Here is a 144,179-nt window from a genome sequence, read left to right on the forward strand (position 1 = left end):
CCATTGCCACTGCTCACGTAGTAATTTCCAAATTTCTCCTACGACAGAGACTACTGCTTTAAAAGACTAACTGTCACGCCCAGCCCATCGGGCTCTTGGCCGGGTCTGGCAAATCCTGTAGAGCCCAACAAGAAGCCCGACAGAGAAGAGAAAAACTCCTAATCGGAGTCCTCTTCCTCTCTAGCTCCGACAAAATCGGATCGATAGAGTCTGATTAGAGGTAGAAAATTACCTCTATAAAATCTCCCTTTCCTCCTCTAAGGCTAGCCACGACGAGCACCAGATTTCTCCTTTTATTTTTTTCAAATTTTTTCATTGAAGCTGCGGATGTCCTCATCGTGTTCATCTCAAATACTCATTGGAGACCTCACCGGAGTCGGAGGTAAGTCCTTCTCCTCTTTCCCCTCTTCCTTCTCCTCCTTTCCATGGCATGGTGTACCCTCGCCGGCTGTCAAGCTCATCAGAAAATCCATGAAAAGCTGAACCTCTATTTTGCTCTGTTCGGCCGGACTATCTTCCTCCTCTTTTTCGATCACCGGCGTCGCCGTTTGCGGTGTCTCACCCCTAGGATAGGACCCTCGTCCCTTTACCTCTCTTCCCTGAAGGTATTGGCCATCGGCGACTGGCCAATGACCAAAAAAAAAAAATGATAGGTCCCTGTTTTCTGAATTTTTTCTCTACCAGTCGAATCTCGTCGCCAGCCTCCCCTTGCTCTATCGCAGTCGACCAGACGCTACCGTCCCTTGCTGGAGCTCGAGCCATCGAGCCTCCCTCTGGTCCTCCCCTGTTCGGCCAAGGAAGAGGAAAGAAAAAAGAAAATGGGAAAAGAAGAAGAAGAAGGAAGAAAGAAAAGAAAAGAAAAAGAGAAAGAGAAAGAAGAAAAGAAAAAAAGAAAGAAAAAAAAAAGAAAAAAAAAGAGAAAGAAAAAGAGAGAATTTTCTCTCTCTCCTGGCTCTCCTTTCTTTCTCTTTCCTCTCTCTTCTCTCTATTTTTCCTCTTTATTTTCTCTCTCCAAATTCTCTCTCTATTTTCTCTCTCTTGATCTTTTCTCTCCTTTTATGGATTTTGTCTCTCTAGGATCATTCTCTCTTTTTGATTGCATTATAGACCCTAAGATAAACTTGAGATGAAATATGATGATCTGAAATTACTTCGAAATTCGTGCAGTAGATTAGATCTCGATCTGATACATATTCGAAATTGATAACATCGATCATGATTAATCCATATTGAGTCATCCTGATAGGATCTCTGATGATCTCGACCAGATTGCCTTATCTAAAGGATACGAAGATTCTCTCTCTACTTTTTCTCTCATAAATTTTTTCTCTTCATGGATTTTCTCTCTCTAAAAGTCTTGTGGACCAATGGAGAGTCCAGATACTTAGACAAATCCCGATTTTGGATAATCTTAGGAGAAGTTCTAGATTTATATTATTAGGATCGATTATCGATAATTTTCTTCATATATGATTTTTATATTTGATCAGGATCATGAAGAGATACGATTGTCTGCATAAGATATCGAGTGGAATATCTTGTTAGAGAAATTTATAAATCAAAGAAGAACATTGATTTCTGTGTTTGGATCAGTCATCGATAAAGGTAAGAATCTCTGTACATGATCACTATTATATATGCTATTTTATCGTTGATCTTGCATCATTGATTTTGCATCGTTGGATTTGAGATCGATGAATTTGCTATATCCGAGACACCATTATTTGCTTATATGATTTTGAGCATGAGTATATTATGTCAATATATATGTATCAGAAATTGATGGCATGATTATATGGATATGACATATCTAAATTGATCATAATGTAAGTCGGAATTGATTTGATGAATCAACACATAATGATTAAATGAAAAAAAGAGATATGGTATGGACTAGTCTTGTCATGTGGAACAGTCCGTCAGGAGCTTATGCCTGGGACAGCCCGTCAGGAGTTTATGCTTGGGACAACCCCCACTGGCTTATAAGTGGATCAGCCGGTCAGGAGCTCATACCTGGGATAGCCTGCCAGGAGTTTATGCTTGGGACAGTCTCTCACAGGCTTTCGTACGTGGGACAGCCAGTCAGAAGCTCATCCTGGGATAGCCTTGAAAGGCTTTTAAGTGAAATTGATTCGAATGATGACTGAGGTATAGACTTGGTTGGTCCAGAGCCAAAAAGAAAAAGGTTAAAGATCATATGATAATCAAAAAAGAAGACATGAAACAATCGTTGAACAAAAGTATTTCACCCATTAACATATGATAATGTATCTCTTTTGATAAGACAGATAATTTATAAATATTTGCATTATTCCGGATATTGAACATGAGATTTTATATTTTATTACTTATTTTTATTTTCAGATTATATTATTATATCAATGTGATATGAAAATTCTTACTAGATTGTGAAGCTCACACCTCTTCATTTTTTTTCTCAGAGTTACAGGATGCTCATGGTTGGCTATGGTATGGATTTGCGAGTGAGCGGATGCATAGATAGAGTGTCATGATACCTGATCAAAGGATTGAAAAAATTTAATTTGTAATTATATAAATTTTACTAGTTATTATTGAAATTAGATATTATGGATGTTGAGGTTGTAATGAATTATTTTTGACTTTGTATATTCTTTAAGGCTTGCTCTAAGGAGTGTGCGGCCATCACGTATCCAACTCGGATGTTGGGTTTGAAACGTGACAGAGTGGTATCAGAGCTTAGGTTATGATCATTTGTGGACTATGATACAAGTGATTAGGATATGATAGAATAATATCAGAACTTAGGTTTAAGATCATTAGAGATTATGAAGTGATATCAAAACTTTATGTTTGATCAATAGGATGTGATAGAGTGATATCAGAGCTTAGGTTACGTTCATTTGGAGACAATGATACAAGTGATTAGGATATGACAGAATAATACTAGAGCTCACATTTAAGATCACTAGGGACTGTGACATAAGTGATATCAAAATCCTAAAATTAGAATCAATAGAGTATGATAGATAATATCAGAATTTAAGGTTATGATCATTAAGCATGTGATAGAATGATATTAGAGTTTAGGTTATGATCACTAGAGAATATGACTTAAGTGGTATTTGAGCTTAAGATTATAATTATTCAAAATTGTGACTTTAGTGATATTTGAACTTAGATTATGATCATAAAGAACATGATAGATATAAAAGAAATGATTTAGTAATTAGATTTTGAATCAATAGATATTACAATAAAATTTATACATAAGTGGTATATGATGTCTATAATAAAATTGATGAGTATATATTGGATTTCAATTAGTAGGATTGACCTAAGTATGAGAAATGTTGACCCTGGAATGAAGAGGGAAATATTAATGTGTTGTATTGAGTATACTTGATAATTTTTGAATGCGAAACTTATATGGGTGAAGATCATGATAACTTTTCTAATTTTGATGATAATTATCTGAGTATTATAAATTTTAGACTTATTAAAAAAGAAGTTAATTAGGGTATGATCTAAGAAAGAATTGTATCATATGAGAGAGAAATACTTTCGAGCATTGAACCTATAAGAGGATCATATATGAAACTTAAATTTAGATAAAAAATATATACTTAGATTTTATTATGAGAATATGAAATACACATCTTGATGAAATCTTTGGTTATTCAAAATATCATATTTGGATCTGATTTCTTGATATTTCAAGTTGTATTGAATTTCAAGTCAAAAGTCTGCTTTTCTAAGTAGATTTAGGATATTTTGATATTGTTGTTAAATTAAATATGAAAAAATTAGTTTTGTTAGAATATAATATATACGTTATGATGAAATCTTTAATAATTCATATTATCATCTTTGGATTAGATTCTTTAATTTTTTTTGTGATTATTGAAGATGGTGAAGTGTATTAATTATTCAAGTCAAAGTTTGGATTTCTAAATTGAACTAAGATATTTTGTTATTATTAAATTTTGAATAACTTATATAAGGGACAAGAATTTGTATGGATTTATCTATTGATGCTAAGGATTGTGATGAAGGGAGCTCTACAAAAAATAATCAAGTTGATTCTACTTACAGAGATGTTGACTTGAGTTCTTCTAGTTTATTCGAGTTGGAGTTAATTTTTTTAAAAAGAAAGATTGATTTGAGAATTGTCCAAATAATTATAAGGTAAATCTAAGGTTAACTTCAATTAATTCTTGACATGTTGAATTCTTGAGAAGTGATCAAGCTTATGCAATGATTTCAAATATAGAAAGTGGATCAATAATTAATTTTGATGTGCTATGTCCAAGAAACAATAAAGACAAAAAAACTTAAAATTTTATCCTAAGTTTTATATGAAATTTAAAGATTGGATCTATCTTTGATTGATCTAACACACAAAGATATCTTTCGATAAATCCATATAATTTGGTAAATTAAGTTCAGAGTGCGCAGCAAAAGCGTGGTGGTTTAAATTGATTAAAAATATTAATTCTTTAAATCAAAAGATATTATGGAATACATTAGTTGTAAAAAAGGAAGGATTTTATTGATAATGAAAGGATACTACAGATTTGACCTAATCTGATCATAGCTGGATAATTTTTATCAGTAGATTATTTCATTGCAGATAATACCAAGAAGAATCCTAGACATTTTAAGTATACTGTTAATAGCTTGATAGTTCTGTTATTAGTCCAAAATATTATGGTTCTTCAAAAAAATTGAGAAATCAATAAGAAGGGATGAGTTTGAAATTTCAAATAATTTTTGTAATAACAAGATCATGAGAAATAAATAATATGTAAGACATTATCGTAAGCGTGAGAATGACATGAAGAATATATATTTTGAAACATATATCTTAAAAAAAATAAAATAATATAATATAATTTAATTTCGAAGATAAAATTATTTTAAGGAGGGGAGAATATCACGGCCCAGCCCATCGGGCTCTTGGGCCTAGCAAATCTTGTAGAGCTCAACAAGAAGCCCGACAGGGGGGGAGAAAGACTCCTAACCAGAGTCCTCTTCCCCTCCGGCTCTGACAAAATCGAATCGATAGAGTCCGATTAGGGGTAGAAAATCACTTCTATAAAATCTCTCTTTCCTCCTCTAAGGCTAACCACGACGAGCACCGGATTTCTCTTTTTATTTTTCTCGAATTTTTTCATTGAAGCCACAGATGTCCTCATCGTGTCATCTCAAATACTCATTGGAGACCTCACCAAAGTTGGAGGTAAGCCCTTCTCCTCTTTTTCCTCTTCCTTCTCTTCCTTTCCACGGCACGGTGCACCCTCGCCAGCCATCGAGCTTGTCAAAAAATCCATGAAAAGCTGAACCTCTGTTTTGCTCTGCTCGGCTGGGCCATCTTCCTCCTCTTTTTCGATCACCGGCACCGCCATTTGCGGCGTCTCACCCCTAGGATAGGACCCTCATCCCTTTACCTCTCTTCCCTGAAGGTATTGACCGTCGGTGATCGGCCAATGACCAAAAAATAAAAAAAAAATGGTAGGTCCCTGTTTTTTGAATTTTTCTTCTACCGGCCAAACTTCACCGCCGGCGTCCCCTTGTTCTATCACAATCGACCAGACACCATCGCCCCTCATTGGAGCTTGAGCCATCGAGCCTCCCTCTGGTCCTCTCCTGTTCGGCCAAGGAAGAGGAAAGAAAGAAGAAAACAGGAAAAGAAGAAGAAGAAGAAGGAAGAAAGAAAAGAAAAGAAAAAGAAAAAGAAAAAGAGAAAGAAGAAAGGAAAAGAAAGAAAAATAAAAATAAAAAAATAAAAAAAAGAAAGAATTTTTCTCTCTCCTTTCTCTCTCTTTCCTCTTTCCTCTCTCTACTTTCTCTCTCTATTTTCTCTCTCTAAATTCTCTCTCTATTTTCTCTCTCTAGATCTTTTCTCTTTTTATGAATTTTGTCTCTCTAGGGTCATTCTCTCTCTCTGATTGCATCACAAATCCTAGGATAAACTTGAGATGAAAATATGATAATCTAAAATTATTTCGAAATTCGTACAGTAGATTAGATCCCGGTCTGATCCATATTCGAAATTGATAATATCGATCATGGTTAATCCATATTGAGTCACCTTGATAGGACCTCTGATGATCTCGACCATAATTACCTCATTTGAAGGATACGAAGATTCTCTCTCTATTTTTTCTCTCATAGATTTTCTCTCTTTTCATGAATTTTCTCTCTATAGAAGTCTTGTGGACCAGTGGAGGGTTCAGATACTTAGACAAATCTCGATTTTGGATAATTTTAGGAGAAGTCTTAGATTTGTATTATTATGATCGATTATCGATAATTTTCTTTATATATGATTTTTATATTTGATCAGGATCATGAAGATATATGATTGTCTGCATAAGATATTGAGTGGAATATCTTCTTAGAGAAATTCATAAATTAAAGAAGAATATTGATTTCTGTGTTTGGATCAATCATCGGTAAAGATAAGAATCTCTGTACATGATCACTATTATATATGCTATTTTATCATTGATCTTGCATCATTGATTTTGCATCATTGGATTTGAGATCAATGAATTTGCTATATCCGAGACACCATTATTTGCTTATATGATTTTGAGCATGAGTATGTTATGTCAATATATATGTATCAGAGATTGATGGCATGATTATATGGATATGACATATCTATATTGATCATGATGTAAGTCAGAATTGATTTGATGAAATCAATACATAATGATTAAATGAAAAAGAGAGATATAGTATAGACTAGCCTTGTCATGTGGAACAGTCCGTTAGGAGCTTATGCCTGGGACAACCCGCCAGGAGTTTATGTCTGGGACAGCCCTTACTGGCTTATAAGTGAATCAGCCGGTCAGGAGCTCATGCCTGGGACAGCTCGTCAGGAGCTTATGCCTGGGACAGCGTCTCACGGACTTTCGTACGTGGGACAGCTGGTCAGGAGCTCATCCTGGGACAGTCTTGAAAGGCTTTTAATTGAAAATTGATTCGGATGATGACTAAGGTATAGACTTGGTTAGTCCAGAGCCAAAAAGAAAAAGGTTAAAGAACATATGATAATCAAAAGAGAAATGAAAGAGAAGATATAAAACATTCGTTGAACAAAAGTATTTCACCCATTAACATATGATGATGTATCTCTTTTGACAAGACAAATAATTTATAGATGTTTGTATTATTCTGGATATTGAATATGGGATTTTATATTTTATTGCTTATTCTTATTTTCAAATTATATTATTATATCAGTGTGATATGAAAATTCTTATTGGGCTGTAAAGCTCACACCCCTTCATTTTTCTTTTTCTTCTCAGAATTACAGGATGCTCATGGTTGGCTATGGTATGGATTTGCGAGTGAGCGGATGTATAGATAGAGTGTCATGATACCTGATCAGAGGATTGAAGAAATTTAATTTATAATTATATAAATTTTATTAGTTATTATTGAAATTAGATATTATGGATGTTGAGGTTGTAATGAATTATTTTTGGCCTTGCATATTCTTTAAAACTTGCTCTAAAGAGTGTACGGCCATCACGTATCCAATTTGGATGTTGAGTTCGGGATACGACACTAACATCACATGGGTGAGGTTCACTTTGATTTGGATGACCTGCTCTTATAAGCACGTAGCTTTCATTAATCGTATGGCATGGCCTCCTTGAAAAACAGCAAAAAAAAAAAAAAAAAAAGGCTTGACTTGGGTGATGGTGGAGGGTCCGACTTGAGAAATTATGTACTACGCAGCGTTTACCGCGTGGCCGTGACACCGCAGAGCACGACAACGAGCGGTGCACGTCCTCCAGGATATAATTTCTCGTCTGGCTTTCTCCAAGCTCTGACCATAACCCAGATGGTAGGCTTTTAAGTTGGAACTGTGAGATATGTAATTGAGCAAAAAAATGCAAGCTGTAAGCCAGTTGAGTGAACCTGCAGTGAAATTTCTGAGTCACCATGGTCGTTGAGCTGCTCTCAGTGGAGGTGGTCTAGAAAGACCTGCCTGATATTTGCTAGAATTAAAAAATGAAGTGCATGGGACGCCCCAAGGGAATGATCTAGGTGAAACCACCAAACACAATTCTATCATACGACTCTTTAAAGGCCCCCTATAAAGAAAAATTAAAGAGCTCGAACATCTAGTTATATATTTTAGGGACACTGGTTTAATCTTCTGGATGGTTTAATTTAGAATGCTGTGGCGCCTTTCATCTTAGTTATCTCCAGCACTATCAGTAATGACGACTGGCATAAGCATCATGCAGTTCTATTACAATTTACGATGATTGTTTATAAAAACAGTGCTGCTAAATACCTTCTTCATGGCTACTAGTTCTCCTGTATACAGCAAAACTGCTGCGGTTTTTCTCTTAGGAAAAAAAAAAAAAATCAGTTTACAGTTGTACAGTTAAAGAGAATAACTGTCATCGAGAGAATAAGTCCTACATTTTGTTAGGGAAGAGGAAACAAGCCTCCGCAAAATCATATAAACAACGTAATCGTACTTGTATCAGTTCATCTTCTATACGATGCCTTGAGCTTGCTGCTACACTAGAAATGAGAGAACTGGTCCCAGGTTCTACCAGACCTATGAACTCCAAGTTGTGTGGTCAATTACTTTTAAAGTTGTTATAGAAAATTGTGGAGCACCTTCCATGATATGCTGCCCACTGGCCTTGCTTTGTTGAACAACTAAGGCACAATGCAGGAGAAAAATAGGGCACAGATACAATGCAGTCTAGCACACTGACAGGGGTAAGGACAATATGAAAGTTGGCCGTGGTTTATTGCCAATAAATATCTCCAGCAGAGAGGAAAACCTTGCAAACAATTGAAGGTGTAGTTGGATGTTGAGTTCGATCCAGAATTAGCAGTGCTGGAGTAACATGTATAAATTCTTTAATGCCAGGAGACACCTGGATTTACAAGCAGGAAAATCTGGTCTAGAATTGGCTGTCCTACTCTGGAGTCCCTTTTAATACTTCAGAAGCTATCAGTTTCAAAGAAAAAAAATACTTCAGAAGCTATTGCTGCATTGTAAAGTCATTAATTATTCACTATATGGCAATCTCAAAGCCAAATATATCAAAAGACAGTACTGCTTATTTGAAGGATCTTATGTCTCAAATGAGAAACACATCACGTTCAAGTTTCAAATGAGAAATGAAATATTAAGGACAAACAAAATTATCTTGCTGATGGACCTGGTAACGCGGACATGTTTCCAACACATCCCATTTCAAAAACACTATACTGGCTAGTGTCACTAGATTCTGTGTGTAGATTCTTGCTGCATGTATAAATTTTGCTATTTGTGCTCCTCTCACAAGCAGCCTCCAATGCTAAGCATTCCTTCAGCTGCATCACGACTTCGGACATGGTTGCTCCCTGGACGGAGGCTTGCGCTGTGCACTTTAGTCCTACATCAGCAGCCTTCCAGACAGAATTCACGTCATACTCCCCTTGCAGTCTTCCATCCACACCATCTTCAATATTTCCTCTGGCAAGGCTTTGGCTTACCCAGTTAATGATGTGACCATTCTCTTGACTTGATAGAATTGGCGGTTGGCCTGTGATCAACTCCAAGATAACCACCCCAAAGCTATAAACATCACTCTTTTCAGTGAACTGGAAGGTAGAATGGTACCTGAACAAGTTCAAATTCATATATACATTAGCTTCTTTTAAATTATTCAGCATATTGGGTAGACAAATTTAAAACAATATTAGCATAGCCCGCAGCTAATGACAGAGAATAGGAAATAACCATAACAGGTAACTGACCATTACCAGAATTTTGGCATGACTTGATAAGAAAGTAGAAGGTCAAGAATAAGATCCCAGTTGTCGAGGCACCAATTAGTAATCTGTGCTTTAAGTTGTGCAGATAAAAAAACCATGACCTAGTTATGCTCCCAACAATCCAGTGTCCTGGAAAGGGCAAACATTGGACAAACTTAACCTTCGGCATTTTTTACACAAAGTGGCTGCCCCAGGACTCAAACCTGTACCATTGCATTTGTCAGCCCAAACCTTTACCATTACACCAAGCAATGGCCCCTAGAGTGGCGCAGATAATTGGCAGAAAACCCCATGGTAAGCTGCACTAAGTTGAAAGCAGTTTGCTGGAGTATTTCTGGATCATCTGTAAGCCCCAGAACAACCGAGTTATTACTTATCCTAATGGATTAGCCTGATCTGCAGCTGAGGAAGCAGAAGAGACTCGCTCTTAAGACCACCCAGTGGAAGGCAGTGGGCAGGAGATCAATCTAAGTCTCATTTCAGATATTCTGGTGGCAAATAATAAGATACTGTTTAACAAAAAACAAAATAGTAGCAAAGAAGGTGGTACTGGTAGCAGCAGCACATATAAAGGTGGCAGCTTAGTGTAGTATATTTTCTATATTGGCAGCTTATTTTTCAGATATTTTTGCTCCATCAGTAATTTCTGTAACCTGATTGCATACTTATTTCTTGAGCTCTATGACTATGACTTTTGATACCTGAACAGAGAATGATTTTTCAGTTTCAGATGTAAATTTAATATCGAGTCCTTCCTATTAACCCCCCTCCCCCTCTTCCCTCTTCTTTCTTGTTCATCTTCTTATCTAATGATGAATGCTTTAAGTCACTTTTTTTTCCAGTTGAACAAAATATAAGAAGTTGGAAAAAGGGCATACTCTGGATCAAGGTATCCTGGGGTACCAACTACTGTTGTGGATACATGAGACTGGATGTCACTGTGGAAGGGTTTGGACAGCCCAAAATCCGCTATCTTGGCCTCTAGCTGTTCACTCAAGAGAATGTTGGCGGTCTTCACATCTCTATGAATTAGCGGTGGCTTGGACCCCTTGTGCAAATTCTCCAACCTTGCATGTCATTGAAGCCAAGTGAATGACACGAAGATAAACTAAGAAGCCCAAGAAATAGCAGAAAACGTGGAATACACTATACTCTTGCCGAACCTTGTCCAGCTTCCACTAAAATTCGGAGTCTCTCTCTCCAACTCAAGACTCTAGCGTTGCAAGCTGTACCTGTTAAAGATTGAAAAGAAAAAACATTATTAGGTCTTGGTCAGAAACAGTTAACACTTTCTATGCAACACCTTACTATGAGATTCAGCACTGTTGATGTCTTTCTAAGTAATGCAAAGCCTCTTCACACATATTTACATTTCAGCTGCGGAAATCCTAGAAGCATTTGAATGTATCAAGAAAGTAGGCTAATGTTAATTTTTTGCATGATGTTCCACGAAAGAGCTCTTTATTTCTGTATTTCCTTTCAGGATGTGTTTGAGAACCTCTTTTAAAAGTAAAAAAACACTAATATTGTAACTAGTGCAATTGGCAGTTTCATGCTATGGATAGACTTATAATACTATATAACCTCATTTTATTTTCTCTAAAGAGGAGCCCGCATTTAGAGTTAAATTTACTGTGGCTGACCCTTTGGAAAAGCCAGATCAGCAGGTACCTACCACAGGTTTATCAGATTTTACAGGAGAAATTTAGATGCAGTAAATTTGTTGGAATCCAGAACCTCTCAGATGCTCTTGCAGGGTTCCCTGTGACATGTATTCATAGACAAGTGCCAGAAAATCTCCATCCCTGCAGTAGCCAATCAAAGAAACCAGGTTCCTGTGATGAACTCTTGTCAGGTGCTGAGCCTGCAACAGAATCCAGCATGTTGTCAGATGAAGCGTTACAAAAGAACATTGCTTTAATGGTTTGGAGATGGCCTGTAACTGTGCCCAATGATACCACATTTAAGGGTTAAAAATAGAGTTTCAAGACTTCAATCTAGCTGGTGACTGAAGATGAAAAATGGAGACGCAAGAATGTCTGCAGAGACCATTTATCCCACATAGATCAACTTTATTAGGGATTACAATAGATCAACTTTATTAGGGATTGCAGTACCTCTTACATGGGTATTCTGGGTAAGTTCAGCTTCATAGCCAAAGACACATTCGAACAGACCACTCCAGGTGTATCTCCTATCAACAATTAGATATCACATAGATTCAAATATAACATCTAGAGACACCTTCAAGGGCTCTGCCTCTGTGCATACTCTGACATGCTATACCAGCAAAATAATGGCAGTTGTGAACCACAAAGGGCATGTTGTTGGTGATGAACATGCTCTATACAGAATCACAGATATGACACATAACTTCTTAACAAAATTTTGTATTGACAAGCACAATATAACAGACCCTTTAAGAAAAGAGTACCATACGTAGAGTTGACATTGAGGATCCCCTACATGACAGAATAACCACCATGGTCAAGCATCTCACAACTGGCACATTCGAAGCATAATAGGGTATCCTTGCATAGCGTATTCAAGCATACAAAAACTCCCTAAAGTAATACCATAACACCATACTTCAATTCAGTAATAGTTATAAGTTGATGGTGTTATTTTAAATATCAAAGGCCTGAGTGGATATGAATAGATTACCTTGGCCAGAAACTCCTTTGTCCCTTGCGATGATGATTGAGAGCACAACTTGACTGCAACCTGGATACCATTATCAAGTACCCGTGGTAAACAGTCCCAAATCCTCCTCTGCCAATAACCGTCTGAAAGTTGTTAGTTACGTCTGAAAGGACGGCCGAGGGATAATCGAGCACATCTCAATCCACACGGCATACAAGTACAACGAAAACACAGATCATTTTGTGAAGGAAAGATATTCGAACAAATATAGAATGCAAAAAGGATGAAGATGATCGAGCAATAAAAACAGAAAAAAAGAAAGCACAACAGATTTAACATGGTTTGGCCTATATCCACGAGCAAGACCTCCTTGACAATTCTTCTATTAAATCTACGGCATAAGAAGTACAAAATTAGAGAAGATACAAAAAACTCTCTTTTTACAAAGAAAAAATACACCTTTTTCTCTCTTGAAAGAAGCCTCACACCGCTCTCTGTGCATACCCCTCTTTTAAACCTATGCCTGTGGCCTCCCCTTAAATAAGCTTCAGAATCCTGAAAATTTTGGCCCAAACCACATCAAAGAAGTCTTCTTTTCATTGTTAAGTTGTTATTCTAACCTCTGCCATCGAATCTTGATCCGGAGTGATAGAAGCCATCCGATCGCGCAAAAGGAACGGACCACCACCGCTAGATACGGGAAAGGGCAATGAGAGCCATTCAATCAAGTGTGAGGTGCATTCTCGTCTGTTGGATAGCACCCAAATCCTGTGAGCCGAGCCAAAAGCTTCAGACCATGTGGTTTTCAGACTGCTGCATACCTCGACAAGAGATCGCTACGTACCTCGGCCAAAGACCGCTGCATACCTTGGCCCAAATGAGCTTGGGTTTTCTCTACGTGGGCTTTAAACCTATCAATTCTCTCACTTGAAGATATATGTCAAACTCCAAAGAACGTCATCCCTGCAGTCCTTGCCAACCTCCCACTCCTTACGTAGCTCCAAGATCGAGAGAAGTTTTGCTTCAATTAAACTTCTCTTGAGTCACTAACTTTGTCAACACATCTACTGGGTTTGCATCGGTATGAATTTTCAACAGCGAGACTAGACCATCATCTATCACATTCCTCACAAAGTGATAGCAAATATCGATATGTTTCGTTCGAAAGTAAAACGTCAGATTTTTCGTCAAGTACAATATGTTTTGACTATCACAATTCATCCTCATCACATCTTGTTTCACCTTGAAGTCTTCAAGAAGCCTCTTGAGGTAGATAGCTTCTTTATATGCATATGCCACTGTAATATATTCTGCCTCTGTCATTGATAATGCCACCACTGACTGAAATTTAGATTCCCAGCTTATAGCGCCACCGCCCATGGAGAACACGGCCTATGGTAAATCTCCTCTTATCTCGATCTCCTGCAAAATCAGAATCCACATACCCAATGCAATCCAAACCCACTAAACTATAACAGAGTGAACAATCAGCCGTCTCTCTTAGATATCGAAAGATCCACTTTACTGCTTTTCAATGGTTGCTACCTAGATTCACCATATACCAGCTCACAATACCGATTGCTTATGCAATGTCTGATCTTGTGCATACCATGGCAAACATAAAACTCCCTACTGCTGATGAATATGGTACCCGAGCCATGTCAGTCTCTTCCGCTTTCTTGCTCGGTGGTTGTTCGGCCGATAGTTTTAATTGAATAGAAAATGGGGTAGACAATGGCTTTGCATTCTGCATATTGAAGCACTGCAAAATCTTCTCTACATATCCCTTTTGTGAAAGCCAGACCTTCCTATCCTTCTTCTTCCATAGCACCTTCATCCTGAATATTTGGTTCACAGCTCCTAAGTCCTTCATCTCGAACTCTCCAACCAACTGAGTTTTCAAATTTGATATTCGACTCTTGCTATTCTTCACGATCATCATATCGTCGACATACAACAGCAAGATATAGAAGCTCTCGTCATCATAACCATAGAACATGCACAATGATCTACCTCCAATCGATCAAATTTCAAACTTACAATAAAAGAATCAAATTGCTTGTACTAATATCTAGTTACTTGTTTGAGACTATACAATGATTTGTCCAACCGATAAACTAACTCCTCCTTACTTTTTTTGACAAACCTTCAAGTTACGCCATATAGATCTCCTGCTCCACGTTACCATACAAGAATGCCGTCTTTACATCCATTTACTCAAGCTCCAAATCTATGACTGTCGCGATCGTCAAAACAACTTGAATAGTAGTTAGACGAACCACCGGTGAGAAGATCTCATTAAAGTCAATTTTCGACTTCTGAGCATAATCCGTCACCACCAAACATGCTTTGAACCTCCCCATATTTCTATCTATATTCTTCTTTACCTTATAGACCCACCGACATCCAATCAGACTCCTCTCCTTCAGTAGAACTACAAGCTCCTAAGTCTTATTCTTTTGAAATAACTCTATCTCCTCCTTCATAGCACAATGCCACTTTCCTACATTGGTGGACTCACAAGCCACTTTATATGAAGTCCGCTCGTCCTCCTCCATCAAAGCAATGTAAGCACAAACATGGTTAGCAGAAGGAATAAAAGAAGTAAAATAGTCATCATACCTCACGAGAGGTCTAATGACCCTCCTAGGTCGCTCGGACTTCGTTGGCGGTTCTTCCAATGGGATAGCATCCTTAGGTGATTGCGGAGACTCCACGTCCGGTTCATCATCAACTATCTCGTCATTTACTTGGGCTTGCTCTGCTTACAGCTCATCGCGTGCATCAAAGAACTCAATAGGAGCAATGACTTTATCATCTTACTTTTCTTTGATGCCTTGAAAAGATTCTTCCTTGAAAATAATATCTCGGCTAACAATAATCTTGTGGGTAGTAGGATTCCATAATCGATATACCTTTACTCCTTTAGCATAGCTAAGAAAGATATACCTCCGAGAGTACTTATCCAATTTTATCCTCTTCTCTTTTGGGATCCACACGTATGCATCACATCTAAAGACATAGAGATAGGAATAATTTACGGACTTGCCACTCCAAAGTTCTTCTGAAATTTCTAACCCAAGTGATTTTATCAGCGCTCGACTGATCAAGTAACAAGCCGTGCTCACAGCCTCTGCTTAAAATCTTTTGTTAAGTTTTGTAGAACTCAACATACTTCAGACCCTCTTCACGAGTGTTCTATTTACCTCTTGCCACACCATTTTGCTATGGTGTCCTGGGAACTATGAGGTATCATCGAATTTCATGCTCGCCACAAAACTCCTTAAATTCTTTACAACAATATTCTCCTTCATTATCAAAATGTAGGAATTTAATATTCAAACCCTTTTCATTTTTTACTAGAGCCTTGAATTTCTTGAAGATCTCAAAAATGTCAGATTTTCACTTTAGTATATATATCCAAGCCTTTCGAAAATTATCATCAATGAAGGAGACGAAATAGGAACACCGCCCAATGACCTATCGAATGACTTTCAAGTATTTGAGTGGATTAGCTTAAAAAATTTCTTACTCCTTTGCAGCGATAATGAGAAAAAAAACCTTCTTTGTTTACCATAGATACAATCTTCACAAAATTTCAGTAGCACTGACTTGTACTTCGAAAGAAGCTCCTTATTTGATAATAATTGTAACCCGCATTCACTCATATGCCCCAAATGATAATGTCAGACCATCGAAGACACCATCTTTGCACTGCCTACTGCCGCCTCTCCCACTTAAGTCTTGCCCATCAATTTATAAAGACCACCTATTTGCACTCCTTTTATCACCATCAAATACCCTTGGCACACTTTCAGTTGATCTTTCTCTCCGATAAACTTCAAGCCTTGCTTGCAAAACTTTCCAAGTGATAGTAGATTCTTATAAAGTATAGAAATATATCAAATATTAGAAACCATCCAAACTATACCATCAAATATCTTGATCCAAATATCTCCCACTCTAATCATAAGATATCTTGTATTGTTACTTAAATAGATAACTCCACCATCCCATAGTTTGTATGTATGAAAGCACTCCTGATAAGTGATATATTTTTATATTTATTATAGATATTTTTGATAATTTATGATGTTAACATCTTTTTAAAAATCTAATTTCATGAATTTATTAAATTTTCTTAAAAAATAAGTAATTTTAGAAAAAATATGAAGTTAGATATATTTATAAAAAATAAGATATTAATTCAATTGAGTAATTTAAGCATCAAAATGAAGAAAATTTTTTGAAAAATTTAATGCATATTTTTTCTAATTTCTCAGATAAAAATCAGAGCAAAAACGGAGCTAAAATATCTTTAAAAAATTTAAAAATAGCCTTCAGTGCATGGTGGACCAGTCGGTCGGTCCACAGAGCCAGGGTGCAGTCCACTAGAAACAATACGTGGTCCACAGGCTTGGTTTACGGATGGTGGAAGTCTCTTTTGTGTGATCCAATGACTGACATCCATCCAGACCCAGATCCGACGGTCCACGTTTGCTGCCAGTTTATAAGAGAAGATATATGGCACGATCCGATGGCCCAGAACCAATCCGAACCCAGATCAGATGGTCAAAATCGAATCCGACCTTAATAAGGAGTAAAAGGCTGATTTTTGGGCTGATCTGAGCGGTCCAATCCAGATCCGATGGCCAGAAATATTCCTAGGAGATCAATACATTTTTTAAGAGTTTTAGGACTCCTTTTGTGATCAGAAAAATATGAAAAAATTATCTATAAATAGGAGGTCTGAGAATAAGCTTTAGGAGGAGAAAAAATCAGAGAAAAAGCAAGAAAAAAATAAAAAAAAAATTTAAAGAGCTTTAGAGATCAATTATTGAGAGATTATGGAGCTAGAGAGCTTGATGCGAGGCTAAATCCCTTCAATCTAGGAATATGATGAAGCCTGTAAATAAATTTTTATTTTTTTCTTTTTATATTTAATTTTTATGCAATAAAATTCTACTTTTATTTCATATCTTTTTACTTTTTTCTGAGATATTGATCCAGCCTACACGGCCTATACCCTCTATTGACGTGCCGTGATCCCTAGATACAGTACGTACTTTGGAGAGATAGATCGTAGTATGTTAGATTGAATCTTAGATCTTATAATTAAATTTAGATAGTTTATACTCCAATAGGACGAGCTGTAATCTACTGATACAGTCCGTATCCCTTAGAGATAAACTATACTAATACCATAATTATAAGAATTAAATATTACAATATAAAAAAAAAAAAATCTTTTTGTATGGTGGATTCAGAATTTCTGGATTATTTCTCTGAATTATTTTCTTTCATAATTTAATTTATACTTTTTAATTTTTTGCTATTCTATTTCTTGTTAATCCTTCTGCAATCAATTCTCTTTTACTTTTTATTTCTTCTTAAAAGAAAAAGATAATCATCCTAAATTCCTGTGGAGATGATTCTAACTCACCCTATCTATTTAGTTTGAGTTGATTTTTATTTTTGACTGCCTACGACAGCGATCAAATTTTGACACCATTGTCGGAGATCTAGGCATGATTATTATTATTATTATTTTTAAAATTTTTTTTAGTTTCTTTCTAACTTACTTAGTTCCTTAGTCAAACTTATTTTCTTTCAAAAAAAATAAAATAAAATAAAAAAACTCTACATTGACACCTCATATTCTACTTAGAAAATTAGATACTTCATCACAAAACTCAAAAAGTAAAATAAATTAATTTACTCTTGACTAACTACCAAATCTAGTCACTTTTTCTTCTTGCATTGCATAATCCAATAAAATATCTTAAGGGCACAAACCCTAAACAAGATAAGGTGAGAATTTCATCACCCTTCCTTGGCCCACAAACCAACATCCTACATATTGCATTGACTTAAACTTTAACTTAAAATCAATTAGACGTTGGCCCCTAAGGACTTTCGAGCTCAATAGGACAAGAGATCCTAAGAGTAAGATCGGATTAGGGTTAGTCAGTTTGACTGATGTCTAGGAAAGTGATTCAAAGACTACATCCTGAAGGAAGGTGATTATTTAATTAGTTCCATTTGCTTACCTAACCAACTCAGTTGGTGTCTAAGAAAAATAACGGGGGGACCCCCACCGACCTTACACTTACCTGGCCAGTTGAGTGGCTAGTCTTTTACCTAGAGTGCTCAAAGGCAACCTTAACAAGTTAAGAGCTGTCTAGATCTAGGGTTACCCTTAGCTAAGATTGATTGTATAACATGACTACTAACCTACAAATATTAACCCTAATTAAAATGCTCTTCTCTATCATCTCTAGATTTAGGACTCCTTAGACCCCCATCTTTAGAATTTTTTTTTCATCTATTTTCTCTTCTTTAAAAAAATAAAATAAAAAAAAATTATAAAAATAACTAAAAATTTTCAAATTTCTTCGTGGACAAGGTTATCTGATCGATTAGTGAGAATAGATCCAAACTTTACATCGAGTCCAGTAGACCTTAAGCCCACTATGGGTGAACCCAAACATGAACCTAGGATCTTGAAAGACCTTTGCTATCCAGTTGGGACAGCCCAACCCTCAAGTATCCGACTGCCACAAACTGATGTCAATTTTGAAATTAAACCTCAGATCATAAACATGCTTTCCAAATTCATCAGAATCGAGGATGCATACATTTTTATGAGAAAATTTGAGAAAGTATGCGCCACGATGCGGCTTCAACAGCTCACTGAGGATGCTATAAAACTTAGGTTGATCAACTTTGCCCTCAAAGATAGTACCAAAAAGTGGTTATACAGTCTTCTTAATCAATCCATCGCATTATGGGAGGGTTTTGTTAGAGTGTTCCTAAAATTTTTTTTTCCATACTATAAGACTGTCAAATTTAGGAATAAAATTAATCAATTTTATCAATTACCAGGTGAGTCTTTTTGGAAGTATTTTGATCGTTTTAAGAACCTTTTGAGTCAATGCCCACATCATGGAATAGAAACTTGGAGACTACCAAATCATTTATGAAGGACTAGACCCAAACTCAAGAACCATGTTAGAATCAATGTGTCATGGTCAATTCATGAATAAAGAACCCACAGAAGCCTGACAATTTCTAGAGGACCTAGGAGAAAAGAGCCTACAATAGAAGATTACTAGAGAACTCGACAGACACACACCTTCAAGAGGGGTTGTACATCAAGTTCAATCTTCCCTGGCTGAAGAGGCTAAATTCGTATCTTTGATCCGTAGGATAGAGGCTTTAAAACTCAAAGAACACACCCAAGTGAATCAAGTTGCAACAACAACTTGCAATGAGTGTAATGCCACAGACCACACGATGGAAGGATGTCCTTTCTTGATGGGTCCAGCCGAGAATGAAGTAGCACAGGTGAACGCAGCCTATCAAAGACCTATAAATGATCCCTATGCACCAACATACAATCCAAGATGGAGGAACCACCCCAATTTTTTTTGGTCACAAGGGTCAAACTCAATTAGACCTACTTTCACTCAATCCAACCCCAGACCCACTCAATCATCAAATATCCCATCAGATTTCAGCAATGATCAAAGGCTTAACTCGCTAGAAAAGAGTCTGAAAATTCTAGCAAAATCATCTGCTAGCACCAACACTACACTGAACAACTTCATGCAGACCACAGGCTAGCTTTTAACTTCCAACACCCAGGCTATTACCCATTTAGAGATGCAATTAGGTCAATTAGCCATGGCTGTAAGTGAAAGAGAAAAAAGTAAACTATCGAGTCAATCCGAGGCTAATCCTAGGATCCAGAACAATCAAGGATCACAATAAGGAGCCCAGATCAACCAATTAAATGTAATTCACACTTTAAAGTCTGAAAAATAAGTAGACAATCATGTCAGTACACCTAAAGATCAAGATGAACTATTGTCTAAACCACCTCATGAGCAAGTGATCGATCAGATCGAGTTTGAAGATCCAGATAAGTCTAAGGAGTCAATAGAGATTAACAAACCATCCAAGCCACTTGAAGAATCTACATCAGGGATTAAGCAATTCAAGACATCACCCACCAATTCTGTAGCTCCTTTTCCAAATAGACTTAGGTCTAACAAATACTCAGCCCATATGGATCAAATCTTAGAGATGTTTAAACAAGTGAAAGTGAATATCTCTCTATTAGATATGATCAAACAAGTTTTCACATATGCCAAATTTCTCAAAGACCTATGCACAAAGAAGAAGACCACCAATGTTCTCAAGAAAGCCTTTTTGGTGGCTAGTGTAAGCTCATATCTATCAAGCCACATACCTGTCAAGTACAAAGATCTAGGATCTCTTACAATCTCTTGTGTTATTGGGAAAACCATCATTGATAAGGCCTTATTAGACTTAAGGGCTAGCGTGAATATCCTACCGTATTTGGTCTATGAAAAATTGGGGATAGGAGAATTAAAGCCTACAGAAATTACATTGCAATTAGCAGATCGATCAGTGAGAGTCCCCAAAGAAGTTGTGAAAGATGTGTTAATCAAGGTAAGTAATTTTATTTATCCTGTGGATTTTGTGATCCTTGAGACTGAACCAGTGATTAATCCAAAAGGTCACATTCCAGTAATCTTAGAAAGACTATTCTTAGCTACCACCAACGCCCTAATCAATTATCGCAATGGACTCATGAAACTCTCATTTGAAAATATGACCATTGATCTTAATATTTTTAATCTTGAAAAAAAAAGAGACCAATTCGTTGATGTAAATCTGATTCAGGATGAGATCTATGAGAACACTGACCTAGGAGAAGAAGATTTTGACTGTAATATTTGGTCAGATCAAGAATTTAAAATAGCTTATGAGATATCTCCATCTAGTGATCAGAGAGTTCATCTACAATGACAACCACCTGTCGAACCACTTGTGAGGATTGATGAACCTATACACAAGCCATCGATTGAGGAAGCATCTAAACTAAAACTCAAAACACTCCCTCAGCATCTCAAATACGCATATTTAGGTCCATCAGAAACTTTACCCGTAATTATCGCATCAGACCTAGATCAAATCCAAGAGGAGAAACTTTTAGCTGTCCTCAAAGAGATTAAGGAAGTCATAGGTTGGACCATGACTGACATCAAAGGGATCAGCCCTTCAATTGTCCAACATCGAATTTATTTAGAGGAGGAAGCCAAGCAAATCAAAGACCCCCAAAGAAGACTTAACCCAGCTATAAAGAAGGTAGTGAAGAAAGAGATTCTTAAGTTACTAGACAATGAAATTATCTACCCTATTTCAGATAGTTCATGGGTTAGCCCAATTCAAGTAGTGCCTAAAAAGTCTGGGGTAATGTGATCCAAAATGAAGCAAATGAGTTAGTACCGACTAGAGTCCAAACTGGATGGAGAGTTTGTATTGATTACAGAAAATTAAATGCGACCATAAGAAAGGATCATTTTTTCCTACCATTCATTGATCAAATGTTGGAAAGGCTAGTCGGACATGAGTTCTATTATTTTCTTAATGAATATTCTGACTATAACTAGATTCCTATAGCACCAGAGGATCAAGAGAAGATCATATTTACCTGTCCATTTGAAACTTTTGCCTATAGACGTATGTCCTTTGGTTTATGTAATGCTCCATCTACTTTTCAAAGATGCATGGTCAACATCTTTTTTGATATGATTAAGAGATTTCTAAAAATATTCATGGACGATTTTTTCATCTTTGGCTCTACCTTTTCTAAGTGCCTACATCACTTAAGATTGATTTTAGAAAGGTGTAAGGAGAAACACTTAGTGTTTAATTGAAAAAAATATCAATTTATAGTCAAAGAAGGCGTAGTGCTTGGCCATGTTATCTCAAAGAAAGAAATTGAAGTAGATAAAGCCAAAGTAGATTTGATTGTAAATTTGTCACCACCCAAATCAGTCGAAGAAATTCGCTCATTCTTAGGACATGCTGGCTTCTATAGGAGGTTCATCAAAAATCTTAGCAAAATAACTCAACCACTGATCAATCTTCTTGCTAAAGACATCAAATTTAATTTCACTTCTGAGTGCCTCGAATCTTTTGAGCATCTTAAAAAGGCACTAACATCTGCACCCATTATTTATCCACCTGATTGGACTCAACCCTTTGAACTTATGTGTGATGCATCTGATCATGCCATCGGAGCTATTTTAGGATAAAGAATTGATAAACTGTCACGAGTTATTTATTATGCTAGTAGAACCCTTAATGATACACAGCTTAACTATTCAACCACTGAAAAAGAATTTTTAGCTATTGTCTTTGCCCTAAAAAAGTTTAGATCTTGTTTGGTTGGGTCACATGTCATTGTATACACTGATCACTCAGCCATTAGACATCTCTTGATAAAAAAAGATGCAAGAGCACGTTTGATCCGATGGATTTTACTTCTTCAAGAATTTGATCTAAAAATCAGGGATAAGAAAGGAACCGAAAATGTAGTGGCTGATCACCTATCCCGATTGATTGATGCACCCTCTAACGAACTATCAATAAAAGAGTCTTTTCCTGATGAACAACTCATGTCCGTGACCAAAGAACCATGGTATGCTGACATTGTCAATTACTTGGCCACTGGTAGGATTCTTTCTTATTGGAACACTCAGGCAAATACAAATTCTTTGTCCAAGTAAAGTATTTTATTTGGGATGATCCATATCTATTTAAACAATGTCCTGATCAAATCATTAGAAGATGTATCCCGGACCATGATATCAACAGTATCTTGTCTTTTTATCATGACCAAGCTTGTGGTGGCCACTTTGGAGCCAAAAAAACTGCTGCAAAAGTTCTTCAATGTGGATTTTACTGGCCCAATTTGTTTAAAGATGCATATGAGTACTGTAAAAGTTGTACTAGATGTCAACAAGTAGGATGGATTACAAAAAAAGATATGATGCCATTAAATTCGATCTTAGTTGTTGAGATTTTTAATGTATAGGGAATCGATTTCATGGGACCACTTTCAAACTCTTTCAAAAATGAATATATCTTAGTGGCTATCGATTATGTATCCAAATGGAGAGAAGCTATGCCGTGTAGATCAAATGACAGCAAAATTATTATCAAATTTTTTTAAAAAAATATTCTCTCTTATTTTGGAATCTCTAGAGCCATTATAAGTGATCAGGGAACATATTTTTGTAATCGAACCTTTGCAATCCTGATGAAGAAATATAACATCACCCATAAATTGGCCACACCTTATCACCCCCAGACTAGTGGACAAGTTGAAGTTTCAAATCGTCAAATCAAACAAATCTTAGAGAAGACTGTAAGCATCAATAGAAAAGATTGGTCACTAAAGCAGTAGATGCTCTTTGGGCATATCGCACTGCCTTCAAAACCAACTTAGGAATGTCTCCTTACAGGCTTGTGTTTGGTAAAGCATGTCACTTGCCAGTAGAGCTTGAACATAAGGCTATGTGGGCCATCAAAAAGTTAAACATAGATCTAGATGAGGCTGGACAACATAGAAAGTTACAAATTGATGAACTTGAGAAAATCAGGAATGAGGCATACGATAATGCTAAGATATACAAAGAATGAACTAAGGTATTTCATGATTGAGCAATCCTTAGAAAATCATTTTCATCTGGTCAAAAATTTTTTTTGTATAACTTTAGGCTACATTTATTTCTTGAAAAACTTAGATCTAGATGGACAGGGTCCCCTATTGTAAAAGAGATTTTTTCTCATGGAGCTGTAGAAATCAAAAACCCAAGCAATGGTGCTATTTTTAAAGTAAATAGACAATGATTAAAATCATTCTTGGAATTGCCTACTAAAATTGAGGAGAAAACCATGGTTCTTCATGAGCATATTTATTCTAATTGATTCTATATCCCAAGTTCAGTCTGACTGAAGACTTAAAACTTAGCGCTTTCTGGGAGGCAACCCAGTTTTTAATTTTTACTTTTACTTTCTTTTGCATTATGTTCAAGTTAATCAAGGTTTGCTTTGTACGGATTTGAAGGCAATATTGGCTAAGATGGGAGAAGCACCAATTTTGAAAAAAACTTTTGGATCTGGTGACATCTCTCATTTTTCTTTCTCTTTTTATGCACCTTTCATTTTTCCTACTCCATTGAGGACAATATCGAATAAGTTGGGGGAGAGAATAAAAAAAAATTCAAAAGTCCTCAAGTAAGTTAGTATTTAGCATTTAAGCACCAGATTACATTTAAGAATTGAGTTAAACCAAGCATTTTTAAAAGAAAATTGATGTACAGACTAGAAAGTTTGTGAGATATCGATGGATCAAGTATTAAGAAAACTCAATAAGAAGTTAAGTTTTGAACTTAAACAGTTTTCTTTGAATATTTCTAAATTTTTCTATCAATATCAAAGAAAAGTTTACTTCTTATAGACTTGTGTAGGGTAACTATACGTTTCTTCATATATTTAAAAAAAAAAATTTCAAGTACTTCATGCTGAGTAACCGGGCTTCTTTGCCTAAGCAAGCATTAAGTTTCCGTCAAAAGGTATGAAGGGCAAAGAAGCTTTGTTGTAAAGCTAGTTTTAACTCATAGCCTATTTGATTTGAGCAAGTAGGTCCGAGGGGTATTCTATACCTGGTACCCTAAAGTCATCTGGTTTGAGAGTCATTGACTGAAAACTCACTACATGGGTCAAACAGAAAGCTTAAGGGATTAAGACACTCAATAGCGATATAATATTTTAAAAAAAAAAGTTCAATAAATGAAGGATGGAAGTAACAATGTACTTGTCCATAAGAAGGTTAATGATTTAGAGATAAAGGTAGAAATAATTTAAAAAAAATTCAAAAAAAAATTAGTGTTCTTAGTTTAACTCTTATATTGATTAGTATTAATACTCCAATGATATATCTCACTCACGCTCTACTGTATATCAGTGGCTTTTTTAAAATTATTTGATAAAATTTGAGACTTTAAGTTAAATGATACTTAAATCTAAATTCTTTTTTTACTCGAGGACGAGCAAAGTTCAAGTTGGAGGGTGTGATAAGTGGTATATTTTTATATTTATTGTAAGTATTTTTGATAATTTATGGTATTAACATCTTCTTAAAAACCTAATTTCATGAATTTATTAATTTTTTTTGAAAAATAAGTAATTTTAAAATATATATATATAATTAGATATATTTATAAAAAATAAGGTGTTAATTTAATTGAGCAATTTAAGCATTAAAATGAAGAAAAATTTTTAAAAAATTTAATGCATATTTTTTTTCAATTTTTCAAGTAAAAATCAGAGCAAAAACGGAGCCAAAATATCTTTAAAAAATCTAAAAATAGCCTCAGGTGTATGGTGGACCAGTCGGTCGATCTATAGAGTCAGGGCGTGGTCCACCAAAAATAATACGCGGTCCACAGGCATAGTTTACGGGTGATGGAAGCCTCTTTTGCGTGATCCAACGGCTGACATCCATCCAGACCCAGATCCGATGGTCCACGTTTGCTGTCGGTTTATAAGAGAAGATATATGGCACGATCCGACAGCCCATAACCAATCCAAACCCAGATCGGATGGTCAGAATCGAATCCGACCCTGATAAGGAGTAAAAGACTGATTTTTGGGCTGATCTGAGTGGTCCAATCCAGATCCGACGGTCAGAAATATTCTTAGAAAATCAATACATTTTTTAAGGATTTTAAGACTCCTTTTGTGATCAAAAAAATATGAAAAAATTATCTATAAATAAGGGGTCCGAAAATAAGCTTTAAGAGGAGAAAAAATAAGAAAAAAATAAAAAAAATTCAAAGAGCTTTAGGGATCAATTATTGAGAGATTATGGAGCTAGAGAGCTTGATGCGAGGCTAAATCCCTTCAATTCAGGAATATGATGAAGCCTGTAAATAAATTTTTATTTTTTTTTGTATTTAATTTTTATGCAATAAAATTTTACTTTTATTTTATATCTTTTTACTTTTTTCTGAGGTATTGATCCAGCCTACATGGCTTATATCCTCTATTGACGTGCCATGATCTCTGGATACGGTACGTACTTTGAAGAGATAGATCGTAGTATGTTAGATTGAATCTTAGATCTTGTAATTGAATTTAGATAGTTTATACTCCAACAGGACGAGCTGTAATCTACTGATATAGTCCGTATCCCTTAGAGATAAACTATACTAATATCATAATTATAAAAATTAAATATACAATATAAAAAAAGGAAGAAAATAAATCTCTTTGTATGGTGGATTCAGAATTCTTGAGTTATTTCTCTGAATTATTTTCTTTCATAATTTAATTTATATTTTTTAATTCTTGCTATTCTATTTCTTGTTAATCCTTCTACAATCAATTCTCTTTTACTTTTTATTTCTTCTTTAAAAAAAAAGATAATCATCGTAAATCCCTGTGGAGATGATCCTGACTCATTCTATCTATATAGTTTGAGTTGGTTTTTATTTTTGACCGCCTACGACAGCGATCAACTCCCTAAAAGGAGTCATACGAAAAGATGCCTCCGAATCCAAAATCCAATGGTGTGCAAGCTCAGATCTCTCCAATGCCGTTAGTGCATCCCCATCTTCAGAAGTAGCCGAACCAACTTCACTTTCTACTATACTGTCTTGAAAATTTTTTGATTCAGATTTTGTATCAACTCCTCTAGCCCGACAATCTTTCTTTATATACTCTGATTTTTCATAATTCCAGCATTTCACCTTCTTCTTACTCTTGGATTTAGAGCTCGCTTTCCCTTGATCACCACGTTCCCTCTCAAAAGGCCATCCTCGTGCTACCATGGCCTCCTTCAAAGAGCTTTTTTGGCTAGATTTTCACCTCATCTCTTCTGTTAGCAATGATGCAACAACTGACTCTATTTTGAGGGTTTCAATACGACTCAAGTTCATAATGAGATTATCCCAAGATTCTGGCATAAAATAAAGTAGAATGCTAGCCTTTTCTTTATCCTTAATTCTCACATCTAAAGCCACAAACTTTCTCACAATGGAATTGAATATACACAAATGCTCTTGAACTGATGCCCCATCTTTCATCTTTAGATTATATAATTGTCACAGCAAATAGATTTTATTCATCAAGGACTTCCTTTCATAGAGGTTCTTCAACTTTTCTCAAGCCCCTTTTGCAGTAGTCTTGACCTCGATATTAAATAATACTGAATCATCCAATGCCAAATAGAGGTTTGCCATTGCCAGCCTATCTTTCTCCTTAAATTGTCGATCCATCATCTCTTTGGTTTGCGTTCTTTTTCTGACAAAACAACTTCATAACCATCCTAGATTAATACCGCTTGCATCTTCATCTTTTAAAGTACAAAATTTGATCCGTCAAATCTCAATATCTCATACTTTATTGTTGTCACCTTGTCCGTCATTGTTTCAAATCAAACCAACTACAAAAGAATCTTCTTGCTCTAATATCAAACTGAAAATATCAGTCGAGTGATAACCGAGCACACCTCAATCCACACAGCATACAAGTACAGTGGAAATACAGATTATTTTGTAGAGAAAAGATATTCAAACAAACGTAGAACGCAAAAAGGACAGAGATGATTGAGCAATAAAAATAGAAGAAAAAGAAAGCACATCAAATTTAACATGATTTGGCCTATCAATTGTTGGCCTACGTCCGTGGGCAAGACATCCCTGATGATTCTTCTATTAAATTCATAGCACAAAAAGTATAAGATTGAAGGAGATACAAGAAACTCTCTTTTTATAAAGAAAAAGCACACTTTTTTCTCTCTCAAAAAATGCCTTACACCGCTCTCTGTGCATTCCCCTCTTTTAACCATCTGCCTATGGCCTCCCCTTAAATAAGCTTTGGAATCCTAAAAAATTTGGTCCAAACCACGTCAGAGAAGTCTTCTTTTCACTGTTAAATTGTTATTCTAACCCCTATCATCAGATTTTGACCAAAAATGACAGAAGCCGTCCGATCTTGCAAAAGGAGTGGACCACCACCGTTGGATACGGGAAAGGGCAGTGAGAGCCGTTCAATCAAGTGTGAGGTGCATTCTCATCCGTTGGATAGCACCCATAACCTGTGAGCCGAGCCAAAAGCTTCAAACCACATGTGGTTCTCAAACCGCTGCATACCTCGGCAAGAGACTGCTGCGTACCTCAGCTCAAATGAGCTTTGATTTTCTCCACATGGGCTTCAAACCTATCAATATCCTCCAACTCTTTATACGTGAATTGCCTATTCACAAGTTGCAATGGACCATCTTCATGATCCTTCACCTGTGGCCTCGCAGAGGTCCCTGAGACCAAGCCTTTCAAAGAAAACAGATATACAGGTTTCGGAATAAGGTATTAATTACATAACCATCCTAGTGCTTTCTCGCTTTAACTAAGCTGAAATTGGGTAGGGAACATTCACAAGCTAAGATATGCCGTAAGAAAATTTTACCTTGCTTCCTCATCATTTTGTACAGAATGAATACCACCACTAACAGTATCACCATAGAAGCTTTTGAGAGAGACAAAATGAGGGGTGTATTAATCTTCTTCTTCCGCTCACATGAATTCCCATCGGAACAAATACTTCGATCCGTTCTAGCATTAGATAAATTTTATAGCTTGTGAGAAGGAAACTACGCTTGAGAAGTAAAATACAGGGGCTAAAATAAGAAGTGAGAGTTCAGCAGAAATCTAATCGAGGGAAATTATGCAATTCCTTAACATATTATAAGTGCAATAGAATATAAGAAAGCATCGCATAAGTCAATACGCTGCTCGTGAAATGTTTGCATCAACAAAAATTGAACACACTTGGGTGGGAGGATCACCAATGCCTTTCACAAAAGTGGCATCTTAGATTGGATCCCAGGACCCATGTCAAAAGTAGCTCAATTGCGACTTACCTTCATGTGATGGTGCATAAAATGAGGAATAAAAATCTCAAGTTACGAAGATGATTTTCATTGCAAAGCTTTATTGCTCAATAGTAGAGTTTACAGTTGGTCAAAGATTCAAAGAACCATCTCAGATCTTAATGTGATTCAACTGATACAATTCATTGAAATAATGAAACTTTCCAACTCTACAGGTTGTGATAATTTCCAATTTTTATCAGCAGCACTAACTTTTGACCAAATGGTTGATGTGTGATTCATGATTTCGAAACTTGCTCAAGACAGGGGACACCTTGTTATCTAATTCCCAAATATGTGTCAAACCAAGTCTCTTAATTTGACTCAGGAACAGCTAGCCCAGGACTGGCAGGTCTTGTGAAAACTTAAGCATTTATTGAGAGTGTTTTTTAAAACTGTCGGGCAGCCAGAAGATTGCTACAATTATCTTTCTTAAGATAATTGGGTTTTCAAGTGGAAACAAGGCTAACAAAAAAGGCCACAAAATATATAAAAGATTCACCATAGCTGATTTAAAAAGGTTAGGTTTCAAGTTGACTGAATAATAGAACTGATTAGGTCTGACACTTCATGAGGATCTGAATTTTGTCATGGAGACATTACCTTGAAATAGGATTAAATTAAATAATTCCTTCCGTTGTCTGCGGAGGAGTAAACCTCATATCCCTTTGCCATAAACTTAATGATACCATTCTTCATTCATTAGTATTGACAGTTCAATAAAGCAGCTATATTAACTCACTTGTCTGCAGAAGTTTCATAATTTGATGATTTCTCTGCAAAGTTTCATTAAAATCTCCCCACAACACTACTCTTAATCCCTAGTATTCACTCTTCATCCCCACATATTTTCAATCAAAATAGACACATTTAGATTCGAGCTTATTCAAATCTTGCATTTAACAGCAATTCTCAAGCGGGCCTACTGTTCACAACCCTTATGAATTCAATCAGTAACTTACACATTTTCTTACAACAACTAATTACCTATTCTGGCCCATAGGAATTCCTATGCTATACAAGAGTCATATGCATAATACTGTAAATCTGTTTGAAGTCCCTTTGCCTGCATCAAATTATAATTTATAAAACATTGAGGGGAGGACTTAATAGTTTTAGAGAGTAAAACAAACCTTAGCATGAGGGAACCATTCTTTGATCTTCTAAGGAGACCAGGAGGAATTGGTCCAGTGAGTTGGTTGCCCGTCAAATCTCTGCACAAAAGAAGCCCGATGATGATGAGGCGTCAAGCTTTTTTATCATTAATCACTAAATCACAAGGACACGAATGCTTACAATAGTTTAAGGGATGATAGTTCTGCCAGAAGATCAGGTATTGTCCCGGTTAAGTTGTTGTACGACAAATCCCTGCCATGACGAGTTATTAATGAACCATTAGTATACTAAGAAATTTAAAAATGTTTATGCCATTGCAATGCTACTTCATGTAAGACAATATCTATCATTCTGACCATACCATAACACCAACTAAAGCAGCAGAACAAAGAGGGAAAAAACTTCCATATGTCATAGCAGGAAGAATTCACACTCAGATGCAAACAGATAAATATAACTGGGAAGTTTCCTTTATTGCTGATTCACACGTAGGACAGACAGTGTACCCAACCTGGACAGTCCACTGCTCCTGTATGGTCCTAGAACTCGAGCCATGGGTGTTGATTTCATTCAAGGTATTCATTTCTTGGAGGAAAGTCCATCAACATGATTATAGCACCGGCTATATTACAAAAGGTTTAATTATACCGCAAATTGGAATATGAACACCTTTTTACCATATTAAATAAACAATATTATGAATACCAACCAAATTTGGTAAAGAACATCGCGTGATTGGCCACCACACTCACCAAAGTGTGACATTTCTTTCCAAATGGGGAAAGCAGTCACGGTTTATGGTGTTTATTGTGATAAGACTATTCATGCTACATGGTCCACATGAATTGGGTTATCTCAGGTGCAAATCAAACATCATGTCAAACGCATATGGAATATTACCAGGTGTCAGGTAGGCAAGGTCAGATAAACGTCCTTTGGACATTTTCAAGTAAACAACCGGAGAACGGACCTTGGCTTTGCTGCAATCAAGGGCCAAAAAATCCGCAGGAATGGCTGGTTGTTGTTACATCTAAGTTACCCCCATATGAACCAACCTCATTCGACATAATGTTTTTCTCATTCTTTTATTGTCATGCTTAAGTTTGTATCCATATGATATCCATAATATTTCTCCTCTTCGGGGTAGATCAATAAACCATTAGAGCAAGAGAAAATAGGTTCCCTTTGTTTAGTTTATAAGCCCTACCAAATTTCACTAGCAGTGTTATCCGAAGAGAGAATTACACTTGCGAAATCAATATCACTTACAAGTACTGGATTGCTTCGAGATTGGCAAAAGAAGCAGTTATTTCACCATTCAATCCACTGGATGACAAGTTTCTGCAAAGCAATTGGATCCGAGTCATTCTCTTTTGATGTTTTCTGAAAAAATGGCCTATCACAAAAAAAGACATGCAATTTTCTTTCATTAGAAACTCACAGACTAGAAATCCTTGGAGGATCAGAGACACTGTAGCTGCAGTTCAAGCCATCCCAAATAAGATCTCTTGGAGCACATGGATCACCCATCCAATTTCTCTTCACCCCATACTCCTGCTTGATTGCCATGATGGCATCAACTGACATTTCCAAGAGTTAGAACAAAGAAATCATATCAGAAGATGAGCTTTCTGTTGAAAAAACATTCAAAAAATAAAGTAACAAAAAAAAAAGAAAAAAAAAAAATCTATGCAAGTCATTCCAAAATTATGGATCAGAGCCATCTGGGGAAGGAACGCACGCTTCGTATAAATGAGCACTTAAAACTTCGAAGCATGCAAACAGGGGATAGTCTTAAGAATTAGCAAACTGTTTTAGATATGCATAAAACTGCAGTCTGTAGGGTGAAATGATTGCAATATCTATATTCAATATGGATCGAGAAAAGAAAAGAAAATGAGCAGTCCAAACAAGGCATTGAGGCCAATATCCCGAGTATCGATGTTCGTCTTGAATAAGACGTACGGTTAGAACATTGAGCCATTCATAGGTCAGATATCATATTCCTTGCATGAATTAGGAAAACAGAACTACCGAAAAATTCTTTGGATATACAAGCAAAAGGAAAAGGGAGGGAAGAACAACATACCATCTTTTTTATCGGTAGCCACTTCCGAGCGGCGCATGACAGAATAAATCTCCAGCCCATTAATGATTGGAGGAAGCGCAGAAGAATTCGTCGCGGCGAGAGAGAAGTTATAGTAATCCCGAACCTCAGGATTAATGGTGTATACGGTATCCGCGACGAGGTAAGTGGGTTTGTACGCTCCATATATACCACAGTTCTCCGTCGAGTTTGATGTCGAACGTTCTGGAGAGGTTGGCAGGGAGGGATTGGAGCTCGGCGAAGTGCATGAAGATGAGGTAGGGGAGATGGACATCGCCGCTCGGCAAGGTTAAGTAGAATACTATCTCGGAGAAGTTCACCGGCACGGCGGCGGTCTGCAAGACGATCGAGGGTACTTGGACGAAGTCGCCGGATGGGCTTCTGACCTTGGACGTGGTGGATAGCTCATCCAAGGACTGGTGCCGTACAAGGCGTTCACGTAGAGGTACTCAGGGGATAACGAGCCGTAGAATAAAACCCCATTGAGTAAGACGTTGAACTGCCTTGAGTCGTTCCCCGTGAGGTTTTGGAACTGGAAATACGAGATAACATGGTACCATAGACAGTTATCCTCGGACGTGGGATCCACTACTAATACCAACCTGGAGGATTTCGTTGGCGTGACGGCGGTCAGCGGAACGGCTGTAGGCGCCTCGAAGAAGCCGTTCGCAATGGTTCGGACCGTCGAGGTGGTGGATATTCTCGGTCCATCCGGGTGTGGCACCAATGGCCTCCAGATGCGATCGTAGCGACCGTCCGGGTACCTGTTGCATTTTCCATTAAAAACGGGTGATTATATTTGGATGGCGGTTTAGCACTAACCCCTATTCCAGGATAAGAGGGATTATATTTATTGGATAAGAGGGATTCTATTTATTCCTGGATGAATAGATATCTTCATTAGCATATATCAGTCACCAACTTTGTGTTTCAGGGACCAAAATTCATGGTTACACCACACCAACTAACCAAGGTTCACCTGGTTGACACCAGGTCTAGGATTCAAACTATCTCATTATAATTAAAGCCTTATTTTTCTGAAAAAAAAATAGAAAATAAGGATTGTGTTTTTGATGGGTAAGTATGCAATCTGATCTGCTAGCTATTTACCTTTTTTCCAATCACTCACCTCCCTTCATACATGAAGAAAGAAAAGTCATGAGTCATGACAAGAGGGAAAGTGGATGGGTAAATCGTGCAATCGATTGCACAATATTGGTGATCAACAATTTGCTTGGATTGATATGCCAATCCGTTCATGCATGAATAAAGAAGAATCAGGACATGAGGGGAAAGTGGAAGGGCAAATCATGCTAGCTTGCAAAATATTGATCAACAATTTGTTTAGATGGATATGCCAATCTTGGCACACCGAACTTAGCTCTCATCTATTAGATTGGTTATGGACCTATGCCATTTAGGACCTTGCACAAGTTTTATTTGTGGCAACCTTTTTTCTCTGGTTGCAACTGACAAGCTAATACACTTTCTCGGGGTTGCATATATTGGAACATCCAAGTACTATGAACCCAGCATGAACGGATACCAAAGGCCTAAAGTAAATTGGAGGCACTGGCTCCAATTATTTTGATCTTTAATCGTTTCTAATTATACTAAAATTTTCTACTTACATAATAGTCTCAATTGATGTTGGTCCCATATTGAACCAGAGGCCTAGAGGCATTCAAGGCCAAATAAAGAACTAGCGAAGATATGAAAGGAGTTCCCTGCCTTGTGTTTATGAGACAAACTAATATGGAATTAGTTGAAGCAATAGTAATGACCTCAACCCTGTGCAAACTGGATGCATCGAAATGTTGATCGTCTTCCCAAGGTTGACACCAAGATGGAGATCAAATAGAACTGACTTTTTACCAAGTTTGCCATTCAAGCCATGGTAGTTTCCATGCAAGAATTTTGCTCCCAACAGATACATCGTCCCCTGCACAATACGTTGCAATGTGCAACAATTTTCGAGATCCATTTGGAAAGCTGCTGAGACTATATATGCTTTTCGAGAAAAAGGAAGCTGCACCAATATTCCTAATCAAATTTTGCTGACTCAAGCATTTCCTTATTTTTCCTTTATTTTTAAATTAGAAATGAATAATCATAGTCACAGTAGCTAGTATTGATGCAAATGATGCAACCTCAGACTTAAATCCCTATATTTGAAGTTGAATTGTTGCCTATTTCATGCATATTAGCTTCACACAAGCAACAGAAAAGAAACAAGGCTAGAGCTTTACCTAGACCATCAGGCTGACCATAAACTTCAACTGTGACCGTTGCAAAGCCCAGAAGAACACAGCAACATGCTGCCATCGTTGTCAAGCTGAGGTATCCCATCTTCACGGCCTCCGCCTTCCACTTCTCTACTTCAGATGAACCGTTCTTCAGGAGGACGACTTGTGTTCATACAAACTGTAGACTTAACCGCTTCTCTATATAATAATCACTTTGTCATCATCACAACAAAGAGGATATCACGTCCGTGGTTCAGCATTCCTCCTCCAGAATAGCATGCAGCTATTCCTTGCCCCCCGCATTCCGACATGCGGACGTGGGGAAATAGGCCTCGTTTGTCAGGCTTGCGTGCAAAGAATTGGACTCGTTAAAACATGGAATACCGTATTCCGGGCAGGTCTGGTGGTAGAATCTTGCCAGCTTTGTTTTGGAGGATAAATAAGATGGTCAAATGGCCATGGAAGGGGATCATTCCATTTGCAACGGCAATGTCACACGAGCGAGTTTGGACTCCAATTTCGTCAAAAGTCTAACGAAGTTGTTTTATCATCAGCTCTAAATTTACGTTTTTCCATTTTTTCTCCCAAAATCAAGCATGAAATAAACAAAAATTTTGTCAACCCAGAGAATCGAAAAATTTTGTACGACGTGGCCTCCGGCCAAGCTGGCTCATGCATTGGGGCCCACAAGTCGAAGTGGTGGTCGACAAATATATTACATACCCACAGGGAGAATTTTTACAACCAAGACATTTAGCAGTTGTTGATAGGTCTAAAGAAGAAATACCTGTTAAGATTTTCTGTCACTTAAAATTATTCACATGTAAGTACTGGATGTACTTTCAAATTGCATGCCCAGGACGAGCATTGCATTCTAATAAGGTGATGAATGGCATATTGGTCCAGCTTAACCGGCTCGTGCTCTAAGCTCACAAAAAATTGTAAGCAGCATTAATTATTTGATTTCTTACTGACTGTAATCTATGTCCTTAATACAGTAAATTCTTAGTTATCAAAATTATCCAGCATGTAGACAGATTTCAAGGATCACCATGTGGAGCATATGCGTATTTGTCGTTGTTGTTCTTGTTGTTGTACAGTAGACAGCTATCTCATGAATGCAATGAGATCTTAGAAAATACGAGTCTGACAAAAACATGGATAAGCCAATAAGGTATCACATAGCTTCCAAAAATCATGTCCAAAGTTTTCATAAAAGAACATGTTTCTAGCAATAGCTTTCTAAGAATTTCTTCTTCCCATCATTCATCATGCAATTAATATGCTGCAAGTCACAGTAATACACTGCAACTCCTCTTTTTTCATTTTCTTTTTTGTATGTATTTATGTATGTATCAAAAAATCATATGCAAAGTTATCATCAAAGAACATGTGTCAAGCAATAGATTTGGAAGAATTTCTGCTTCCGATCATTCATCATGCAATTAATATGCTGCAAGTCACAGTAGTAGACCACAAATCCTCTTTTCTTATTTTCTTTTTTGTATGTATGTATGTATCTATCAAAAAATCATCTGGAAAGTTATGATCAAAGAACATGTTTCAAGCAATAGCTTTGGAAGCATTTCTGCTTCCCATCATTCATCATGCAATTAATCTGCTGCAAGTCATTGTAATAGACCACAAATCCTCTTTTTTTTATTTCCTTTTTTGTACGTATGTATGAATCTATCAAAAAATCATATGCAAAGTTATGATCAAAGAACATGTTTCAAGCAATAGCTTTGGAAAAATTTCTGCTTCCCATCATTCATCATGCAATTAATATGCTGCAAGTCACAGTAGTAGACCACAAATTCTCTTTTATTGTAATTTTTGATGCAATACAATAAATCACATTTGAAGGAACACAAAAACTCTGAACTCCAAACAAATATAGGGGAACCAAAGGGACAAAAATAACTTGTTCCCTAAAGTTGGATTATTATTGAGACGTTCTTCTTGGAGAAACATTCATAGAAAAGACTACTGCATCCAAAGATCATGTAAACAGTACACTCAAACTCAAAGCCACATCAAGTCCAAATCTAAAACATTCTAATATTGGAAGTACAGAATATAGATGATCTGCAAGCAGCATGTCATGGCGAAAAGGGAAAGTACCAATATAACTCTTATCTTGCCGAAGGACCCTCTACAACTGATAACTTTCCAACATCCGCTATTTCAAAGACACTGTTCAGGCTTATGTCAACAGTTTCTGTATAATGGTGCTGGTTCCAAGCAATCTGAAGTGCCAAGCTTTCCTTAAGCTGCATCACTACATCACCCATGGTCGCCCTCTGAACAGAGCTCTGCGCTGTGCACATGAGTGCTATATCCAGAGTCTTCCAGACGGAATTGACATCGTACGCTCCTTGCAGCCTTGCATCCACAACATCATCAATGTTCCCTTGGGCAACTTTTGGCCCCACCCTTTGAACTATGTGACCCTCTCCTCGTGCAGGCAATAAGGGAGGCTGGCCTGTGATTAGCTCCAAGAGAACCACCCCAAAGCTATATACATCACTCTTCTCATTAAGCTGGTAAGTCTGATAGTACCTAAACAAAAGCAAAACAATAATCAGCTCAGCTCCCCATAAATTATTTGTTATTCCAGATATAGGACAAAGCTAACTTCCCGAAAAAAATACAATAAAGATCAAGCTAACGTAGATCCAATACGCATAACATCACAGAAGAACAGCTTATAGTATTACTTCTTCACTATCAGCTAATATGATAAATGATACCATATATTACAAACATCACACTGGAAATTTTGGTTCAAGGACAGATGGTGCAACTCTGGCTCATCAAGAGCTACCCACATACGTAGTGACAAGGGTCAAATGTAGCTATTTCAGTTAACTCAGTGGCTACAGCAACCGTGGCAGCAGCAGTTTAGGGCAATTCTAGAGATAATCTTCTATTGGTGGGTGTGCGGTGTGGGTGTGGGTGTGTGCGTGTGTGTATGTGTGTTTGAATTGAACTCTATTGGTGGTTGATGTTTCAAAATATCTTTCCTTGTTTAATAACTTGACCTTCTTTTGGGTTGTACGTTTTTTTTTGTCACTTGTATTGGACCTTATTTGCCTCCCCTTTTTTCAAAATGATGAAACCAACATGATTCAGGATCCAGAGTTGACTCAATTATCTTGTCCCTTCTCTTCTTGGCCATCCTTGCTCTTTAGACAATATGTCACAAGACAATACATCACAAGCCACCTATTCTACAGAAAGAAAAAAGTATAGCAAAAAGACATACTCGGGATCCAGGTATCCTGGGGTGCCTACTACTGCTGTGGATATGTGACTGTGAACATCACTCTGGAATGCCTTAGAGAGCCCAAAATCTGCTATTTTAGCCTCCAAATTATGGTTCAACAGGATGTTGCTGGTCTTCACATCTCTATGTACTATGGTCGGCCTGCACCCCGTGTGCAGATACTCCAGCCCTATATAGTTATCGAGCCAAGGGAAAAGAGGATGAAGAGGAACTCAATAATCCAGGGAATGGAAGAAAGAGCAAAAAAGAATTCCATCATGTTAATGCCAAACCTTGTGCAGATTCAAGCGCAATTTGAAGCCGCTCTCTCCAACTCAAGACCTTAATATAGGCAGGTTTACCTGTAAGAGATCATTGTAACAACCCATAAGCAACTTTCGCTGGAATGATATTGCAGAAGCTTAGATGGCTGATACTTTCTAGATACCACCATGTTATGCTGCCAAAATTGATGGCTTTCAAACAATGAAACATACAGTTGAGACATAAGTGCCTGAGCTGTGGAAAGCTTAAGCTTGTATTTGGATGTGCTGAATAACATAATAATTACAGGACAACGTGAGGTCTATTAAATAATGATTTTATGCAAATACATTTTCGGATTTGTATGAGAAAATAAAAGAATCTATTTTGAGGGAAAAAACCTCCCATATATATCAACTTAAATACTTAAAATTTTCTTATCAATTAAGAATAGAGAAATCAGATTCTTGAAAAACAAAACTCTTCAAATGCAGCTTAAGCTTCAAGTACAATCATAAACTCATGTTACAAAATTTTCCCATTTAGATCCTATCTAACATCATGTTACTTAATTTTCACTAATAGTAGTTCATATAGAGATTTAAAGAACAGTCAAACCATAAAAATCCAAACAGCCATCACTCTTGGTCGGTCTAGTTTGACAGGATAAATTGAAAAAAAAAAAAAGAAGTTAACTTTTTTTTGGAACAAACAACCTCTTAGATGATCATGAAGGCTTCCTTGAGACATGTACTCGTAGACAAGTGCCAGATAATTCCCATCCTTGCAGTATCCAACCAAAGATACCAGGTTCTTATGATGAACCCTTGTCAAAAGTTTGGCCTACAACACAAAAATAATAAATGTTGTCAAATGGGAATATGGTTTCACTTCAGGACTGTCCTGATGCCATCTCATGTCCGCAGAGAGGTTAACCCAGACAGGAGGGAAGTGATGAGGGGAGATGAAGCAGCAAGAGAGAAATGATTCTGCCCAGAGTAGTCTGCGAACACAAAATCCAAATTTTAGGGATGGCAAAACCACCTTCTAAAAGGGATTTAGCATTCCTAAAACACTAAGATCATTTGACCTTCACCAGCTCCAATTGTGGCACTCTCTCCTTGCCCACACTGTGCTTATCACTTCTCACCTGAATGAGAATGTCCCACAGACATGGCTCAGCATCCAAACAGGTACCTAAAGGCTGTATACATGCTTTAATATGCTATACCAAGATAGAAAATTGAAACCAACAAAAATAAGTTGAGGAATTTTGAACATGATGATGTTGAACATGGATTGTATCCTGAAGTGCGGGAAACAATGATGAGTCATATTTTCATGAAGAATTTGATACTGGTGATTACTGGTTAGGATTGGGAATTTGGAAGTTCAACTCACCTAAATAGATCATATCGCTCTTTCAGTTACCTGTTTCATGCTTTAATATTCTAGTCTTTGTATAGCATATTGAATTCTTTTAAAACCCCTTTTATTGCCCACCACAACACTTTTAATCCCGAAAATAAACATAAACCTCTGCATGAAGTATTAAAGCCATCTAATTAACAGAGCAAATGTGTCATTAGTGACATCGGAATCAGTTACCTCAGCCAAAAACTCCTTGGTCCCCTGAGTTGACGATTGCGATCGTGTCTTGACCGCAACCTGAGTTCCATTTTCTAAGTAGCCATGGAAGACACTACCAAATCCTCCTTTGCCAATGATATGGTTAAAATTATTTGTTATTTTCTGCAGCTCCATGTATGCGAATCGCCGATTCTCTAGCTGCAGTGGATAGTCTTCATGATCCACTTGCTGTAGGAAGTAATTTTCATTCTGTGGCCTCACAGCGGTACCCAGTACCAAGCCTTTCAACGAAAACAATTTATCATGAAATACCGGCCATGTATAGCAGGATCAAACAAAAGGCAACCTTTGCCAAAGCTTTATTTCACCATACATGAAACTTAAAACTAGCTAGGACATGAATCCACAAGCTAGGTTTCATTGACAGAAAAAATTACCTTGCTGCCTTCTCCTCATTCTACACACAATAAATACAACCACCAGCAACAGTCCCAGTAGCACCACAATGACTATTGCAAGAATAGGGATGGCAATCTTCTTCTTCTTCTTCTCCATCTTGCATGAATTATCAATGTCACACGTAGTCGAACCAATGACTTCAACTCTAGCATTAGTAAAATTTTGCTAATTATTAGCAGATATTTAAGGATGATATACTAGTACAGAAGCTGGATTCAAATATCAAAAAAAAAAAAAGTATCAGAATTTATGAAGCTAGCCCTTGATCATGTTATGTGAACCACAGAATAAGGGGATTTAGCAAGGTACTTGCATGGGGAAGCAATGGCCCCATTGTTTCTTGCCTTCAGGTCAACATAAATTCAGCACTTGGAAGATGGCTATAATGTTATATGGAGTAGGCATCTTTGGTACCGTCTAGGTTTAAGCATTTTGGTTTAGATAATGTAACAAACCAAGTCCTCACCAAAAAGACTAGTTGGAAGATGTTATTGAGTTCCTTGGTCCTAAATAGATACCCAAGATTGACCAAGTGCATAGCCAATGTGGGACTAAACACATGCCCGCATAGGTCCTCACATACTCCCTCCATTTAAGTCCTAGCATCCTCACTAAGCTAAAGATCCAGATCCATTCAAATTCAATCACAAGTACCAAAAATCCAATCACAAACACGATGACCAACTTGTGGTCAACCCAAATAAACCCTGCTACACTGTCCCTGTCCATATAGACCATGGACCAGATCTACTCTGATACCATTTATAACAACCTAAGATCTTACTCAAAAGAACTAGCTAGAAGGTATTATTTAGGTTCCTTTGTCCTATACAAGTATCCAATATTCACCCAATACATAGCCAATATGGAACCAAACAAACGCCCATATGAGTCTTCATAGATAAAGTAATGAGCATTTGCGCAAATTTATTTACAATCTATGCTTGGAACTCAAAATGTGTTAGTGATCCTTATGTTCCTGGTAATTTTCAAAAATAATAAGAAGATCCCATTTCCCTCTTCATTCATCATGCCCTAGGAAGTCTTCTAAATCATCTTCAGTTCTAGTATAATCTGGCATTTTTCTACACTACACTAAAAGAAAATTTAGGTTTTCTTATTTCTATGCTGATATAACTAAAAGTTTGCAAATTAACCAATGGCCAAATAACTTTGCTATCAGGTATATTTAAGACCATACCAATACCATGTTGGAACAGTGTCAATATGCCCGATGCAGGATTGGTTCGGTGTATTGAGATTTAGCACACTTCCCATATCAAGTCTTGGTTTGGTCAAGGCAGTATGTATGCCTGACACAGGATGGATCATAACCAAGACCATTAGTGAGGTCTATGAAAGATATGCACTAGGTTGTCGTTGGTTACTGTAGTAGAATTTCACATAGGGCCCATCCAACATGAAGAAACAAAAAGGGTTGTTAAAAGAGGCATTGGAGTAGGGACAAGCAATGAAACATTCTCGAGTCGGTGATCAAGGCACAATTGCTTCACAGAAAGATTAAGGTCCCAGGCCTCTGATGCTGAATTGGTAACTAAAACTGCTTGGACTATCAGGAAGAACAGCTTGATAGAGCCCATCTATAAATTGTTCATGCACTGTTTGATCTAAATTTAAAATACAAGGTCTTCAAGAGGCTAAAAAGCTCAACTAAAAAGACTTTAAGAGCCATAGCTAATAATCAAGAGTCCTTCCATCGCTGGGCTAGACCTAGGTCACTCTTCATGCAATTATGTTCTGGCAGTCCAATAACCTCGAGCAGGAAAATAGTGCAAAGGATGTGATGACTTTGAAAATAAAGCAAACCTTAATATAAGAGAGCCTGTTGAGTTTCTTTCAAGGAGAGCTGAAGGGATTGATCCACTGAATTTGTTGCCTGTCAAGTTTCTGCAAGAAGCCAGATAATACTGGGCCATCAATATTTTTCTTTATTGAATAATATGAACCTCAAGGATAATATACACACTTACAAGACTTTGAGGGATGATAATTCTGCTAAAAAGTCAGGTATACTCCCCGTTAAATTGTTGTAAGATAAATCCCTGAAGAAATGATAGTCAGGATGCACCATTATTGCACAAAAAATTTCATAAATAAAAGTTCTTCATATAAGTAAATAACTAGAGGTTAGACCACATAAAAAACAACTAGAGCAACTGGATGAAAACGATAAAGCTAATTGAATATATACTCAAGAAATTAACATATACTCAAGACCAAGACCAAGAAACCAGAGAAATAAAATTCCTGCATCACTGATTTACATGAGGTGGCATGCTCCTCTGAATCTGTCCTCGACAGTAAAATGCTCCTGCATAATTCTTAAATAATATAATTACAGAATTGTTTAGTTGGTGGGAAGTAGAGGGGGGAAGAAGCACTTCCTGGGAAGTAGAGAGGGAGCCTCTTGTTTGGTTGAAGTTTTAATAGAAGAGAGAGTGAAAAAAATTCTTTCCATGGAAAGTCACTGCCCACATTTCATGAGAAGTGGAAACCAATTGGAGAGGTAGATTTTGGCACTTCCCATGGAATGAAAAATGATAGTAATTTTTTTTCCCAAAATATCCTTTTAAGATCCATAGCTAAGATTTTACAAAATATCAATTGATCGTTAGGATGAAATACTGAATAGTGATAAATATTATATTAATATTATCCTAATATTTATATGAATAGAATATTAATATTGTAATATTTATCATATTTTAATATTTAGACTAATATAATATTTATATTAATATATTAATATTTAATTAATATAATATTATATTTATATCTATATTAATAAATTTATTATATTAAAATATTAATATTATATTTATATTAATATAAATATAATATTTATATTTATATAAAGTTTAGGAGCAAAAAATACATTCTGAGACCTGGCATGGAATGATGACATGTCAAGAAGAACCTGCTTTTGCTGCCAATCATGCCCTGAACATCAGCAAAAGCTGGTTATGATCTGAGACCAGACAGCAGAGCAATGCCCACATAACTTGAGCTTCACATGGAACCTATGTTTTTCTCCATCTCTATCCTCATTTCCCAATTCTAATGATATAATGCTTTTACTAACTGCTTTTGAGAAATATGGTAGGGACACCACCACAAGGGTTTGAACCATAGAAAAAATATTCATAATAACTCATATTCAGCGGGAAACTCAATAATCAGGACTGAAATATTGTAAGTGGCCATTTCTCCCTATGCAGATCTTACTTGCATGATTTAAGAGAGTAAAATTTTGCTCAAAAAGAAATTAAAGAGAAAAGCAGACAAGTAAGAAATTGGTAGCAAAGTAGCACTTACAAGTTCTCGATCACTTTGAGCTCGGCAAATTCCTGGATTAGATCACCAGTCAAACCACTGGAAGACAGGTTTCTGCAAATAATTAAATAAATTATAATGGGCCAAGCAATTTTGTTTTGCTATGTCTGAAAAATAAGATCTTAGAGATAATTCCCATTCAAATTTCTTATTTTGAATACTCACAGAGATATGATCCTTGGCTTGTCAGAATTCGTATTGCTATTACAATCCAAGCCATCCCAAGCATACTCTATCGGAGCACAGGGATCACCCATCCAATTTCTCTTCACGTTATAATGTTCCTTGATTGCCATAACGGCCTTAACTGATCGTTCGAAAAATAGGGGGAAAATAACAATTCAAATGATGACTTCGCTTGTCCAATTTACCAAAAGCTAGATATAACTAAACACAATAACGTTCAGTAAACATAAACAAGTTTTCTACAAGATTAACAAAATCCATCATTTGGAGAGGAGAATCAACCCTATACAAAACAAAAAAAAAAAAACTTTATATGAAAACCGCTACAAACTAAACTATCTAGCTTTCGATTCCCATCCGTATGAGCGGCTATAAAAGATGTCAGCAATGTCAAACCGAGAAAATATCATCAATTCTGAAACTCGAATAAAAACCAAAGAAATGAGAGCACAAGCTTATTACATACCGTCTTGGACGTTTGTCTCGTTGGCAGAGATAAGCATGACCGAATAGATCTCGATCGCATTGATGCTCGGCGGAAAAGTCGAAGAGGCGGTCGCCAAAAGCGAGATGTTATACCAATAAAGATTCCCGGCGGAGGTGGTGTACACGGTGAGTGACATGCGGTAGAGCGGGGTGACAGGGCCGTACCAGAAATCCCCGTTGATGTTGATGTTGAAGGTTCTGTGCTCATCTTGGATCTCAGCGAAGTGCATGAAGTAGTGGTAGGTAAGGCGGGTTTCGTCGCTGCTCCCCGCCCACCAGTAGAAAGATAGATTGTTGGAGTTCACAGGAACAGCGGCGGCCTGGAGGACGGTGCGCGGCACCTCGAATGGATCATCTTTCTCGTGGTCGACTTCATTGGTGGTGGAGATGTCGCTCCAAAAGGGATCGTTGCGGAAGGGGATCCATATACGGTCTTTTGGGTCGTCGGGGTACCTGTGGGATTAGAAATCCGCTTTATTTATAGAAACGGAGAGAAGCTAGAATTTGGGGGTAAAAATCGAGACCCTTCTCAGAAGCAAACTTCTGCAGAAGATTCTTGAAATAAACGTGCGCATACACATGCGCGGAATGTCTCCCCAAGCAAGGCAACGGTCCGGCAACCAAATCCATTTAAATGTTTACTTCAGCGAAATGCTGAAAAAGACTACTGCGTTTCTTATTAGAAATGCATTGTTTTAAAAGTCCTAAGAACTTGCTTTGTAACTAGCTCACCTCAATATTGTCCCATCTTTTTTTCCGAAGTTACGCCGCGCAGAAAGAACCAATGAGCTTGTTGAATTTACAGCTGGATAAAGAGTATTCTTCAGTGGCCTCAGCTCTAGAGAAGATATGAACGGAGTTCCATGACCCTTGTTGATCAAACAAACTGAAACGAAATCAGCCGAGGCAATAGCCATGGTCTCGGTTGAATCAACCAAGGATGTATTAGAGATGTTCATTGTTTTCCATAGATTAACCCCGAGATGGAGATCAAATTGAATCGAAACATCAGCATTTCCATCGTATTTCCCATGCAGGAAAAATGCTCTTATTAGATACTTTTGTCCTTGCTTCACGGGCTTCAACGTGTAGCAGTTTCGAGGTCCATTCGGAAAGCTACGGAGGCTTGACTGTTGCCGTGGAAGCGAGGTGGTCATGCGATCTGCCGAAATGTTATGGTTTACCCCGGCGTCTATAAATTGGGCATCTGAGGTGTACGTTATTTTGGTACCATCATCGGTATAGCTAGAACCATCGGGGATGCCACAATCTATGCTTATAAAATTACCTGCAAAAAAAATGGTGTGCGTCTTAGTTATACAAAGTCCTTGTTATAGCCAAAATGGCAAAGTGAGATTTTTTTTTCACCTTCTCCTCGACCTTTGAAGCATGTGATAAAATTGCTTCAATCTAAGGACATCAAAGGAAATTATGAATAGAACCATGCTAGCTCATCAATTAGAAATGAATCAAACTGAAAGGTTACATCATGAGACATGAAACCAGCAACCAGTGGGTCATCGGAAGGGAGCCAGTTTGGTTTATTAACAGAGGTGAACACCTCAATGACTCTTTAACAGTCACGCTCAAATAGCTTGGGAGCATCATGCTATTGAGGGACTAGTCAGTTCAATTCTGTACCCTTGATGGCCCCCATATTGATGAAGTCAACAACCCAATCCGTTTGCTTCTGGGAAAATTGAGGGTGTATGTTCTGTATTGCAAATGGCCGTACAACTCCATCTTGGAATGGATGATTCCATGGTTACTGAAACGAAATCTTTATAACTCATGGTCCCTCACAACGTTATCCTGCAGGACAGGCTATGTTTCAAGGATTTATCCATAAGGGGGGGCTCATATGGGTTTGGATTTTATCTTTCCGTGTGAAACAATGATTGATTTTCTTTAGCGATCTTAACTATTGGATCGTATGTTACAATTTTTTAAAACTACAACGAACATCTTTTTTCCTTATAGCATAAATTACAAAGCTGATATTGTGCTTTAAACTGGTGCAAAATGTGATCCAATGGTTAAGATCAGATCCATCATTCTTTTAGGTGAAAGCTACAACCCAAACCTGACTCATATTTGGAGGCCAAACTAAAATGTAACTAAGCTGATCTGTTTAATAACCCAAACCCAAGCCATTCTTCAAGAAAGAGAAATAAAAAAAAAACAAAATAAAAATAAAAATAAAAATCTTCACCCGAATTCATATATTTCCTATGGGTTTGGGCAGGTCGAGTTCAAAAGTTGTCGCTCTTATCTCAGTTTGACACAACGGGGAGAGTATCCGGAAGCTCCACTAACACTGCCCAATGCCCATTTCCTATCCCCGCTGGGAGTTATGCCCTGCCCAATGGAAAGGGAAAGAGAAGAAAAGTTTATTGAGTGCTTACCCTCGTCAGTTTGCTGGCCACGAACTCCAGCGGTGATTGCCAAAATACCTAAGAGAACCGACCACAATCCGACCACCGTCGTCTTTAAGCCGGAGAATTCCATAGGCCTCCAACCCCTTGGAATAGCTATTCTCTCCCTCTTGGCAGGCGACGACCTTATATGAGGTCCATTCGACGGAGGATTTACTCGGGTCGTGAAGTTGGTCAATATTTGCGTTGACCAATTTATTCATATTTTTATATTTTTCTAAACAGATAACTTATTTTTTTCATGATAATATTTATCTATAAAATAAAAAAAAAATCTTATCTACCTATTTATCTATTTAGTTAGAAATATTTTGACATAAAAAAAATAAATTCCATATTAAATTATAATATTTGATATGAAAAATAGATAAGAGGTATTATAAAATTCTCATGTCCATTGTTATGAGAGAGAAAATAAAATAAATAATGCTACTAAGAGATAGTAATTTTAAAGTGTCATTTTTTAACAGAAATGCCCTCACTATCATATTAATATTATATTAATTATATTAACATATATTATATTAAAATTATATTAATATATTATAAATAAATTAATGTATTGATTAAAAATATGTATAAATAATAAATATTTAATATATTAGAATATTTATTAATAAATATTAATTATTAATAAATATTATTAATTATTGATAAATATAATATAGAATTTATTAATAATTAATATATTTATTTATATACCAAAACATACTAAAATTTGTCTATGATAAAAAATATATTTTTCAATATATGTATAATTAATTTTAAGAAATTTATTAACTCATGTAAATATACTCTAATATTCAAAATAACCAATATTAATAGTGTTTATATAAGTAGGCCATAAATGATCAATAAATAAATTGAGAAAAATTAGTATTACCTAAATTTTTATTTAAAGATATTATTAATAGTTTAGCAATATTTCGATATAAGATTACTCGCCCCCAAACATAGTCATCTTTTTCTAATGCTATTTTTCTCAAGTAATTTTTTCATTAACCAAATATGATAAAATTTATTTTTCTCCACAATCATTTTTTTAGATAAATTATTTCTAAGAATTATCAACTTACCTTGTAATTTGACATACTCTATCTAAACGAACCTTAAAGGTGGGTAAGTCATTTTTCTGTCAATTGATAAATAATATTTTTATTTCATTCCCAAAATACATATATATATATATATATATATATATATATATATATATATATATATATATATATATATATATATATATATATATATATATTATATAACATAATATAATACAATATGGTATATATAAGATAATAATATTATTATATATCATATAACAATATACTATTATGATAATATAATATATTATAATAATATTATATCATGTTATACCATAATATAATGATATTATTATAACACAATATATTAATATATTATTATATTGTATTATACTATATAATAGTGCTCTTAGTAGATACTTCTGACCTACAACTATGGGCTTCATTCTGTAACAATTTCGAGTTTCCTTCGGTAAGCTTCCAAGACTCAACTGCTGTTTCTTTGTTGAAGCGGTTACATATTGCAATGCAATGTTGTGCTATGTCCCAGCACTGCTAAATTGATCATCGGATGTGTATTTATATTGGGAGTGTCATCAGTATAGCTGGAACCATCAACAGTGCGGCAATCAAGGCTTATGAAACCTGCATCAAAGAGAGAGAGATTCAGAATTTCTATGAGCTCAACAAATTCTATTATCTAAGAACGTAGTGGAATTTCTATAGCTAGATACTTAGCAAGAGTATGTGAATTACTTTGGCTTGATTGAGAACCGAGAAAAAATAGAGGGAAGAAAAGTTTGAGATAGAGCTTACCCATGGTATTGGTATTAGTCTGACCAGCCATGAACTCGTAGTGCCACTATTGAGACACCCAAAAGAAGCAGGCACCATTCTGCCACGGTTGCCGAGATGGAGTAATCCCATCGTTACAGCAACTCTTCTGCTGCCCCTGGTCCGGATGAGTGAGCTGTTGCTGTTGTGCTATATTATTGTCAGACGGATGGCTTCTATAATTTTTTTTTTTTTTTTTATGGTAAAGAAGGCATAAAAGCCATCCAGAATTAAAAAGAAAAACAAGTGTGAAACCAGCGATGATGGCCAGTCTTTTTTTTTTTTCTTTTTTCTTTTTTCTGGTATGCGTGCACGCACGTGCAGGGGGCGTGAGATTGGGGGTGGGGGGGAGGGGGGGGACCGAGGATAGAATTTCTTCATCATCACTCCCAGAATCACACAACCAGGAGATGACTTTAGTGGCATCCGAAGGCTACGAAAGGAGAATATTCTACGGGGATATGACTTTAGTGGCATCCTAGGTCTTTGAAGGTAGAAATTCGTGAATAGACTTAGTCTATAATAAATACTGTTGAATTTACGAGCACCGGCATTGTTAGATTTTTCTCTCTGAAGTTGGGATGGAGCTTGGTCAGTAGGAATCTTGGCAGCTTGCTTTCATAACAAACTTTGAAAATATCAACACGGTACTTTAGGTATAATTTTTAGATCGATTAGATCCACCCAAGTTGATGGATCACTGACGTGTGTTAGACTTTTTTTTGATTTATTCATCCTTATGTGTGTTGCTTCACGATTGGATTGGTTCAAGCTAAATGGTCGACTCGATCCAACTAATAATCACTCACCTTTTAGGGACCACTACTCATTTCTTATTTTGACCAACGGATAGAGAGTCCAACAACTTGTCTCAGGAGTATATGATCATGAGAAATCTGACTATTATTATATGCCATTCATGTATTGCACAATTGCAGATGAAGGGAGGTAGCCAAGAAGACATATTCCATCCTGCTCAATAATCTTGTATGATATATAAATGGTTGATAATTGAATTAGACCTATTCGATGATTTAAGAGGGTTGGAACTTCTCAATAGATTGGTGGAATTTCTAAAGGAAAATTGGTGCCATTGTGGCTAAAATAAAAGTTGCTGAACCATGTAGTTAAAAGGAAAATAAATATTTTTATAGAAAAATCAATAATTTTTTGGAAGAAAAATGTAAATGAAATATATTTGATGTTCCTATTTTCATCTTGAATATTGTTTGTCCTTTTAACAAATACCACTTTTTTTGACCTTTGGAAGGAATTCCCTTATATCATATCAAATATATTGTTATAATATATAAATACATAATAATATTTATATGATATATTATAATATATAATATTTTTATTATATATAAAATATTTAATAATATGATAAAGAATATTATGAAAAATATGGGTTGATTCTAACAATTTATCCAAAATAATAATAATATAAAAAAATAAAAATAATAGATTTCAAAATTATTTTCAAATATATAAAAAAATATAGATAGATAATTTTTTTATCTAAATATTGTCGACAAAACTCACACAACTTGCATGTAAGAGAAGAAGAGGACTCCATTAAGGGTCCTCTTCTTCCTCTCCCAAATTCCACTAAAAGATGATGCAAAATCCTAAGAAGAGACCTATAAACCCCACCCCATCCCTCCCCGCCCGCATCTCACTGTAATCAAACCTCAAAATCCTCTCCCCATCTGTTCCCAATCCCATGGCCCTCATCACCATCTTAGATAGCACTGACAAGTCGCTGAAATTGGTTGGAAAAGAACCATCCTATTTTGCATATTTTCTTCCTCATTTTTTTATGTCCTCCAACTAATCCACCATTATTTAGGGCCGAAGCTCTTGCCAGAGCTCTGGTCAAGCTCGTAACAAGCCCTATTGCTGTGGTCGAGCTTTGCCCACCGTCGGGTGAGCCAAAACATGTGAGTTTTCCCCTTTTGAGCCGATCTATTGATGATTCCTTATCTTTTCTCCATTGCTAACCGCCATGGCCGTTGTTGCCACTGTGATCTTCTTCAGAAGCTAGGTCTAAGCAAATGTATGCCATCACCACCGGCCATCCTGAGTATCCTTCATCTAGATCAAAATCAAGGCCATCCTCCCCTGTTATTTACTTCTCTCTCTCTCTCTCTCTCTCTCTCTCTCTTGCTCTCTCTCTTTTTTTTTTTTCATCTATTCTCACTCTAGATACCTTATAGACCAATAGAGGGTCCAAATATCTAGGTAAACCCTAGGAGGAGTTAAGATCAGATATCATGAAATCCCAGGAGGATCCTGAACCAGCATTGTTACTGTTCATAGTTATTTATAATTATTTGAATGATGAGATCTGACTCAGTAGATGAGCAATTGTCTGAATAAGAAAATGCTCTGCAGGACACTCTATGCTCCGATTCTTAGCTTATGGAGTTGATTGATGTACCCTACGTTTGAGTTGGTCCACGATAGAGATAAGAATCTCTAGATAAGATTACTTGGATGTATACATATACATTTATGTATTTATGAATCATGTATTGATGATTTTTGATTTTGCATGGATAATTATTGTTGTTGTGATTACCAATATGATTATTTGTGTTTTCACGTAGCAAATATTGATGATTTTTTGGATGTTAGGAATATGATACTAGATATTTATTTGGCATGAATAAAATTTAATAAATTAACAATTAAAAAAGAAATATTTAAACTAGCCATATTATATTATGGATAGCCTCATTTTTTATATGGTATGTTCCAACAATCAAAGATTCCCCAATATATATGAGTAAACTATATGGTATTCTATGAGAATGCAAAATCACTAATTATATGACACCAAAACTATCCTTGATATATTTCATTAAAATATATTTATTAATTATATAAAAATATATTATAATAAATTATTAATATATTTATTAATAATTATTAATATATTAATTTTTAATATATTCTAACAATGTCTTTATTAATTTTAAAAATTATTGATCTTATAAAAATATGTTGATTGCTACTATAAAATTAATATTTTATTTTTATACTTATAATATTTATTATTTTAATGGTAATATTTATTTTGATCGAGAAAATAAGGAATATAGAAGTAATGTATTAAATAATTTCAATATATAAATACCAAGTATAGTTATATATTTCTTTTATAATTTAGAAATATAATTGAATAAGAATACGATTATAAGATGATTAATAATATGTGATAATATAATATATATATTATATATATTATATATAATATCAATATAATATATAATATAATATTGATATAATATATTAATGATATATTGATATATCAATTTTTTCGCTGGATCAAGAAATATTTTTATCTCTAAATTTAAGTCCAAAAATATTATCCTGAGGTAATCTTGGATACATGTACTCAATGACAAATTTTCCATCACTACATTGAGTGGTGATCTGAGGAGTGCAGATAATTTGGGATATTATCATATAGAATCATCATGATCATATAGTGCAACCAAATATAGTGATCATATTATCAGCCAAGTGGCCCAATCATTTGTCTAAGCCTTAAGACCAACTTGCCACCATTTGCAGAGATGAGTCCATTAGGCACACCAATGGCACCCAGATATCGTGAGAAATTATTGCTTGGACCATGCCTAGGTAGACTAACACAAAGTTTGAAGCACGTGCATAGTGTGATAACATGCAATTAGAAATTCATGGCATACAAAGGCTACTGTGGCATGTTATCCACCATAGGACAGGAGTGGTCTACCTGGGCGTGGTTCCTACAATAATTTCTAACAGACATCAAGGCATGACCAGCCCTCGCCTCCTCCATTTTTGGAGCCAAGTGGCCATTCTTCTGCGGACGCAATGGACCAAGTAGCCAACTTGACTTTATACAAAAAAATAAAAAATAAATAAAAATAAAATAAAAAATGTAGCCAACTTGGTATCGCAAACTGCTAGTGCACCAACTATCGCACCACCTCGCTAACCAAAAGTGCCCATGCCAGCTAGGGGTGGCAAACGGGTCGGATTGGGTCATAAACGAATCGGATCATAAATGGGTCGGGTCAGAAAATGGTCAACTCAAACCCGACCTGTTTATTAAACGAATCAAAAATTCAAATCTGAACCCGATCTATTTATTAAATAGGTAATCCGATCCGATCCGTTTAATCCATTTATTAAATAGATCAAATTAGGTTAAACGGGTTAAACAAGTTAAACGGATCAAGTTAAATGGGTCAGAAACAGGTTAAACGGATCTTAAATAGGTTAAACAGGTTAAACAAATCTCAGAAATAGGTTAAACAGGTTAAATGGGTTATCTGACTCAATCCAATCTAAATATTAAATGAATTAAACGAATTAAACGGATCAGATATCTAAAATCTATATTCGATTCAATTATTAAACAGATAAAATGAGTCGATCCGTTTCTAATCCGAATCTGTTTAGCCTAAATCCAAATCTGTTTATGGTGGATCGAACACGAGTCGGATTGACAAGTTGGATCATATTTTGCAAGCCCTAGTGCAAGCATGGATGGCTTACTTTGTAAGCAACTTTGCTAGCTGTGCAACCAAAAGTCTCGTACACATGCATCTCAAAAAAAGTACGTCAAATGTTTTGTGAAACAAGTATAATCAAAGAAATACATATAGTTGAAAAACTTTTTTTTAATATAAGGGAGACTTGGCCACCCAATTATATTAAGAAAAGATATATATATATATATATATATATATATATATATATATATATATATATATATATATATATATATATATATATATATATATATATATTGGTAGAAGCAGGAGGAGCTTAGTATTAAAAGGGAAATACGAAGTCAGAGAGTTACATGTACAAAAAGTGAGCGACAGAGTTAAGATATGTACAAGTTAAACAAAACATATAACAGTAAAAACACCCTCCGAAACACAAGATGATAATAATACTGCTAGCATGCCGAGCACTCAAGATGCTGTAAAGGATGATAAGATAACGTGGCCACGGAGCTAATAAGAAGAAAGGAACAGAACATGCAACCGAACCAGCTTCTGTTGTGTCAGTATAGCAAAAAACCAGTTCCCCAAGCTAGGCAAGATGCAACAATTGGCAAGTGTGAATAATTATATTTTCCCAGTAAAAAGTAGAACTGTCATTATGTAAGATTGGACAATTTCCATCAGAATTATTAATACTATTGAATTCATCATCTGGGAGCCTGAGAACTATATCAATGATGCTAAGCTTTTGTTGGATACCTTGCATGCCTTCCCTCAGCATCATTATAATAGATAAAGCATATGCAATGCTGGGAATACTGAGTATTGCTGAAAAAAATAAGAGCTGTCTATTGTATATTATAAAAATTTGTCATTGCCAAGTATATATAAGTCTTTACAAGGAATGATGAAAGTGTAGCCAGTTTCTACAGTAGGACCACCAGGAAGCAAAAAGTAGATCGAAACTCCTACCGTATCGAGAATAACAAAGTTTAAGATCAAACTATTCAGAGATATCTATAGGAGAAGCATAAAGCACAGCATCTATCAAGTTCTAACAGGAAGTCCTACACAATACGGCAACAAACCCATCAAAATATTTGAAAGTAGTTCATCATCTGGAGTAGTATGCAATTTAATAAAGGACCAAGAATAGATTATAGAGCCAAACAGATCCCCATAGAGGCCTTTATAAGTGAAGGTCCTTCAACAAATTTTATTTGCGAAGCATCATATGGGAGTCTTAGCAACTGAAAGCTCAAATCCCGGTGCAGCGGATGGCTCACATAATTTACAAGGCAGGAGAAGAAAATCAGTAAAAGATTGCAAATACCACCTCTCAAAATAAGTTTAGCAGTAGTTAGAGAAATTGAAAATCTACAAAACACAACATGCTGGGATATGGTGAATTTAAATATACAGCCATAGCAGAAGGTCACTCTCCGAGCAGGGAGAAACAATTCTACTAGATGGCCAGTATGATGTAGTTCACCTCTCCAATAGTCAACAGACCGTGCTTTATGTGGCCAGCTGCAAGCCCCATCAGAAATTGAAATCGAAATCATCATTTGAGAGGTTCAAATACTTGTTGTTGCATGCTATGCCAATAATCCCATCAGAAAGATTTAGATTAATTCCTCATCCACATTATCACAAAATACTTGTTGATGTGCCATCTTGTAGAATAAAAAAAGAAAACCATCAGAGATTCCATTTTTTAATATCTTAAGAAAGAGATGGACATACGATCAGCCAGCAAGATACTAGCAAACTGAGGGGTGGAGATTATATAATTTATATTTTGAATATCTCTATTAAGAGCACAATTTGCCAAAAAGTCAGCAGCTTGGTTAGCTTCCCGTAAAGCATGAGTGATGAATATATTCATATTTTTATGCCATTGTATAATATCTTTGAAAAAAGGTGAACCAAGCTTGCTATACTTATCTAAGTTTAGCATTCAATTGATGATGGTGGAGGAGTCACCCTCCAACCAAATATTCTGTCCATGAATCTCATTTATCGCAGTGTGAAGCCCTAACCATGCAGCTACTAATTTTGCATGAGGAATCGAGGAGAAAGGCAATAATTTCCCTCTAGCTCTTATCAGTTGACCATTATGATCCATAATTATAAATCCTGCTGCAGCTTTATCAGAGGTAACTGAAGTATCGAAATTGACCTTTAAAACTCCCAAGGGAGGGGGCAGCCAGTTTACATAAAGACTGCTATCTGGACATCGAGAGGAAGAAATACAACTACCCCAGTGCCTTAATTGAGTATGAAGGTTTAGATTCACGGCAGCAGAATTAAAAGCATAAGCCATATTAATAATTTGGACGGGAATGGACTCAGTATGCTGATAAATTCTATCATTACGAGCACTCCATAGAAGCTAAGGAAGATCGGCAATCAAAGCTTTGAGGTGGCCATTAATTTCAGCAATTATCATAAAATCAAACATAGACTGAAGAGAGTCTGGCTGAAAATCAAGCCCACATCTGCTACTAAGCAACCTCCACCAGGCTATCACAAGGAGACAAGAAATAAAAATATGTTCACAGTCCTCCAAATGGCAAATATCCTAATGTGAGCAAGAGGAAGGAATGATTCCTTTCTTTGCAAGGGCACTTTTTATGGGAAGTTTTTTTAGACAAGTTTCCATCGGAATACTTTAACTCTTGGAGGATTTTGCAGTCTCCAAATCCAAGAGAAATGAATTTGAGTGTCGGAATGTTGAAATTGAGTAATTAGAGAGTAAAGATCTTGTAAAGAAGAATTTTGAGAGTTGCTATAAGACCAAGTCAGGTGATGCAACCAAACCCCCCTTCACAATCGGAATGCGGATGATTTGATTTAGAAAAGATATTTACAGGACTGTAGAAATATTTAGCAGTGAAAGCAAGTACAAGCAATCAGAATTAACAGAATTAACCAGAACTGCTGGAGATTCTTAAAGGAGTGAAGGAATATGAACATCTTGCATCCGCGTCCGACGTTTAGAGAACCTGGGCAATTCTTTCGTGGTTGTAGATTATGGATCGGTTGTTTAGAAATCCTAACCCGGGCAATTCCTTTCCTTCTAGCAGACCCATAATATCACCCCTGCTAGAATGTATCTTGATCTCCACCTAGACTGTATGTACAAGATGCTGACCGGAAGCTCCGAGATGCCGATAATGTTGCAGAAAATCATCCATATTGCCTTGACAAATGAGTAGTTAGTGAAAACATGATCCACAGATTCAATAGGGTCACCACATTACGCACAATTCCTATGTTCCTTCTGTCACGCCCCGAACCCAACATCCGGGTCGGATACGTGATGGCCGCACACTCCTTAGAGCAAGCCCTAAAGAATATGCAAGGCCAAAATAAATATTACAACCTTAACATCCATAACAATTAATTTCAAATATAATTCATAAAATCTTGCATAATTACAATTTAAATTTCTTCAATTCTCTGATCAGATACTATAACACTCTATTTATCCTTCTGCTCATCCGTAAATTCAAGCCATAGCCAATCTAAGTCATCCTGTAACTCTGAGAAGAAAAAGAAAGATGAAGGGGTATGAGCTTTATAGCCCAGTAAAAATTTTCATATCACACTGATATAGTACTATAGTCTAAAAATAAGGATAAGCAGTAAAATATAAAATCCCATATTCAATGTCCAGAATAATGCAAACATTCATAAATTTTCTGTCTTGTTAAAATAGATGCATCATCATATGTTAACAGATGAAACACTTTTGTTCAACAATTGTTTCATGCCTTATCTTTCATTTCTCTTTTCATAACCACATGATTTTTAACATTTTCTTTCTGGCTCTGGACTATCCAAGTCTATACCTCAGTCATCATCCAGATCGAATCCATTTAAAAAGTCTTTCAAGACTGTCCCAGGATGAGCTCCTGGCCGGCTGTCCCACGTACGAAAGCCCGTGAGAGGCTGTCCCAGGCATAAGCTCCTGGCGGGCTGTCCCAGGCATGAGCTCCTGGCCGGCTGATCCACTTGTAAGCCAGTGGGGGCTGTCCCAGGCATAAGCTCCTGGCGGGCTGTTCCACATGACAAGACTAGTCCATATACCATATATCTCTTTCTTTTCATTAAATCATTATGTGTTGATTTCATCAAATCAATTCTGACTTGCATTATGATCAATTCAGATATGTTATATCCATATAATCATGCCATCAATCTCTGATACATATATATATTGACATACATACTCATGCTCAAAATCAAATAACAGTATCTCAGGTATAATAAATTCATCGATCTCAAATCCGATGATGCAAAATCAATAATGCAAGACCAACAGTAAATTAGCATATATATAATAGTGATCATGTACAGGGATTCTTACCTTTACTGGTGACTGGTCCAAGCACAGAAATCAATGTTCTTCTTTGATTTATGAATTTTTTTAACAAAATATTTCACTCGATATTATTTGCAGACAATCATCTCTTCGTACCCCTGATCAAATATAAAGATCATATATGGAGAAAATTACCGATAATCGATCCTAATAATACAGATCGAGGATCTCTCTTAGGATTAACCAAAATTAGGACTTGTCTATGTATCTAGATCCTCCACTGATCCATAAGACTTGTAGAGAGAGAAAATTCATGAAGAGAGAGAAAATTCTAGAGAGAGAAAGTAGAGAGAGAAAGTGGAGAGAGAAACCTTCGTATCCTTCCGATGAGGCACTCATGATCGAGATTATCAGAGATCCTATCAGGGTGACTCAATATGAATCAAGTGTTACAATTTCGAATAGAATCGAACTGGGATCAGATCTACCGCATGAATTTTAGAGCAATCTCAGATCATCTTATTTTCATCTCAATTTTATCCTAGGGTTCATGATGCAATCAGAGATAAAGAAAAGATCCTAGAGAGACAAAATTTGTAAAGAGAGAGAAAAGTCTAGAGAGAGAATCTAGAGAGAGAAAATATAGAGAGAGAAGGTAGAGAGAGGAGAGAGAAAAAAATTTTCTCTCTTTTTCTTCTTCTTATTTTATTTTTTTTTATTTTTATTTTTATTTTTCTCTTTCTCTTTTTCCTTTTTTTTTCCTTTTTCTTTTCTTTTTCTTTTTCCTTTTTCTTTTCTTTTATTCTTCTTCCTTCTTCTTTTCTTCCCGCGGCCTCCCTTGGCTGAAACAGGGGAAGACCGTGAGGTCCCCCCCTCAATGGCTCGGGCTCCGACGGCTTGGCCGGAGATCCGACAACAGGTGGAGGCGGCGGTGGAGCAAGGGACGGCCGGCGGCAAGGTTCGGCCGGCGAGAATCAAGAAGAGATCGAAAAACAGGAGATCGTTACTTTTCTTTTGTTTTCCGATCATTGGCCGGTCGCCGGTGGCCAAGATTTTTAGGGAAGGAAGAGAGAGAGATGGGAGTCCGATTTCGGGGATGGGACGCCGCAACCGGCGGCGCCGATGGCCGAAAAAGAGAGAAAAAAGGTCCGGCCGAAACAGAGCAAAACAGGATTCATTATTTTCATGGATTTTCCGGCAATCCTGACGACCGACGAGGAGTTTAAAAACATGGGAAGAAAGAGAAGAGAGAGAGGAAGAAAGATTGAACCCTTACCTGAACTCCGGTGGCCTCTTTGACCTTCAATTTCCGACGGACACGAGAAGAGGCTGCCGCGGCTTCTACGGAGAAAAGGAGAGGAATCGGGCTCGAAGATCACCGGTGGAAGGTCTTGAGAGAGGGAGAGGCTTATTTATAGGGGTCCCTAGGGTTCGGGTGATCCTAGGACTCCCCTTCCATCCGGGATTCACCGAAGAAGCAGACTCCCTTCGGAAGTCTCCTTCCGCTCTATTTTTTTTTTTTTTTTTTTAGGGTTTTGGGCTTGATTCTGGGCCGGGATGTTACATTCTCCCCCCTTCAAATAATTTCATCCTCGAAATTAAGTTATATTGTTGGAGATATATTCTAAAAATATATATATACATGCATCATGTCTTTTATTTTTTCATGATCTTGTTATAACAAAATTATTTGAAATCTCAAACTCATCCCTTCTTATTGATTTTTCAACTCTTTTTGAAGAACTGTAACATTTTGGACTTGTATTATTATACCACCCTTATTTATCTAATACATTTCACTCGAAATTCATAATTATCTCAGACTATCCTTGATAGAAAATAAATAAAGGTCAAACATCGGTCACTCTTCACAATCATCGATTTCTTTCTTCTCTTGACCTTCCAACAAATTTTATATGTAGACTCTCATCTTAAGAAAATCTCAATCTTCTATATCAGTTCGAGTAACAATATTAATTTTAAAAAAAATATGAGATGTATGTCAGGATATTTTAAGTTTGAACTAATATCAGAACTATCAAACTGTTAATAAACTTGAGATATCTAAAATTTCTTGGTATTATCTACAATGAAGCAAACTATTGACAAAATTATCCGACTATGATCAGATTAAAAATCATTCTTTATTTACAACTAATGTATTCCATAATATCTTCAGAATCAAAGAATTAATATTTCTAATCAATTTAACCCACCATGCTTTTGCTGCGCACTCTGAACTTAATTTATCAAATTATATAATTATATCAAAGATAAAAATATCCTTATATGTTAGATCGATCCAGGATAAATCCAACCTTCAAATTTCATATAAGACTTAGGACAAAATTTTAAGTTTTATCTTTACTACCTTTGGGCATAGCATATAAAAATTAAATCTTGATCTACTTCCTATATTTGAAATTATTGTATAAGTTTCATCACTTTTCAAGAATCCAACATGTCTAGAATTAATTGGAGTTAATCTTAGATTTACCTTACAATTATTTAGATAATTTCTAAATCAATGTTCCTTTTTAAAAGAATTAATTCTAACTTGACAACTAAAAGAACTCAAGCCAACATCCTTAAGTAGAATCAACTTGATTATTTCTTATAGAGCTCTCTTCATCACAACCCTTAATATTAATCGATAAATCCATACAAAATCTTATCCCTTGTATAAGTCATTCAAAATTTAACACTAGCAAGATGTCTCAGTTTAATTTTAAAAAAATTCAAACTTTGACTTGAATAATTAATACACTTTACCATCTTCAACAATCAAAAAAAAAATTAAAAAAAATTCTAATCCAAAGATAGTAATACGAATTATTAAAAATTTCATCATAACCTGTATATCATACTCTGACAAAATAATTTTTTTTTTTAATTTAATAATAATATCAAAATATTTTTGATCCACTTAGAAAAGTAAGCTTTTGACTTGAAATTCAATACAACTTGAAAGATCAAAGAATCATATTCAGAATATGATATTTTGAGTAACCAAAGATTTCACCAAGATGTGTATCTCATATTCTCATAATAAAATTTAAGTATATTTTTCATTTAAAATTGAGTTTCATATATGATCCTCTTGTAGGTTCAATACTCAAAAATATTTTTCTCTCATATGATGGAATTTCTTCTTAGACCATACCCTAATTAACTTTCTTTTGATAAATCAAAAATTCATAATGCATCAGACAATTATCATCGAAATTAGAAAAGTATCATGATCTTCAATCATATAAGTTTAACATTCCAAAATCATCTAGTATACTCAACATAACTTATCAATACCTCCCACTTCATTCCAAGGTCAACTCTTCTTATATTCAGGCCACCCTACTAATTGAAATCCAAGATATAACTCGTCAATTTTATTATAGATAACATATGCCATTTATGCATAAATTTCATCTTAATATCTATTGATTTGAAATCTAAATATTGAATCTTCTCTTTTATATCTATCATGTTCCTCATGATCATAACCTAAGTTCAGATATCACTAGAATTACAATTCTGAATAATTATAATGTTAAACTCAAATACCACTTAAATCATATTTTCTAGTGATCATAACCTAAACTCTAATATCATTCTATCATACCTTTAATGATCAAAATCTTAAACTCTGATATTATCAATCATACTCTAGTGATTATAATCCCAAAGTTTGATATCACTTATCCTACTGATCTTACATAAAGTTTTAATATCTCTTCATAATCTCTAGTGATCTTAAACCTAAGCTTTGATATTATTCTATCACATCCAAATCATTTATATCGTAATCTCCAATGATCATAACCTAAGCTCTGATACCATTCTGTCACGCCCCGAACCCAACACCCGGATCGGATACGTGATGGCCGCACACTCCTTAGAGCAAGCCCTAAAGAATATGCAAGGCCCAAATAAATATTACAACCTTAACATCCATAACAATTAATTTCAAATATAATTCATAAAATCTTGCATAATTACAATTTAAATTTTTTCAATTCTCTGATCAGATACTATGACACTCTATTTATCCTTCTGCTCACCCATAAATCCAAGCCATAGCCAATCTAAGTCATTCTGTAACTCTGAGAAGAAAAAAAAAGATGAAGGGGTGTGAGCTTTACAGCCCGGTAAGAATTCCCATATCACACTGATATAGTACTATAGTCTGAAAATAAGGATAAGCAGTAAAATATAAAATCTCATGTTCAATGTTCAGAATAATGCAAACATTCATAAATTTTCTGTCTTATTAAAATAGATGCATCATCATATGTTAACAGGTGAAACACTTTTGTTCAACAATTATTTCATGCCTTATCTTTCATTTCTCTTTTCATAACCACATAATTTTTAACATTTTCTTTCTGGCTCTGGACTATCCAAGTCTATACCTCAGTCATCATCCGGATCGAATCTATTTAAAAAGTCTTTCAAGACTGTCCCAGGATGAGCTCCTGGCCGGCTGTCCCACGTATGAAAGCCCGTGAGAGGCTATCCCAGGCATAAACTCCTGGCGGACTGTCCCAGGCATGAGCTCCTGGCCGGCTGATCCATCTGTAAGCCAGTGGGGGCTGTCGCAGGCATAAGCTCCTGGCGGGCTGTTCCACATGACAAGACTAATCCATATACCATATATCTCTTTCTTTTCATTAAATTATTATGTGTTGATTTCATCAAATCAATTCTGATTTGCATTATGATCAATTCAGATATGTCATATCCATATAATCATGCAATCAATCTCTGATACATATATATATATTGACATACATACTCATACTCAAAATCAAATAACAGTATCTCAGGTATAATAAATTCATCGATCGCAAATTCGATGATGCAAAATCAATAATGTAAGACCAACAGTAAATTAGCATATATATAATAGTGATCATGTACAGGGATTCTTACCTTTACCGGTGACTGATCCAAGCACAGAAATCAATATTCTTCTTTGATTTATGAATTTTTTTAACAAAATATTTCACTCGATATTATTTGCAGACAATCATCTCTTCGTAACCCTGATCAAATATAAAGATCATATATGGAAAAAATTACCGATAATCGATCCTAATAATACAGATCGAGGATCTCTCTTAGGATTAACCAAAATTAGGACTTGTCTATGTATCTGGATCCTCCACTGATCCTTAAGACTTCTAGAGAGAGAAAATTTATGAAGAGAGAGAAAATTTTAGAGAGAGAAAGTAGAGAGAGAAAGTGGAGAGAGAAATCTTCGTATCCTTCTGATGAGGCACTCATGATCGAGATCATCAGAGGTCCTATCAGGATGACTCAATATGAATCAAGTGTTACAATTTCGAATAGAATCGGACTGGGATCAGATCTACCGCACGAATTTTGGAGCAATCTCAGATCATCTTATTTTCATCTCAATTTTATCCTAGGGTTCATGATGCAATCAGAGAGAAAGAAAAGATCATAGAGAGACAAAATCCGTAAAGAGAGAGAAAAGTCTAGAGAGAGAATCTAGAGAGAGAAAATGTAGAGAGAGAAGGTAGAGAGAGGAGAGAGAGAAAATTTTTCTCTCTTCTTCTTCTTATTTTATTTTATTTTATTTTTATTTTTATTTTTCTCTTTCTCTTTTTCCTTTTTTTTTCTTTTTTTTTTCTTTTTTCTTTTTCCTTTTTCTTTTCTTTTTCTTTTTCTTTTTTCTTTTCTTTTCTTTTCTTCTTCTTCTTCTTCCTTCTTCTTTTCTTCCCGCGGCCTCCCTTGGCTGAAACAGGAGAAGACCGTGAGGTCCCCCCCTCAGTGGCTCGGGCTCCGACGGCTTGGTCGGAGATCCGACAACAGGTGAAGGCGGCGGTAGAGCAAGGGACGGCCGGCGGCAAGGTTCGGCCGGCGAGAATCAAGAAGAGATCGGAAAACAGGAGATCGTTACTTTTCTTTTATTTTTCGATCATTGGCCGGTCGCCGGTGGTCAAGATTTTCAGGGAAGGAAGAGAGAGAGATGGGAGTCCGGTTTCGGGGATGGGACGCCGCAACCGACGGCGCCGGTGGCCGGAAAAGAGAGGAAAAAGGTCCGGCCGAAACAGATCAAAACAGGATTCATTATTTTCATGGTTTTTCCGACGATCCTGACGACCGGCGAGGAGTTTAAAAACATGGGAAGAAAGAGAAGAGGGAGAAGAAGAAAGATTGAACCTTTATCTGAACTCCGGTGGCCTCTTTGACCTTCAATTTCCGACGGACACGATAAGAGGCTGCCGCGGCTTCTACGGAGAAAAGGAGAGGAATCGGGCTCGAAGATCACTGGTGGAGGGTCTTGAGAGAGGGAGAGGCTTATTTATAGTTGTTCCTAGGGTTCGGGTGATCCTAGGACTCTCCTTTCATTCGGGATTCATCGGAGAAGAAGACTCCCTTCGGGAGTCTCCTTCCGCTCTATTTTTTTTTTTTTTTTTTTGGATTTTGGGCTTGATTCTGGCCGGGATGTTACACCTTCCTTGCTTCCTATTGGGGTTGTCACGAGTATTTTGTTTTCAAGGCATAGCTATAGAAAACACCTGGTTTTTAGTGCTACCTTCAATCGCTCTCTCTCTATGCGCGCGCATGCGCGCGGGTGCGTATGCGTTCGGTGCTCACTGCATCTTCCCTAGTATTCCTTCCTATGAAGGCCACAAAAAAATCTAGATGAACGTCGTATCTCCCTTCTACAACACTATTTTTACTCTTCCCTTGTAATTTGCTTGTAACTATTTGGATTCATAAATCAATTTTAGTCGAGGCCCGCAATACCATTTTAGATATCTATAGCGGTATCATGTTGGTAAAATATTGATATGGATTCATCTAGTTATAATAATACTTGATATCATCTCCTCCCTACCTTGCATCAATTTGGTCTCGATGTAGTATATTACGCCTAGCATGGGATGGTACATACTAGTACGATAAATCTTAGTCTAAATCAATTCATGTGGCCACAGAAAAATTCCTTTATTAGACAATTTCATAGATTTCCTTTTTTTTTTATAAGCTCCATTAAAACATCAGCAAAAACCTAAAACATCTTAGTTCCTAGTACTCACCATTCATCTCAAAACTTTTTAGTTGAAATTATACTTCTAACTGGTATATAGCCTATGTGATATGCGATGGATTCTCATCTTTTTTTTTTCAATCATTTTTAAAATACAATATTACAATGTGACTAATTACAATTAGAAAAAATTCCAATAACCAAATTTCTATTACCTATATAACAATAAACTATAATAATAGCTGAATAGAAATATCCATATAATACCAATATCCATGGTGAATGAAGAACCCTATACAAGTTTAACATCTGTGCAAAAGCTTCTATCATTGATACTTAGCCCTACATGATGTATATCTACGATTTTTATTCTTCTTTTTTCAATTATTTTTAAAATATAATATAATAAATAAAAAATTTTAATAACTAAATTTTTATCATTTCTTATCATTTTTTTGATAAAATATTATCTCTTATCATTAATACATGCATTCATATGGTGAAAAAAAAGAGCTCTGCATCAACTGAACTCCCATAATTGATATTGTATTTTTTCTTACCATCCTTAAATTACAATACTATAACATAATTAATATAATAAATAGAAAGTTTTAATAGTGAATCACATTAAACATTGAACTTTAATGGTTAGATTTTGCCTGCATATGAATTTGCATTTAACGACGTGTGTCCCTTGGATTATGTGCATCCTCACCGTACATTTTCTTCATGCGTTGCTTCTGATTTGGTGGAAACGGCAAAGCAGAACCGCACGATCATTGATAAGGACAATCTAACAGCCATTCGGTGGACCGTGGTCCGCCTCTCTCCGACAAAAATATGACCTGGACATTGGGGGCTGAAGGTTGTTTAGGCCGGTTGAGTCCTGAACCGTCCGAACCCTTTCCATCTTCCGTAACTGTAACTTTCGTTCCTCCCTTCAATTCTGGCAATCTCAGAAGAGTTTCACGTCAGATGCCCCGGATCTCATAACCCTAACCCTCGAAACTCTAGAATCTCCTCCAATCTTAAAAAAATTTCAATACTCCACCTTACCTCACCAGATCTGGGCGATATCGGGATCTGTTACTTTGATCGTTCCGGCAATGGATTTCATGAAGGTCTTGGATCAAACTGTCCGCGAGATGTAAGTCTTGCGTTCGGAAATCTCTCCATTTCGCCCTTCTGAGATCTTTTGTCTTGTTTTTGTTCCTAATTTTTTCAGTTATTTTTCAGAAAGAGAGAGGTTAATCTTAAAGTGCTGAAGGTGCCGGAGACAGAACAAAAGGTTAGGATCTTGCTTTTAATGGCTTTGATCTGGGGTAATGAGGATTCGATTCGTGGTAATTTCTTTCAAATCTTGGTGTTATGGTTTTGACGGTTTTCTATTTGTGAACAACAAGGAGTTTCCTCCTTTAATTGATGCACTCGATTTTAGAATCTGATTTGATATGCATAGTAGAAAGAAAAGTACTCTTTTCATCCTATCTTACCAGCTTGTACTCGAGGCATCAATTCTCTTGTTCCCTCAAGATGTTTGATTAAATAAAAGAAAAAAATATTTAGTCCTGATCTTGGAGAACCGAGCTAAAAGTTTTTTTTTTGTTTCTTTTGAGATTTCAATACTATAGTTCCCGGAAAATAATTGCATAAAGAAAGAGAAAAAATGCAGTCGTTCTTTTCACTTTAACATGGTCAATTCTTAGATATCAAGCCAACTCTCTTCTCCTCGGTGTTCGGTTTGGATGAACGAGTAAATAGCACAGATCATGGGTCGTATTGTTGCTCAGCTTCATATTTGAGAAGAAGTTGATATTCATACAAGTGACTGCTAATTTTTATATTTGTAGGTTTTGGGCTCTCTATTCTGTCCTGTATATTTCTTTCTTTATATTGATTTATCAGCATTATAAAATTTAGGTTCTTGATGCAACTAGTGATGAGCCTTGGGGTCCTCATGGATCTGCTCTTTCGGAGATCGCTCAGGCCACCAAAAAATTGTAATCACTGCCTCTATTTTATTTGAATTTGCCTCTGAGAAAATTGTTATTTCTACATCTATTTTAGTTTATTTAGAGGTAATTTTCTAAAGTATATGTATTTCTAATTCATGCAAATGTTATCCGCACAGCACCGAATGCCAGATGATTATGAATGTACTTTGGACGAGATTGTCAGATACTGGTTCCAAATGGCGTCATGTGTACAAGGTGACACCTGAGCTCTATATTTTATATGCATAAACTGGTTACGCTTCTTATGCTATTTATACATACTGGTTTAAAATTCATATAGTTGTGGGTCCAAACTTTCTCCCTTTTAGGCATTGGCCGTTATTGAGTACTTGATCGCAAATGGATCAGAACGTGCAGTTGATGACATTCTCGAGCATACTTTTCAAATTTCAGTACTGCTTCTTCACCCTTGATAAGATTGCTATTAAGATGCCTTGTCTGTTGGGATTTCTTTTCTTTTTTTTTTTTTTTTGGCAATTACTTCTTGCTTATGTGTTTTTATTCATGAAGGCACTTTCAGGATTTGAGTATGTTGAACCTAATGGAAAGGATGTCGGGATCAATGTGAGAAAGAAGGCGGAAACCATTTTAGCTCTTTTGAATGATAAAGAAAAAATACAAGCAGTCAGAGAGAAAGCTGCTGCAACCCGTGATAAGTAAGTTGTGTTTACTCATTTTGAGATCTTTTCTGCTCATGTCTAAGCCATTTTTGAATCAGTAGTTGCTACTGTATTTAGGTATTTTGGACTGTCTTCAACGGGAATAACATATAAATCAAGCGGGGCCTCATACAGCAGTGGTGGCTTTAGTGATCGTTATGGAAGCCTAAGTGGTTCAAGGGATGATGACACTTTTAGAGATAATTACAGAGACAGTGAATTGCATAAAAGTGCGGCAAATAAAAATGAAGTGAGCAAATCAAAGAAGCCAGTAGCACATCAAACCCGGTAGACCCAACTAGCCTTCTATACTTTGTCTTTTTATTTTTCTTTTCCATTACATTATGCTCACTTGTTGATCTGGCTATCTTACCATGTTTAATAAACTAATGCTTTTGTTATATAGTTTAATAGAGTTTTGGTGTCATAACTGAACAATGATTAATTGAAACTGTCATGTATACATTTTTGGTTGTGTTTCAGGAATTTTTGTGGTTATAATTTGCTTCAGATGAAACCAGATTAGACAAAAGAACAGGAAATCGAGAGGACGATGTAGTTTTCTGCTAACGAAGTTAAGATCTTATAGTGATATATAATTACATGAAACTAAGGGATAAGAAGGCCTTGTTTTGACCGAGCTCAGCTTTTCCCAACATCATGCCTGTTTCTGGGAATAACATCCCATCCAAAACAACCCCCAACAACTGCACCACACACCACACCACCCCCACCCCCCGTGTGCCCAAACTGCGCCAGCCAAGACAAGAACCCCAAAAAAAAAAAGAATAAAGAAAAAAAATTCCCAGGCTTGGTGTAGGTCTCTGTGGGCCTAGATACTATGTAATTTTTGTGAAACCAGGGGTTCACAGGAGCCAACTTCGGACCGAGCTGAGCTTTTTGCAAGACCACCCCTGCTTTTGCATATAATTCCCCAGGCCTGGCCTCGGCCTCTTGGGCCTAGATACTACTTAAATTTACAAAACTAGGGCTTCACAGGAGCCAAGCATGGACTAAGCTGAGGTTTTCCCAAGATCATGCCTGCTTCCACAAATGACTTCTGAGGCCTGGTCCGTTCCTCTTTGGGACGCTTAAATACTACTTAATTACGTGAAACTGGGGATTCAGAGCATACAAGTTTGGACTGAACTGGGCTTTTCACAAGACTATGCCTGCTACCAATGACTTCTCTAGGCCTGGTCGATGCCTCTTTCAGGGGATCAGGTGCTATTTTCCATGCTTAGATAGCGTATAATGTGGAAACAGTCTTGACCTTTGCCAGCCTGATATATTTGGGATGATCTACATGAAAAAATTGTTGGAGAATTATATTAGGAAGCTGTAACATGGGTACTTAATTTCAAGACAAGTGATAATTTTTAATATTTATTTACAGCAATTCCACCTAAAGGATACCAGAAGAATTCATATTATTTTTCCACAGGGTGCATGTACAACATTTTGGAAAAAACCTATTGACGCATGCAAATATAAGAGGCTGTAAAAAGAAATGCCTTAGATGGGCATTGGTTGTTTGCATAGAATGACATAATGTTGCCTTAATCCAATCATGTGTCATGAACCTTAGATATCTAAAATTTATTTTGTTGATGATGCTTCACTTATGGTTGATGTTCAACTAAAATTTCTTTGCTGCTTCTGTAATAGGGATCAAGATTCTTCCCAATCTAACTCAAGGTCATCAACTAAGCCAGGCCTCACTCCACCTCCTAAAAGCGCAAGTGTTCAAGCAAGTAGTAGTGAGGATGATTTTGATGACTTTGACCCACGTGGATCTTCTAAAACTGGTGAGTATTTAAGTTATTGTTTACTAATTTTACATGGTGAAAAATTAAATGCATGCTTTACCAAAAAAAAAAAATTATATGCATTTGTGTGCATGCTCATGCATATAAGTTACACAACTTCTGCTATGGTTGCTTTGATTAGATTCCAATAAGTAAGATTCATACATTTTCTTAATTGTTTAAGCAAAAACTCTGCAAAACATAGATAAAGATAGTTAACCTTTCAATGGGAAGAGGAGAAAAGGATATAATAATAATATTTGATACTCTTTGTCTGGGTTTTTTTTTTCAAAGCTAAGTGATATGATTAGTTGTACTTGAATATTTCGCAGAATTGGATCTATAATTGATATTTTGACATTGCTCGGACAACTAGATGTTATTGTTCCACCTACTGGAGTTTTACTCTTTGATTTATTCATAAACGTAGTCATCAAGCCTTCTACCAACTATTTGGGTTCGGCTTTATGGATTCTTATTTACTAAGTGTCCCATATTGAACCACTGTTGATGTTATTCCAAGTTTCTCCATATCCTTCACAACCTCCATCCATGTTGCACTAGGTCCTTTCCATCTTTTCTTACCATCTTCAACACAAACCAAAGAATAGCAGTTTCAGATGTGCTAGAAAATTATTGCTGCCCTCTTTCATGAGCATTAGATGCAGACATGAGTCCAATTGTCCAACTTGACAAGAAAAAGGAAAAGAAGAACAAGATACATAGAAAAAAATATTTTGTATAAGAATATGTGTTTATATATTGTAAAATAAAAATATTAAAAGACAAACTTCTCAATAAGCTTTGGCATTTTTTTAAAGAAAAGATATTTTGGGATCTTTTTGGGTACCTACTTTCTTGACCAATGTCTAAAAAGAACAAAACCTACTTTAAACATTATTGTAGTGGATCGAACTCATTGTTTGAAAAGTCCATCTCATTGCCTATCCACTTTCAAATGCCCGACCTGTATGACATCAGATATGTATCGGATACAAATTCTAAAAGCTGCACACGAGTGTCCAGGTGACATAACACATGGTCTGTTTCTTTTTGTTTTATCATCTTCATCTCCGGATGGTAAAACATATGGGTATTGCATCAAGCCCAGTGTGATAATGACTTAGGTGCACATTCTTTTTAGTCTGGAATTTGGAGACAAACCTGTCTGTTTACCTATGTTCAATGTACCTTCAGGTTGGATTGATGATTTATGATTTATCAACTACATATGGCAATTTAGATGTTTGTCATGAGCTTACCTGAGGCTTAAGTGGTTCCATCTATTTCAAGCAAACAATCAACTTGTATAGAAATCATGTAAGTTTAGGGCCTAACTTGATTTTGTTGGGATATTTCTTAATCTAATCAGGTTTTAGTCCAATATGGATTTACCAGGCAACACGCACAAAAGTTGAGCATATTCTCTCATTCAATTTGTATAGTATTTCAAGATTAAAAATTTTGGGATGATAAATCATTTACTTGAAAAGATGTGTTTTTAATTATCAGATATTTTTCTGAATTTAATCTTAAAACCATTTAACCTTCTATTCAGCGTTTGCCATACCATGCGGAACCGACTAGTATACCCCGTATTGTATCGGACCGGTGGGGAACCGGTACGATTCGGTCGGTAAATTCGGTACACCGGCGGTACGTAAGGAAAAAAAGAAAAAGTGAGAGAGAGAGAGAGAGGAGGAGAGGGAGGGAGGTGGGAGCCGTCGGAGGCTGGTGGTGGCCGGCTGCAGCCGCCGGAGGGCTTCCGAGCTCCATATCATCCGATAGGGCTTTCAAGAGAGTGAGAAAGAGAGAAAGAGCGCGCTCGGGGGGGAGGGACCTACCGGACGGACAGCGCCTCCGTCGCAAGACCCTCAGTGGCCAGCCAGCCGACGCCGACAGCCTGAGGGCGGTAGCGCGGGCGGAGCCCCTCTGCGGCTCCGCCCCCTTCTTTTTCGAAACAGACGGTCTGTTTCGATTTTTTTTTTTTTGTTTTAAACTCATGAAGTTGGCAACTGTGTTGCTGACTTAATGAATTTTTTTTTAAAAAAATAAAAATCATAAAGCCGGCAAACTATTTGCCGGCTTCACTTAAAACTATCTTTTTTAAAAAATCATGAAACATGGACGATGCCCCTGTTTCACGCCCGCGGCGCCACTCGCGCGGACTGCGCCCTCTGGCGGCCACGGTGGCCCCGCCGGCTCCTTCCCCTCCCTCTTTTTCTTTCTTCCTCCTTCTCTCTCTCTATTTCTCTCTTTTTCTCTCTTTTTCTTCTTCCAGTTCGGGTCGCCTTCGTCGGTTCGGTATGGTACGAAATCGTACCGAACCATACCGCCGGCCGGCCGATACGGCCGGCGATACCGGTTCAGCATACCTTGCTTCTATTATTTTTCTAGTTTTGTTACACTTCTGTTTTCTTTCTAGCAAGTGCATTGTATGTTAATAAGTCTTCTTGCACCAATGTCCATACTTTTAGACATGGGCTTGTTTGTCAGTTTCCCGGTTCTCATGCTTAAAGCAATATCACATCATGCTATTTTTGTATACTTTTGATCTAGAAATGTTAAGTATGAGTTGCACGGTTGTAAGGCAATTTGGTTTTTGTTTGATATGGTCATGGGGGATGGTACCCATGAGGCAACATCACTGCTTAGTGTCAATTAATAGGTAACTGATTTTATTCCTAATATATTCTAATATGCAGGCAGGCTCAATTCTTAGACCTCAATGTTGCAACATTTTATCTGCTCATATTTTTCAAGTTAATCTGTGATGATTTGTGGCCCATAACTGTTAGACTTCAAGTAAATAAGTTTATAATGAGCTTCTTATTGATATCTCATCTATTTGATTTCATAGGATCAACGAATACGAGTCCTAGCCAGGTGGATCTATTTGGACAAAGCTTAGCGGGCAACTTTATGGATGAACCAGTTTCTCTTCCAACAGAAACAACCACGCATGGCAATCCTGCAACAACTGAAGTTGATCTTTTTGCTGATGCAACTTTTCAGTCAGCCTCACCTCAAGCTGGAGCAACAGCAACTTGTCATACTCAGGTTAGTCTAAATATTTTTCCCAATTATAAAGGCGGTTGAAGTCAAGTATATTATATGTCTATTAGGGAACTGTTCTCATCCGTACAAATTTAAATTATAGTAGCCTTGTGTGACTTGAACAGTAATCCTGTGCGTGAAGGAGAAAATAAAATTCAAAATCGAAGCTTCCTGTTCTTTTGGTGGTTAATTTTTTCCTTTATTGAACTTCCAAAAACACAAACGCCTACTTGCCTTTAATTTATTTGGGCTTTGTGATATGCAAACGATGTTTTATTGTCCTTTTCATTGTTTGCAGCCTGCATTTTTGTTCAGATGAAATTTATTTAATTCAAAGTTTTTTCTTTTTCTCTGATGTTGTAATTTACTTACAATCTTACTGCAGGGCAGCACTGATCTCTTTGCCAGTCAACCTGCCATTCCTGCCGCATTTCCTTCAAATAATGTGGATTTTTTTGCGGCACCAGATCCAGGCTTACCTACTGAAACAAAGTCTCCCATTTCCGAGCCTGCAAGCAACAAAATCTTTGATCCTTTTGCTGCCATTCCATTAAACAATTTTGAGAGTTCTGACCCATTTGGTGCCTTTACTTCTCATAGTGAACCAGCAGCGACAAAACCTTCACAACAATCTACAACCAGCAGTCTGAACAAGCTGGATGAGACCTTTGGTGCCTTTACCTCTTATACTGAAGTAGCAACTACAGAACCTTCACAGCATTCTACAAATAACAGCCTCAACAACCTGGACCAGACCTCTTTGACAGCTTCCAAGCCTGCTGCCAAGAAGGATACTTTTCAGGTCAAGTCTGGGATATGGGCTGATTCATTGAGCCGTGGATTGATTGATCTGAATATAACTGCCCGTGAGTTTCTCCTCTCGATTGTTGCCATTAATTTTTTTAATGATTTTGGTTTTCTCAGCAAATTCATATGTAGCACCAAGTTTAACATTCTTTACCTGGAGGTTCCAAACTTGCAAAGTCTTGCTTACTGGTGATGTCATGACTTGTTTTGCATTCCTTGTGACACCTTTGCTTATACTTTTCTCCCATCTAATCCATGTGCCCAAGTCCAATAACCATTCTAGTACTGTAGCAAATTGAATGTCTCTGGAGGGAATCTTTTTAAGCAATCCAAATTTTGAGATTGAATCTAAAATCGGGTGACAGACAAATCAGACACCTCTACTAGTTTGCTGCTGCTAATTAAATTCTCAATTCTAAGGTGTGCATGCATGTGTAACAGTTCCCTGAAGTAGCTTCACATGCCTGTGATTTGAGAATGACCATATTAATCACTAATTTCTTGAGATGGTTGAATATAACTTATTTTTTATGGTAATAATGTGTGCATGCATGTGTCCAAGCATGGATAGACAAAACGATAACTGTGTGACTTGATTTTTATTTCGTCTCTGTGAATTGGCTACATGAATTTTCTTTGGCATTTGTTTCTATTGGGAGCTACTTCTGCTGTCAGCACAAACTTCTAGATTTTGATGATAGCTTTTATGTGAATATTTTCTTGGGTCCTCTAATCTTGTTTTATAGCTTTCCACTTTGCCAAGTTCTCTTTGGTAATATATCCTATTGTCTCCATTGCAATTTCTATTCTATTCTTTCAGTCAGTTCCATCACTTCATCCTTTGGATTGTACGACTCCAAAACTCTCTTATGTATCTTTTCACCACCCCCCCCCCCCCTCCCCCCGATTCATCACATATCCATCTTAGCACTCTCAGTCACTCCTGTTTTATGCATCCTAGTTGTACCACAGGTCCAACTCAATGTTCTTAATTTGCATCTTATCTCAATTTGGTTTCCATCATTTTTGCAGACATTTTGTACATCACCATACGATGCTGGATATATTTTTCATACCAATAGATGAATGCCTTATAAAATCTGGAATTGCACTGCTTTTTGGTATTGTTAGGTAGGAGACAGGCAATCTTCAAAAATATTCAGTACTCAAGATTATGTTTATTAAGCTTCATATACAAATTATTAGATATTGGTTCAGTCTCAGGTTTACATACCTCTGATGGGTTGCATAGCTGTTGCAGATGCAGCTGCCATATGCCAATTTTTCATTAAAAGAATATTTCGACCATGCTTTTTATACAGCATTTTCATGCACGTGGAGTGTCAGGATGAAGCTAATAGTATTTAGGTCAGCTTGTGACAACATCAAGCGGATTTTTTTCTTTCATCATATTTTTTACCTGGTGCTTCATTGGAATTTACAGCCAAGAAGGTGAATCTAGCAGATATTGGGATTGTTGGGGGGCTTAGTGATGGGTCTGATGAGAAGGAAAAGGGACTACCAACTTCAGCGTACATGGGGAGAGCCATGGGCACGGGAACTGGTCTCGGTAGGTCCGGGTTTCCCTCTTCAACTGCAATGGGGGGAAGTGGGAACTTCTAAACCCTTGGCCAACAGCAGCTTGGAAGCGTCAAGTGATATCACTTCTAAATTTTTTTGATATTCTTTTCTCCAGCCAAGAGTTATTTCTGCAAGAATTTGCACTAATTTTATTTGCTGTACATTGCATGTTATTTGTTTCGCTCTACAATGTTGTTCTTGTCACGTGGTCATGTATAAAGAAGACTTTATGTCAAACTGTTGCTTGTTGATTCTTCGTCTGCCCAACTCACGATTTGCAGCTGAAGGCTGAAGCATCTGCAGATTTGCAATTGGTGTTGCCTGTTGCCATGGGAAAGCGAAAATGCGGTTATTATTGGCTAGATTTACAATTTTTTTTCTTGGTTAGATTTACAATCTTTTTTTTTTTTTCCTCCTATTTTATGAGCTTTTGCTTCAATCTGATAGCTGTTCGACTTTTTTTTTTCTTGGTGGTGGCAGCATGATAGAAACCTTCAGGAGTACCAATTTATGGTATGTCTGAAATCCAAGGTGGCAACAAGGTACCAAAATGCAAAACAATGTGTAAAACATTTACGCTATATATAAATTTTAAGAAAGCCAGGCAATCATCTACAGAAATGGGGGCACCGCGTAAAAGATCGAGTGAACTAGCTTTATATACCTTTGAGCCTGATTTAAATTTTTAAATGCTTTATTGTGACTGAGATCTACGAATTATTCTCTCTTCTTTTTTTCCCATGGTCTTAACAATATTTTGATTTTTGTACTTAACATTGTGATCCACAGTTTTTTCATACCTTAAAACCTAGCTTAAGTTGCCCTTTCACGTGACCTCTCAGGTCTTTTTCGGTAAATCAATCAAATGTGACTTGATCTTTCAGTTCTATTAGTTTCTTAAACAGGAAAGTCACTCCTAAAAATTTTACATGTTAAAGTTTTATATTAAGAAGTGGTGGGATAATAAAAGAGAGCATGACCGCTTGAAAAGGGATCTTTTGCAGTGCACTCTGTTGCACGAGGGTTGTGCATGCTTAGATTGCCACCAAGTCCAGTTTCCAAAATAAGCAAGATCTTTTGCCGTGCATGCACAGCTCTCTAAGTTTACAGCGTTTATTTTAGATAATGTTTTGGCCTGCCCATTTTCATGTGCACAGAAAGTTGCTCGCGTCCAATTCTGGCCTGCCAACTCAACGGTTCACTATTCTCATGTGTTGCACAAATTGATGAGTAAAACCAATAGTCTCGTGCCGCATTGCAAGAGAATTTCTGGATTATTCTCAAGTTAGACAAACTTGGGTCTGCCAACTGGCTGATAGACAAATCTTATGTTATAAAGATGATTGGGTTTTTTTTCTCTTATCCAAGAAAAAATAAAAGAATTTGGGGGTAGGGGAGCAACATGCCCACGCAATCTTCACTGAAATGAAGAAAAAGTGAGTTTTTTTTCCTTCTCTAAAAAAACTAAAAACCTGCCACATACAACCGATGCTTCACCACGGTTGCCAGATCTTGCTCATCATCTGATTTTGTATAACGTAAATATGCAGCCCCGAGAGCTGTCTGACTTTGTTTGTGCAGCAGAACAAGAAATGGTTTGGAAAACAAAAGCCAATGCGTTGTTACTGTTGAAGAAGTGGGAGGGCAACGTGCACCAACGAAAATTTCGTTGAGAAGCTGGAAAACTGATTTAAAAGAATCAAAATAAAGAATAGAAACCTGCCGCATGCTTCACTACAAATGCCAGATAAAGCTCACTGTCGACTGATTGTCCATAGCGCTACAAATGCAACCCTAAAAGCTATCTAGATCATCCAAACACCAACAAATGGTTTGAGGAACAGAAGCCCATTAACTCGAGTCGATACCGGCACGAATTTGGCCGCGCTTCTTCGAGCTTCAGGGCCAAATGCATTGGGTTCAGCTCAGTTTAAAATAATAATAATAAAAAAAAATAAAAATAAAAAGATTCCACTCACTCAGAAACATGATAATCGAGTAGCAGTTTACCATATGTTTAGAAACATGATAATCGAGTAGCAGTTTACCATGTGTTTGTGTACATCAATCAGGTCAGGCATACATTGGCTACCTGATACATGTTTATGTTCAGTTAGTTGTAGCTACCCATCTTGCGATGCTGCAAGCAGAGCATAACATACAATTTATCAAGAACAGAAGCGTATGACAAAATCATCTGAGTCATCCAAGACATGCCTTTCAACAATGATTTACTATAAAATGCTTATGCAATCAATTATTCCAACAAGCTAGTTTCATCATCTGCGAACAAATTTTCGGAGTAAAAAACAATGTAAGAAAAAGCAAAACCACGTGTGCTGTGCAGAACTTGATTTCATCAGATCAACAGCAAGATACACAAGCAACATTTAAAGAGCTATGATGCCTTGTCCATGAGTTGAATTGGGGCCAAAATGTTTGTCTTGCTTGTTTCGACGATGCACCCATTCATTACCATCTCTTCCAGCATGAAGTGTGCTTTCTCAAGATGGAACATGATATCCAGCTCACACTGTGAACAAGGTAAAAATAAAAAAGGCATATTTTAGATCTTCAATGAAACAAGAAAGGTGGTCTAATCTGAGGTATTGAGGATTTTTACAAACATACCACATTTCCAAAATGGCGGTCCATAGTTTCGACTAATAGATGTATAAATTCTAGGATTGCTAGCTCATTCTGCAAAAGAAGTGTTAAAGATATTAATGATTTCTATTGCATGAGATTATCTGGACTGCGTGGTAGCAATAGAACAAGTGAAGCAATAAAAAGGAAAAACCTAATAGCAGTGTTAAGCGATCTGATCCTACAAAGTGACTTCAAAATTGCAAATATGAGGTCCAAAATCTTCAAGCCTTGAATGGTCAAGTTACAGATTAATGTTGTAGGTGGTCAGATTCCGACAATGGCACCAATCTGTCACATACAAGTTTAGAAGACCTTCAAAGTTCTGAGATCATGGTTCATCTAAAGAAGGAAGATGTTATTCAAGTGAAGTGCTGAACAAGGAGATGATGTCCTAAACAACATCATGGTTGTATTGAATTGCTAGTCGAGGAATGGTTCCATCAGAAGACCAAACCCTCTATTGAGTTTGCCCTACGATGTCTTGGCAGACATTAAATATCTGTAAACATGAGCAGACAGGAATTTTCTAATTCTCATCCATATTAACTTCAACTGCAAGCCTCCATGGTTACCCTATTTACTTAGCCTAAGCAGAAGCCTCTCATGAATTCCCTTGACTACCAAGTAGAGTTTGAGATGCATGATTAGAAGTTTCCTTATGAACTCTTTCACCTCAGGTTTTAAATCCAAGAGTTCAGGCAAGCATAAAGTAAGCCATAACACTAGCAACTTTCATCACTCCAATAACTTTCTAACAGAGGTCTAAACCCACATACTTTGAGAGAGAAGCACAAGGAACAAGAAGAGAAGTGGAAGAAAACTCTACAAATAAAATTCTACTAATCAATCAAAAATCTCCCATAAACTAAATCCTTGACTACCTTATATAGACGAGCTTCACAAAGTCATAAAATAGGAAACCAGATACTAAAAATAAAAGAAAAATGCACTCAGATTATTCAACCCTAAATTTGTACCAACTTGATCCATAAGTTAGAGACCACTAAGATATGTTATTTTTGGTTTCTAGACATGTTTTGTAGTTCATATCAACTTCAACAAATTGGATCTTCAATTTAATTGATCCACATTGATTAAAATCGTTAAATACTTTGTCAAAGACTTAATATAAACTGTGTAGTCCAACTGTGAGTAAAATTGCTTTTAGTGACCTTTTTCCTGATACCATTAAAAATTTAAATAATTCTATATCTTCAAGGCTTCTTATCAGTGAAGACACATGACAAGCCCCACAAAGTTTTTTTTTAAAAAAAAAAAAAAAGAACAGAATCAACCTGACATTGTCCCAGAGATTGAGAAAGAAAGATTTAAACAACCCACAAAAATGTTTTGAGATTAAGGTAAACAGATGCAGATATCCAAAATAATGGCAAATCTAGAATTAATGTTTATTCTGAAATGTATTTCCTGTTATATAACCAATGAGAACTTAATCCAATCAATGCTGCGGATTTATAAGATCCACCCAAACTGTAAGTGGATCCAAATATTTATGCTGCCGTGCCTTGTTTAATACATTCAACCACTCAGTTCTATGTAACATATGAAGTTCAGTGCATTAAAAAAGTCAACTCTATCTCTATTTATTTCTGCAAAGAACAACAAAATATAGGAAGAACATATCTTCTTGTTATAAAAATTTAATTCCCTCTAGGAGCAATAAAATGGGTGACTGGGTCTCAATGAACGTCCACCCTTATGTGCTTGCATACAAGCCTAGTCAGGACATTTTCCTCTAATGAAATCTTAGCAGTATAACATAAAATAACTTCATCTCCCCAATTGTTCTTTGCGCCATCTCAGTTACAATTAAAATAACAGCTTCTTATTCATCAAAAAAGGGGTTCCAATGCCATAATTCATATTGGTGGTATTATGTTTTTTTATTAGTTCACAGAATTTGAAATTCAAATCTTTATCACAACAGAAGAAAGTGACATTAATAGTTTTGCTCACACGGCTTTATTTGAGTCGGTAAAATATATAGGATCAATGCTTCATATAACCAGCATAATTTACTGAAGACTAGAATGTGTACACACACCAAGAGAACAGAATGACATACTTCATCATTGTCAACCCCTACTAAGAAGAACAGAGATGCATATCGCCTGTACACAATTTTGTAGTTCCGATGCTCAACAAAAGAACACTGCAATGAGAAACAGAATTGGACATCCGTGAGTATAGCAAGAAGAAAAGTATGATCAACTAAAAAATAACAACGAATGGGAACAGATAATTGCATGCTTTTGGAGTTAATACAGGGAATGTGTGTGTGTGAGAGAGAGAGAGAGAGACAGAGAGAAGATGTATCTCAGGGCTTCAGCATACTCAAGAGGCGTGCACCTCACACCTTTCTACAAACTGCCTTTGACAACCCAATTTACACGCGGAAAGGATAATTTTTCTTAATTACCATTGGATCAATAAAACCAACATCCACCAACATAACAATTTTACTAACGCAAAGGCTCGAACAACCACAAACCCTAAACTCCTTAACATCATCACGAGAGAATAAGAGTGCAATTTAATAAAATAGGTCTCGGTATTGCCCAGATGCAATCAGTTTTCTTTCACGGATCTAAACAGTTCGCTAAAATAAACGAGAGGAATCATTAAAAATCTTTTTTTTCCATAGAAACCCATGTAGAGACGCCTTCCCATAAGGAAGAGACCATAAAATATCAAATCGGCGTCAGAATTAGACACCAATCCCTGGCAGATTCCTGTCCACAGCCGGGATCGATTCGAAAAAGAAACCCTTTTTGGATTTTCCTAGGGCAGAAAAAAAATCTGAGGTAACTCCGATAGATCTATCGCACTACGTAGAAGAATTGAACGTAAGAAGAAGAATATCGAGGAGAAATAAGAGGAGGGAGGGAGGGAGAAACCTGTTGGTCGGTGCGGGCGAGGCATTTGCGGACGATCTCGCCCTCGAGCGCGCGGCGCTCTTCGAGCGTGAGGTACTCGTAGTATTGGGCCAGCCGGGTTTGGCCTTGCTTGTTTACCAGCAGTATGAAGCGAATCCCCATCGCCCTCTCTCTCCCTTCCTCGACTCCTCGGCGGAGGACCGGCGGTTTTTTTCCCTTTCTTGTTACCTGCGTGAGCCTGGTTGCAGACAAATCCCGAATCCTCGGGAGGAGGATAGCTATTCAATTTGAATTTGGGATCTTGTCTGTTGCTGAAGGGCTCCGTAGGGAAGTCGGCGAGATCGATCTGGAGTGCTCCTAAAGATCAAATTGATATAGATCATGAGTAAATTTATCAAAGAAAATTTAAAATAGGTAGAATACTTTCAGTTTCGAATCCTTCGATACTTAATCGATTAAAATTTTAAAAATAAAAAATAAAATAAATAAAATAAAAATTTCAAATTAAAAAAAATAAAAAAAAATTAATTTTTTCAACAAAAAATTTAGCAAAATTTTCTCTCTGTTCTTACTTATCCCTCAAAGAATATCCTATCCCTTTTATATAGATGGAGCTCGCTTAGATCTTAAGAAAAATTTATCAGACCGTTAGAAATCTGTTATAACAGAATAGCCAGCTGTGTAGAAATCGTAAGGCAGCTACCCACATGACAATAAACTGAAATATAGCTGGAAGACAGTTAATATTGAGCTGAATGACAGCTGTCGGATAACCGTCTGCATCTTTAGTGACATGTCAGTAACATATCGATGTGGAACAACTGATATTGGTAATCGTTTGAACTGGATATCATGCCTTTAATGTTGATAATCATATCGGTCGAAAATCGAAGTAAAATGTCGCAGATCGATGATAAACTGCGATGAGCGCCAGTCTATCAGTAGTTTTGGATTAACGCAATTAACAGATAATACTGAAGAGGGAGATCGATAATACGCCAATGTAATCTAAAAGTGTATTTAACCCAAATAACAATTTTTTACCACGTATCCCAACGGTGATAAGGTCGGATAACACGCACCAACATTATCTATATTAATCAAAATTTTTGTAGAGAACCAATTTAAATCACTAAATACTATAATTACAAGATTCATAGATACACACCAGTGAGATCCAGTATATTATGTACATTATATCATCCCCATTCATAATAATCTATGAGTTAATAAACAGTAATATGCATCATAGATTGTTTCTATTTACTATCCACTGTAAATTAAATCAATCGGCATTCTCTGAATATTGAAAGGATGATACATTTTAGCCCTGTTGCCACAAGGCTCCAAGGGGTGCTGATATAACTGAAGCTAGATGCTGTCCGAAATTTATGATGTCGGAAGGTATCTGTAAAAAAAATTCATACTCGCAAGGAATATTTCGATGGAAGATCTTTCGATATTTAAGTTAGCTGGAGCTTTGAGAACAATAGAAAAAAAAAAATGAGAGTCGGAAGAACAAAGAGTTCTCCTTTCTCTTCCCTTAGGGCATACCCTTCTCTCGAGTGCCTGAATTTGCTTTTTTTTGCTTGTTATTTCTTACCTAAAGATCTCCTTCATATCTCTTTTTATATGAAGATTGAGTCCATAGGCCACTAGCCAGAATCTGTGATTTGTTAAACCTACCTCTGCATGCCATTAGACCACGTCCTGACCCTTTATTGAGAGAGAAATCTTTTCCATCTCTTCTAAGTCGAGGTTGTTAATTGTAGGCGTTTGGTGTAGACTTCGCCCACGTGGTTGGCTGAAATGATGGTCATGGGTTCATAGCTGGTGTGTCTTCGCCATATCATCTTAGGTACATTTTAATGGAGGATTGGTTCTGATCGGTAGGTCTCTTCTACAATAAGTCTCAAGGAGAAATAATGTGACAATGCTTAGAATATACAAGTGATAGTATGTTTGCTACAAATAAATAAATAATTATTTTCTATTTTGATCTGTAATTAAGTTCATTAATTATTTCAAAGATCTTGATCGACAAGTTTTATACAATAAGCATATATTAGTACAGGAATCAATATAGAATGTCTATTAAAAGAACTATTCATAGATCCCTAATTAAATCATTAGTTATTTATTTTTTAAATGACATGTCATGTATAGAAAATAGAAATCATGTAACCATACTGCCACGATTGTAACGGAGAATTCTAGCTGGAAAAAAGCTATTTAAATTTTTAAATTTACTCTTATATACAAAATAGAGAGGATTCAAACTACTAAAATGGTGGTTCATTTTCATGATTCTACTGATCGGCCTACTTTAAGCCTAACAAGTAATACTTTATTATTCATACAAGTTGCTCTTAAATTTTATAAAAGCTTTCAAGAACAGAAGCCAACAATTTAGCTCTAGTGCTAATTCATATTTTTTAAGACTCTAATGTCGCCTATGAATCTAAAAATAATGCTCCTTACATGGAGTACAATAACATAAGGGTCCATAATAATTATAACATGGATGTCATAGATAACTACTGGACAAATAAAATAAAAGAGAGGATCAAAGTATATTAGGATTGAAATTTTAAATTTAAGTATAAATATTTGGATGATTCAACCTAAAATTTCGTTGGATTCATAGATTGGACCAATACAATCATCAAAAATTTAGATCTTATAAAATAAAAAAGTTTGGATCCAACCATCGAAGGTTGGAGTAGGCCTATATTTACAAATGGCAAGAGTCATCTTTTGAATAGACTGATTCGAATCCTATAAAATAAAAATAATTATCTTAATAGATTTTTTTTTACCTTATGAGATTTCGATAAGTCCACAGAAAAGATTATCCCCTCGATAATTATACGTATTGATCTGTAATCCAAATTTTTGATGGTTTCACTAATGTAACCAATAAAACTTATGAAATTTTAAATCCGGTCAGCCAAATAGACCCGAGAGCTGAAGGCTAGTTAGGATGGTTGTCTTGTGATGAAATATCCAACGCAATATTTTTTTATAATTTTCTCCTCCTTTTCCCGTGTTTTGTCATCCGCAATTTAAAGTTCTTACATCTTAAGGCCGCCTCATATTGTGTCCACGTGGATGCATCGTAGAATTCGACCGTTGGAGCGCTGTCCCACGCCGGAACCTCGAATTCCCTCTTCTCCGCCCAAACTTCAGCAAGGCAAGAACGCATCGCTCTCTCTCTCTCTCTCTCTCTCTCTCTCTGTGTCTCTCTCATGGGGATCTCCACAGAAGCCCAGCAAGAAGAAAAGGTAAGCAAGAAAGGTATTATTTTTTTAAGAGCTCTTGATGGTGACTAGGTTTGCTTTTATAGGTCCTCGTCTCCTTCATGTTCTCCTATCTCCCTTTCTTGGGCATCGGGTTACTCAATAAAGATCCCTTTTTCCGCCTCACTGGAGACTTATCTTATCTGTGTACGAAGAATTTGGCATTGCTGGATTCAGTCTTTCTGCATTATTGAAATTATTGCAGCAAAGATTAAGGCGAATTAGGATTTTCCAAGCTGAAGTTTGGTATTTTTGTTGCTATCTCGATATTATTTGTTGATACAGAATTCTGTCGAAGTCGGAGAAACTGGAGTTGGGATGATTGCGGCCGCCGTCAGGACGTGCAAGGAAAGTCTAAATCGGAGTTGGGGGTACTCTGACAAGACCCTCCGATGCTCAAGTCAGTACTCTGCTTCAACAGAAATGGAGTGCTCAAGAAAAATTTTAGCAGAGTTTTGAGATAGAGTTTAGAGCTTAGAGAATAACGTATCTGGAGGATCCCTTTTATAGACGGAGGAGCGTAACCGATTGACAGCGACGTCCGTAACCGCCTGATAGTGGGCCGTTCGTGGCCGCGTAGAGTTTGTGGCAGAGAGTAGTGGCGTCAGTGGGCTGTTCAAAGCCACATGGGGTTTGTTATGGAGAGAAGAGTGATGTCCGCTGTCGCGACTTACCAGAGAGTGGTGGGACCACGTAGAATCTATTATAGAGAGTGGAGTGGGGTAGTGGCTATTGTCGTGACTTGCCAGAGAGTTCGGACCTGTTGGCTGAAACTTGACTGGGATGTCTGATGGAGCAGAATGACTCTCTGTCCCTGCAATTTGGAAGAAGCTCGGATGTTCCCGAAGTTGTTGATGGGTTAACGGTTGTTGAGTGCCGTTGGTACTGCAGACGGGAGTCATCTGCTGTAGAAGCTCGGACAGGAACAGCCTGTTGAAGAAGTCCGATAGGAATCCGATTGCTAGAGAAGTCTGTCTGGAATTTGCCTGATGTGGAAGCTCGTCTGAAGATTATCCACTAGAGAAGTCTGGTTTCATGAAGAATCTGACGAAGGGTTGGCCGGCGGTGGACTTTCGATGGCGTTGGGGAGGTTCGTCCGCTGGAGGAGTCTGGGGATCCTGTGGAAGTCTGGATGGCATTGTTGAAGTCCGACTGACGCCATTGAAGGTTGATGGCTGGGGAGGTTCGGCAGACACCGGAGGCGATCATCTGTTGTAGAAGTCCGGCTGCTGGAGCCCGTCTGTTGTAGAAGCTCGTCCGGAATCCATCCGCTATGAAAGTTCGGACGGAGTCCGGTTCTTGCAAAAATCTGAAAGGAGGCCTCTTATTGTAGAGGCTCGGTCGAAGATCGGTTGTCGTTGGAGCTCGGAGTAGTGACCTGGTCGGTGGAGCCTATCCCGTTGTAGAAACTCGTCTGGGATCCACCCACTGTAGGAGCTCGGCTGAAGTCTGCCTGTGATAGAAGTTCGGAAGAAATTTGTTTACAGTAGAAGCTCGGATGGAATTCGCTTACAGTAGAGATCCAAAGTAGACTGCTCGCTGTGGAAGTTTGGAGTAGACTGCTTGCGGTAGGAGTTCGGAGTAGACTGCTTGCGGTAGAAGTTCGGAGTAGACTGCTTGCGGTAGAAGTTCGTCTGGGATCCAGCTCCCGTAGGAGCCCGGATAAAATCCGGAAGGCGGTCGACCGTCGTAGAAACTTGGATGGAACCTAGCTACTGCAGAAGCCCTGTTGTTGGGAAAGTTCGGACGTCGACGAAGTCCGAAAAGAGTCCGGAGTAAAGTCGATCGTGGCTGGGAGAAGTCCGGAAGAGATTCGGAGAATAGTTGATTACTTTAAAAGATCGACTGATAGTGAAGCCTAGAGAGTGTTTGGAGCAGTCCGGTAGATGAATGGAGAAGTTCATTGTCGGAGAAGTCCGGATGGTCGAGGGAGTTCAGAAAGACGTCACACAAGGTCGGAAGCCGGTAAAGCCCTAGAAGGGTCGGCCTTTTGCAAACTTCGGCTGGGGGTATTTTACACCCAACACCAGTCCCCCTACTTTCGAGTTCAGGCTCTGAATGAAGAAAGTACAGAGAAATTCTCACAGTCGAAGTTGCCTCCCTCGAATTCCGCACTCGATGGTTTTCAGATATTTTGACGTTTGGCGCGCTGGTGCCGGAGTCTTTTCAAACCAAAGCGATCCGAAAAGATTTTTTCGAAATTCTCACTGGGGCGTGGTGCTAGGTACGGTGCAATAATGATTTTGTCAGCTATCAGCCATTTTCAACCACCTGCCATGGTGAGTGGGACACGCGGCGAGCGTAGGTCGGCCAGAGAAGATCCGCAATCATTATTGCGCCAGACCCTAGGAGTTATTTAAACACGTCCTCTTCCTTCAGGGATTTCACTTTGTCTGAGAGAATCCTTTGGTCCCCTCCTCTTCTCTGAGAGCTCCAGCTTCCTTTAACGTCCTTCTTGGCTTTAGGCATCCTCCGGGTCGACTTCTATCATCCTTGCCATCTTCCTGCACTCCTCGGGCCAACCTAGGTTAGTTCTGAAACTTCTTATCATTTTTCTGTTCTTTCTTCTCCGTATTCCATTTGTTTAGCTTCCTCGAGAGCTTGTTTGCTATTTTTTAGATTTTTTTTTTCGAGATTTTTGTGGCTTCCATTCGATCCAAAATGTCTTCCGATATCTCCTCTTCTAGCGGTTCTAGGAGTTCGTCAGTCCCAATCTCCCAAAGTCCTTGTACCGTAGATGAATCCGTAGTTAGGATCGAACCTCGTCTAGTCTTTGCACCGGACACCATCCCCAGCTCTTTGACTCCGGATGAACTCTCACTGATAAGGATTCAGTATGGAGTTCCTCCGAAGTACGAGCCGGAGCTTCCCGGGCCAACTGATCGGGCTAGCGCTCCTCCTCCCGGTTGCTTCTGTCTGTACCAGGAGGCCTTCCGTGTCGGACTTCGACTTTCACTTCCACCTTTTGTCATCGCTCTCTTTCATTTTTTGAACATTTCTCTAGTCTCAGTAGCGCCGAACTCCTTTAGATTTTTGATAGGATTTCTTTTCCTTTGTCACCTAGCCGAAGTCCAGCCAACCCTTTCTCTGTTTAAGTATTTCTACACCTTCAAATGTCACCCCTCGGCAAAGGACTAGTGGTACTTCTCCCCCCAGTTCGGTAGAAAGGGGTTGCTGAAAGGCGCCCCCTCTTCTATCCACAACTGGAAGGAGAGGTTCTTCTATGTTCGGTGCCCGACCTTGGAGCTGGGATTACCCCCTTGGGGCTCCCTGAGGGATTCCGTCCACCGGGCTTCTAGCCTGGAAAGGGACGACCTCGAAGCCTCCAAAAAGCTCGAGGCCTATCAAGCTCCCCTCCTCTCCGAACTTCTAAAAGAACAACTCTTGTTCAACGTCGGCCTGAGTCCTCTTAACCCTGTCGGTATAATTATATATATATATTTTTTTGTGCTTCCCCTTTCTCTTATTCCATCTCTGAGCCGTGTTGATCTTCTTTTATTGCAGACATGGATGCAGGCGTGGCTCGGAGGTTAGCCCAGGGTCTTAAGACCCACAAGAGAAAAGGCGCCTCAACTTCGGAGTCGGTGAAGAAAGTCAGGACAGAAGAGACAAGCTCGGCCGCGCCTGCTCAGGTGGCTGTCACTGTCAATGTCCCTTCCGACGTCGAATCCGAAGTCCCCCGAGCCCCTTCAAGGAGCCCCCCGGCCGTGGATCCCACTCCAGAGGCTCATCCCGAGGGGGCATCCGGGGGTGCAAGGAGGAGGAGAAAGAAGACTCTGGCCCATAAGAGCCGCAGCCGCAAGGCTGCCGTCGAGGGGGCAGGCAAATCCGAGGAAGATCTAGGGAAAAATCCCTTCCATAATAAGGATTTAATAAAGAAATTGGTCGACGGGTGCATCCTGCCCGAGGTCGTCCGCAGGATCGTCCACACCGACCCTGAGCAGCGGGTCTGGAACTCTCTGGGGTCCTTCTTCGAGGTAGATCAATTCACTCCTTCTTCCTGCCTCTTTACTTTGCTTACCTTTCGGCTTTTATATTGATTCCCTGCTCTTGCAGGTGGGACACCAGCTCATCGCCAACATCGAGGCGATGAACGATGCCAGGAAGGAGGCCGCCAGGCGAAGGAAGGTCGTCTGACCGAGGCCGTCCGCTTCGAGGAGAAGACTACTGAAGTTGCAAGTCTCCAAGAGGCGCTGCTGAAGGAGGGGCAAACCTCGATGAACTTGAGGGCCACTTTGGAGGAAGAGAGAGACAAGGCAGAGGCTGAGGTCTCCGAACTGAAGGCGCAGGTTTCTGAGCTGAAGGCGCGGATCCCATCCCTGGTCTCGAAGGCAGGGGCCCGAGCAGTGGAGGAATTCAAGGCCTCCTCCGAGATAGAGGATCTACAGATCCAGTTCGGTCAGGATGCCTTCATCAAGGGTTTCGAACTCTGCCAAGAGAAGGTGGCCGGAAAGTTTTTTGAACTGGACCTCGGCTTCCTGGATGAGGCATCCGACGATGAAGCCGGACCTTCCGAAGCCGTGACCGGTCCTCCTCCAGTCGGGACCCCTTCGACCGCTGCGGCCGCTGCTACCGACCTTCCAGGGATGCCGAGCCCCTCCACTTCTGTCCCAGAAGTTCGAAACCTCTAGTTTTATTTTTTTCTTTTGTGGTGACTTTTCTTCGTTCTCTTATACTTAAAAATTATATAATCAATGAAATCGGATTCTTCTTTACAAAAAGCTCCTTTTTCTTCTTTTGCATTCCTTTTCTTCTCTTCCGTCTTCTTGTACTAATTTGAGCTGTGGCGTTCTTGTCTCCCAATGACAGTGCCCTGCCGAAGCTCTTCTCCTACCACAGGAGATCCCTCTAAAGTCGATGATTCGAGACCTCAGAAGGAAAGTTCATCAGTTGACGAAGAAATCCAAGAAGTTGGAAGATGAACTTCACCGGCTGAGGAAGAGCTATTCGAAAGTCACTGCGGAGGCTATTCGCTTTTAGAACCTTCACAGAAAGGGTCTCATGGACTATACCCGGAGGAAGGCCGACTTTGTGATGGAGCTTGAGGAACTCCGAAAATGTGCCAGCGATCGATCTTGGACTCAGGCTTCCAAGATTAGCTCCCTTGAAGTCGAGCTGGCGGCCGTACGGGAGAGGATCGGTCAGTTGGAAGGGAGCTCATCCTGGCTCACAATCCAAGCCGATCGCGACTGAGACTGGTCAAAGAAGTTCTCTGACCTTCAAAAGCAGCTGCAGGACGTCGAGGCGAACTACAATGCCTACCGAGCCAGTTGGAGCGGGCAAGTAGAGGACTACCGAAGGAAGCTCCAGACGGTGACCGACGAAGTTGTCCGCCTTCAGAGGCAACTGTCTGAGAGAGTCCAGCCTGCCCTTGCATAAGGCTCCGACGAGCTCCGCTCCTTGAGGGGGACCATGGCAGAGCTGTCCGTGGCCCTTGGGTGGGAGGAGGCCAAACTGCAGCGGCTGAAGATTCAGCTGGTCCACGAGGGCAGGCGGTCAAAGATGTCGAGGTGGAGTCCGAGGTCCTAAGGAAGAAGCTTCGAGAGTCGGAGGGCGAGAGCCGACGATTCCACCAGATGTACCGGGATTGCTGCTGAGAAAGATGGAACTAGAGGAAGAAGTCGAAAACTTAAAGCAATCCCTAATAAGGACCGGAACCGAGAGCTCGAAGTCGGAAGAGGCTGAGCTTCCTTAGAGCCCCCCCTTTTTTTTATCTTTTATCCTTCCATGCATTCTTTTTCTCTTCTTGTCATTTTTCTTTTTTGGCCTTCAAGGCTTTGTAATGTACACTTCACTAATGAAATGAAAAGGAAGTTTTCCATTACCTTGTCCATTCTTGCATTAAGTTATCGTTTACCGGATTTTTTTTGTCTTTTGTCATGTTTGATGTCGACGTTGTTTGAAGGTTCCTGATCGTCGCCATGTTGATTCGTCCTTTTTGTTCATGACTGTAGGCCTTTTTGAAGCTATTCGAGTTTGTCGTTTCCTTTCGGTGCTCGAGCTTGGGGGCCTGAACTTCTCGTCACCTTGAGGAAGTTAATTTTTTCGAACTTCTCGCTGCCTTATGGAAGTCGATTTTTTCGAACTTCTTGTCACCTTGTGGAAGTCGATTTTTTCGAACTTCTCGTCGCCTGTGTTGAGTTTCCTCTTAGGAACTGAGGGTTTTTGATAAGAGTCTTCTCCCTTCCCTTGTGTCTTTGATGCGGTTCGTTTTTTCCTTATTACTGGTATGGTTCGTCGCTCTCCCTTTTGATCTCCCCTCTTCCTTCTTCTTTTTTTTTTTATACTTGGGCGAGGGTTTTCCCTCTGCTCTTAGCGTGGTTGTAGGGATGTAGAGGAGCCATCGAGGAAGCTTTTCTCCTCATCCGATCTTGAATGATCAGGTCTTCGTCTGTGTCAGGATGAGGTTCTCCTTCTGTTCCCGACACAGTCAATTTCAGCTCATGTTAGTACGGGGTTTTCCTACTATTCCTAACAGGACTATGAGGGCACATAAGGGCCGTTGTAAAGGGCCTCTCCCTCCATCCGGTCTCTAAATAATCGAGCCTTCGACCTTGCTCATATTAGGACGAGGTTCTCCTCCTGTTCCTAACAAGGCTGTGAGGATACATAAGGGCCGTTGCAAAGGGCCTCTCCCCCCATCCGGTCTCTAAATAACCGGACCTTCGACTTTACTCATGTTAGGACGAGATTCTTCTCCTGTTCCTAACAAGACTGTGAGGGCACATAAAGGCCGTTGTAAGGGCCTCTCCCCCCATCCGGTCTTAAGTAATCGGACCTTCGACTTTGCTCATGTTAGGACGAGGTTCTTCTCCTATTTCTAACAAGGCTGTGGGGGCACATAAGGACCGTTGTAAGGGCCTCTCCTTTTATCCGATCTTAAATAATTGGGCCTTCGACTTTGCTCATGTTAGGATGAGGTTCTCCTCCTGTTCCTAACAAGACTGTGGGGGCACATAAGGACCGTTGTAAGGGCCTCTTCCTCCATCCGGTCTTAAGTAATCGGGCCTTCGACTTTGCTCATGTTAGGACGAGGTTCTTCTCCTGTTCCTAATAAGGCTATGGGGGCACATAAGGGCCGTTGTAAGGGCCTTTCCCCCCATCCGGTCTTAAATAATCGGGCCTTCGACTTTGCTCATGTTAGGATGAGATTCTCCTCATATTCCTAACATGCTTAATTTCGATTGTCGAAAAGAGCTGCTCCCTGTCGTTATGAGCTCAAGCCAAAAAGAAGATATACAAATATGAAAGAAACCTTTATTTGAGGTAAAGTTATTGGTAATACATTCGTAGATTTTTCAAATTTCATGGTCGCGGAAGGTCTGCCCTCCGTCGGGGTCCTTCAGAGATGGAGTTGATGATCCCAATTGGAGGCTGATCTTCAGGCTAGTCCTCCCTCCTTGGCGGCTCCGGTTGTGGCAGGACCCTTGGCCGATCTTTCCTACCTTCAGGTCGGCGTCGAATGAATCTGTCGAGCCGACCTCGCCTGATGAGCTCCTCGATCTCATCTCGGAGCTGAATGCACTCCTCCGTGTCATGGCCATGGTCACGATGGTAGAGGCAGAACTTGTTAGGATTGCGCTTCCCGGGGTGTGTGCGCATCCTTTCCGGCCTCGGCAGCTACCCCTGACCTCCATCAGCACTTGAGTTTTTGATGCGTTGAGAGGGGCGTAGCTGTGAAATCTTCCCGGGGGAGAGCCCCGCCAAACTCTACGGTCCGGGCTTCTCTTCTTACGGGCCCAGGGAGGAGTCTGGACACGCTTGTATCCGGAGAGAGTTCGAGAACGTGGCCAAGCTTCACTCGGCCCTTTTTCAACTGTGGGCTTGCTGGAACCTCCCGCCTGCCGCTCCTTCACGATCTCCTTGTCCTTCATCTTGAAGGCTTCTTCTGCACAGGCATATCCTTCGGCCCGAGCCAGCAAATCGATGAAGTCCCTAAGATACTTCTTTTTCAGAAAAAACAGAAGATCGTTCTTTTGAAGACCGCCCTTCAGGGCGGCCATCGCAACTGATTGGTCCAAGTTTCGGACCTCCAACGCGGTGACGTTGAAATGGTTGACGTAAGCTTGGATGGATTCTCCCTCCTTTTGCTTGATGTTAATGAGGGACTCCGAACCTCTCCGGGGACGCCAGCTGCTGACAAAATGAGCAACAAACTGGTAGCTCATCTGTTCAAAAGAGAAGATAGTACCCGGCTTCAGTGCTGAGTACCAATTTCTTGCTACTCCCTTCAAGGTTGACGGAAAAGCTCGGCACAGGATGGCGTCTGGCATGCCATGAAGCAGCATCATTGTCCGGAAGGCCTCCAGATGGTCGACCGAATCTGAGGTCCCATCGTAGCTCTCGAATTGGGGAAGCTTGAAGTTTGGCGGGATCGATTCCTGTATGATCATTTGAGAGAAAGGAGGATCAGTACAGATGTCCTCACCATAAGCAGGGGGAGCGTGGCGGAGCTCTTCGATCCGTCGGTTCATCTCCTGGAGTCTTTGATCCAAGAGATCCTCTCGACTGCGGGTCTCGAGGGTCTTCTGGTGTAACGGTGGTAGGGACTCTCTGGGGGTGGAATCGTGGTCGGATGGTAGGCTCTCTGCCTTCTGCTTCCCTTTTCCGGGGAAGACAGGGCGACTTGCCCAAGTGGCCCGCCCGGTTGTCAGATTCTGAAACTCCGACGATGCTCTTTCCAGCCGCACTGATGCCTACAGCTGCTGTGGTTGCTGCTGCATGGCCTACACTACTTCGATGAGGCCTCTGACCTGCTGAACCAGCAGGTCGAACTGCTCCATGCCGACTGCCGTTGCCGGAGGAGGAGGAGGAGGAGCCTGGGAAACTGGAGACGAGGTCGGATCTTGCGGAGCTCGCTGAGATCTGGTCACGAAGGCTGTGGATCGCCTGGTGGATGCCTTTCGGGGAGGCATCAAGTGGAGATCTAGAAGGAGAAGGAGAAGAGGATGTCGGAGAAGATGATCAGAGTCAGTCCCGTTGAGCACTCCTTTAAGAACAATGGTACTGTGAAGACACAGCCCTTCCTCTAGCGTCAATTCTGTTGATGCAGAATTCCGCCGAAGTCGGAGAAGCTGGAATTGGGATGATCGCGGCCGCCGCCAGGACCTGCAAGAGAAGTCTAAACCAGAGTTGGGGGTGCTCCGGCAAGATCCTCCGACGCTCAAGTCAGTACTCTGCTTCAACAGAAATGGAGTGCTCAAGAAAAATTTTAGCAGAGTTTTGAGATAGAGTTTAGAGCTTAGAGAATAACGTATCTGAAGAGTCCCTTTTATAGATGGAGGAGCGTAACTGATTGACAGTGACGTCCGTAACTGTCTAGTAGTGGGCCGTTCGTGGCCGCGCAGAGTTTGTTGCGGAGAGTAGTGGCGTCAGTGGGCTGTTCAGAGCCACGTGGGGTTTGTTATGGAGAGCGGAGTGGTGTCCGCTGTCGCGACTTACCAAAGAGTGGTGGGACCACGTGGAATCTGTTACAGAGAGTGGAGTGGGGTAGTGGCCATTGTCGTGACTTGCCAGAGGGTTCGGGCCTGTTGGCTGAAGCTCGGCTGGGACGTCTAATGGAGCGGAATGACTCTCTGTCCCTGCAATTTGGGAGAAGCTCGGATGTTTCCGAAGTTGTTGATGGGTTAACAGTTGTTGAGTGCCGTTGGTGCTGCAGATGGGAGTCATCTGCTGTAGAAGCTCGGACAGGAACCGCCTGTTGAAGAAGTCCGGTAGGAGTCTGATTGCTAGAGAAGTCCGTCTGGGATTTGCCTGATGTGGAAGCTCGTCTGAAGATTATCCGTCGGAGAAGTCCGATTTCATGAAGAATCTGGCGGAGGGTCGGCCGGCAGTGGACTTCGGATGGCGTTGGGGAGGTTCGTTCGCTGGAGGAGTCTGGAGATCCTGTGGAAGTCTGGATGGCATTGTTGAAGTCCGGCTGACGCCATTGAAAGTTGATGGCTGGAGAGGTTCGGCAGACACTGGAAGCGATCGGCTGTTGTAGAAGTCCGGCTGCTGGAGCCCGTCTGTTGTAGAAGCTCGTCCGGAATCCATCCGCTATGAAAGTTCGGACGGAGTCTGGTTCTTGCAGAAGGCTGAAAGGAGGCCTCTTATTGTAGAGGCTCGGTCGAAAATCGGTTGTCGTGGGAACTCGGAGTAGTGATCTGGCCAGTGGAGCTTATCCCGTTGTAGAAGCTCGTTTGGGATCCATCCACTGTAGGAGCTCGGCTGAAATCTGCCTGTGATAGAAGTTCGAAAGAAATTTGTTTACAGTAGAAGCTCGGATGGAATTCGCTTACAGTAGAGATCCGGAGTAGACCGCTCGCTGTGGAAGCTCGGAGTATACTGCTTGCGGTAGGAGTTTGGAGTAGACTGCTTGCAGTAGAAGTTCGGAGTAGATTGCTTACGGTAGAAGTTCGTCCGGGATCCGGCTCCCGTAGGAGCCCGGATAAAATCCGGAAGGCGGTCGACCGCCGTAGAAACTTGGATGGAACCTGGCTACTGCAGAAGCCCTGTTGTTGGGAAAGTTCGGACGTCGACGAAGCCCGAAAGGAATCCGGAGTAAAGTCGATCGTGGCTGGGAGAAGTCCGGAAGAGATTCGGAGAATAGTTGATTACTTTAGAAGATCGACTGATAGTGAAGCCTAGAGAGTGTTTGGAGCGGTCCGGTAGATGAATGGAGAAGTTCATTATCGGAGAAGTCCGGATGGTCGAGGGAGTTCAGAAAGACGTCACACAAGGTCGGAAGCCGGTAAAGCCCTGGAAGAGTCGGCCTTTTGCAAACTTCGGCTGAGGGTATTTTACACCCAACATTATTGTTTTTAGGGTTTTCTTTTAGTTGCGGTTGTTTTTCTTTTTTAAATGGTGATTTCACATGAAATGCTCAGGAATCTAGGGTTCTATTATGGGTTTAAACTCGGCAATCTCAACTTGCTGTGGATTTGATTACAGCTTGACTTGTTCACATTAAGCGTGTTTGATGTTGTCTTTCACTGGCGGGGAAGAGGGCTACAGCGTTGGGGTGGTGTTGGTGGTTATCTAGGTTCTTTGGCACAAATTTTAGACAAGATTTGCGTCCTTTTTTTTTAATCTGATTACGTGACAGAAAGAAAATTAACTCTGCGGTATTTAATTTAGTTCTATCTCTTCTGGAATTGAACATGGTGCCATCTTTATGTTGTTTCTGACTATATACCTTTCAACTCTGCATTTTGACATGATTTGAGGATCAATTGTTCTAAATTCTGCTTTGATTTTTCAAAGTCTTCTTCACAGGTGTTGACTGTGGAGAAGCGGTGGACTCTCAGTGACTTTGACATTGGAAAGCCTGTTGGACGAGGGAAGTTTGGTCATGTTTATTTGGCCAGAGAAAAGAAGGTACTGATCATTTGCTTGGAACTATACAACTAGGGTAGTTGGCACTCTTCCTTACCTTGGTGTTTCTTTAGAAAAGGTGATGTTTCATTAAATATTATGTCATCTTTTATTGTAATACCCAGAAGAGCAATCCAAATTCTAAACTGCGATTGCAATGGAAGAAATATAAAAGAATCCATCAGCTTAAATAGTCACTGGCATCTGATATATCACAGTCTACATTAATATTTCTTAGGTTTATGAGTTTTGCAAGACCTATTACTTGTTCTGCATGGAAGCAGAGCAATCATATTGTGGCACTCAAGCTTCTGTTCAAGAGTCAGCTTAAACAGTCTCAGGTTGAGCATTCAGTTGCGTCATGAAGTAGAAATACAAAGTCACTTACGGCACCCAAATATATTGTGTTTATATGGTTATTTCTATGATCAGGTATGGAAATACCTGTGTTGTTGATGTCTGTATTGTGCAATAGTAGTGCAAGAGACATTTTGCAGTGGTTCAAGCTTTCTCATATTTCCAATTCTACTGCAGACCCATGTTTATTTGATATTAGAATATGCAGCAAAAGGTGAGCTCTACAAAGAATTTTAGAAATGCAAACATTTCAGTGAAAGGCAAGCTGCAACTGTGAGTACACATATGCTCTATATTATTTCTTTTCATGTGCCTTATATTACTCTTGTTTGATGCAATTACCTGACTGAACATTGTTCTACCTTTAATTCTCCCTATCTACATGTTTGCTCTACTAATCCAATACTTTCATGTGGTGCTCTTGTGTATGTTTATATGCATTGCAGCTGTAATGTAAAGTATGTGTGTTGCCATATGACATCTAACATCTGTGACTTGCTACAAATTTGATCTTTTTGAAATTTTGTGATGTTTTAGTATGTTGCATCATTAGCACAGGCCTTGATCTACTTGCACGGGAAGCATGTTATTCACAGAGATATCAAACCAGAGAAGCTTCTGATTGATGTTTATGTACCCACTGATTCTTTTTTCCTGGCTCAACATTTACATGGAAGATTCTTATGCAGTTGGTTCTTGGGTTAGGGTGAGTTGAAAATTGCAGATTTTGGGTGGTCTGTTCCCACATTTAGTCGCAGGCGGACCATGTGTGGGACATTGGACTACCTTCCACCTGAAATGGGTATGCCAACTGCCATTTACTCAGTTTCTCCTTGTATGAATTTTCTCGTGAACTTCCTACTTGGATCCTCACTTGTTTCCATCTGTTCTTGTGTTACAGTGGAAAGTGGAGAACATGATGCTAGGGTGGACATTTGGAGCTTGGGTGTCTTATGCTATGAGTTTCTATATGGAGTTCCACCATTTGAGGCAAAAGAACATTCAGATACATACAGAAGGTTAGCAAGAAAAACAAATCATGTTATTTGTATTGCCTTAGCATATCATTTGACAACATTCCTTTTCTTCGATTGCAGTATGTCATTTTACAATGATTAATATGTTCCTCTTTTCTTAAAGTAGAGAAGGAAGAAACTTTACCATACTATTACATGCCTTCATTTAGCTTAGCATGTGGCTTTTGGATTTAACCAATTGTGCTGTATGAAATGTCTGTTGTGCTTATTTTTCATAGGTCACAGAAATTAAACAACACAATAAGTAAAGGACCTCCAGCATGAAGATGGTAATTTATGGAGCCTAATACAATATAAAAATTCGATAAAGGAGACATAAGTTTACCCTTCAATTCCAGCTAATAACCTCTACAAATGGCAGCTAAAAAATCAGATGGAACATATCAGAAGTCCAGTTATATTCCTTATTTATTTTGTACAAATTGCTTCAACCTACTTATAGACTTGCCTAAATATCCTGTCTTTGTACCTCTTAACAAATACCATGGGGTAGTTAGGCCCAAGATTGATCCACCCCTCAAAGGATAAAAGATGATGTATTTGTAGCCCAAGTAGAGTTTCTAGCAATCCTTAAAATCTTTGAATCGCTTTAGAGAAGGACTAATAAAAGTACCAGAGAGGATGCTCTTATTATATCCTTTTTTCAAAGAACCTCTCATCTTCTTTACATAGAATTTATAGACGACCTTCACCAGTCCCTTCATCTGTTGGAAGGTTATAGCTGGTAAGAACCTTAATGAGCCAGCTGCAAATTTTCCTAGGAGGAACCTGGGATCTCCTAACAAGTCTCTAATTGTTTGGATGTGTTAATATTTCATCAAAAATATTTGTTTATAGAAAACAACTTCATTTAAGAAATAATGCTTGAAACCCTTCTTTTTCTTATTCTCTGTCCAACTTGTACCCACAATAGTAGAGGACAGGGTATCATGGACATGTCCAAGAAGAATTAGTAACAATCTGCACCATATTTTAAGTCTCTTTGGATGTTCCTGAAGGAGTACGGTGCTCATCACTTTTCCAAAGGGCTTACAGGCACCTCCTTTTCCCCCTGAGAAGTTTCTCGAAGCTGAAAATAGTCCATCTACCTCACATTATAAGTCTTTGAATATCCATATATAGTATGCTGAAATTGTTATATAGCTCATCAAAAAAATTCATTGAAGCATTTTATAGCAAAAATTCTACATTTTCGAAATTTCATGTGAGCACCCTTTTCTCTTTTGCCAAGTAATAATGCTTGAAACCCATCTTGTTCTTATTCTCTTTCAATAAGTAATATCACACTTCAATTGTCTTGGCAGCTTTTGTTTTTTTCACATTTACACTGTTCCCTTGAAATTATGTAATTTAGGTCCTATGCACTCTCTACGTGCTATGCTATTTGGATTCAGGATAATCAAAGTTGATCTGAAGTTTCCTCCAAAACCAGTTGTTTCTTCTGCTGCAAAGGAACTAATAGCCAGGTTGACACCATCTTTCCTGTTTCTTAGCATAATCATTGAAACAAGTCACTTTATGAATAGCTTTCTATATGACATTCAGATGCTTGTCAAAGACTCCTCACAACGTCTTCCACTTCGCAAGTTGCTTGAGCATCCATGGATACTCCAGAATGCAGATCCATCAGGCATCTATAGAGGATAACATGGAGTTTAAAAGACAGGCAATCCCCCAGATGTTAGTGTAGTCACGGGAAACCTACCCTCTAATAAATTTGGAGGAAATTTGTGGGTCAAATTCATTGATTGTATGTAAATTTAGCTCTTTTGTTTCACCTAGGTTTTGGGTTGAACATCTGACCGATAGGATCATTGTTGACGTCTGATGAGAGCCAGTAAAGTCAGGAGTTGTAAGTTGTAACAGGGAGCTAACTTGTATTCTATGTGGTGGTTGATCTCTCTGCTTGCATATATAGAAACTTCTTATGTATGGTTACCTTTTCCCTCCTTTAATGAATTTCAAATACCTACAAAAGCTGGATTTAGAAAACAACAGGAATATTGAATCAAAAGTTAGCCATGCAAAACTTTAACATTGCACTGGAGGAAAAGGACACATTTAGAGGTTTGTATGTATACATTGTAATACCACCATTATCTCCACTCAATCCTTGTTTCTAGTATCAACTCTTGCATTATTTTGAGTTTTTCCTAAATTCCACAGTGTCCCATTATCGCATCATTTCCACCTGCTAACCTAATTTCAGAATTCTCACCTCCTCATTTCTCATCACCAGCATTGGGTGATAATATGCTGACCAGCATTAGGTGATAATAAGCAATCACCTGCACTTAATGATTCTTACATAAATTCATGTCCCCAAACCAGTTATACTATTTTATTTTCAAACCAGTTATACTATTTTGTTTTCCTTTTTGTTTTTCAGTGAGGATTATACTATTTTTGTTAAACTGTCATGTACCTGCTATCACTATGGTCAAATGGAATTTATTTTATTAATCTGAGCATGAGTCTAACGAAATTTGATATGCTTGGGATGGCATTTCAGTGATGTTTTGCAGACCGCAATGGTATCTCCAAATTTTGCAACAGAGGATTCTCCTTCTCTCCCTTCTGTGGTTGATTTGGCCATCCAACTGCTGCAGTTTGGAACTCCGCTTATGTCTGACATACGAAATTGTAAATGCTGCTAAATTGCAATATAGAAGCAACCAGATCACCAAAGCAGGCAAGTTGCTTATGGCCAACGCTCAAATATTTTGAGCTGCAGGAATTTTAAACAGTATTATGCTTAAAATAGAAGGATGATTCTAATGGAGCTGTTAAAGAAACATAAGAGAATCCATTCTCGAAATCGTTGAACACTATAATCAACCAAGGCAACTTTGGTTAAATATAACTCAATCCTGTTGCAGCCACATCTTAGATTCTTCTCCAGCAGAAACAATTACCAGATACCATGATCATCTTGTGCTAGCGGATAATGCTGAGAACTCTAAGATTTGTTCTTTGGGAGCCGCCTGAACCATCTTCATAAGTAGAATCATCACAACTGATGCTTAAAGATGACGGTTCTGTCCGCAGTAGGTATTCCACAGAAGATGAAACCTGTAATTGTTCTCTGCACGCGAGTAGGGTTTTCGGTGGTTGCAGAGGCAAAAGACAGCCTCTGAAAACACATCTAACCAGGTAGGCTACTTTCCTTACAGGATATAATGCGACGGATGAGGATTCCCGCCCCAGGTTCCGTAGCCAGCTCAAATCAAGTACAGACCTATCAGATTACATGTCTTGCACCATCGATAGGAGGCGTCTCAGACGTGAATGAAGTGGGGTACCCATTCACCGTCACACTGGAATAGTGAAAGCACTTTCACTTTCACCAATCCACAAAAAATCTAAAACTGTTTTGGCTCTGGTCCCTTTCCTAACATTAATGTCCTTCATACGTTCAGAATTTTCAGCCGTTACACCAGCCTGGGTGCAATAAGTAGGAAAAAACAACACGGGAGGAGCGATAAATGATAATAGACTGACTAATTTGTGTAATGATTTGGTGGATCAAATAGAAGCTCTGCAAGAAAAATACATCCATATCACACTGAACAATTATGTCTGCAGCAACTGGTTTAAGCTGAAATTTCAGTGGCGCTAGCAAGAAACAATTCGTTTGACCACCACAGCAGAAGATTCGAGGAATGAAATTGCCCATAGAACACTGCAAAGACTCTCAATTAATTCAAAATTACATTCACACGAACCACAAACTTATCATATAAGTGTACCGCTGCTTGATGGGAATACAAACTAAAAGTTCCTCACTAATAACGCTGACACTCTCTCGGCTACAACACCTCACGTTCCAGATCTTATTTCACATGCTTTCAGATTTGTGGCCACCTAATGACAACCATCATCCAAGCTCTTCCGCTCATCCAATAACTGAGTTGGCTGCTGCTGCGCCTTTTTAGCTTCTTCAATGTCTTTGGCACTCAAAAAGCTTGGTTGGTTGGTAGAGGACAGTAGCCTTGCCCACATCCTGTCGGTTATGACAACCCTGTTTCGTTTTTCCGTCACCCTCTGCAGATCATTGAAAATTTTCAAGTCTTGAATGAGGCGACAACTGATCGTACCAGAATAAAAATAAATAAAGCCAGCAATTTTAAGTTTTGGCATACTCCCACCATCCTTTTAATAGTCTATTAGTTTCCAAGTAATTATATGCCAAACTGAGGAAAGGAGGAAATCCATTCTTAATTGAAAGGTTGGCAATAGCATGCCAATTAGGGGAAAACTTATCGAATGTCTCCAAACATACTAGAAATATGACACAAGCTTTTCTTACTCCTTAGTTCGACTACTAGTCCACCAAACATAAAATAATATATCTGCAACAGATAGGGTGGGACAGAATGCAATGGTCTCTATTATATGGAACCGATATACTTATCGGGCCCTACTGGGAAACAAGGTTACTAGCCTCCACTCCATAAATAAGGATAAATACATCTTCTGATGTCTTCTAGTATGGTGTGTTGGAATCTCCAAAGTCCCAACAGCTATAAATAAGTCAGATATTTGAAAGAAAGCACTCGGGCTTCATTAGTGAACTGAACCTTCACGGCATGGCTGTCAGGTTAGTTTTGTATCTACAACTGATAACCGAAAAGAAAAGGATGATACTTACATGAAATGGTATGTAAGTATGTCTGCCATTAACCAGACCCACTGTGAAACCTGTATATCCAGCCATTGCACCATGAATGGCACTGTGCGCCAAAAGCGTGCAGTACACATTGTCAGATGCATTGCTCGGAATTGCTCGAATCATGTATGTTGGATCTGCAACATAAATTAGAATATGTTAGATTTAATAATTCATAAAGAACTAAATTGGGGAAGGATCCGCATTGCCGACATACCTATATACTTGAGATTCATCACCATATTCTGTTTTCTTGCAAAGTGATCCTACATGATGCAAGGAGGGGAACAATTAATATACGGCAAAACTAGGTTAACTAATCACATGCAAAGCTCATTTATTTGTACAAGTCCAATTGACACATGATATACAGCAACAAAAACATAGGCAACAATAACTCCTATGATTGATGTAATCAAGATTCAAGATTCGCCGACTCGGAATCGGACCCTGTACCGACAGACCGATAGTACATGTCAATACACCCTTGTACAAAAACATACTGGAGCTGAACTGACATAAAAACGAGGGATGAATCGAAAAGGAAAAGAGAGAAAAAGAGGAGTGGGAGGGGGAGGGAGAGGGAGGCCAGTAGAGATGCCACTAGTAGGCTGCGAAGGCCCTGGGGGGGGGGGGGCACCAAGGCCTCTCAAGCTCTGCAGTCCTTCACGAGAGAAAATGAGAGTATAACGATAAAGAGGGGAAAGGAAAGAAGAGTGAGGGGAGGCCGTCGAGTAGCCGAATGGCCTAAATCTACCCCACAGGCCCGACAGCCTCCCCGTCGCCTTTCCCTCACTCCTCTCCCTTACCCTCTCTCTCTATCTCTCTCTCTCTCTCTCTCTTCTCGCATCTCGTGGAGGACCGCAAAACCCCGATAGCCTCGATAGACCACCATCGACCTTTCTCTCTCCTCCTCTCTCTCTCTTCCTCTCTTTCGCTCCCTCTCGCTCTATTTTCACCGGCATTCTGAACCGAATGCCCGAACTGCACCAGTTAGCCGCTGGTACGGTTCGGCACGCCCCGAACCGTCCTACCGCACCATTGATGTAATTAACCCCAACTATATGACTACAACACAACACAACACAACTTGAGAAAATAGAAAAGATCATTCATTATTCACACCTTCTGGTCATGATCATTGTCACCATGAGAGAAGTCACTCGCCAAACCATAAAAAGATAAGGACTGCTTGCTTTGAATTAATAAAGCATAGAAGCATATCCAGATTGAACTAGCGGAAGAAGAGAAATCTGTTTTCACATTTGAGAACTTTTCAGATCCTACCTTTATCTTCTGAGATAACCATAACCCAATATCAAGAAGCAGCATGTTTCCAGAAGGATCTTCATTGTGCATGGACCGCACACTTTCGGCAATAAGATCCTGTCCTGCTCCCTCAGCAACAACAATAACCATGTGCTCATTCTCTTTAAGCCGCTTTTCTATGTATTCAAAAAGTCCACCTTTTCCTTCGAGATAGAATGGTGATTCTGGAATTAAGCAACAGTCCTAAGAGAAATGATAAATGGACGTCAGAAAAAACAGGATCTTTAGATTCTGAGACAATTAAAAAGAATCAGCATTCTGAGCAGTAATCCAAGATCCTAACATCCCAAACAAGTGGATACTGATTTTAAAACCAAGGATCTAATAAAGCCAACCCGGACAGAGAACATCTTGTACTCACCACATCCCGGCTTGCAAGAGTAGCATACATTGCGATGAACCCTGCATAAAATCACATCAGACATGAGGTAAGGCTTCACATAATAAAGGATGTAAAATATTTTGAAAAGGTTAAAACCTACAAAGGATGTCGGTATATCATGAGTATAAGCAAAATAAAGTCATGATGATCCCTGAATAAAAACAAATTTTTAGGCCTAGAGGTACAAGACCCATGAGATTACAGGTGGTATCTTAATCAAAGACAACCGCATGCAGACTTTTTTGCGCATATAAACTATGACATGGACATCAATAAACAGGATAGCATGTTCATGCAGCAAATCTGTAATGACTACTTCAGCATGTCACTCTCGGAAAGAAGTTGAATTGCTTATTTACAGATAATTCATAAAAACAGTTTTCACCATACTAACTATGATCCATCATGTATTTCAACTGGATGCTATTATTCCCACCAATACTGAGAAACTTACCACTGTAGCGACCCATTAGCTTCACAAGGCCTATACCATTCTCCACGCTTTCAGCTTCTACATGTGCTGCATTAATGGCACGCTGAGCTTCTTCAACAGCAGTATCAAAACCAAAGGACTTGTCAATAACCTAATTCAACAAGAGGTGACAATAAGGTATTGAAATGTTATTTAAGTTGTCCAGTCACATGAGCCAATCACAAAAGAAGATTGCAATGTATTGTACAAATGGGACCATGCATAGGATCAAGAAGTACCGCAATGTCATTATCTATTGTCTTAGGAATACCAACAACAGCAACTTCTAGGCCACGTCTTCGAATTTCCTGTCAATCAAAATTCCACAGGAGTTTATAAAACAGCTAATAGTCGGTGACTTTCAAGAGAATTCAGCAAATTGACAATACCATCAACACTGAACCTACTAGTTTCGTCAGGGTGCAATAAACATTTACAGATTTACTACTAGAAAACTGTAGTGTTGTCTAAATAAGTGATCAATTATAAGACAATTGTATCTTTTCCTTTATCATTAGATAGAGGACAAACTCTGGAAGAAAATGAGAGGGGCAAGTGACCAAATGTAATAGCAGCAAGGAGGGGGGAAAAAGAAAGTACAAGAAAACTCAGTACCCTCAATCCTCAAATATCATGGACTGACATTTAGAATTCATTTAAAACTCTTAAGGTCCAGAAGAGTTCAAGGCTCACTTGCTCTGAGAAGTAGCAACCTTCTATCATGCCTAATAATGATGATATTTTTGCTTCTTAATTTACAATTACCTCAAAAATAACAGCAGCTCCTTTTTGAGTACCATCTCCTCCGATAATATAGACCTGGGAAAATCAATATCTCAAATTTAATAGTAGTGAATCTAGTAATAAGAAAACAGACTTTAAGTTATTTTGCAAAGTATTTCTGTTTACCTGATTAACCCCACGATCCTGAATATTGTCAACTATTTTCATAGTATCATGACCCCCGCGTGATGTGCCAAGGACAGTTCCTCCTCGCTTGTGGATGTCATTGACAAACTTTGGTGTCAAAGGTATAGTATTGCGGGCATAGAACCCCCTGTATCCACCCTACAGATTCTACTAACCAATTAGTGGGTGTAACAACAATATGAACACAAATGGACTAGGAATACATGCCATGGAAAACTGAAATTTGTAAATTTACGGCTGTCAGGTGAGAGAGGTTGTTATACCTTCTGGAAGCACCAAATGAGATGAACTATTTGATGTTAGAAACATGAGAAAAATTGTCCTTTTGATCAGACTTCAACATCCCATGTCACTTTTTTCATATCCAATTAATTATAAAATGACAAGAGTGGCATTGCAGCATTAGATCATTATTCACATTGACTTTCTGTAAGCCTTAGTCTGAGACTCGAAGATTCAAAATGGCAACATGACCAAGGACATGAACCACAGCAACATATTATGTAGCGTAATTATGCCAATTTCATAAAATTCGTAGCTTAAGCAACAACAACAATGCCAACTCCCATAAGGACATATTGAAGGCAATGATGCCTAGCTGTGCTAACAAGAATTTATTGCTCATACAAAAATCATAGATCTAGATCAGACTGATATGTAATCACTAAATAGATATAATATGATATCAAAATGCAACAGCATTGAGAGATTTAGTTGGTATAAGTAATTACCTATTTAAGTTCAACAATTCAGAGCTCATAAGAAACATTCCATTATGATAATGGTCCTAGACAGTGACCTACTTGATGGAATAGTCAAATAGCTATATGTTGGCTACGAGTCCAAACGTCCCTCGAGAAGTCATGCACATTGCAATTTTTCTCCAAAAAAAGTGATATTTACATAAATGCCCCTCACTTTAGTATGTTCTTGCATATCCATACATCTATTACATGTGTTAGTGCAGCCAGGGTTGAGTAATAATGCCCAGAAGGAATGCTTTCTGATAAACAATGATCTCCAGTGGCAACAACTGACATGACCATCTTAACCGTCAAAGAAATCCTTAGGTAAGAAGATGCTTCCAAGTAGCCAGCAAAAGTAGGAGCCAGAAAGTATGCCCAGTGAAGGCACTAGATGAGGAAAAAGAAAGGCACCTATGCACTTCAGTTAGGTTAGTAAGGATTGGAACACAAGACAGATAGGTTATCTCGCTGATTAACTCCTAAACCAGTGCTAGTTAGGTTTGCATAACAGTGAATTGCAAACCGACCAGTGCACGAGTTAAATAGTTTTCTGTGTTCTTACGCAAAGTGAATTTTTAGGGGTTCGTATGGACCAATACTTTTTGACTACATTTCTTAGGGTGTATATGCATAACTCCCAAAAAAAAAAAGGGGAAGTCATCTACCCTTGCTACAAACAACAATTGCCTGTCTTCTATATAATATGTTTGGATGGAGAAAATTAATTATAATGAACCATGTGTTAAATTCAGGCAAACCAATTCAACTGATGTCCCTCATGGCAGTGAGTGGCACCATCTACTCTACAAGTAGAGATTTATTTGAGGCAGATCAGGAATCCTCCTGCAGAATGCCTAAAATAGAGAGCTCATTGATCCCTATACTTAGGTGTGGCACATCATATGATCATGTCACATTTTAGAAAAGCATAGAGGTATCACTAAAATCAGCCACAATGAAAATATCAAATTTATATACAAAAGCCAAAAGGTTTGAAACATCAAAGCAGTCTGACTTAATTTGCCTTACTCAACCTTCAAATAAACTGCACACCTTTCGAGGTTCTAGACCAAATATTAGAGTTGTTATCTTTCTAGGGCAATTTTGCTATGTGACATGCATATGTAAAGGTTAATGACCCAGATGATGGATTTGGTAACCAACAAATCTAGAATTACATCATATAGATGAATCATCATTACGTATGGTGCTTCCTATCCTAAAATATGTAATATAAGACCTACCATGGAGATTGCCATAGATGACTTAAATGCCACAGCTAAAACTCCACCCAACAAACATATTCCTTAAGAGTCCAGATGTGTGAACATCCCATCAAACTCGAAATAATTATAGTATATAATTTAATGATAATTGATAAATTATTTTAGATGTAACTTTTTACATAATTAATTGTTATACTGTCCCATTCATTTGTACATTTATCAGTCTAGGTAATTAGACAATTTATGATGATACATCTAGGCAGTTGAGTAAAGCCTACGTGGTGCCTAAGTGGGCAAGAAAATGACTAATCAGATTCCCAGAAATATAGAGAAACACCTTAGAATTGTCTAGGCAGACATAGGCAACTAAATAATTTCAAGCACCAAGGCAGACTGCCTGTATAATCAACCAAGATAATATAGGTGATTATACTTGATAGAAGTTCCTGGGGAGCACCAATGAAAACTATGAGCAACTAGAAAACATATGCAAATAGATTCATTTGTACATTTATCAGTCTTATTAATTAGACAATTTATGATGATACATCAAGGCAGTTGAGGAAACCCTACATGGTGCCTAGGTGGGCAAGATCAGATTCCCAGAAATATAGACAAACACCTTAGAATTGTCTATGCAGACATAGGCAACTAAATAATTTCAAGCACCCAGGCAGACTGCCTGTATAATCAACCAAGATAATATAATTGATTATGCTTGCTAGAAGTTCCTGAGGAGCACCAATGAAAACTATAAGCAACTAGAAAACATATGCAAATAGATTCAAGACAAAAAAAAAAAAGGGTTCAAACTAATATTATAGATTAGATAAGAGGTAAAGGCATTTGAGACAAAACTCACTAGTTATATCCTCACCTCTATCCCAAGGATTCTGCTGACACCATACATATCAGACAAACCACATACCAACTCCCTGATTACCGTGTTAAGTCCAGGGCAAAGGCCTCCACAAGTTACAATGCATGCAAGCACATCATCTGACTCAAAGTACACCTGAGGAAAATTAAAAAATTCCCATCAGCAAGTATTGGTTGGCATTTCACCATTAATCACTGCAGAAAAACATGCACTGAAACCTACTCTCTGGCGTGGCCCAGCACGTCGAAAATGGACCCCTCTTGGGTTATTTTTCTGAACCACAATCTACAAGACAACAGATGACAAAATAAAATACATTAACTATAGAACCCCAATCATGCTAATACCGGTTCGATATTATAGTGTTTATATATGCAAACAACAAACTTCCATAACACCTTGTCTATCATCACAACTTAAACAAGCAAAATAAGATGAACTATCATGTCAAATTAACTAATATAGGAGGCACAAAGGATTTACCTTTTGAGGAACAGTATCATCCGCATTAACAAAATACTGCCTGACAATAGAAAATAATTCCCAGTTATTATTGACGAATATGTGGAAGCAAATGTGATCAGCAGCTGACAACATATTACAAGAAGAAGATTCTACAATAAAAGATAGGACAGATGAGCATACTTGACAGCTGAATAAGATGGATTGTCTTGTAGCGGATTTGGAAAGTTCTGCCACAAAAATTAGTGAACAATTTGCAAAATTATTTTCAGGATACAGATCAAAGCCAACAAACAGAGATATTAAATGCCCCCGCTTGAATTATACTCCAATGAGTAACTTCAAGAAAGAAATAAAAAAAGGAGTCACATTTCATGCCATGAGCATGCTAGTGATACTGGTTAGGTACACTAACATGGACAAAGTTAGCCTCTTTCTGAGTCTACACGAAAGCCTCTAACTAATTTGGCAAAACAGTTAACTAACATATAAGGCAAAGGAATTATCTGAACCAATTATTACTATTGAAAAGTTACTTTCTGATCATATTCAAGTAAGTCACCAGAGGAACTAGAATTAGTTTATGAGAAAGAAAGACATCAACTTCATAAACCTGATATGAAACCCAAGTCCAACTAGAAGGGATTCTATAGGGAGTTATTCTGTATCTTCTGAAGCAATTAATCATGACAGGTGCATTTCATTATAATAGGTGGACATTCTGGTTTATTACATGGACGGGCAATTGCCACAATTCTCCTTTTTTCTTCTTTCTTAATCTAAAAGGACTAAGGTGATTAAATGCCCAAATCCATACCTTTCTCCACTCCTATTTTCCACGATGTGTATTCAATGTGTCTAAACTGCATTTAGGTTGTCAAAAACCTTCCCAGTACTTGCAACCAACACACGCCCCCTTGTTCTGGGTACCTGCCGGACAGATCATGTGATATGTTTGTTCACAGTGCCTTAGCATGGACCTATATTAAAGATCCAATACGTATTACTTGTATATCCTCTGATATCCATGATAGATCACTTGAGATACCACCACCCAGTTCCGGCCTTCTTTGGTACTTTCATGGCCTGCTAGATTTAGCAATCGTCTTTGGTTATTCGGTCATAAAGTAACACGTCCCGTGACATAAAATTCACCATCTTGCCTGTAAAATGACTACCTACGCCAAGCGGGAACTAACCCAGAAGCTGTGATATGGGAAAAGCTAACCTGATGAACTAGATTCTAAGGCGTCATATGGAAAACAGTTATCAATACCATTAGGTAAATAAAAATTTTAAAAAAAATAAAAAAATTCAAAGAACTATCTTTGACAGCAATAGCTGCTCTGCACAATATTCTACGCAATACTAGGCAAAATTCCACACAATCTACCGCCAGAGAGCTTGTGATCTTCATCATGAGAGAATTAATCAATCAAACTAACTCATAACGAATCAAGATCGACTCCTAGAGAACCACTTCCAATTTTTCAACCAATTTACCGCTTAACCTAACCTGATGGACTAGATTCTAAGGCGTCACATGGAAAAGAGTTATCAATACCACTAGAAGAAATTTTTAAAAAAAAAAAAAATCGAAGTATTATCTTTAAGAACAATAGCTCCTCTGCACGGTATTTTATGGCAAAATTACAAGCTCTGTGCACCTCTACCACCTGAGAACTTGTGGTCTTCCTCAACTCTTCATCATGACAGAATTAATCAATCAAACTAACTTATAACGAATCAAGATCGACCCTAGAGGACCATTTCCAATTTTTACAACTGATTTACAGCTTAAACTGACAAACACCCAATCTTTTCTAGCCCAAGAAACCATTATATTCATAGACCTGCTCAAATATCTATGTCCTCATCAAAAGTAAGTTACCACAACAAAACCCTAACTTGACATCAAGAAAAGCCATAAAAGAAGAAACCAAAATGACCTCGAGCAATCAAGCAAGATACAAAACACCGACTTCTCATCTCAGCTCAGAAGCAAGATTAGAAGACGGAAATCTAAAGGACACTCACAGGCAGATCGGGGAGATAATCGGTAAGGTGGGGAACATCTTCAAGAATATAACCGTAATCGCCTTCCACGATCTTGAAATCAGGTTTCGGCTCGAGCCCCATCCTACTGGGAGATCTGAGCTTGGGATAGTCTCGGAATGGCGGGGTGACCTTAATGCAGGTGAGAGAATTCTGGAAATCGAAGAGCCGCCTAGAGTTCGGCGAATCGAAATCGGAATCCACAAGCGCCTCCTGAGCGAGCGTGGCAAAAGAAGGAGACGATTCCATCACATAAAGGCCGCGGTGAGTGGAAGATAAGAAGAACCTTTTTTTTAGGTACAAAGATAAGAAGGCTTTGGGGATTTAACGGAAGAGGGTTCTGGGGAAATATAGAAAGGAGGAGGAATTCGTACGTGGGAAAGAAACGGGTGGCGGATTGCGAATTCCTGCGCTCCGGTTTCGCATGTGCCGCGGAATGATTGGAAGGAGAGGAGGAAGGGAAAGAAGAAAACAGGAGCGAGAGGGTACAGAGGGAGAGCGGTTTTGAAAAAGACTGGTTGATGTGGATTAAATGGACTGAGTTTTATGGAGATTTACCAAAACGGCGCTCTCTGGTAACGTCTGGAGATGCCAGCAAGGCACGCATTGGTATTTTGTGAATTATGAATTATTTTTTTCCTCAAAAAAGGAATTTGTTTTTATCTATCTCGAGGTGGGGTCCATTGCTTAGTCTGGGTTGGAAAATTAGCTGACCTGGAGATTATGAAGAATGCTATGCCCACTTATCATTAAGCTGGAAGGTGGTAGATTTGTTATTTTTATTAACCTATCATTGATGGTACTAATTAATGGAATTGTCTGAGTGCCCAAGCTCAAGAGTGGTTTCGAGGAAATCTGAAAAAAGCGTACTTCAATGAAAAAAATAAATAAATAAATAAATAAAATAAAAAATTTGAAATTCATGGAGAAGATGATAAATAAAAAGAAAAATAAAAAATAAAAAAGAAGAAGAAGCAAACAACAGGAGAAAAGAATTGATTATTCTTACTCTCTCTTTTTTTTTTTCCTTTTTTTCTTTTTTTTTTTTTTTTTTTTTTTTTGTTTTGCAAGGATTTCATCTTCTTAAATATTTCAACTGTTTTACAACAATTCTGCATCCATTTGCTGAGACTTTCTATATGGAGTTTACAGCAACACCTGTATGATCAACATACATACGTCACTTGACGGTTTTTTATCCTACATAAGTTGATCTCTTTTGAGATCTTTATTGAGTTCGTTTTACTGGGTCGTATATGGATGCAACGGTTATGAATTGTCAAAGTGGCCATCAACAAGTTCATGAGTGGATTCAAACAAATCTGAAAAAAAATAGTTCATGGAAAAAACAAAAAATAAAAAAAAGCACCAAAAGTTTCACATTCACGGAGAGAATGGAAAATAAAAAAAAGAAACAAAAATGGAAGAAAACAACAGGAAAAGAAAATTGATTACTCTAACCTGTTCTTTTCTTCTTTATGCAGGGATTTATCTACTTAACCTTTTCAAGCGTTTTCCTTCTGTTACAATTGTCACTGCGGTCTGATATGCCACGGTTATGTTCTACAGTTGTGTATCGGTTCCTGTTTGTTATATACTTTTTCAATTCTTTAATATTTAATGTCTGCTCCTTTCAATGGAACGTCTTTACTTTATTTATTCCTGCCAAAAGATTATCATTTTCATCTTGGACTCAACAATGTAGGGCTACTATAACTTGCTTGCATGCGGCATCATTTTCTTCTTTTCTGGATCAACTGGAGGGCATATTGATCTTTTGATACTATCTACGGGGGATAGTTGCTGTTCATACCTCTTCTTATATTGCCTCACTGTAGATTTCATATTTTATTTTATTGAACTACGATATATGCAATTGCAAGGATATGATACTAGTCAAATATATAGCCATCATATACGAATTTCTTCAACTATTCAACTTTATTGTATTCATCAACTATCTGGAGGTTTTATCTTCTATATTGTCATGGAGCAGTTATGCACCGACAACTATATATATTTTATTAGCTAAAATTCTACGTTGGTGTATTGCTGCTCATACAGGTGCAGGTGAGTTTTTAGAAAGCGAAAAGCCACACTATTATATTTTGCACTCTTCACAAGAGTGACGGTGCTATTTCATTCTCTTTACAAAGTGTTTAATACTTACATGCAAATTTTGGCTATCTCAAAATTTTTTTTCTATTTGTCCAATATTTTGATAAATTTTGATGCTTTTCACTTCAACTGATTTGTCTAAGCATCCATCATGTGGTTCTATCTTTTTCCTAAATAATTTTTTGGCTATTTATTTGTGATTCAGCTCAATTATATCTAACTGCTTCAGCTTATAGCACTATTTCACATATCATTTATATATACATATATATATATATATATATATATATATATATATATATATTTTTTTTTTTTTTTTTTTTTTTTCTTTTGAGGTTTACGGTATTTCATCTGAATATTTATGTTATTTTATCTGAATACTTGGATATGGGTCTGAAATGGGCTACAAACATATAAGCTTTTGTTTAATTTTTTTTTGTTTCTCTTTGTCCCCTCCCATGGAGAATGTGGTTTGTAAACTTACTTTATATGCAATGGCATAGCCTTCGGGCCATCCATTATTAAAAAAATAATAATGAAAGTTATAACAGCCATTATTTTATCGATGGAAGGAGTAGGAGCGGTGGCCGATAATTTTATTTTGTCAGTCTGCGCCCGTGTCTGCGCGCATGTGCGTCTCCACTCCCGCCCACGGAGGGACTTGATTCAAGTTCTCAGCTCTTCCGAGAAACATCGGGCTTCCAGGGAGGGGCGGTGTCGTTATTGAGGTGGAAAAAGGACCCCAGGGGCAGGGCATTGAGATGATAAAGGGAAACCTGGCTGCGTTGGGAGGCGGGGATCATGCTTTCTAGAACAAGTGGAGCACTTATTTTCCACCAGATGGCCGCGCCCATAGTTAACGAGCTCCCGGGTTTTCTACCTTCTAGATTAGCCATATGGTGGTGGGGCCCGCCAAACTGTCCTGGGCCCATGTTTTGCTTGAGTTGATGCAGATGGCCGTTGGATTGAGTGACTTTGAGCTTGACATTTCTGACCCGACCTGAATAACGATTTGGAAGCATGCGAGCCCAACGCCGTTGAAAGTTGACGGAGGCACATTTGTTTCTGCCGACGACTATATACCGCACCTAGATTTCTGAACGCGTAAATATATGTATATATTCATAGCTATGTGACAGCTTGGTTTAAATATTATCGAGATAAAGTATCAAATCCCGCCCAACCAGTCAACCCTCGGGTAATTTCCAATCCTTCTTTTTTTTTTTTTTTTAAAAAAATCTTTTCTTTGATAAGGGTAGCTCCAAATTCCCAATTTAAACACCTCTAAATGGCACAATTTTTTGATAAAAGATAGCCTTTCCATTATAGTTGCAGTGAAGGCTATAGATCGAATTTCATCGGATTGAGAAAAAAATTTTATCCGACCAAACTCAATCAGGTTAAAAAAAATTTAATCCATTATCGATTGTTTATTATATATAAATCATTTGAAATCAAAGTGAACGATTTATAGTAGATTCAGATGAGTTGTATCGATTTGGACTTCAATATGAATACAATATTGATTTTAAATCCCATATTAGCTCATTTAATTTTTTTTTTATCAATTTAATACTAAAAAGATCTAAATCTTAGAAGTACAAATTTTGAATTTATTTTGAAACTTATACAAATAAAATAAAATAAAAAAATAAATATTTACTCATCTGAAAACAACTACATCTGAAAGCTTTTATTTTAGAATTGTCTCAAATTGATGTGCTTTCATCAACAATTCAGTATTAATATTCTCATAAATCTAAATAGGTGATGCGGTGTTTTTTAGAATGAAGTATTGAAATCTAAATAACGTTGTCCCGAAATGAAAGCGAATTTATGAAATACTACATCAGTTGGATTTGATTTCATACAGTTTAGAAGTATATGAATCAAATTCGACCATAAATAATTGATTTTTTATCGATCTTAATCTGATTCCATTCGATTTATATCTTTCAACTGATCGAAATTGATGTTTATTGGATTGAATTAGATGAATTTTTTTGAATTTCAGTTATTTACTTAGCCCTAGTTGCGATGGAAGAACAGCAAGACCAAGGACATCATTTTCATGTTGGGATCTCCGAACAATAATAGATATGGCTATACTTAATCTGTTTAAATCATTTAACATCATTCAATTAATTGTGGGTTAGTTTGGATTATTTATATAATAAAATGATAAAGTTGGATCTAACATTTTGATCTATTTAATAAATAGATCATACTCGGATTGGTAGATTGTTTTGTTGGTTTGGCTCAACCCAATTACTGCTGCTACTATTAAAGATGAGTTGGGCTTGGGCTTCACTTTGCTGGTTCACCAACCCAACTCGCTTGGTGCAATTCTATGACAAGAAATTTGGCTAGGGGTCACCGCTAAACAAATGGGCTGAATAACTACTATTATTTGTTGAGCAATGAGCATGCGTCTCAACATTCATATTCATCTTTGAATCACCTCATGCTCAAGAAAAAACTCTTTTTTTGTCATGGCCAGCCAGCATAAGTAGCTGATCCTTTTTATAAATAAAATCTGTTATTTATAAAAATTATTTTTAATTATTGTGGACAGATCAAACCAATATCTGCTATTTAGGATGCGGATTTGAAAAAGTTATTGGCTAAAATTGTTCTATTACGTAGATTTTGAACAATCAAAAAAAATATTATATTATTTAAAAAAAAATAGTTAATGTTAAATTCAAAATAGCTTGTAATGATTAGTTATAAACTTTTTTTTTGTATAGTTATAAATTTTCATGTAAATTTTTCAATCATGCTTTGAAATTTTGAATGACGAGCAGCACGATAATTTTATATTGGATAATTCAAAATCCATGCACTAAAATAAATCTAATCAATAATTGACGAGTCACGAGTAGAAATAAAAATTATATGGGGCAAATATTTTAAAATATCATGTGGGATGGATTTTATAATTTATCATATTTTTTTAATTATTAATTTTAAGAAATAAATTTAAAAATCAAAAATATTTTTTTGCTAATAGAGTTATTAATCTTATGATTAAAAAAATGACATTCTTTTTCTTTCTCATTTTCAATACATTTTTTAAGCGATATGTGCTATATGACCATATGATACACACTGAATAAATTAATCATCAAACAAATCAATATATATCAATAAATAAATTGATATATAATTTTCAGAATGAGGAGATCACTAATATATAGTTTATAATCAGGTGACATATATTGTAAGTTTTTTTTATATACACTCAGCAATGGTCTAATACATATTTATAGCTAAATTGATACATAGTTTACTAAACTTAGTATTAATCAGTACACATTATATAATCTGTTGATACATATCTAGCAAAATATTCATTCGATATTTCAATATATATATGTAAGTAAAGTAATATATAATTTTTAGAATATAGTACTTATTAGTATACAACACATAACAAAATGATACACATTAGATGGTTTACTGATACATACTATAAATTTTTTTGATACACACACTGACAACGATCTAATACACACCTATAAATAAATTGATACATAATTTATTGAACTTAATATTCATCAATACATAGTATATACTCTGTTGATACGCATCTAGTAAAATATTTATCTAACATCTCAATACACATCTTTCAATAAAATGATACACAGTTTTCATGAACTTTTAGATGTAGAGATTTAAAAAAAAAAAAAATTTGAAAGAGAAGAAAGAAACTTGAGGAAGGACTCATGGATAGAAGAAATAATGCGTGGGATTTGAAAAAAAAAAAAAATAAAAGGAACATCTTACGAATGAGAGACATGACTTGATAAGAAAGATAATGAATTGAGAGGCTTAATAAGAAATAAAGAGAATATAAACAGTAATGAAAAATTTTTTAGATGTATATTTTATTTTTTTATTATTTTAATTATAAAATTAATAAATTTTATTAATAAAAAAATATTATTTTTATTTAATTTTTTATTTTTTTTAAGATGTTAAAAAAGAAACTGCGTCGTTGAGTTAAGCCTGTGATGGCCTATGGTGTGATTAGTGTCCGCCCCATATCATTGTTGTCCACTAGGTGGTGTCTAATCTTACTCAAGCTTATACACGTCAGACGAGGACTGTCCTGTCGGGGTCCCGTCCCCTACCCACCTTAAGTATCGTGCACCCGCGGCCCCCATTTTTGAGGTTGTTGTCCTCCCCAATCAGCTCCTTCCCTGCGACCGGCGGTCTAAACCCTAGAGGAGCCCTAGCCTTCCAATCGAGGGCTCCCGAGTTCTCTCAAGGGTTTATGGGTTCCGCGCATTCTTCGAGCTCCTCTACCTCGGATGGGAGTAGCGTTGGGAGTCCCGTGATCCTGAACGTTTATGATCTCACTCCGTTGAACGATTACATGTTTTGGTTTGGTATTGGAATCTTTCATTCGGGAATCGAAGGTAAAACATACTGTTTTTGAAGATAAATTGAATGAATTAGTACGAATGTTCGTTTCCTTAGAGCAAATGTGTCGATATTTTTGCTTCCAATTATGTGTTCTGGCACTTTTTGGTGAAATCCGTGGAATCTCTGTTCACGAGAACCTGAAAATTTGATGTTCCTTTTTTTATAAAAAAGCTATATATTGCATGTTTCTTTTTAATTTCTCCCTGCAAAAAAATGTCTAATTTGTGTTTTGGTGGTTATATTGATAAAAAGGGTGATACGGATCGATTATTTTTATGATTCACAGGCTGATTTAGTGGTTTTCCTCAAATTATTGTGCTAGAAGTATTATACTGATGTGAAGTTAGATCTGGATATAGTTTGAGTGTCAAGGTTGGGAGACGGAGCTTTAGTCAGGATTAAACATGTTAATTAACAAGTTGAAGGCAAAAGGTTGAGCTGTTAGGGAATTGATTAACGATGTATAACAGGTTTGACATTACTTGTAGTTGCCCTAATTCCAAAATTAGTTAGAATAGGTCGTTTGAAAGTGGATCATTTCTGGTGATTTTGCAATGGCCTTTGTCATTCTTCTGGGGATCCATGTTCTATAATGAGATAGAGCTGAATTCAGCTTTGTATACCAGAAATTATTATCTTCCTCCTCCATTCAGTCCATCTCTATGTCTAGTGGAATTTTGGAATATTGTTCTTTGGTTGTATAACTTACCATTGCCAATAAGATGGATTTCTCTACCTGCCAACTGGCCTCACAGGTTTGATTCCTCTTGTGTCTAAACTTAGCTGAACTTGCAGCGCCGATATTTAGAGAGTTGAAATTAGGTTAGTAGCTGATCATGGGTGTGTCTTTTTTTTTGGGTTAAAAGAAAAAAGTGCAAAATGGGAGAGAAGAGATAAAATGAGTGAATGATTGATCCTTGCATTATATGAATTAATTAAATATCTAAAAGGGTCCATTGCAGAATTCTTCTTTATTTGTTCAAGGTTGAAAAAGAATAACATATATTTGTGATTGACTGTTGTCCTTTATACTGTTTAGGTTATGTCAATAATATCGACAAAGATGTCCTTTCAAATTGCTGAAAACTTTCCTACAACACTATGATCCTGGACTGAAGGAAAAGATATCCGGCAGCCCTTGCACCTAAGATCAATCCGTGATACACTAACATTCACAAGAAATTCTTTGCATTGCTTTGTATTGACAGATGTAGCTTGTTTCTGAATCTTGATAAGGAGCCTATCTGTTATTGTTGAAAACAGGAAGTTTTGGATCCAATTTCAGCTTACCTGCAAATTCAAGGAATCACTTTAGACCATATGATCGATCAGAAATAACAAGATACATCTGTATGTATGTATCTAGTTTATATTCGATGGCTTCTCCCTGGGTTCCTCAGTGATCCAACTGCAGGGTTTATAGTGAAAACCAGTCTTCGTAGCCTAGCCTGGCAGTTCCTTTGTTTAAACAAACAGCTGTGTAGTGCTTGCTTCAATTTTGATGTAAGGATTGTTGGTGGGCAGCTGCAAGTGTTGCACGATTGATGCATGCACAGGCTGACCTTATTCCCGTGGATTTTGATTGTAGTGGTTTCTCTTGTTATCAGTTAGTGCCATAAGAAAGGCTGAGATTTTTTTTTTTCGTGCTTTTTTTTGGCCAGTGTGACCTAACATTTAACTATTTAAGTTCATTGGGTGGACCTTCCAACTGTTTGTGAATAGTCTGCGCTTCAACATTTCACATTTTATAAACACATCTCCCTTTGAGTCCTGTAGAGTCATATCATTGAAAAACAAGTTATTTTAGTTGATGGTGATGGTAGTGATTATGCCGATGGTTTCATATTGTTTATGAGGGTTATATATGTTTGTAATATTGATAAATGTGAACAGTACATGGTTCGGAGTATGGGTTTGGAGCCCATGATTACCCAACAAGTGGAGTGTTTGAGGTGGAACCAAGGCGCTGCCCAGGTTTTGTCTACAGATGCTCAATTCCACTGGGTCATGTAAACATGAGTTCCTCGGAATTTCGGGCATTCATGGAAGATATTGCTGAAGATTTCCATGGTGATACTTATCAAGTCATCTCCAAAAACTGCAATCACTTTACAGATGATATTTGCTTGAGATTGACAGGGAGACCAATTCCTGGATGGGTTAATCGGCTTGCGCATCTTGGTAAGGACATTTTTACCCATAAATGTGTAATTTTTCATCTTTACACTTCCAGACCTATTCATGTTCTCTGTATTTCCAATCTTAGTGGCTGCTTTTCATATTTGTGTTATTGTGCATCCAACTATCGAGTCTTCAGCTATTAAGCAAGCATAATTCAGGTGAAGATTGATTAGAAATAACTGGCTTCTGTGATTGAAAGAACATGGATATATTCTGTAAATGTCGTCACAAAGCCCTCATTTAAGATTTTTGTGTTGACTCACTCATATGGCTGGATGTAGTTATGTGCGGTAAACAAAATAATTTTCAACTATTTGGGTGATGTGCGACAAAATGTGTCATGAATAGTTATAATGAAGAAGATGGCAGAGAGTGACATTTCTATAGCTATGAAAGGTGTCGTGAATAAGTACAATATGATATTACCAATTAGTGTGGTTTTTGAATGCAACGACCTAATTATTTTGCAGGTGTCATGTGCAGTTGTCTACTCCCTGAAAGCTTCCGACAACCAGCAGTTAAACAGATACGCGAGTACTGTAGTTTGTCAGGTGAGTTGATGAACTCCACTTTTGAGAACACGTGCACAGACGCGCACGCACATATATTCATTTCATAGGAATTTGGTAAGTATATTTTCAACTGAAGGGGAAAGCTACAAAGACAAAGTATGGGGTGATCTTTCTTTTTCTCCCCTCTCAACTTTCATGATATAACTCCTTTCTTTGTTCTACTCATAAGCAGAAGACGGTCCTGGGTCATTTTTGATGATCACACCCCATGATCCCATAGAAAGTGATGACATAGATCAAGAAAAGGAACTTCTCTCGACGCCTTCTGCTGAGGAGATGGCCTTTACAAGGGTGGTTCAAAGGTGATTTGCGGCGTTCCGCCTCTCTCTGAAACCGGCAGAAGTCATCGTATTCTTCAGTGGGAATGTTTGATACTTTTGTACCACTATCACGTCGAGGACCAAGCTTGCCAAGGTCAAATGCATACAGAAAGTGATGTATATTTTATTCAATTGTAGCTTCCACTCATGTTTCTTTTTTTTTTTCCTTTCTTTTTTTTTTTTTTTGTTCTTTTTTTGCGCTTCGCGTACGTCTACCAGCGCCGCAGAAGCATATCAGTCGATGGATAAATGGATTGTGTACTGTTGCTTTTACTGTGTACGGCTAACCCACTCGAATTCTGCAGCCAATGGATTCCTGTTTTGATTTAATCTATTTTGTCGCACAACAATAATGGTAAAACATTTTGTCGCCTTGGATCCATGTTTCGAGTGGCGCACCAATGTATGGGGATGACTCGATAATATATGATATAACTGATGCTTTTATTAGCAAGTGGTGAAAGGCGATGCTTCTCTCTCCCTCTCTCCCCAATGTTGCCTCTATGGATTCCAGGCATCTCATGCATCTATCGTGAGGCCAACCAGCCATCGTTCGGATTGGCCGGCAAACCGCGGTCTCTGACCAAGATTATCTTTTCTTCGAGCACCTTTCCTCCTCCGTGCTTTAATAGTTGTGCAGGCGGATGAACGACAGGTTCGGAGTGCTTAGACATCTGCGCGGTGGGCGATCCAACGGTGGATTTGCATGTAGGAAGGGGAATTGTTGCATCTACGGTTGCCCCCGAGCTGCTCGCATTTGTCATGCCCGGTGCACGTCATGATGGCATCGCCATCCCTGATTTTTCTTTTCTTTTTTCCAACCCACCGACCAAAAAAAAGGTGGTAATTCAATTGAACATGTAAATCTCCATGGCTTGTTCTGATCATATATCTCTCAATACTGCACCTTTAAGCATGTCCAACCGCGACAACAGAATCACTTTAAAACTGGAAAAAAGATGCTTGGCTTTACATCTCATGTCCGACAATCAAAATAATCTATCTTGGCCTATTCATGTTTTTCCCAAGGGTGATTGGAAGTGCTGATCCAAAGTCTGGTAATTTCAGATTGCATAGAGAGGCTGACAATTCCATAATACTGATTTGAAACCAGTAAGATTGCTGAAGACCTCGACTCTTCATTCAATTCTGCCATAATTAGAGCAAACAAGCATCCAGCGTCAATGAGACCCAATGGAAGTAATGGCTGAAAAATACAATACGTTATTCAGAGAACAAGGTAAAGCCACGAGTGGGGGAGGAGAGGGAGGGATACCTACAAATATGGGCTGCCATATGCAAGGTGGTCCTAGAATGACCTACCGGCAGTCATTATTTTAGGGCCAGTTTGGTGCGCTGGAGGTTCACCAACACTGCAGGTACAGCTGTAGATAGGCCTGCGGCAAATCTGACAGGACTTGCAAGAAGAGGCCTGCGGTTTAAGCTACAGACGGTGGTCCGGTCTGGGGCCACACAAAAGCGCAGGCCTATCGTCGGCACGGACTGGTCCTCCCCCGCCGCTTTCACCCCTTCCTACAGGACCCGCCCCTCACCATCTCCGGGTGCATTCTCCTCCATCACTCCCCCTCCTCCACCGCTTTACCCTCTCATGCACCCGCCTTTCACCTCGCCGAGAAGCACTGGATCCATCCTCTCCCCGCACTGCCCTCCTCTCTCTCTCTCTCGCTCCCTCTGTTGCTCCTTTGCCTTCCAACCCCAGCACTCTGTAGGTGAACTGCCTGTAACTCGAGCTGCGTTGCAACTTGAGCTGCAATACAGCTCCTCCTACAGGGCTACAGACAGCCCCTAAGCCTTCTGCTGTGGCCATGCAACCAACTAATCATCCACCAAGAAATATAAACATGAACGGTAGTCACGGTCCTCAAAATATTTTGTATTATGAGCCAGCACTGTAAATGTTTTTACTTCCCAAGTGAAATATGCAGTCTTTTACCCATAAAATAAATGAAATATGAAACAGAAGCCATACCAAAAAAACGTGAACAACAATTGGCCTTCGGAAAAATAATCTTTCATGATAGCCAAGTATAAGAAATTAGCAGCATGGCTAAGTAATGGATAGAAGCTGCAAAATTCTAATCATAAGAAATAGACAACCTTGTTAAGAACCTGGTTTCCAAGCTCAGGCGAGGAAACTGCAAGTCACGATTGCAACGAACCAAAAAATTATTGATCCACATGAAATTTTTGAAGGGGACAATTCAAAACCATTTATTTTTCTGCTGCCAAGGCCATGATGATAAGGGAGCTCCATGTCCGCATATGCAAAATTGCAGAAAAGGCTTGCAAGCTTTCGGGTGCGGAGACATTTATTTTGAGTGGAACTTTCGGCTGACAGATTCGTAACTGGGGACGTTGATAACTACAAGAAAGATGGTAGTTAATTATGAGAACCAGAAGGATTAAGGTTTCAATGAATCATTTGAATAGTTTTTATGAAAAGTTACTTAGAACATACCATCTCCCCAAGATGCCATTGTCAGTGGTGAAGAAATGATCTTCTGAGAAATTGAAGTTATATCTTGTAGTTTAACTTCATCAACAGCTTTCAGAAAATGCTCAATTGGTTTCCTGGAAGGTTAAAGCAAAGAAGATGCATTGATTTGTCAAAAAGGCCATGTTGATTGCAATTGTTTGAATGCTCGTCTGGGAGAAAAACCAATAAATTTATGCAATGGTTGTGTATACTGATTGAATTTGAAGACCACCACATCTCCTGCTTAGACAAGGTGCTAGACTACTGGAGAATTTCAGCAAATCATTATGAGATTGCTATACTAACAAATGTTTAACGTGCTGCAGTGAGTTTTAGTTCAAATTTTAGATGAGGTACACAAGCAGTGACATAAAGAACATGCTACAGAACATCCAACGGATGCTCCAAGTAAAAAAGGGCAGCCAGTGCACAAGGCTCCTGCCATTGTGGGGTCTAAGGAGAGTCGGATAAATATGTGCAACCTTATGTGCCAATACTATTTCCGTGTTTCAAACTTTGCGACCTCTAGGTCACAGTTGAGCAACCTTACCTTTGTGGTAAGTCTCACCCTCAGCTCCAAACCCATAGCAAACCCAAACAGGTCAGGTCATGGGAACTTTCTTGGACTCCATATTTTAGAGAAGATCAAGGTTTGTTCATAATAGCACCATAACAGACCAGAAATTAAAATTTTGAGGTCTCATTCAATTATTAAAAAGTAGGTCCCAGTTTACATCTTTATAAGATTCCGAGTAGGGTGAATACCCTTATACCCAATAGGGATCTTGACTGATTACTAATGAATCAGATTCCACATTCTGGATAACATTCCAGTTAGGGCAAAGAACTTAAAGTCAACAAAAAACAAGTTGGGCCATGTCCGGGTTGTTTTATTATGGCCGCAAACTTCATTCACTTGAATCTATAGTAAAATGGACACATCCATATTCATCTTTAGGCATCACATCATACAGAACCAAACATAGGAAAACACAACAAAGTCATAGCAGGTGACATACATTCTTACATGTTTTATGAAGCAAAATGAGAGAAAAATATATTTAAATGATAACATTTGTAAAAATATATTCTGACATTGTGATTTTTCCCAATAGTCGCAGTCATATATACATGCACAGGCCACACTTCAATAAAACTATAGAGAAAATTGCTCAAGTAATACGAAAATTCTATATTTTCTGACTTTTCCTAAATTATACTGACACTATTTTTTTCTCCTTTTTTAAAAAATTATAAACCATGATTTTAAATGGTAAATGATTAAATCACACATCAAAACATACCACATGGTACAGAATATTGACATTGGACGAGACAATAATAGAACATTATCATTATTTAGATTTTTGCAGCATTATCATTTTCCCGGTGTGTCCCTTGCCATGTTCCTTTGAGATAGCCTATTTAGTCCTTATAACGACTTATCTTACAATAAGTGGACATACTCTTATATATCTTACAATAAGTGGACATACTCTTGTATCTTTAGCTCACTGTATCCACCCCTATCTAATGTTCTTATCTCCTACAACTGCAAGTCACAAAGATGCATCATATGCGAAAATAAACAGTAGTGTTATGCAAAAATATTCAAGAAGTTGTGCATTATGGAAATGATCTCACCTCTCTCCATATGTCAAAATTTGACGCCCAATATCTTCCGATGCCACAATCTGTGATTAAAAAAAGAGCATCCAAACATGAGCATAAAAATAACATCAAATTCTTTACAAGTCATGCAAAAAAGTACAAACAAACACATACTCTTGATTCCAGGTTCATCAGAATGGCAGACTTGGTTGACTGTTTGGCACGATCAAGTTGTGCCTGGTCAACTATGAAAAAAAGAAGACAAGACATGAAAAAGAGGCCATGTTTATTAGAAAATTTACTGCAAGTTTAGGTGCAGATAGAAACCTTGTCCAGGAGTTGCAACTGCAAGAAGTTCTCTTGCTGCCAGATCAACAGCTTTGGAAACAAAATCCGAACCCTGATTTAGAGCAACCAATTCTTAGTAGGTTTTTCCAGGTATTCCATGGCACGAGTGCAGTACAACAAAAAAAATTGGTCCGGTATGACAAGCACACAAATGCACACGTATGCATGAGCACAAGAAAAATTGACTCATGTTATAAGACCTTCCCAGTCTGGTTCAGATATGTTGTTCTTTTGTAGTTAGCATGTTGTCCATATGCGACAAAATTTTCTAAACCATAAGAATGTCCCAACAATATTTACACAATAAAGTTGGAATCTACAAGAATAAATGATATCATAATATGCCAAATGAATCAGTGTTCCGGTTGATTAATGCACTAGATTCAGTGGGTCTTCTGTGTGCCACATGTTGTGCCATCCTACTCCAATAGGACTATCTAAAATCAACCTATGCATATATAGGTTAACCATTTCAAATTTTTATGTGATTTTGTGATCATGATCCGCACACTACTGCAAAGTGGGAGGTCAAAAGAAGAGCTTCTGAGCATGAAATGGACAACAGGAGGAAGAAATAGAGGAGCAGAACAAGTTAAAAGTGGACAAAAAGGTATGGAACTCAACCGCAAGAACAATGGAAAATCTAACCCATAGCCTCAAAATATAATTATCAACTCTCTCTACCTATAGGCCGAGCTATGCTCTTATGGAGGTTACATGAAGAAGAAAAAATCCATATAAATCTAGAGACTTGGATATAAATAACCTACTTTAAAGTAACCTATAATACCCAGAATCCTAACAAAGTACAAAAAAACAACTCCTAAAGCTATGAACTAGTATTTGGCACATGTAATGCACATAAGAGTAGGGGTGTAATTCGGTGCGGTTTGGTTTGAACCGCACTGAATTATACCAAACTGAAACAAACTGAATAAGAAAAAAAATGACACCGAACCGAATCCAAAATAAACAAAAACTGAGCCACACCAAACCGATTTATTCGGTTCAGTTCGGTGCGGTTTATTCGGTTTTCACCATTCCCTCTTCTTGGGCCGCTCCCTCTTCTCCGTGCTTTCCGATCTAAGCCAGACCGTTCTCTCCCGACCACCTCTCTCCAAGATCGTCGGCGCCGCCCTCCGATCCCGATCAGACCCTTGCATGCTGCCCTCAGCCCTCCTCATCCTCAGATTTCACAGCCTCGCCGTCTCCACTGCAGGCGACAAAGGCCCTGCCTCCGGCACCCTAGCCATTGCTGGCGTCGACACGTCCTTCTCCGCCTCTCCTCCCAAGAAAGGCGGCGGCATGCCGATCTTCATCCGGTCTGCCGCCTCACAGAGATGGCCCATGAGCTTCTCCCTGAGCTCCTCGAGCCCTCCATCGTCATCATCGTCGTCGCAGCCGCCACCCTTTGTCTCCTCTTCTGGCCTTCGGATCCGCGCTACAGAAGGAAGGGCTCTCCGTTCGCCGGCCGAAATTCCAAAACCGCCACCCTCTGATTTTGGGTGATGTGGAGACATCGACGAAGGCGAGAGCAAGAGGGTCTGAGGGATCGGGGTTGGAAAAGAGGCGGCCAAAATGAATATTAAGAAATAGGAAAAAGATTAGACAAATCAAAGCAGTTTGGTTTTTTCGATTTTTCATCGATTTCAAATCAAACTGAACCGAAAACCAAAATTTCTTAAATTCCAAAACTGCACCGCACCAAATATCAAAAAAACCACACCGATTTGCCTTGTTCGATTCGGTTCGATAACCGAAAAAACCGAACCAAACTTACACCCCTACATAAGAGTAAGAACAGTTGTGTTTTTATCTGATTGGAGATAGATCTTTTGATGGAATGGGAAGAGATTGATGGGATTATTTCAAACAACTCCTACTTTCTCAATCAGAGTTAAGCTCTTCCACTTCCCATGCCTTAATTCACAATACCCCATGCATTTCTCAATTTTGTCAAGAAAGATATTATCTGAGATATTTATCCACATAAGATTTTTCATTCCCATTTTATAACCATATGAATTTCTGTGTCAGGACTCTTCTTCCACATTATTTCATGTGAGACCACTAGACATGCAATGGACAAATAATACTCAGAGTTCCCGCAAAATTTAGTAGGAGACAAGAGATAATCTTTAATTCAACCAAGATGAAAACAAAAAGGTATCACTAAACACACACACACAAAAAAAGAGCTTAGAATTAGTAAAATATTATTCAGTTTTGTAATTTGCACTTGCCTAAAATTTAAGCAATGAATATTGACATGGAAAACTTTTATGAAAAAAGACATCTAATGTTTTATTTGAAACAACCAAATTCTCCCATGTGACATGAAACCAATCTGTATCAATTGCCGCAAAAGGTAACCTGGACAAGCTAAAAGAAGGAAAAAGAAAGGTGGAACACTGCCTCTCTCTCTCCGCTCCCTGGGCAACATATGCTTACAAGGAACCCCTTTTGCGGACTCTTGATGTCTTATTTTATTGTGCTTGCGGACTTCTTGTGTAGCTTGTTGAGAATCCTTGCTAATCCATTGTTATAATGTCATCTCATAGTTAGATCACATACTTTATTGTTTTTCTTTGCATTCTCTGCCCTCCTTATGAATACATACTTCATATTTGAGAGATAAGATTGTGACCATTGCATGTTAACTTGAAATTGGTGCTCGTTAAAAATTCCAGATGGCGGCATTAAATCATCTTTTCATCATTAGCATACCGTGAAACTATATAAAACTCTTAATACAGCAGTCCAGTAGATAAATTTTGGTTTACTGCCCACAGAAAATCCATGACACCGCTCAGTATCTCACTTGAGAATTGAGATCAATGTAATCTTCATGGAAGGCTCTAGACCCACAATTGAGAAGTCCCAGCCCTAGGGCTGCAACATAAAACTACAAAGAAACAGTAACCTAAGAAGATGACTACAAAGAAAGCTTGATGACTAAATGAACCCCAAAGGCCAGTACGGACAAAGAAATTCAGATTTTAAATAAGTATGACAAGAAGACCAACAAACAAATAACAAATTATTAATAATATATCTATATGCATAGTAAAAGAGTGGCTTACTGTGGTTGCATGAATTCCAAAAATTCCAGTATTATTGTAAACACTGTTGAAAGCAGAGAACGACTGGATTTGTTGGAACTCGTTTAAGACACGAAGATCTGTAAAAAAATGCACCAGTTTAAAGTTAAAAGATACATGAATTACAAAAGTACATAGATAGCAGTGACACCTTTAATGCTTCAAGAGTACCCCAGTATAATATTACTTTCAAAAAATGAAAAACAAAAACAGAGAACAGAATTCTGACAGCTAAGTTCGCAGGCAAGCAAGAAAACATGGCTATTCAGAACTTACAAAGCCGAGAATACATCCCTTTCCCAGGACCTCCAGCAGAGAAAGAGCCACCTCCACCCATGAGCATCTGCAACAACATGGAATCGACATGGCATTAGTCTACATAATGTCTAACAACACAGAAAAATAAGTGTATGGCCTAGCATCTGGAACATATTTGATGAAAAACTAAAAATATAAAAGAACCAGCAAAATGGACAATTGCACCAATTCAGAATTTTATGGATCACTTCAAGAAGACCTGAAGTACTGTCAGCGTCATGGCTTCCTTCTCTTGATGCCAGCCACCAGGAACTTCAAAAGCAAGAGCAACATGTGTTTGCTGTCCGCAAAAATAAAAACAAGCACAGCATAAAAGAGATAAGACTTATAATCCAAAAGAGAAACACATAAATAAATTGTCAAGTGAAACAAGTTGGAAACTCTTAAAACATACTGCAGAAGCAGCTTGACATCGATAGTCTCCTCCAACATAAACAGATTTTGGCTCTTCGGGCCGGGACATCTTTGGAAGGTCAGATAAGAGTGGTTCAGCAACTGATACCAACTCCTCATGTTCCACACCTGATGCCGCAAGAACAATTCTAGGAGCTGTATAATTCTCCTAATATTCTCAAAACAAACAAAAACGTTAAAGCAGAAAAGCACAACTGTAGCTTATCCTATAGGATATGAGTTACTTGATCTTAATCTTACCTTAACAAAGTCCTCTAAAATATTAACATCCAATCTGTTTATTGCAGATTCAGTAGCCATCAGAGGATTTGCCAATGCACCAGAGTAGCCAGCAGAATGAATAGCCTCAAGGAGCAAACCCTGGGGATTGTTAGAAATTTCTCCTATCTCTGCTTTTACTTTCTGCAGCTGTAGTTGACAAGAAAAGAGTGGGTCAATACCTGTAATTAATCAAAATCGGCAAACAGAAGGCAAGGTGGAATACCTGTTCATTGACCTCCCACTCAAGGAAAACAGCATTCCTAACACAATCAATAAGCACCTCAACCATCTCAGGCGTGTATGTTTTCAGAGCATCAAAAGTATAACCCATCTGTTCACGAGAAGCTGATGCCGTAACATTGCCTCCAATTGCTTCTACTTCACGGACAATACGCAAATGGCTCCTGTTTGTTGTACTTTTGAAGGCCATCCGCTCCAGGAGATGTGTGGCCCCAGATGAAACAGGTGTTTCATATACAGAACCACAATCAACATATAGTCCTATCGATGCAGCTGGGTTCTGACAATTCAAGAAAAACAAGCTTATCACGTTTATAACCTATAGGCAGGTTAAACTACCATTTATTAAAATAAAACATGTGAAAAACATACTGGTGATGATTCAGATGCAATTTTGACACCATTTGGAAGAGTTGTGATCTTTGTTTTTCCAGGCTCTACATAATCAGGCAAAGGAGGAGAAAGTGTAACACCCGGAAGTGGAAAATCTAGAGGGGGAAGTTGATTGGACCGCTCCCCAGTAAGCCAGCTAAAAAATCCACCAGAAGACCTTTTTGCAACACTTGTACTTGCAGATCTAGTGGTAGCACCAATACCTCCAGTACCACTGACATGGCGCTGAGAATAAATGGAAGATATCAGGATGTCTGTAAGATTCATCATATCAAGTACAAGAAGTAGCTAAAGTACCGCCACTTAACTGCTTTCACTATGGTCTTCAAAAGCATGCTCTAATAATAATTGGTATAAATATATAGTTCGAGTACTTTCCTTGAGAAGAAAACAAGACATTTAAGCAGACCAAGAATTATTTGCGCTGCCTTTTCCAAAATCTTCCAAAATTCAACACAATTTAACTCAACACAATGTCATATCCCGCATAAACTAGATCATTTTATAAGTAAAGAATGAAGATGACCAGGATCTACCTCAAGAGATCATCACATATTGATAACTAAACACTGTCAACATAAATTGCTTACAATACCTACATCACTCCCTAGATAGTAAAGCATCTCCGTGTGCAAGTTATGCTCCCAAACAAAAATTGCAAATGGTAAAGCAACAAGGAGTATAGGCCCATTCAGGAAAAAAAGCTCTTCTAAAGCCATAAATGATTCAAGTGATGTAAAAATGACCTTCCCAGTGGTGCATAAGTATGTATGTATGCATTTATATTTGTATATATGTATGTATGTGCGTATGTGTGTGTATGTGCATGCGTGTGTATGCTGAGCAATCAGATAATAGATCGTGCAGATAAAGTGGGACTTTATACTGGAAATATTTATTATAGATGCATGTATCTGATGTATCTAACATATAGGGTAGAGAAAGTAAATCTTAACCTGTTATTCCTATAAATCAAATGCATCGGCACTTCTGAGCCATACATAAACTCGATATTTTTACTTTATTTTTATCAAACATAAGATGATTGCTATGTCACTCAATGCTCAGAGTTAATAGATTTCCCTTCAAATTTAAAAACTCTACCTCCAACTTCTATTTTTACATTTTTTTTTTATCAACAATGAAATCAACGCATATTCATGCCATGCTCCAATATGAATTGCCCAGCAATTTCATATAATATCAATTTCAAATTTCAAAATAATGACAGATATGGTGTTTATGACTAATAAACATCACCATCTCTCTAGATCTCATGTCTTTAGGGTCAACTATAGTCAGCAGTTAATTCTTATTGAAGGTAACAGCAACAAATATAGCTTTCTCAAAAAAATCTGCTACTTCTGTCTAAGCCTTCAGGGTTTCACTTCCTTTCATCAAAACCTTTGTCCAATCAGACTATTAAGTGTAATGAGATTATCAGGCCTTAATTTCCAATAACTACAAATACATTTAACTCCCACCATTACTTTGGATCAGCTTTTTTTTTCTTTTCCTTCTTTTTAGCAATTTGTTCCTACTGAGAGAAAAATTGTCAATCAACAAAGCTTTTTCACATAATTATACCTTCCTACAGACAGAACATAAGATTCATAGTCATCCCTCCTCTTATGACCCCGCCCAGAAAAAAATGACAAAATTCAAGCCCCTAACATTCATTCATCTCACACGACTCCCCTGATTCCTATTCCACACCATCTCAATTAACTCAGGTCAATGTATCATCCACTTATTTGACTCCTAAGCTTTAGCTGATGCACCTTAATATAAGTGCTAATGTCTTTTTTCTACGAAACTTTGATCAATTATATTCCCTACAACATGCTCGTCACATCACACAGAGAGAGAGAGTAAAAATGAGTTACAACTCATCGAAAGGTTAACTCACCCACCAAATTCCAGTCATCATAAAGTAATAATAACTCTCTACCCTCCTGCACGAGAACCACACTGGTGACATCTAGGGCATACCACTTTCAAATACAGCAGGTTTTGTGGAAAAAATTGATCATACATGTGGCCACTTATCTATTTTTAGCTGCCATGCTCTCAAACACACAGCAAAAAAAAAAAAAAAAGAAACTAAAAGATGGCCAGCAGAAATATTTTTCATAAGAAAAAACAAAACCCTGTTTGCAGATTACTCTTCTTTTTTCCTCATCACAGCCTACTAAAATCACAAAAAAATAAAAAGAAAAATCCATTATACAAACAAGATCAAACTATCAAAGCATCAATCAGGGTTTCCTAAGCTACTCCTCATTAATATAATCGAGATCTACATGTAGACTTCAAAAAGCAAAAAGAAAAAAAAAAAGAGAAAGAAAGAAAACAATCCCAAATCATCAAGACGAACCCAACGCTGTGGAGATCCAATAAAATCAAGATCAGAACTTTCGAAATTTTAACAAAATAGAAGATCATGATAGATCAATGCTCTTGATAAACAGTAAACGATACGAGAAATGAACAACTAGTTTTTGCGGGCACCGACCTTGAGAGCCCTGAGGTGGGAGCCGAAAGCTCTGTACATGATCGGAGCAACCAAACCCTAGATCCGAGAAGACAAAAGGGATTCGCTTAATCGCTTTGTTCTCCCAACAAACGAGGACCAAAGAGAGAGAGTGAGACGAGGAATAGCAGCCGGGCAACGGAGCGGAATATTTAGACCGTCGCGAAACACTATTAAGAATATGTAATCAGAGCCGTCCAAATGCTTTGAATGTCGCTGTACATTGTAATTTATCTCCGCGCCACCTCCATGGCCCATGGCTCCATGCTAACAAAGAAAGAAATGCCACATCACGGGACCGGAAAGTTTGTAAGATTTACGTTAAAACCATTGAGCGTTGGTGCGGCATGGGCAACGGCCGTGCCCGGCCTGGCACAAATCAGGCCATGTCTGCCACGACGCGACCGCTACAGTAACAAAACGTATTTGGTATGGCCCATTAAAATGGATCGAACTAGGTTGAGAATTTACGGCCCGCGGTCTGGATCTCACACGGCCCATAAGGGCTTGGTCTGGCACGGCACGGTCCAAGCCTGGTCCAAACATAGCTCCGTCATCTTCTTGTGCATTTCTTATTACTAATTGTATTGAGACTCAAAAAAAAAGAAAGAATCCATTTATTTCAATCTTCTGGTCATTGCGTGCATCTATGCACTTGTAATTTCTACACAAATCTGCCTGTATATTTTAGTTTTGCAAGTTTTAATCAGATCTATAGCTGTCGAAAATCAGGTTGATGGTTTGATATCACTGCTACTGATAAAAGTAAGTAACCCTTTTGAAAGAAAAGTGTCTTATAAGTCAATCGCAAGTATGTTACGATGGAACTTTTTTTTATAATTTTTCAACTCATAAAATGATATTTATTATTTGAGGTATTGATTCATCATATTAGCTGCATCTTATTATGTCTAAGATTATGATGAACCCCAAAGATTAAGGCAATGGTTTTAGGAGACATGAATGGGTCATGCTAGTGAGACCTAAAATCCTAAAATCCTAATCTTAAATATTTCTGATCGTAGGAGCATTGAGTCGGAGATCAATGTTTTAGATAGACTGACACATCCTATGTATGCTCGATAGAGAAGGTGGCAGATCTCACTAGCCACTTGTGTAGGACACTAATACAAGGATGTGGGTACTCATTTGAAAAATGAATCCACTGAATTGACTCGATGAAAGAGAACATCTTATGGAAGCCTTACTTGTATGTCAAAAATAGTTTTCTAAGGAAGAGTTGTACAAGTAATCCTTAGACCTGAGACCATCATAGAATCTTGTGCATATGAACCCATATTTTGGTTCATATCCAGACATGGCATTAAGACATGTACGGAGTATTTTGGATATGGTACAGTGTATATGGAGGTTGTGAGTAGATCAACATGGAATCGATCACTCCTAGTAAGAGGAGATCGCATCCTGTGTATTCTCAATCCTAGATGACTTGGAAAAAGTCTTTTGGCCAAAAGCAGAAAGGAGATTAGAAAGAGTTTCTAATACTTCTTTATTGGAGTCATCATTGGTTAATTAAGAATCGATATGAATATGTGTTTGAGTTTGACATGATTCCATACTCATGAACATATTCAGAGAGTAGGGATGATCGAAGGATTGAAGTATATGGTAACTTGCCACTGAATGATATATTTGATATTTTCATCAAAATTCTACATCTTCGGGGTAGTCATGATACGTTACTAGACGTTAATCTTAACTTGTAGGTTTTTGATCGAATTAAAGAGTTTAATTCGATCGTCAAGTAGAAAGGATTATAATTGTTGAACTCAGATTAGGTCGATTGGACCTAAATCGATTAGATTGAAATCTAATTAAATTTGGTCAACTTGCATCTGGACCTACTGCCAGCTAGATGTGGAACCCAATGGATTACACACATATAAAAATTGGCCAAGGACCCTTTTGAAAAAGGTTAATCGGAATTTTGGATTCAATCAGGGCTCCGGTAAGCATGCTAGCACGTGTGGAACCCTTGCTCCTTTGGAGGTCAATTTGGTCTCATCCCTTGCTAATTAGCTAGCCCAATTTAGTGGGTATTTGGATCAGGTCATGCCACCTAAAAGCAACCCAAATTGGGGCACCACATCCCATTTTAACGTCAATTATGAAGAGTCCAAGTTGTGAAGGACTCTTGACGCAAAATAGATTTTGCGTACAAGTGTTGGCGTGGGCAGAAGAAAAGAGTCCTTCTGACATGAGATTAAGATATGTGTGGCAACTCATATAACCCTTCATCCTCTGATGCACATCTCAAAGCATGAGATATATTTTTTCTAAAATTTTTGGAGTAAAAAAAAATTAAAAAAAGGAAGTCTTGCGCGCGTACAGAAGCATCGCGTCTCTTCGAGATTTGGAGAGTCCTCCTCATCAAATACTTTCAAAATGGAACTATTTTTGGTGATAACATTCCACGTTTGACAAGCTATTTTTGATATTCTATTTGAAATTTTTTCAGACTTATCTAGATGCCAAAAGGTTGCCATAAGTTCCTCCTCATGCCTGCATGCATGATGATCAGACTTTGCATGAAAGGATGTGAGAACACATCCATTTGTGAAAATTTTTATCCACTCATTATATGTTCTGAAATTAGGATTGAATCCTCTATCCATGTGGATTTTTGAGGATTTTTCTAATTTGAGATAATATTTCACATTTGACAAGCTATTTTTGATATTCCATTTAGAATTTTTTCAGACTTATCTAGATACCAAACGGACGCCATAAGTTCCTCCTCACATCTGCACGCATGGTGATCAGACTTTGCATGAAAGAATGTGAGAACACATCTATTTGTGAGAATTTTTATCCACTCATTACATATTCTAGAATTAGGATTGAATCCTCTATCCACATAGATTTTTGAGGATTTTTCTGATTTGAGAAGGGATGTAAAAACATCCCTTCTCTAATCGTGCACGCAGAGCAGGGTGCTGATCGAAGTATCATTGATAAGAGTCCTTCTATTTGAAGAAACTTTTATCTCTGATAATTATATTAGATAGGCCTCTTAGATGAGGCGCATCCCTCTCTTTTGGTGTCCCTCTAGTGGCTATAAATTGATCGGAGTACTGGGTGTCTGAGGCAATTCAAAAAGAGTTTTCAATTTTGTCTCCGTTGCTCTTGTTTCTTTCTTACAACCTATCTTAGCTTTAGGACAAGGCTTTGGGATTTAAGACAAAGCCTTATCTGGTCCTAACAAGAGTTGTGAGGATCCTAAAGAAGAAGGATCAGAAGTTCAGAGGAGGTTCTGAGAGGGTGGAGTCATTTTCTTGGAGAAACTTGACTGGTATAAGGCTAGTCGAGTTTTAGTGGCTAGAACTCTTGAAGCAAGGTAAAGAAGGAGCACTGTTCTTGGTTTAGTTTCCGTGTGAATCACCATTGGAGGTTGGACACTTGGACGTCTTATGAAAATTGAGATTAGTGCTACAGATATTCTTCTTATCCTAATTTATATTTATTGTACTTTGATTATTATAGTCAAGGATTTTTGGGCATTGGGGTTTTTGGTGTATCGAGTATTTTGAATAAAAATTTTAAACACCTAATCCTTTCACTGTACCATCGAAATCCATCAGTAGTATCAAAGCCTATCTTGATCTATATAATCAAAGATTAGAATGTTGTCTTGATTGTGATCAAATATGAGTTTTTGGTTTGGTTCAAGTCAGGTCAAAGATTGAATCCGATTGAACATCCAAATCCTCGCATGTCTTAAAGATATATTTTTAAATATAAAATACATGATGCATATATAAAATTTTTTTTAGTAGCTTAGTACTCTAATTGGATTCATCACCAGACCGTCTGATCATAAGAGTAAGTAGAGTTCAAAGACCATCTTTTTCTATTCAATAGGGTACTCTTATGACGCGTAGGGGTGCCATTGTGATGTTCTAAAAAGAAGAACCGCTAAAAGAATATTTTGTATTCATGCATGTTATTAGAACTTAATGTATATGTGATATACTTGAGATGCTTAGTTATAATTATATTGAATGATTATGATTTCATATCTTAGAGATATGAATAGATGTCATGATTAGTTGTTATGATTATTAAGATATAACTATAATAGTACATCATTATGATTGAATTAGGATGTGCTTGAGACCATTAAAGTTCTCATAAAAATTATATTAAGTCATAGTATTATGAATCAGTAGCTAATCTATTTCTTAAATCGATTAATCAATTGGTGTCTAAGGAGTGTTTCAAGTACGATGATTATTTAATTGATTTCGTTGCTGGCCTGGCCAATTTTATTGGTGTCTAAGAAAAGCAACGGGAGACCCCCACCAATCTTAACACTTTTTTGATCAATTGGATTAGTTCGAATCTTGAATAAAGGTAGCTCAGTATTTAAAATACTATATATGCCTTCCTTCATGCCTAGTCAATATCCTGTCAAAAACTATAGTAGGTTTGTTGTGATATCCACATGACTTGCTATGGAGATTGATGTGGGTTTGTCTTGGTGTATATTATATACTTTACGGCATATTTGGATATATTGCTTTGTTGTGATATCCATAAGGACAGTATTTTTTAGATATGACTATATAGAAATGAAAAGTCTGACTTAACTAAAAATACTATAGATTGTTGTGATATCCATAAAGCTATGAGTATTTTTAGAGGCAGATTATGCTGAGAGTTATATGAGATACAATTGGATAGATTTTTCTATCTTTGAACTCATTGAGGTTTGTTATGATATCTACAAGACTTCATTGAGAGATTAGGATCTCAACCCCATTAAGAAATCAGATTAAGATTTCTCGTTTACCATAAGAGCGGGCTATGGTATCCAATAAAATAGTGGGACACATAACTAGTTTAAAAGTCTTCATCTAGTTATGCATGTCAAACATGAGTGATCTGCTTATACTATTATTCTTTATTTATACAAATTTAAGTCTGCATTATGGCTTCTTTATTTTCACTGCATAACACCATAAATAAAATATATTGACTGATCCAACTCTGTGGATTGATTGAGGAACTTGCAAATAAGGTTCGTATCAGAGAAGAACTCCGATGTTCTGGATATTCCTGATCTTGGGATGGTCAGTAATAATGAAAAGGCAAAAGATGTCCATATGGATATTAGCTATTTATTTTGTGGCAAGTTTAGACATTGGAAGTATAATTGCAAGAATAATCTTGCAAGATTGAAGCAGGATGCATGTGTAGCATCAAAAGGTGTGTATATGATACAGATCTATTTTTCATTGAGTGGTTCAAACTCTGATATCTGGGTATTAGATACCATCTGTAGATTGTATATTTATAATTCATTACGGTCACTACAGAATATCAAAGGTCTGAAAAGAGGTGACCTCGAGCTCTATGACGCAAGTGGAGAGTCCATTAGCGCAGAGGTTGTAGAAACCTGTATGCTTGATTTGTCTTCAGGCAAAACTTTAGAATTAAAAAACTGTTATTACATGTCAAAGATCATTAGAAACATTATTTCTACACCATTGTTGTAAAAACAAGGTTATAAAATAAGGCTAATGAAAAATAGATGCTCCATATTCTTTTCTAATGAATATTATGGCAGTAGTTATATTGATAACAATCTTTTAATTCATGCACTCAATGAAAATATTTTTCATATTGAAAAAAATATAAAAAGAAAGAGAGAAGATGTGAATGTCACATATCTCTGGCATTGTTGCCTTAGTCATATTAGTGAGTCAAGAATTAACAAATTATACAAAGAAGAATTCTTTGACTCATATGATTATGAATCATTAGGAATTTATAAATCTTGTCTCATGGGTAAGAAGACCAAGACTCTATTTTTTGGATATGGAGAGAAGACGAATGAGTTGTTAGCTCTAGTACATACTGATGTATGTGGATCAATGATAACTCAGGCCAAAGGAGGATACTCCAATTTTATCACTTTTACGGAAGATTTATCAAGGTTTGGATATGTGTATCTTATAAAATATAAATTCGAAGCTTTTGATAAGTTCAAAGAATATCAATGTATGATCGAGAAACAAACTAAAAAAGATAGAGGTTCTTCGATCTGATCGAGGAAGAGAATATTTATCCAGTAAATTTCTTGATCATCTTAAAAGTAAAGATATTTTTTCTGAATGGATCCCTCCTTATACACCCCAATTAAATGGTGTAGCAAGAAAGAGAAATCGTACTTTGATGGATATAGTGCAATCCATAATGTGCTTCACTGATCTTTCAATATCTTTCTAGAGATAATGCCCTAGAGACTGCCACATACATATTAAACAGGGTGCTTTCAAAGTCTGTTACAAGCACACCATATGAGATATGGAAGGGAAGGAAGTCTAATCTTAAACATCTTAAAACTTGGGACTGTCCTGCTTATGTCAGAAATATTTTTGAATATAAGCTTAGTGCTAGATCAAATAAATGTAGGTTTGTAGGATATCCTAAAAAAATTAATGGATACTACTTCTACCACCTACTGAACAAAAGGTGTTTGTTAGTAGGCACGCCATTTTTTTAAAAAAATAAACTCATCCAAGAAGGAGACAGTGGGAGGAATATTGAACTTACTGAAATTCATGATCTATAAATCGATCCAGAAATATCAGTGGTTGGACCACAAGAAGATCCTCAATCAGAAGTATCTAAAGATGAGGTACATTCATAATACACACCTCCTCTCCGAAAGTCAGATAGAGTGTATCATGCACCTCTGAGATTTGATGATAATATGATCAACATCATTCAGGATGATGATCCACTGACCTATTCGAAAGCTGTCATGAGTAGAGACTCAGATAGATGGCTGAAAGTCATGAAATCTGAGATGGACTCGATGTATATCAATCAAGTACAGACCTTGGTTGATGCACCTAAGGGTATGGTATGATCCTAACAGGGTGCAAGTGGATCTTCAAGAAGAAAATCGAAGCAGATGGCCAAGTAAAAATCTACAAAGCTAGGTTGGTGATGAAAGATTTCAGTCAAAGCTAAAGAATTGACTATGATGAAACCTTCTCACCAATGGCTATACTCAAGTTCATCCGAATTTTGCTTGCTATAGCAGCATACTACGATTATGAGATCTGGCAGATGGATGTCAAGACTGCATTCCTCAATGGTAATCTAGAGGAAGAAGTCTATATGACTCAGTCAGAGAGATTTGTCTCAAGTAGGAGGGCAAATCAAGTATACAAGCTAAAGAGATCCATCTATAGATTAAAGCAGGCTTTGAGGAGCTGGAACATCCGATTTGATATGACAGTCAAAGAGTTTGGCTTTATCAAAAATAAGAATGAACCATGTGTGTATAAGAAGACAAGTGAGTATTGTTCTCTTCTTGATTTTGTATGTCGATGGCATACTGCTCATTGAGAATGATATCTCAATAATTACAATCGATCAAGACTTGGCTATCGAATAAGTTTTTCATGAAAGACTTAGGTGAAGCATCCTATGTACTGGGTATAAAGATGTATAGAGATAGATCTAAAAGGATATTAGGCTTATCCCAGTCATGGTACATAGATCTCATATTAAAGAGGTTTAATATGGAGGCTAGTAAGAGAGATTACTTGCCTGCAAGTCATGGTATATGTCTCTCCAAAAAAATGTATCCTAAGATATTAGAGGAGAGAAAGAGGATGCATGAAATCCCTTATGCTTTGGCTATGGAATCAATTATGTATGCCATGCTGTGTACCAGGCCTGATGTAGCTTATATTTTGGGCATAGCTATCAGATTTCAAGCTGATCCAAGAGAGGATCATTGGAAAGCGGATGATAGCAAGTTGATATCAGGGTATGTGTTTACCCTAAATGATGGGGCAGTGAGTTGGAAGAGCTCCAAGCAGCAGATAGTATCTGACTCAATTACTGAGGCAGAGTATATCGCTGCTAGTGAAGCCATTAAGGAAGCTGTCTGGATGAAGAAATTCATCATAGATTTAGGAGTCATTTCTAAGAATGAAGGACTAGTGTCACTCTATCGTGATAACACTGGGATCATTATTCAAGCAAAGGAACCTAGGTCTCATTATAGATCCAAGCACATCCTCAGACGCTTCCATCTCGTTAGAGACAAGATGTTGTCCTTGAATGAGTAGACAGAAAAAATAATATAACAGATCCATTCACTAAGGCCATACTAAAGTAGCTATATAATCACCATCTTGATTGTATGAGATATAAAGGCGATTGACTTTAGTGCAAGTGGGAGATTGAAAGAAGAGTGCCCTATAAGCTAATCGCAAGTGTATTGTGATGAAACTTTTTTTTATAGTTTTCGAACTCATGAAATGATATTTATTATTTGAGGTATTGATTCATCATATTAGCTGCATCTTATTATGTCTAAGATTATAATGAACCCCAAAGATTAGGGCAATGATTTTAGGAGACATGAATAGGTTATGCTAATGAGACTTAAAATCCTAAAATTCTAATCTTAAATATTTTTAATTGTAGGAGCATTGAGTCAGAGATCAATATTTCGGATAGACTGACACATCCTATATATGCTCGATAGAGAAGATGACAGATCTCACTAGCCACTTGTATGGGATACTAATACAAAGATGTGGGTGCTCATTTGAAAAATGAGTCCACTGAATTAATTCGATGAAAGAGAACATCTTATGGAAGCCTTACTTACATGTCAAAGATGGTTCTCTAAGTGAGAGTTGTGCAAGTGATCCTTGGACCTGAGACCACCATAGAATCTTGTGCACATGAATCCATATTTTGATTCATATCCAGGCATGGCATTAAGACATGTACGGGGTGTTCTAGATATGGTGGAGTGTATATGGAGGTTGTGAGTAGGTCAACATGGAATCGATCACTCCTAATAAGAGAAGATCGCATCCTGTGTATTCTCAATCCTAGATGACTTGGAAAAAGTCTTTTGGCCAAAAGCAGAAAGGAGATTAGAAAGAGTTTTTAATACTTCTTCATTGGAGTTATCATTGATTAATTGAAAATCAATATGAATATGTGTTTGAGTTTGACATGATTCCATACTCATGAACATGTTCAAAGAGTGGGGATGATCGAAGGATTGAATTGTATGGTAACTTGTCACTGAAGGGTATATTTGATATTTTCATTAAAATTTTATATTTTCTGGATAATCATGATACATTGCTAGACGTCAATCTTGACTTGTAGATTTTTAATCGAATTAAAGAGTTTAATTCGATCGTCAATTAGAAAAAGATTATAATTGTTGAACTCGGGTTAGCTCGATTGGACCTAAATCGATTAGATTAAAATCTAATCAAATTTGGTCAACTTACATCCGGACCTACTGCCAGCTAGATGTGGAACCCAATAAATCACAAACATATAAAAATTGACCAAGGATCCTTTTGAAAAAGGTTGATTGGAATTTTGGATTCAATCAGGGCTCCAATAAGCATGCTAGCACGTGTGGAACCCTTGCTCCTTTGGAGGTCAATTTGGTCTCATCCCTTGCTAATTAGCTAGCCCAATTTAGTGGATATTTGGGTCAAATCATGCCACCTGGAAGCAGCCCAAATTGGGGCACCACATCCCATTTTAGCACCAATTATGAAGAGTCTAAGTTGTGAAGGACTCTTGGCGTAAAACAGATTCTGCATACAAGTGTTGGCGTGGGCAGAAGAAAAGAGTCCTTCTAGCATAGGATTAAGATGCATGTGGCAGCCCATATCATCCTCCATCTTCTGATGCATATCTCCAAGCATGAGATATATTTTTTCTGAAATTTTTGGGATGGAGAAAAATTAGAAAAAAGAAGGAAGTCTCGCACGTGCGCGCAGAAGTATCGCGTCTCTCTGAGATTTGGAGAGTCCTTCTCATCAAATGCTTTTAAAATAGAATAATTTTTGGTGATAACATTTCACATTTGACAAGCTATTTTTGATAATTTCATTTGAATTTTTTTTAAACTTATTTGGATGCCAAACGGATGCCATAAGTTCTTCCTCATGCCTACATGCGTGGTGATTAGACTTCATGTGAAAAGACATGAGAACACATCCATTTGTGGGAATTTTTATCCACTCATTATATGTTCTGGAATCAAGATTGAATCCTCTATCCACGTGAATTTTTGAGGATTTTTTTGATTTGAGAAGGAATGTGAAAACATCCCTTCTCTGGTCGCACGCGCAGAGCAGGGTGCTGATCAACGTATCATTGATAAGAGTCCTTCTGTTTGAAGGAACTCTTATCTCTGATAATCAGATCAGATAGGCCTCTTGGATGAGGCACATCCCTCTCTTTTGGTGTCCCTCTAGTGGCTATAAATTGGCCGGGGCACTGGGTATCCGAGGCAATTCAAAAAAGATTTCCAATTTTGTCTCCGTTGCTCTCTTGTCTTTCTTACAACATATCTTAGCTTTAGGACAAGGCTTTGGGATTTAAAACAAAGCCTTATCTGATCCTAACAAGGGTTGTGAGGGTCCTAAAGAAGAAGGATCAGAAGTTCAGAGGAGGTTCTGAGAGGGTGGAGTCAGTTTCTTAAAGAAACCTGACCGGTATGAGACTAGTCGAGTTCTAGTGCTAGAACTCTTGAAGCAAGGTGAAGAAGGAGCGCTATCTTTGGTTCAGTTTCTGTGTGGATCACCATTGGAGGATGGACACTTGGATGCCTTGTGAAAATTGGGATTAGCGCTATAGGTATTCTTATCCTAATTTATATTTATTGTACTTTGATTATTATAGTCAAGGATTGCTGGACATTGGGGTTTCCGGTGCATCGGATGTTTTGAATGAAAATTGTAAATACCTAATCTTTCCGCTGCATCATCGAAACCCATCACCTTTATGCCCTCGTTATATGACCTAATTACATTATTGATGTATATGTTTCTCTGGTGGTTGATATCATCAAATCGAGAGCAGGTCAAACAATATAATTGAACTTTGTTGAGTCTATATTTAATTTTTCTACTTTAACAAGAGGATAAAGCATTCAGACAGTCTGTTGATAATTTAGTGTATCTTTATTATGGTCGGATCGATTTCACCATCACATAAGGCTTTGTGTTTAATATTTTTATCCAGTCTAGTTTTGGGTTTTGTGAAATAAAAAGAAAGCTCTGAAGCATACTTTAATTCAATTACGAGGATGCCTCTCCTTGCCCACCCCTACAAAAAATTTATTTGCATGGTTTATTGAGCCTCAATCAACTAATAGCTATGCACAATCTCAGAATTTTAACAACTTTAGTTAGTTTTAACCCCGATGATTTTTTGCCAACCAATAAATCTTTTAAATTTATCTGTTTGATTATAAAAAATTTTGATGGTCTCGAAAGAATTAGCTACGATAAGTTAGTCGCATATTGAACTCAACTTAATTCATTTGTAACTATACTCGACCTCTTTCAAGATGTTAGGCAGATCTAATAACATATAAGTTTCTTTCCTTAACATATAATTTAAGCAATGGAAGAATTCATCAAACTCATAAGCAAATTTATAAATAACATGTGAGCAGATTTACTCGTTATTGACCGTTGGAGCCCTTTCTGAACATTTTAAGAATGCCTAATGGCTAGTTAGGGCATAACAACTGGTACGGAATCCGTACAATGATTTATATGCGTATGTTGGGGTGCCTAAACATAGAGGTCGATACTAATTTAGAGAGACTTTTCTATTTTTTTTAATATAAAAATAATATTTGTTCTAAATTCATACTGCTCATTTACCAATCATACCTTACTATATATGTATATATAAAGAGAGAGAGAAAGAAAAAAAATTAAGGACTCTTGGATCAAGAAAAATAAATAATATAGATTGTGGAATGTTAATATTTTTATTTTTTCAAATTATCCCTAAAACTAACCATTTTGTGGCTGTTAGGAGGATTAAAATGATAAAAAATTAAAAACTGGCCGTTATCTAATCCAAAAAAAAAAAAAAAAAAAATTGAATTAGCAGTTATGAACCGTGCCTAACCTGCAATAGTCTTAAACGGACCATCCCTGGTACGGTCCGTTTGGACTATTTTTTTTATAAAAAAAAATAAACCGCCCATCAAATCTGCGTGCCATCCGTCAAAGTCATGGCCTGACGGGCCATCGGCCCTACCTAATATGGCCCATCAACCTCTGGATCTAAGGCTGTATCAGATCAGGATCCAAGATAGACGGACCGTGCCAGACACAGTTCATTTGGACCCTGGCTCGATAGGCCTGAGCCGGGCGCCCATGTACTGCCTTCTCCTACGATTGGAGATTACAAATTTGCAACCACGAAACCACGTAAACATGGCCGGCTATGTTCATAGAGCAGATGGTCATGCACTAGCACAAGATCCAAAGTTTATATATCAGATCAAGTCCATATAGGGATCAAGGTCCAAAGATTACACATCAGATCATACAATCATAGAGGCCAAACGGGATAAATATGCCAAACCCACACCACATCAACACTAGAAACCGTGCAGAAGAGAACATGAATGATGTGCCCAAAACACAGCGCTCGCTAGGCTGCAATCCTCAATGCAACCAACTGCTCAATTTCAGACCTCGTCACCCTCTGCACCGAACCGGTGGAGTTGAAGATAATGTTAACGTTCCAAATATGAATAAAGTTCTTGGGTGGAAGCATTTCAGTACAGCAATCGCCTTCTATCATACTTAAAACAGTCGCTCATATTAGACTCGGATTTCAAGGCATCCATAGCCTATAGGATGTGTGCAAGAAGTGCAACTGGTGAAAGGGCACGTTGAACATTGTTGTTAATCCAGTAACGTTGCATTCACGAACCTGGCCTGCTAATCTGCAGTCCTCGCAACAGCATTTGGCCAGACAGCTTTATGTGACAATCTAAACATGGTGCACCAAGTGATGGCATACCATCTAAAAACAGGATGGTGTCGCTAATTTTACTGATTAGAAAGCAGAGCTAACCCATTCAAAAAAATACAGCAAAACTCATTGAAAGGTCACTTGAGCGAGTTTATGATAACATGCATCCGGTTCCTTAAAAGGTTTAACAACAAAGCAGAGCCCATAACTGATATATGGGATGCAGCTATAACTTACAATCTATCCTCTCCATCATGTCAGGCCCACTTCTGACTGCTCGCTTTAACCTCAAACGAGCAGACAATATTCTAGCAGCCCCCAGCTCTCACATTAGGAATTGTGGAGCAAAGAAACCTTCTGCGCAATCTCAGCAATATCTTCCATTTCCTTGTCGATCAACTGACTTAACTGCTCCTCTTGAGTTGCTGGATCTCCCTCCAGCTTGCTATCTATACTGTCTGATTCCCCGCCGGCCTGCGACCAGAACACGACAAAAGTCATGTCATGGTCATAATCATTAGGGACCTCAACCAGACGTTTTCCATTAGCCTCAGCATCCTTATCCAGGATATCACCTTTCACACGATCAGAGATGCAGGCCCTAAAATTCTCCACGCACCTCCGGTTCTCAGTATCAAGGTTTAGATAGATAAGGACCTCCCAGCACCTACGGAACTGCTTCTTGTTGATCTTTAACTTTTGTCGCACAAGTTCCATCACATTAGCTGGAGGAGCGAACCTTAACTTGCAAGCTCTCTTGGATAGGTTGCCTTCCTTCAGGTAAGAGACAACTGAACTGATGGCTGGCTTTATGGGCTCAAAAACAAGCAGGCGGAGGGTGTCAATACAGGACCGGAGATA

General features: G+C 37.8%; 9 protein-coding genes and 1 pseudogene across 11 annotated transcripts in view; 3 read left to right on the top strand and 7 right to left on the bottom strand.

The window, feature by feature from the left end:
• Positions 1-9,063: 9,063 nt before the first annotated feature.
• On the bottom strand, positions 9,064-34,790 carry LOC105041874 (probable LRR receptor-like serine/threonine-protein kinase At1g51820). The gene is given in 15 exon segments (XM_073251263.1): positions 9,064-9,631; positions 10,665-10,854; positions 11,524-11,650; positions 12,451-12,530; positions 12,533-12,590; positions 28,542-28,630; positions 28,780-28,925; positions 30,376-30,456; positions 30,539-30,610; positions 31,628-31,699; positions 31,800-31,938; positions 32,448-32,564; positions 32,865-33,229; positions 34,341-34,407; positions 34,715-34,790. Coding segments are annotated over 15 exon segments (2,139 nt in total). The 3' UTR covers positions 9,064-9,171.
• Positions 34,791-36,606: 1,816 nt separating this feature from the next.
• Positions 36,607-46,842, bottom strand: LOC105040062 (probable LRR receptor-like serine/threonine-protein kinase At1g05700). The gene is made up of 13 exons (XM_010916439.3): positions 46,724-46,842; positions 45,051-45,606; positions 44,299-44,771; positions 43,812-43,953; positions 43,629-43,700; positions 42,284-42,355; positions 42,120-42,200; positions 40,271-40,437; positions 39,852-40,114; positions 38,960-39,086; positions 38,273-38,341; positions 37,980-38,169; positions 36,607-37,273 (listed from the first exon to the last, which is right to left on the bottom strand). Exons 1-13 carry the CDS (start codon positions 46,824-46,826, stop codon positions 36,847-36,849), a joined length of 2,742 nt encoding a protein of 913 aa, XP_010914741.1. The 5' UTR covers positions 46,827-46,842; the 3' UTR covers positions 36,607-36,846.
• Positions 46,843-65,379: 18,537 nt separating this feature from the next.
• Positions 65,380-74,653, top strand: LOC105040073 (clathrin interactor EPSIN 1). Its single transcript, XM_010916447.4, has 11 exons — positions 65,380-65,636; positions 65,726-65,777; positions 66,410-66,489; positions 66,621-66,699; positions 66,813-66,896; positions 67,015-67,160; positions 67,242-67,451; positions 68,832-68,971; positions 71,832-72,031; positions 72,414-72,894; positions 74,280-74,653. Exons 1-11 carry the CDS (start codon positions 65,596-65,598, stop codon positions 74,456-74,458), a joined length of 1,692 nt encoding a protein of 563 aa, XP_010914749.1. The 5' UTR covers positions 65,380-65,595; the 3' UTR covers positions 74,459-74,653.
• Positions 74,654-76,614: 1,961 nt separating this feature from the next.
• On the bottom strand, positions 76,615-80,265 carry LOC105040080 (AP-4 complex subunit sigma). The gene is made up of 4 exons (XM_010916464.4): positions 79,984-80,265; positions 79,152-79,238; positions 77,048-77,116; positions 76,615-76,949 (listed from the first exon to the last, which is right to left on the bottom strand). Exons 1-4 carry the CDS (start codon positions 80,122-80,124, stop codon positions 76,815-76,817), a joined length of 432 nt encoding a protein of 143 aa, XP_010914766.1. The 5' UTR covers positions 80,125-80,265; the 3' UTR covers positions 76,615-76,814.
• A 2,683-nt stretch (positions 80,266-82,948) lies between these two features.
• Positions 82,949-97,942, top strand: LOC114912613 (serine/threonine-protein kinase Aurora-2-like; annotated as a pseudogene).
• A 1,722-nt stretch (positions 97,943-99,664) lies between these two features.
• LOC105040103 (ATP-dependent 6-phosphofructokinase 3) lies at positions 99,665-109,665 on the bottom strand. Of its 3 annotated transcripts, XM_073252855.1 has the most exons (15): positions 109,536-109,665; positions 109,144-109,374; positions 107,290-107,336; positions 107,128-107,167; positions 106,867-106,929; positions 106,642-106,779; positions 103,772-103,930; positions 103,628-103,681; positions 103,102-103,170; positions 102,845-102,974; positions 102,370-102,410; positions 101,967-102,191; positions 100,897-100,945; positions 100,662-100,816; positions 99,665-100,054 (listed from the first exon to the last, which is right to left on the bottom strand). In XM_073252855.1, the coding sequence occupies exons 2-15, from the start codon at positions 109,243-109,245 to the stop codon at positions 99,875-99,877; spliced, it is 1,452 nt and encodes a 483-aa protein (XP_073108956.1). In that variant the 5' UTR covers positions 109,246-109,374; positions 109,536-109,665; the 3' UTR covers positions 99,665-99,874. The 3 variants fall into 3 exon arrangements, with proteins under 3 accessions (XP_073108956.1, XP_073108957.1, XP_010914787.1); XM_073252856.1 differs by lacking the exon at positions 109,144-109,374 and having other exon boundaries at positions 109,536-109,566; XM_010916485.4 differs by lacking the exon at positions 109,536-109,665 and having other exon boundaries at positions 109,144-109,520.
• Positions 109,666-115,422: 5,757 nt separating this feature from the next.
• Positions 115,423-119,113, top strand: LOC105040113 (deSI-like protein At4g17486). Its single transcript, XM_010916496.4, has 4 exons — positions 115,423-115,703; positions 117,604-117,891; positions 118,362-118,442; positions 118,636-119,113. Exons 1-4 carry the CDS (start codon positions 115,559-115,561, stop codon positions 118,767-118,769), a joined length of 648 nt encoding a protein of 215 aa, XP_010914798.1. The 5' UTR covers positions 115,423-115,558; the 3' UTR covers positions 118,770-119,113.
• Positions 119,114-120,793: 1,680 nt separating this feature from the next.
• Positions 120,794-130,663, bottom strand: LOC105040121 (mitochondrial-processing peptidase subunit alpha). Its single transcript, XM_010916509.4, has 13 exons — positions 130,482-130,663; positions 127,946-128,191; positions 127,557-127,853; positions 127,313-127,480; positions 127,053-127,220; positions 126,858-126,938; positions 126,617-126,683; positions 126,323-126,420; positions 123,219-123,291; positions 123,066-123,136; positions 122,925-122,974; positions 121,263-121,375; positions 120,794-121,166 (listed from the first exon to the last, which is right to left on the bottom strand). The coding sequence occupies exons 1-13, from the start codon at positions 130,518-130,520 to the stop codon at positions 121,114-121,116; spliced, it is 1,524 nt and encodes a 507-aa protein (XP_010914811.1). The 5' UTR covers positions 130,521-130,663; the 3' UTR covers positions 120,794-121,113.
• Positions 123,298-126,316, bottom strand: LOC140855823 (uncharacterized). Its single transcript, XM_073252857.1, has one exon. The coding sequence runs from the start codon at positions 124,757-124,759 to the stop codon at positions 124,433-124,435; it is 327 nt and encodes a 108-aa protein (XP_073108958.1). The 5' UTR covers positions 124,760-126,316; the 3' UTR covers positions 123,298-124,432.
• Positions 130,664-143,423: 12,760 nt separating the features above from the next.
• The window catches only part of LOC105040128 (probable histone acetyltransferase type B catalytic subunit), a 9,823-nt gene continuing 9,067 nt past the window's right edge, over positions 143,424-144,179 (bottom strand). The window contains exon 11 of the mRNA XM_073252858.1: positions 143,424-144,179. This exon is cut by the window's right edge and continues 126 nt beyond it. Coding sequence (XP_073108959.1) covers positions 143,649-144,179 — 531 coding nt within the window. The 3' untranslated portion in view covers positions 143,424-143,648.

This window comes from Elaeis guineensis, chromosome 2 (assembly GCF_000442705.2).
Source record: "Elaeis guineensis isolate ETL-2024a chromosome 2, EG11, whole genome shotgun sequence".
Lineage (NCBI taxonomy): Eukaryota > Viridiplantae > Streptophyta > Magnoliopsida > Arecales > Arecaceae > Elaeis > Elaeis guineensis.

What these genes read in the sequence shown, in the direction of transcription:
- LOC105040062 (XM_010916439.3), bottom strand. Translation starts at nt 46,826, where the DNA reads ATGGAATTCTCCGGCTTAAAGACGACGGTGGTCGGATTGTGGTCGGTT. An exon ending in CCAAGGAGTTTTTGGCTGAG is followed by an intron (nt 39,087 to 39,851) that starts GTAACTGATTCC and finishes TTTGTGTTGTAG; the next exon opens with GCCAAACTTTTGACAAGGGT. An exon ending in CCTTCATGATCATCTAAGAG is followed by an intron (nt 38,342 to 38,959) that starts GTTGTTTGTTCC and finishes GATCTCTTACAG; the next exon opens with GTAAACCTGCCTATATTAAG.
- LOC105040073 (XM_010916447.4), top strand. Translation starts at nt 65,596, where the DNA reads ATGGATTTCATGAAGGTCTTGGATCAAACTGTCCGCGAGAT. An exon ending in AATGGCGTCATGTGTACAAG is followed by an intron (nt 66,700 to 66,812) that starts GTGACACCTGAG and finishes TCTCCCTTTTAG; the next exon opens with GCATTGGCCGTTATTGAGTA. An exon ending in CCAGTAGCACATCAAACCCG is followed by an intron (nt 67,452 to 68,831) that starts GTAGACCCAACT and finishes CTTCTGTAATAG; the next exon opens with GGATCAAGATTCTTCCCAAT.
- LOC105040080 (XM_010916464.4), bottom strand. Translation starts at nt 80,124, where the DNA reads ATGGGGATTCGCTTCATACTGCTGGTAAACAAGCAAGGCCAAACCCGG. An exon ending in TCGCCCGCACCGACCAACAG is followed by an intron (nt 79,239 to 79,983) that starts GTTTCTCCCTCC and finishes TTCTCATTGCAG; the next exon opens with TGTTCTTTTGTTGAGCATCG. An exon ending in ACCGCCATTTTGGAAATGTG is followed by an intron (nt 76,950 to 77,047) that starts GTATGTTTGTAA and finishes CCTTGTTCACAG; the next exon opens with TGTGAGCTGGATATCATGTT.
- LOC105040103 (XM_010916485.4), bottom strand. Translation starts at nt 109,410, where the DNA reads ATGGAATCGTCTCCTTCTTTTGCCACGCTCGCTCAGGAGGCGCTTGTG. An exon ending in ATGATACTGTTCCTCAAAAG is followed by an intron (nt 106,930 to 107,127) that starts GTAAATCCTTTG and finishes GTTGTCTTGTAG; the next exon opens with ATTGTGGTTCAGAAAAATAA. An exon ending in CTCTTGCAAGCCGGGATGTG is followed by an intron (nt 102,192 to 102,369) that starts GTGAGTACAAGA and finishes CATTTCTCTTAG; the next exon opens with GACTGTTGCTTAATTCCAGA.
- LOC105040113 (XM_010916496.4), top strand. Translation starts at nt 115,559, where the DNA reads ATGGGTTCCGCGCATTCTTCGAGCTCCTCTACCTCGGATGGGAGTAGC. An exon ending in TAATCGGCTTGCGCATCTTG is followed by an intron (nt 117,892 to 118,361) that starts GTAAGGACATTT and finishes ATTATTTTGCAG; the next exon opens with GTGTCATGTGCAGTTGTCTA. An exon ending in CGAGTACTGTAGTTTGTCAG is followed by an intron (nt 118,443 to 118,635) that starts GTGAGTTGATGA and finishes ACTCATAAGCAG; the next exon opens with AAGACGGTCCTGGGTCATTT.
- LOC140855823 (XM_073252857.1), bottom strand. Translation starts at nt 124,759, where the DNA reads ATGTCTCCACATCACCCAAAATCAGAGGGTGGCGGTTTTGGAATTTCG.
- LOC105040121 (XM_010916509.4), bottom strand. Translation starts at nt 130,520, where the DNA reads ATGTACAGAGCTTTCGGCTCCCACCTCAGGGCTCTCAAG. An exon ending in TTGCATCTGAATCATCACCA is followed by an intron (nt 127,854 to 127,945) that starts GTATGTTTTTCA and finishes TTGAATTGTCAG; the next exon opens with AACCCAGCTGCATCGATAGG. An exon ending in TGATGAACCTGGAATCAAGA is followed by an intron (nt 122,975 to 123,065) that starts GTATGTGTTTGT and finishes TTTTAATCACAG; the next exon opens with ATTGTGGCATCGGAAGATAT.